Genomic DNA, 144,179 nt, shown 5'->3' with positions numbered 1-144,179 from the left:
GAGCGAAGTGCTCTAATAGGGTGATATGGTACTACAAGGTCATTAAGATAAGATGGGGCCTGATTATTTAAGACCTTGTATGTGAGGAGCAGGATTTTGAATTCAATTCTGGATTTAACAGGAAGCCAATGAAGGGAAGCCAAAACAGGAGAAATATGCTCTCTCTTTCTAGTCCCTGTCAGGACTCTTGCTGCAGCATTTTGGATTAACTGAAGGCTTTTCAATGAGTTTTTTGGACATCCTGATAATAATGAATTGCAGTCGTCCAGCCTGGAAGTAATAAATGCATGAACTAGTTTTTCAGCGTCACTCTGAGACTGGATATTTCTAATTTTAGAGATGTTGCACAAATGGAAGAACGCAGTCTTACATATTTGTTTAATATGTGCGTTGAAGGACATATCCTGGTCAAAAATGACTCCAAGGTTCCTCACAGTGTTACTGGAGGCCAAGGTAATGCCATCCAGAGTAAGAATCTGGTTAGATACCATATTTCTAAGCTTTTCAGCGCCGAGTACAATGACCTCAGTTTGATCTGAGTTAAGAAGCAGAAAGTTAGCGGCCATCCAAGTCTTTATGTCTTTAAGACATTCCTGCAGTTTAACTAATTGGTGTGTGTTATCTGGCTTCATGGACAGATAGAGCTGGGTGTCATCTGCATAGCAGTGAAAATGTATGCTATGTCTTCTAATGATGCTGCCTAGGGGAAGCATGTATAATGTAAACAGAATTGGTCCTAGCACTGAACCCTGTGGAACTCCATAATTAACCTCAGTGTGTGAAGAGGACTCTCCATTTACATGCACAAACTGGAGTCTATTCGATAGATATGATACAAACCACTGCAGTGCAATACCTGTAATACCTACAGCATGTTCTAATCGCTCTAATAGGATATTATGGTCAACAGTATCGAATGCTGCACTAAGGTCAAGAAGGACAAGCACAGAGATGAGTCCACTGTCAGAGGCCATAAGAAGATCATTTGTAACCTTCACTAAAGCTGTTTCTGTGCTGTGATGAGCTCTGAAACCTGACTGAAACTCTTCAAATAAACCATTCCTCTGCAGATGATCTGTTAGCTGTTTGACAACTACTCTTTCAAGGATTTTTGATATAAAAGGAAGGTTGGAGATTGGCCTATAATTAGCTAAGACTGCTGGGTCTAGAGATGGCTTTTTGAGTAAAGGTTTAACTGCAGCCACCTTGAAGGCCTGTGGTACATAGCCGATTATTAGAGATAGGTTGATCATATATAAGATCGAAGAATTAATCAATGGCAGGACTTCTTTGAGCAGTTTTGTAGGAATGGGGTCTAAAAGACACGTTGATGGTTTGGAGGAAGTAATTATTGAAGTTAACTCAGAAAGATCGATTGGAGAAAAAGAGTCTAACTTAACATCAATGGAACTAAGAGTAGCTGTAGATAATATTACATCTGTGGGATGATTATTGGTAATTTTTTCTCTAATGATAAAAATTTTATTTGTGAAGAAGTTCATGAAGTCATCACTAGTTAACGTTAAAGGGATGGTTGGCTCAAAAGAGCTCTGACTTTTTGTCAGCCTGGCTACAGTGCTGAAGAGAAACCTGGGGTTGTTCTTATTTTCTTCAATCAGTGATGAGTAGTAAGATGTTCTGGCTTTGCGGAGGGCTTTCTTATAAAGCAACAAACTATTTCTCCAGGCTAAATGATGATCCTCTAAATTTGTGACACGCCATTTCCTCTCCAGATTACGAGTCATCTACTTTAGGGTACGTGTTTGAGAATTATACCACGGGGTCAGGTACTTCTGATTAGAGACCTTAGTTTTCACTGGAGCTACAGTATCCAGAGTCGTACGTAGTGAGGAGGTGAAATAATTAACAAGATAATCGACCTCTGTTGGGGTAGCGTTCAGATAGCTGCTCTGCTCTGTGTTGGTACAGGGCATTGACGATGATAACAGTGGCTGGATTATATTCTTAAACTTAGTTACAGCGCTTTCAGAAAGACATCTACTTTGATAAAGTCCACTCTCCACTGCTGCGTAATCAATTATTATAAATGTAAATGTTATCAAGAAATGATCAGACAGGAGAGGGTTTTCAGGAAACACTGTTAAATGTTCAGTTTCTATGCCATATGTTAAAACAAGATCTAGAGTGTGATTAAAGTGGTGGGTGGGTTCTTTTACATTTTGAGAGAAACCAATTGAGTCTAACAACAGATTAAATGCCATGTTGAGGCTGTCATTTTTAGCATCAACATGGATGTTAAAATCACCCACAATAATTATTTTATCTGAGCTCAGAACTAAATTAGATATAAAGTCTGAGAAATCAGACAGAAACTCTGTGTAAGGCCCAGGTGGACGATAGATGATAACAAGTAAGACTGGTTTCTGAGTTTCACAGCTGGGGTGGACAATGTTAAGCATCAGGCTTTCAAATGAATTAAAAGTCTGTCTTGGTCTTTCATTAATTAATAGACTGGTGTGAAAAATTGCTGCCACACCTCCCCCTCGACCTGTGCTTCGAGATTTCTGGTAGTTAGAATGACTCGGGGGTGTTGATTCATTTAAACTAACATAATCATCCTGCTGCAACCAGGTTTCTGTAAGGCAGAGTAAATCAATTTGTTGATCAATTATTAAGTCATGTACTAACAGAGACTTGGAGGAGAGAGACCTAATATTTAATAATCCACATTTCACTGTTTTACTCTTTGGTTCAGATGTGGATACTGTATTGTTCTTTCTTTGTAACCCAGACAACAAAGTAAAGCTAGTTTTCAGCTACGAGCCGACACAGAACCCACCGTATTAGCCAGAGGTCCCTTTACTACGGTTCGGAGCCGCGGACCTTCAGTAACAGTAATAAATCACAGCAATAGTACATTCATGTAGTTGTAAACAGCATGATAATATATTAAGTAATCCAAAGTATTCAGAATACGTTACTCTCATTGAGTAACATAACGGAATACATTACAGAATACATTTTGGGGCATGTAATCTGTAATCTGTAATGGAATACATTTTAAAAGTAACCTTCCCAACACTGGTAATAACAGAGAAAACAGAACAGCCAAGAGGAAGACGTACCAACCTCTTTAGTACAGTATACATGAACCTTTCACAGTAACTCTAAGCTAGTGTCACAAAGACAGTGGAAAACATAACGTCTACATGTCAAAGCTGGTATATCAACACCACATTAACTCATTTATTAAAATCACTGCTGTCGTCTGATTGGATAACAAACCTGAGCGATCAGCAGGGGTAGAGGGTAGAGGCTCCTCTCTGTGGGGCTGATTACAACCAATACTGTCCAGTGAATGGACCGATAACATCTAAAGCTAGTGTGAGGACTGCAGACAGCCCATCCTGTCCATCCCCATATTTTGGAGGTGAGCTCTGATAAATCCTGCTCTATGGGAACGAGCAATACAGAGTTCGGTCTCAGAATATGGAGATATGGGAGTGCCAGTGGTTGCATTATCTCATCTCAATATCTCTCATATTGAGACTGCAGTGATGACAAGTTTTGTTTCTTCTAGTGAGAACGATGGTGCCCCAAACTACATCAAGGTCTTCCTCATGGTCGTGTCCCAGTGCTGACACTGACAGTCCTGATGGTCAAGGGCGGTCCTGGCAGCACTGACCTCAGAGACTGAACCGTCTGAGCCATTGGTCGAATCATTCTGCAAACCTTGATTGTTTGTCAGTGTTGACGAGGAGGGAAACCGTTTTTTTTACCTTGATTTACACAAGTTGCTCGCTTTGTTTTTTCCTGGTCAGTGTGACAAAGTGGAGGAGCAGCTGCTCTCATGTATCCCATTTGTGTTTACCTTTTTTTTTGCACATTGTACACATTATTCTGTTTCTATGTGTTTGCTATGATTTGCTATTTGTCAAGCTGCACTCACTATCCCGGGTTTGTTTGTGGAAGCGTTCTGTTGTCAAATCAAACATTCTGCAAATTAAGACAAATACTAAGTTATGTTTCTTTATATTTTATTATGTTACACATTAAGTCATTTGTTCATACTTTGTCTTTTCAGTCCTCATGAGGGTCAGGTGTGGGGAAACGCCCACCTGGCATTTCCTCATTTTAAAGTGCTGCTGATGTCACACATGACATCAGCAGGTCAGCAGGTTTCTGTTTCCATAGAGATGCTTCCTTTTGTTTGTGTTAAGGTTTAAAGGGATTTGTTGAGTGTTTTTCCTTTTGTTAATTCTGCCATTTAGTTGTGTAAATGTGCGTGTTAGAAGTGTGTAGAGGTTTTGTGTTTTTAGATCATCTGTGTAGAGTTTTAGATCCCTCAGTGAGTGAGTGGTACTGGCTGGGCTATTGATGGCCCTATTTAAAGCCAGTCTCTACCAAATGCAGCAGAGCAGAGTTACCAGAGCCATGGTCTGTTGAGTTTTGTTAAGTGAGTTGATTTGGGTTTTGTTAAGTCACATTAAATTAAGCTCACTGTAAATAAATTGCTCACCTTTGCAAACCTGAGATGTCTGCGTGGTCTGCTTCCTACCTCCTTCCTTGACGTTGACTGTGACTACTTCAGTCAGCAACCATTGTTGCTTCCCTCTGCATTTATTCTTGGGAATGACAAGCCATCAAACTGGACTTTGACTACACAACTCCACTATCATTGTCTGTTTTGAGCCTTTCAGAAGTAAAGGTCCTGGTGTTTCCTCTCACTGTGCTGCTGTATAACAGAGTACATGAACGTGAGCTTCATGGAACAAACTGATGGATGCTTCTGAATTCTGACTGCACATCAGGTGCAGCTGGTGTTACCACGAACAAAGACCGGGTCGGGTTTGGGTCTCTTTCCACCCTAATGTATGAAATTACAAAAATGAATTTTGCATGAATCTTTGTCTAATATTAAAATGTGTGTGACAAATACACAATGTGGCACTGCATTTACAACAACACAAATGTGAAGTTTAGTGACTTTTTATTACATGCATCTTCAGATCACCAAAGAGTTCAACAGGACCAAAGGTTAATTGCACATCCACATTTTACATGACAGCATCTTTAAATACATTAATACTTAGTGGAATGAAGTCATTTGTTCATGTCTACAATAGTGTTTGGTTCAAACAAAATCAACACGAGACGAATACAAACAGCAACAGATGATGTCACATGTAGCTTATTTAAATGAATCCATGTGGTAACAAACAGGGAATGAGATGGAGGGGATGAAGGGCCTGCTCCAGCCACGCTTGTGTTCATGTTTCTGCTGCTCGTCGGTTCTTTTCTTACAGCTTCTGCTCGGAAACAAACGTGCTGCCATCTGTACTGAGCTCAGGACATCAGGGCACGACAATGTGAACGAAACCAGACTGGAGGAGCCATGACGGGTAAATATACGCCGTGCATGGTTCAGATATTTTACTCATTACAACAATGTTTGATTCTTACTGTGTCCCACACACCCACGTACTGAATGAGGAAGAGGCTGAGCTAGAGCAACACTTCCTCTATTGATGGTGCACCTGATAAAACTGGAAACAGGATCAATTAGAGCTCAGATCAGCCAATCAGCTAGTGACAGGTAAAATGAGCTGAGCAGCTGACATCTATGTCCAAACTGCCACTCATGACCTGGTCCTGGTACGGTGATGACAGCCTCCAGCTGTCCTCGACGTACTGTGAGCAGGTTTGTTTCCTGTGGGAAGATTGAAAAGGTGCTACGGCAGGAGAAACAGAGCAGGCGCTTCTTCAAAGACCTTCCTTTGTTTACTTAGTTCCATCAAAAACACAGAAAACTGTTGTTACCTTCATCACAGATCCTCCTCCTCATGTTCCCACTCCAACACGAGCTTGGCAGCCACTAAACGGCCTTTTCCACGTGCATCATAACAGTAACGCACATGTCACGCAGCATCAGTGCTGCATGTGAGGTTAGTGTTAGCAGCAGAGTGAATGTATGATGCTGTTAGTGGCATTAGACTGATTTACTCTGAGCATCTTACAGCACAGTCACAGGCTGTGGTGTCCACCTGTGTACCAGTACTACAGTACCACAGTACCAGTACCACAGTACTACAGTACCTGTACTACAGTACCACAGTACCAATACCAGTACCACAGTAGTAAAGCAGGACTACGAGGAAGCTTTCAAAGCGATCACCGTGTAAGAACAAGAAGAGATGAAGTACAAAGTTAGTGTTTTACTAAACAAACACAGTCAGGAATGTGAGTGTGGGAAAATAATCCTGTTAAAGTGAACCAAAGGACGTGAATCCACACGCCAGGACTGAGATGCACTGACGGGACTGTCAGCGATCTGGGCCAACATCACTGGGGGCGGAGCTTTAGCACGCTGACATCACACTGCATTTCAAACACCTAAAATGATGAACACTTCCTTTACAGAGTGCTAAGTTTGAGTCCGAGCGGAGCCTGGAGGATGACGGGCGGCAGGGTTAAAAAGGTCTGTAGTTCCAGAAACTGGAGAAAACCGATATCTGCAGGGAAGGAAGCAGCCGGGCTTTAGTCAAAGATAAAACAGTTTCACTTCCTTTCACTTCCTGCTCACTGTTACAGATTTAATGCTGAAAAACAAAGACCTGTCTGGACCAAAAGGAAAGATCACTTTATGAAACAAACTGCCAAAGGGTCCAAATACTTCAAGCCACTGTAGAGACACGTTTAGGCAAACTGTGCTGAGATCAGTCATCCCAGAGGCCTTTGATCCTAATCTGTTCCCAGCAAAGACACAAACCTGGGACTCAAGGCTGGTTCTACAAAGTAAACGAAACAACGTTGCCAAACCTAACTGCAATCATCGAGCTGTCACATGACCCTGGCTAACGTCTCGGCTCACCCCGGGTTAGCTACACAGTGGTGTGGAGACGTGTTCGTGCCCTTCATCAGTTTAGATTCTGTATACTTGACTTTTTGTATGTTTGATCCGAAACATTTAAGGGTGACAAAAAGACCCCCCACCCCCCATTAAAGCCCCAGAACCATCAGCATCAGGGGTCAGGGTAACCCTCTGAATGGTGGTGTTATTAAAAGTTCATATTTTCTAATTAGTTTGTTTTTATTTCACTTTTAGCTTTTAATTCAGTTTTCAGAGTAAATATTTCATTTTCATGTTTGAACATTTGAACACAGAAAGATCAGTACAGGTGTTACAGTAGGAGCTGTCATCGAGCAGAAACGGGAGCTGGAAGCATGTAAATATAATAATAACCACTGCAGCCAAGAAGAGAGCCTGACGAGCCCAGCTGTAAGTAAGCTATTAAGACTCGACTGTACACCGTGTTCGTGTTTTCCTCTGAAACAATAAGTTCTGTTGGAGCAGCCTTTCAACGCCTCTCTCTGTCTCTGCTAGCAAAGTTGACCCAGACAACAAAGTAAAGCTAGTTTTCAGCTACGAGCCGACATGAACCCACCGTATTAGCCAGAGGTCCCTTTACTACGGTTCAGAGCCGCTGACCTGTTTTATATACGCGAGGAATAGTTTTCTATACGAGATCTCTGCAAAAAGTGCAGCCTTACCTAATGTCCACCTACTGTTACTCATTAACGTTAAGATTTAAACATCTAGCTGGTGTTGGTGTGGAGAGTGACAGTTCATTTTAAAAGAAACCTTCCCAACACTGCCGAACAGACAGCATGTGCTCCCAGAATGAATCTCCTGTCTGTCCCGTCATGACTAATGTGTGGAGTGTTTGGAGGGACTGACCTTGTCCTTCAGCTGCTGGCAGAGCTGCAGGGATATGGTGAAGAACACCAGCGTGTCGCTCAGCCACGGCACCACACACTCAACTTTGTGAACGTGGCTCACCTCAAAGCGGTTGTTGTTGAGCTCACTGTGGTAGCAAAATGTAAAGAGAACTTACATACTGTCCAGCATGAACACTTCAGCACTGCTGTGTGTTACCAGCAACTAAATAAACCACAATTTCCATCCAGCGTCATGGGGGCAGGAGCCCAGCTGCTGAGTCAGAGGCCGTTTGGCCACAGTCATATTTAAACATCACTCATAGAGCCAGGTTTGAGTAATGTTACGACAGAATAAGGTGCATCATCTGGTAATGGCTCTGTGTAAACGTTTCAGCTTCAACATGTTTAAGCTTCATCAGAGGACTGAAGCACTTACAACATGGCTCCAGGGCTGTGCAACACCGAGCTCCCAGCAGGCTTGAAGTTCTGCAGATATGAGAAGATCACAAACACTGGTCACATGACAGAGCGGCGCCACAGACGGGTGCACGGTGTCAGTGTCTCACCTTGGTGGTGTTAGCAGGCAGCACGTGGAGCTGGTACACAGTCAGACACAGTTTGCTTAAGTTGATGTAAAAGTTGACCATGACGTCCCCGGGTATGGGAGGAGAGAACATTTTCTGGGGATCAAACAAGAGTCTGGTGTGAAACAGTCAAACATCACAGGAAGGTTTAACCTGTCCTCAGTGTTTCTCTGCTGGGTTTCTCTGCACTAACTTCACTCAGAGTTCATCAGGTCCTGCTTTAAAATTCATCATCACGAGCCAGCAACAACCTGCAGATGGTGTGGTGTATTTCTGCCCTGGTGGAGTTTCACCCACACCACATCGATGAGTGCTTCTCCAACCTTTCTGCTCTAACATCAGAGCAGCGTGGGCTCCGAGCAGGTTCATTGGGCAACAATCTAATGAGTAATATTTGATGTGGCTACTGCCAAATGCCTTTAATAACATATCCTGCATTACACAAGGCTAACGTGTGGACAGCAAAAGTATAAACCTGCAGTTAATCTCTGATCCTGCGAGTGTCGACTAGGGATGGGTATCGTTTAGGTTTTATCCGATACCGATGCCAAACCGGTACTTTTGAAACGGTGCCGGTGCTTAAACGGTGCTTAAAGAATGGAGAACACAAAATTGGTCCAAAAACCTCTCATGTTCAGCTGTTTTTTTGTAAAAAGATAACAATGTTAGCCTTTTCTGCAGCTATGGGGCATATATGGTTTCACTCTTGGCTGGAAGCAGCTTAATCAATGGAAAAAACACAAACTTTGTCCAAAAACCTCTCATGTTTAACTGTTTTCCACTTTTTCTTTGGTCATTTTAGCCTTTTTGTCCAGGGTGAAGGGAGTATCTGCAATCAAACAAGAAGACAGCTGCATGTAGCTATGATGATGTTTGCTAGTTCACCTTACATGCATTAATGTAATAACGTGGTTAGCCTACTCAACGTAAATTACACACGAACAACATTAAGCTACTCACGCAGAGAAGAACGGCTGCTGCTGCATCATCATCCTCATCATTTCTGCTACACTGGCAGGGCTAGGGGCCAGGACGCTCCTCTTCGGGTTTTTGGGGGATGTTGCTAACTCCGGGTCGATAACAGGCACCACACCCGCAGTAGATGTGCTCGGTGTGAGGTCTCGCAGCAAGCTATCAAATACGGCGCATTTCTCGGCTTTTAAAAAAACGCTATGCGTCGCCAGGTGTTTCATCAGATTTGAGGTGTTACCTCCTTTGACAGCATCACAGTATCAGCTTAAAGCACTTGTTGCAGCTGCTGAGTTTGCATCTTTTGCTGTGAAGTACAGCCAGACTTTGACCGCTTCGCCTTGGGCATTTTTAATCTGTAGCTCTGCTCTAAAAGAACGTACGTACCTGGACCCGCCTACTATCCTCGGAAACGTAAAATGATTGGCTAGAATCTAAAGTGTATCACAGCTCAGGAAAAAAAAACACCGAAATGTGCGCTGCTTTTCGGTCTGGTTACTACCGTTTATGTAGGAACCGGTGCCATCATGGCACCGGACACCGGTACCCATCCCTAGTGTCGACTGAGGTTAGTCAACACCAACCCAGACTGCAGGCGCTGGTTTCACACAACAGTTGTGGATTCAGAGCCCAGCACTGAGACTGGGCTTTTTACAGGACCTCCTAACTATTACTGACTGCGACTGTTCCACTCTAGCACTGCTTTTGATGTCATAGATCGCCCTCGTCTGAGGTCAGAGGGACTGCACTGACCTACAGGAGGACCCAGCTTCCTGAGAAACCCGGCTCTCACGAGGAACCTGATTTGACTAAACTTGCTGTCATAAATCCTCAAAACGTTTTCTTTAAACCTGCATCTCTACAAAGACAGTTACTCTTCAGTAAGATCACTGCGTGCAGCGTGTATACCATCAAACCACTGGCAGCCAGCTCAGGCAGCGTCATGGAGGCTGGGGTCGTGAGGCGGTTTCGAGCTCGTGTGAGCTGCAGCATCACTCCATCCATGAGCTGCAGCATGAACACAATGTGATGTTAGTACCAGCAGCACCAGGAGAGGCAGCTGTGTGCTGACAGGGACACACCTTGTTGACCTCAGCCCCAGACTTGAAGTGGTAGCTCTCGTCACGGCTGCTCAGCAGCTGCAGAGCCTGGTTCACGTGGTTCCTGGCATCTTGGATCTGATGGGCCACAGAAACGAAGACCAGTGAAGGGTGGGGGGCCATACGTTAACACAAGTTCATGAATAAAACTGTCCGGTATCACCTCTCGGGTGGTCTGGACTAGACTAGCTGATGACTTACAGATCTTCACCTGTGAGTCCTCAGGTGCAGCTACTCATACGGATAATAAGTAAAGCTTTACACTGAACATGTTTGTTTGGTTTTCCATGAGCTACCATAGAGAGGAGCAAACTTCTGTTTGACAACATGATCATGCAAATGAAAACAGGACTTGAATAACTGGTAAACTCTGTACAGAGAACAATGACAACGCTGTTATTCCTAACTACAAAAAAATGCTGCAGCTTGTGGTCCTTCCATCACTGCAGAGCTCAGATATTAAGACAAACTCAGTGTTTGCAGCCGATCACGGAGGCTGTGGGACAAACATCTTCCACTGTAGAGAAGATCCAGCGTTTGTTGTTGATGTTACCAAATATCAGACATGTGAAAGAATCTAACATGTCGCTAACATGAGAACAACAAGTATCTGTGACCAGTGTCACATTTCCAACGTAGACGTGAACAAGTGCTGCTGCGTCTGCCTCCACCCACCTGGCAGTGATGGCTCGCAGCATTAACAGTGCTCGGCTATGAATGTCAAACTGTGTTTGGTGTAATTAATGCAAAGTGTTGATTCAATTCAAAGTCACGTTAGAAGCTCGCTGGTTGTGATGTGGTCAGGCCGACCTGGTTAGAGGCCCCGCCCCCCTGATGTTTGTCATTAACCTGAACACTGACACCTGCTGACAGTCTTATTTTATATGGCTGCATCAGGTCATACTTCTGTGATGTACACTACACGTGTGCTGACAGAGGGCCCACACAGATGTGACAGTGACTGTGTTAACACCGTGAGGTTTCATTGGTAGTTAATATTTGACTCTGACTCCGCCTGGCTCCACTCCTGAAAAGCACCCTGACAAACAGGAAGATTGTTGCTTTGCTCTGTGTGCACCACGGCGTGCACGGCCTCTGCAGCCGGCACGTTAGCTGCTTCATGGTGAGCGTTATCCGGTCATTAAGTGATGACGTGACGAGTCCTACTTCCGGGCCTAAAGTAGCTGCGTTTAATATGCTTTTGTGTTGTTAACATGTTTAATGTTTTGTATTTTCTTCTATTTAATCTCAAAAAGCTCCTAAAACAGTCAGTGATCACTGTTGACCTCCCTCGGCTTTTATTACCGCTAATCATTTATTTAAGCTCAGTTTTTAAACCCTTAGGATGTAGCTACAGCCCAGCCCATGCAGCAGTGTATGAATGACTAACCTCGTATTGTGGATGGATTATCTCAGTTGTTCTCCTGGCTGAAGTTTGGTCCTTTTACAGCATCCTGCCATGCGATTACATTTGTTCCTGACCACCGAGAACACTCACGTTAACTTTTATCCAGTGGAAAAAAAGTTAGCTTGTTTATGTTATGCTAACATAGCTGTGTCGCTAGCGGTCACGTAGCACATCATTATATACCAGCTAGCCAAACTTCAGTAACCCTACAAACGTCACTGCTGTTTAGTTTTCTGTCTTCATTTATGTTGGAAGTGATAACAGAGCTGTACGTTTGAATTTGTTTCCAAAACCCCGCAGTCAGGACATGCTATATTGTATTTAAGCTAGCGAGCTAACTTCCTGCTAACTTCTAACTCCGTTAAATGTCATAAATTCTGTTTTCATGGATGCCTGGATGTTAAACTCAATTGTTACACCTGGTAGAGCAGAACGCTGATCATTTTATTAAAGATGAAAGACTTTAGACAGTTTTTAACTCTCAGTAATGCCATAGTGATCGTTTGATATATGGACCTGCAGCGGAGTTTAGGCCCAGACACGGCTAGTGACGTCAGACTGAACGACCGGATAGCGGGGAGCTGAGGAGCTGCCTTCTTTCTCATTGTTTTCTAAGGTTTCATCCTCAAACTTCTGCAGCTGTAACGTCAGAGAAGCAGCTACGTGTTGTATTAGGTGAAGCTCTGTTTTCTATACCTGTTGCAGTTTCCACTGCTTGTCTTCTCTAAACTGGAAGTGCAACACTTGGCTGCTCTTTGCAACCTTCAGGTTGATATCCTGTTGAGACAGAGTCAAACATTAAAGATGCTCAGCCCACAGCAGTGTCGTTAGAAAGCTTTGTGAGAACGTCATAAACTCACAGCCTGAGTCAGCACTTCCCCCTGCAGCGTCAGCACACCCTTCACCTGATCCATGCTGCTGAAAGAAGTCACATGTTTACCTTTGAATCATCACAGGACAACAAATACAGAAGGAAGTGGATGTGAAAGGTGAGCCTATCACGTGCCGACAGCGTTACATGTAACAGTACGGCAGTGTGAGCTGCATTTACGTTGAGCTGCCGAGGATGAAGTTCTCCTGCTTCAGCTGATTCTCAAAGCCTGGTGTCGGCATGGAGAAACGTCTGGACGCCTCCTGGTGACAAGAACACAGCAGAGACGTCTTCAGAACATGTGCTGGAACGACCTGAGAGCTTCTTCCTGTCAGAGATGCTCACTGACAGGACTGTTCATGGTGCTGAGGACACTTGTGTTTCATCTGCCAGATGTTGTCACCAACAGCCTGGCAAAGACTTGGTGTGACCAGCACAGAGCTCCCTGGCTAAAGCTCATGTTTACCTTGAGAACATCTTGGAGCTGCTTTAGGACAGCGTGCACTTCTTCTTTAAGCAGCCAGTTGAACTCCTCCTCCTGCCAAACACAGTAAACCAGTTTCCTGTTAGTGAGAGACGAAGATAACAGCAGCTCGCCCTGCAGGCGCACAGAATCACTATTATTGATCAATAATACATATCAATAACTATACTTCAAATTACTCATGTAGGGTAATTTACATGATTAATTTGCAACATTGTGTCCAATATCCATAAACTTTTGACTTCACACGATCAGACTGATTGACTGTGATTTCTGCAGCAGGCAGTCGTCAGGTCTCATATTTGACCTTTCTGTAGTCTCGCCTCTTTCAAATAATTCAACTAATGTGAGACTGAAATTGAGCACTTCAAGGGTTTGAATGGAATATTTACGCCCGTTTTAAAAAGCTAACTGGTTACCAGTGTCATTGATGTAACATCCACATGAACACAGGGAGCCCTCGAACAAACATGGGGTGTGCCACACTGGGGGAGCTCCGGTCTACAAGGGGACGACCCGTCCTGCCGTTGTTTCGTTAACGTCCCCACACACACCACTGTTTCATGGTCCATGCAGATCCTGGACACTAATGATACCAACAGGCTGTGACGTGGAACTAAGCAGCAGTGGTAATGTGCCGCGTGTCCACAGTGGGGGCTCAGTGCAGAGGCTCCACACTTAGACCTTACACCGTACTGGTTTGTCTGAAAGCATAAAAACCACACGGCTAATGTTCTCTCACAAAAATGCAAAGTGGTGACATTATTCGCTGTGATGTTCCTGCCCCGTGTGTCCAGCTCAGACTTTGTCTCATTACTGAAGGACAGGCCTGAGCTGTGGACCGTCAGCCAGCCGTGGACCGTCAGCCAGCCGTGGACCGTCAGTCAGCCGTGGACCGTCAACCAGCTGTGACACTGGGAGCTCCAGCGAGCTTACCTGTGATTGGTTGTTACTGGCAAACAGACGGTTTTACCAGTACATGGCTGAATCTGTTCAGCCATATTAGATCATCCCTCCTGCTGTCGCAGAGACACACTCTGTGACATTTACACGCGTGTTGATGCCATGTTTAACCGTATGACCCCCGCCCTGCAGTGAGGGAGACCAGGGAAACGTTTAGGTGCAGTTTGTCATCGGTAGGCTCGCGCTCACCTGTCGGTAACGGCATCACGGTGACGGTCAGTGAGCCGTCGCCATGGGCCCACTGACCGTCACCCACAATGTCACAGAAACAGCGCGCGGGCAGGCTCGGGGCTAACAGCTACCGTGGGCAGCTCAGTGCAATAACAGTGTGAAGCACCACCAGCTGTTCGCGAGTCTAACAGCGGCGCTGCGACAGACGCGGAGCAGCTCACCAGCACACCGCGCTCCACCTGACTGGCCGTCGACGTCTTCGGCAGCTCGGACAGAGACCTCTGCGGATTCAGCATTTTGTCCTGGCTCCAAAAACAAACACCGGCCTCTCTTTGGCTGAAGCCGTCTCACGGTCGCCTTTGGAAGCTCTGATGCCTTCACTGACGTCAGGTTAAGTTGAGCACCCAAAGAAACGGCGATAAGTTGAAATAAAAAACAAAAGCGACCACGGCACGATGTTCCGTCACGGCAGTAGTTTGTTATCCGGCCTGTGATCGTGTGAGTCAGGCGTTATATTCTCCACGTTCAGTACTGCAGTTCAGAGTCTTTATCCCACCGAACTACCTGCTGTCGTTACACACAGATGACGCTTCTTCTCTGTAGTTTCCGGCTGCATTTACTTTGATTAGTTACGCCACGAGAAAATGAAGCTGCATTTGTAGTGTTTTATGACAAGTCCCTGAATGCAGCATCAAATTAGTCACGTGTTTAGTGCGGAGCCCTCCCATCCAACGGCTCTGGCGTAGTGGCCCCACCCACCAATCCATATCTGGCTTAGCAACTTCCGCTTGGCGTTTTCCACGTCGTTACGCAACCCACGCCTGACAGTTGGTCAAACTGGACGTGACGTAGGTAGCGTCAATGCGGCGACATTCCTGAGAGGTGAGTCGGGAGGGGGTCACCGACGTGTGTGGGTCATGTGACCCGCGCGATTGGAGTGGACAGTTCCTGTGGAGTGCACTGAGCTTTATGTAAGAGCGAGGGGACGCTTGCTTCCACACTTCCTGGAGCATCAGCATCACCTGCGAGGCTCACCTGCCTCCTGCGTACACATTCATACAGCTCGCTGTGATCTTGATGCCACATTTGTTTCATGGTTCAGAGAGAGCTCAGCGGACTGATGGTCGGGATGTCCAGGATTTAATAAACTAGCTCGAGGACAAACAGAAAATACAGTCGTGGATCGCTGCAAGAGGATCCAAAGATGCCGTTTAAGGGAGCAATAGTTAGTCAGGCTTTGTGATGGTCATTTACAGTGTTTAAGTCAAAGGCGAGTAAAGTGATAAGGTTATTCTTGAATTAGAGAAGCAGGAAGAAATAAAACACCTTTTCAAGACAAATGAATGAATCCGAGTGAGAACGAGGATCGTTTAGCAGAAAGTGGTTTTCTAACAGTCAAGCTCTACTAACGTTAGATGCTAGCTTCAGCATCCTCGTATAAACTGCAAACCTGTTGGTCTGCAGTGTTTCTTCTGTGGTTCATGTACAGAAACCTGTAAACAGGCACGTTTAGCACTAGCTCAGCACTTAGCATTGAGCCATTGTGTCGTACTCACAGGGTCCAGCTTCCTGCACAGAACAGACATCACTGCCTCTGTGCATGTGCTGAAGACACAATCAGGTATTTATCAGGTGTCGTCCTCCAGCTTAGGAAGCTGCTGATCACACAGTTATTCACAGGTGAGTTAATCATCACGAGCTGGGAGCAGGAGGCGGAGCACCTCTAAAACACAAGGTGTGTTTAATCCATGATCACACACAGACATAAAGACCATCAAAACAAAGAGTGAGTAAGTGTGTTACAACTGTAATGAAGTCCGTATAAGTGTCACCATAACAACGGTCTGGGGGGGTGAGACTGGATTCTTTTGGTAAACTGGAGAAATGGCAGATATCCACGTACCGACTTTGGAAACATGCTGGATGTCTGATTGATTGATTGATATGTTTATTGATTAGCATTCAAATATCTCAGTGAAGACAGAACAAAGATTTACCACAAAGCAAGAAAGCATGAGACAAGGCTAATCAAAAGGTATTGGCTGAAGCATTTGCTTATTACGCCAACCCTTTTAACAAAAGATCTTTTAGCATGCAGCTCCTGTACACAGGGCTCGAAGCAAATAATAAAATTCAATTCAATTCAATTTCATTTATATAGCGCCAAATCACAACAAATGTCGCCTCAAGGCGCTTCATAGATACAGAGAGAAAAGCCCAACAATCATATGACCCCCTATGAGCAAGCACTTTGGCGACAGTGGGAAGGAAAAACTCCCTTTTAACAGGAAGAAACCTCCGGCAGAACCCGGCTCAGGGAGGGGCGGCCATCTGCTGCGACCGGTTGGGGTGAGAGAAGGCAAACAAAGCAAAAACAAAACAAACAAACAAACAAACAAGAAAAAACACCACCACCTTAGTAAGTAACTACATCAAAGCAAAAGAATCAAGAGGTTTTCTTGTTTTTTGTTTTTGTTTTTTTTTTTGCTCTTTTCATTCTTGATATATATATTTTTCTAATACTCTATTTTTAAACATATTTTTAAACAAGGAAAATGAACTACACCTTTTTAAATCACTGTCATAACTATTCCACAGGTTAACTCCTCTAACAGAAACACATCTCTGCTTTATATTTGTCCTTATCTTGTTTTTTTTTAAAGAAATCTGTTCCCCTTAAGTCATATTGACTCTCTCTGACTTTGAACAGCTTCTGAGTACTGGGGCAAAGCAAGTTATTTTGTGCTTTATACATTATCTGTGCCATTTTATATTCAACTAAATCATCAAATTTCAGGGTATTCAGATTAATAAACAAAATGTTAGTTGGTTCTATATAGTTTGATTGGTTTATAATTCTTATAGCTCTTTTTTGTAACTTGAAAATAGGAAGAGTGTTCGTTTATATGCATTACCCCATATCTCCAGACAGTAAGTCATATATGGAAGCAACAGAGTACAATAGAGTGTGTATAATGATTTTTTGTTCAGGACATGCTTTGTTTTATAGAGAATAGCAATGGTTTTTGACATTTTTGTTTTCACATGGTTTATATGAGACTTCCAGCTCAGCTTATCATCAATTATCACTCCAAGAAATTTATTTTCGTACACTCTTTCAATTTCAATTCCATTAACCCTGATTTTAGATACATTTTTCATTTGTCTAGTGCCAAAAATAATCAATTTTGTTTTCTTTATATTTAATGATAACTTATTTACATCAAACCAGTTTTTTAATATATTTAACTCCTTTTCCGCTGTAGTCAGAAGCTGTTCTAGGTTTTTACCTGAGCAATACAGAGTGGTATCATCAGCAAACAATACACATTTTAACATGTCTCACCACTGTTTGTATTTTTCTTATTACTTGAAGCCTCTAACAGTGGAGACTGGTGGGGGCACAGAGACAGTGAAGTGGAGGGAGGACACTCCCATGTTTTACTGCAGGCAGATTTCCCCACACTGCAGTCAAAGCTCAGACACAGACGCTGTGCTGCACAGAGGGAAGTGTGGGACGATGGAGAGGTGATCAGGAGCATCCGTCCTCTCTTCTCTACATGTTCCTCTTCCCTCCCTGCTGTCTTTCTCCTGTGTAGTTAACGCTTTCATGTTTTGTTTCTGGGAGAACAGGAAGAAGAAGAATACAGAGCTCTGTTTCGGGGAAGAGCTGGAGTCAGAAATTGGTCACCAAGCATAGCGACTGGTGGTGGAAACAGAAGCACATTTATCCACATCTTTCATATCTGAGTTTAGTTTAAATGTAGGAAACCAGGATACATTTCTGACGGGTTATACATTAGTTTTACGCATTTACATTATTATAATAATACTTTGATTCAAAGGTAAAGCATGTGTGGAGCCTGTCTCAGTGAGCAGGCCGTGACGTCAGGACTAATCAGGAAAGTGTTTTGTTGTTTTTTCAAACAAATGTTTGTCATGTGTGACGTTTCAGAGCTGAAAGACTGAGAGTGCTTCCTGGGTTAAAATGCCCATAGAAATGATCATCTATATAAAACTAAAGGGTATTCAAATCCACTGATGCATGCATTTTTATCCTTACTTATCCTTTTTCAAACATGTATGTTAAGATCTGCCGTCTTTCTCTCACAGCTACAATGGCCAAGCTGACTCTAGGTGGGCTTCCCCTACAGGAGAATCATTCTGAAGTGGTTTGTGGTTGTTTCTAGTTTCTACTGGGACCAATCCTGTTCTCTGCCTGTGTGCTGAACTTTCTGTCGGCTAAGCTTAACTTAGTGAACTGATATATCTGTGAAGGTTCTCAGTCATCCAGGTCATCGTAGTCTAAGGAGCTTGGAAAGAGAAGCGTCTGGACTTCTGTAAGTTTCCTTGAAGATGTTTCACCTCTCATCCGAGAAGCCTCAAGACGTGCTTCCCCCACACTGGATCCTCACCAATTTGCCTATCGAGTCAATAGGAGTGCAGAGGATGCTGTACCCACTGTGTACTCTGTGTACTCTGTGTGCTCTCACACCTGGACAACAAGAATACATGAGCAAGAACGCTGTTTGTTGACTTCATGTGGAAACAGAAAATGGGCACAAGAACAGTTTAAGGGAGGAAAGAGTTTGATTGTATAGTTCGGGTCACTCCCTTGGTGAGGAATGTCACATGAGAGTGACAGCGAGTAAGAGAAGATCCCAGAAGGATGCTAAAGAACAGTTAGGAGATCGTGTGTGTCTGTGTGTGTCTTTAGAGGACACTTTGTGATGTAAGGAGCCAGGATGTAGTTCCCAAGGTTATTATCGTTAACGAAAACTAGAAGTGAAAAAACAATTTCATTAACGGAAATAAAAATGAAAACAAGACTTTGCAAAAAAAGGAAAACTAACTAAAACTGGAATGAGTGTTCACAAAACTAACTAAAATTAACTGAATTTATAGCAAAAATGTGTTTAGTTTTCATTGATGTGTGCGTGTCATACAAGAGTCAAGGGTGAAAATGAAGTTTAGTTTCCAGATTTTTTTCTTGCTGTGTCTCATTATGCCAGCAGGTGGCAGCACGTTAGTCGAGTCGTCTGTGTTGCTGCTCCGTCCACGCGCAGAATCATGTCAGGAAAAGTCGGGAGCCAGAGTCCAGTTTGGGATTACTTTGAATATGACTGTGTTTTGGATAAAGCAAGTGTCTTGTAGTGGAAACAGACAAATTATGAGGGACATTTCTAAAGGGAAAAAAATCCCACAAACCTTAAAGTGCACTTGAAAAGCTCACACAAGAAGGCTAACCTAGCTTAGCTTGAGAAGGTAAGGGAGCACACTCAACCCTCATCCCCAGAAAACAGAAGCTAACCCCAGGCAAGGCAGCGTGATGCATCCTGAGACAACTGCACAAAAAACATTAATGCAGTGCTTCCAACAGCAATGGCTGCTCTGGTTGGTCAATTCGCAGGAACATCACAAGCGAGAGGAAGCGTTGGTGAATATGTTTATTGAGACTGGGATATCTACACAACTGTGTGAGTCAGTTGCCTTCAAAAAGTTTATCAATTCACTTGAACCAAAATTACGAACACCCGGTGCTGCGAGAGTTAATAGTCTCATTGGGGCCAAGATATACATTTTATAGTTGCCTGGTATCAGTGGTTGTTCATCTGCCTTTATTTATTTAAAGAACCCATAGGTGGGAATGTGAGTTGTCTGTCTCTGCGTGTTAGCCCTGCGACAGACAGGCGACCTGTCCAGGGTGCAGTATGGTAGCTGGAATAGCAACATACCCAAGGATGAGCAGCATGACTGATATGATGAAACTGGGATTTTGTTACACTTAATTATTGCAAACACGACTAAAACTATAACTGAAACTAATCAAAACTAAACTGAAACTAAGGATTTTCAAAAAAAAAAAAAACTAAACTAAACTAGCAAACAATTGGTAAAAAATAATTAAAACTGATATAAATTTGAAAATCTGAAGTCAAAACTAAATAAAAATAAAAACGAATGAAAATTGCAAAACTATTAAAACCCTGGTAGTTCCACGCAGAGCCGTTAGACACACAGAAACTTGTACAACTGCAGATACAGATGTATGCATCATGCGTGGTGTCACACAGAGGCCATGCATTAGCCCAGGCACAGACCTGAGCCACAAGTCAATAATAAACAAATCATCTGCTGATGGGAAAGTTAGAGGTTGGTGGTCTGTGTGCCAAAGTATTCCTGAACCAAGTTTGCTTCACTGGAGTGTGGATGTAGAAAGTGCTATAAAAGCAGTCTATTGTTTCATTGTTACTAAACACTTACATGAAAATCAGCTGGTTTGTTAAAATTAAAATTTTGAACCAATTAGTTGTTTTCTCATAAATTTACTGACATTTTGTTACACTTAAAGCACTTTATTGTCCTGAGGCAACAAACCAATTTCTGGTGTGTGTGTGTGTGTGTGTGCTGAGGGGGACTACATTTATTGATTATATACAAACTGTCTCGGGCTATCAGAGCAGCGGCGACATGTGGTGCATGTGGCCGGGCATCCAGGCCATCAACACCTGCCTGCCATGGTGACGCCTCCCTACCAGATGCACTGAACAACGCACGGTTTGAAGCTCAGAATGACGTGATGAGGAAGTCCAACCCCCGGGTTCTGTGTCTGACCTCCGCTGATGGGAGGAAAACTCTTTGCAGAGTCAACACATGGAAAGCTGCTGGTCCAGATCACACTGCTGGGAGATTTCTGGCTTCAAACTTTAACCTCTGCACAATAGCAGAGGTTAAAACAAATATGGTAACCTAACAAAAAAAATTAGGGACGTGCTCATAATTCACGAAGAACAAGTAACGTTGAATGTGTTTATTACATTAGATTGAAATGAATGAAGAACTGTTTACTGCAAACAGTTTTGGTGGTTTGTGGTACAAACTGTGTAAATGGTCAAACTAAACCTTTATTCAACGTTTTCTTTGAGTTTTTGTTTTAACAGAGGTTTAAGAACAAAAGCTGTCGAAATAATGTGACGTTCAAGTAAATCCTGTTTCACTCCTATAGTGCTAAATTCTTTATTTTACAAGACACAATAACACCGAGGAAGATTTCTGTGAAGAAAGCGCCATCTGCTGGTGACACTCTGTAATTGAATGAAAGGCCTGTTTACAGGGGAAAGCAGTGGAGGGACTCCCAGCAACTGTCAGCTGCTGAGGGGCAGTTTTACACATCCTCACAAAGTAAATGGCCTGTATTTATATAGCGCTTTACTAGTCCCTAAGGACCCCAAAGCGCTTTACATATCCAGTCATCCACCCATTCACACACACATTCACACACTGGTGATGGCAAGCTACATTGTAGCCACAGCCACCCTGGGGCGCACTGACAGAGGCGAGTAACACACACATGCCTCATCCAAGGATCCACACACATACTGTACATGTAGAGTAAGTGTGCACATATATCATCCTCTGTCATTTCCATACTGTGAGAAGTGCTGCTCAGTGAGCTAAGCTAATGAACTGAGTGTGTAAATGTGCTCATGCTCTGTTCACCACGCTCTGAGTGTGGATGTTAGGCAGAAAGCTTGTAGGCATGTTTCAGCACCGAGTGCTCCAGTAGAACAGAAATACCCTGTGACACTCTACAAGCTCTTGATACAGTTAATGAGAAGTATTTGCACACAGTTGTCTTATTGGACACTAAACTCTAAGAAAAATGTCAAAATACACAACACAATACATTAAAGTTCATATTTCAGTCACCTGAGAGGCGCTGAGCAAGACGGGTTTGATTTTCATACAGACGCCAAATTATATGTAACTGTAAATAATAAAGATTACTATTTCTATTGTTATTTAAAAAAATGCTCTATCCAACTACACTGACACACTGATAATACGTTTAAGTGCGCTATAATGACATAATCAAATACTTTGTGGTTTAAAGATGAAACAGCTCAATCTGTCATAACCTTTTTTCTAAATTTAACCTTTATTAAGGAAAAACTCTTGAGATTAATCTTTTTGAAGAGTGTGCTGGCCGAGACGTACAGGGGTGCAGTCATAAGTTGCGGCAAATACACATTCAAATCCAAACACTATGACAGACAAGCAGTAAAAAAAAGAAAACACAGAAACAAACAATACCTTTAGTAAAAAAAAAATAAAAAAGGAAAAAGGCAAACTATTGGCAGCCTGTTGAAAGAGGTACATTACACCCGAGAAAGGTAAAAGTACTTAACATGAGAAATGTGTGTCTGGCCCGTTATTATGCATAATTTAAATAAGAGAAATAACAGTAGTATTTTTGCTGCACAGCGGTGAGCACTGTCATCTCACAGCTGGAACGTCCTGAGTTCAAGTCCACCATCAGACTGGGATCTCTGTGTGGAGTTGGCAGGTTCTCCCCATGTTTGTGTGGGTTCCCTCCGGGTACTCCGGAGGCAGCTGGGATAGGCTCCCCCCCCCGCGACCCTGAAAAAAAAAACAAAAAAACAAACAAAAGCAAATGGATGAATGGATTAAGTATCATTCATATCAGTATCGCTCCTTAAGTAGCCGGGCTGATGGCGCCTGATACACCGCAGGTGTGTTGGGGGAACTCTGAGGATCATGGCCACGCCCACCTGAACAGGACACCCAACATCCCAGCTCCTAACATAACGGTCAGTTTATTTCAAGACAACCAGACTAACCTAGTTTGCAGTTGCAGCTCTGTTTCCTGCTTGTTACACAGAAACTACCAAAGTGCTAATAACTTAGAGATGATGACATTATTATGTTCTTGTTTCGGCCTTGTTACCCGACTATTACCACTTTATTACCGAGCTTTAATGAAAGTGCTGCTGGTGCTCTATAACTGTATCTGTAGCTAGTTAGTATATATTCCCTTTGTGCATTTTTTCTAAAATTATTTATATTACAAAGTCATATTAGGGCCACAAATAATATTCACTTTTTCTTAGAGTTGAAATAAAGTAAAGTCATAATTCTATTTTGAGAAAAAAGACAATGTGCAGATAGCAGTTATTTGAAGACAAACTGATGCCTTGTGTAGATAACTTGATAAAACAAACTGATCACATCATACACACATGAGTGTAACCATCAATAACCTTGCATTACCAGCCTTTTCGTTGTGTACAAATCTGTTTCCTGTTTTATTTTGAAAGTCGCTTGTCCTGTGTTCAGTGTATTTTTTGCTTCCTCCCAGTCTCATTATCACAGATCTGTTCCAGCTATTGTGCATTGTCCCACATTGCTTGTTTTCCATGTGCATCTGGTTTTTCTTGCTACTTCCTGCTCCTGGTTTCCAGTTTATTTTTTGTTTTGTTGTTTGTTGCGTTTGAGTTTCCTACAGCAATAAAAGCAGCCTCTTTCAGGCTACCTTGAGTCTGCATTTGGGTCCTACCTGTGCCTCCCACACAGCGCTGCCCTGACGGTGGCAGTTTGTCATGGACACTTCAGCTTTCTTACTCACCAGGATGCATTTTCACTCAGGTCATGCCTTGCTGTGTGCCTTTGCAATGCTGCTAACGCTCATGTGTTTCATACTCTATAGGACAGAACTTTCTGCCACTGCAAGATTGCTTCTCTTTTCTTTGGGGGTCCTGTCCTAATTCCTTTCACCTCTGGGATCCAGTCCATTACATTGTGATGAGCCATCGGCGCGTTATCGGCAGAAAGCTTAATTAAGTCCTGCATACCAATAAATCATGTTCAGCTCCTTCTAATGGTCTCTCCTTATTGCAATCAATCTGATGTGAGTCCATGTCGATGCATAGGCAACTCTATCCCAGTGTTATCACCAAATAAAGATTTTATTATCTTACCAAATTTAAAAGGGTTTCTGAAATTGTTCCGGAGTTCAAAGTTCAAAGAGAACTTTGAACCACTGAGTTGATATGAACCAGGGAAGGTACAAAGAATAATAATCTGCCATTTGTGGACTGTGCTGTGCACGCTGAGCAGAAAGGAAACCTCAACACTGAACACAAACCTGGTTCCAAAACATCGACACCTCGACAGGACAAAACTCAGCTGTACATTTGGATTTTGAGGATAAAAGTCAGTCTTTCAAGAATGCCAGTACACACATTTTGGACAGAGAAGACAGATGGTTTGAAAGGAGTAAAAAATAAGAATCAGAATATTTTATTGATATGTGGGTTACAGTTGCTCCAAGACAGTAACAGATGAAACTATTTCAAATCAAATCACTTTTATGGTCACATCACAGGTACACTGTGTAAGGTTCTTTTTGATTTGGAAGGAAAAGTAAGCGCAGACAGAGTCCTAGGGGGTGTCCAAAAAGTGATTTATTAAACACACACACTTATTATACAGTGCGGGAAGCCGGTCTTCCCCTTTCGGCCCGATACAGGAAGCTTTATAGCCATTATGACGTCAGAACAATTCCTGGGACTCATGTTCTCAAAACAACAACTCTTTCCCAGACTTGAAACCAGATGTTTCCAATCATCGATGTTTGGAACATAACAATTGTGTAAGATTGTAGGACCAGGCCAACGAAAGGTGAGTGTCCTCATCTGACTCACTATGCTGGTACTATGCATAACAGAGCACTGTATCTAGAATGTGTTTTATTCTGCGTGCTCTGGTAGATTCACTAAATGATAAATGATAATATTAGTGATAACCTGATGATAAGTGATGCAGACTAATGAAGTAATGATGAAATAATGACCGTGCATGTGAATAATAACACAGTGACAGTAAAATAACATTCCTTGACATGACAACTCCTCCTCTTGGGCTCGCTTGCGAGGCCAACCTTCACCAGGATTTGTCTCACTCCTCCGTCCAGCCTACAATCTCCCTCAAGGGCATCATGGACTCAGGCGCCGCTGAACCATTTGAGCCCGAGCTCAGGGCCCTCTCCAGCATCTTTACTAAAACTCGCCGGGCCAGAGGGATGAGACAACATCCGATCATTAATATACCAAGAAAAACAACAAAAGAAAACATGGCAGACATAACAACACTCTTCCATTGCCCAAAGACAGACGTGAACCAGTCTCCCAGTCCAGTGTTCACACCTGATTGCCCATGCATGGTTTTAGATAACATTTTCAGACTCTCAAGCGCTCTAGTAACCGTACCGTCTGGGGCCGTATTGTTGGGTATAAAAGTACAGCACATGTCCCCAAACATGGCACACACACCACCCTTCTCAGCCAACAACATGTCAAGGGCCATTCGATTTTGGATTCCCATTAACGACGTCGGGCCTAATTGTTCCGCAAGGCCTTCTACCGCGTCCCTAGTGAGATTAGAGAGTCTCAGCACATTATAATGAACATAGTTAATGCGATCAACATTTTTATTTGGAGTTATCCATAGAAACACACTTTCAAAGCCGGCCGCTATCTGATTAACCAACTTATACTCATCTGGAACTCCCCTGGGAACTCCAGCACATGCGAGTGAAATTCTTGTCTGCAAGCTTCACAAGCAACAGAGCTGTGCAAAATATATGAATCTGAGAATTATAAGAATAAATATTTGTACAACCTGTTATGTGACGGCTGTGTGCAGACACTCAGAGACAAAGGTGAACTTAAATACACAGAGGACCAATCAGGGGACGGGCAACAGGAGGGAAACACAGCTGGGACAAATCAGGCCTAACGAGACCGGGGAAGCAAAACCAGAGGTATTTACATGAGACACGGACTTTCAAAGTAAAACAGGAAACATAACACAGACTGAACTTAAAGACAGACTCACAGGCAGGCACTACAACAGAGGGAACAGAGACGTAAACCATGAGACACAACACAGACAAAGAAACCAAAGACTAGAAATGATAAATAATATAATAAACTCAAGACTCTGGGCCAACGACCCAGGCATCCTAACACACTCTACTTGGGAAAAAATAAAGAAAAAGTCAAATAAACACAAAAACCAGCTGTTGCCTGTCGCGGCGAGGCTGCCATACTTGGCGCCATCTTAAGCTGGCTATTTAAACAATACAATACGTTACAGAGTTGACAAATTTAATGAATAGCACTAATATATCAATTATAAATGTAAAGAAGAAGAAGGGAGCCGGAGATCGACAGACGGATTGGGGCTGCAGCTGCAGTAATGCAGACACTGCACCGGTCCGTTGTGGTGAAGAGGGAGCTGAGTGTAAAAGCGAAGCTCTCAATTTACCGGTCGATCTACGTCCCTACCCTCACCTATGGCCACGAGCTGTGGGTAGTGACCGAAAGAACGAGATCGCGGATACAAGCGGCGGAAATGAGCTTCCTCCGAAGGGTGGCTGGCCTCTCCCTTAGAGATAGGGTGAGAAGTTCGGCCATCCGGGAGGGGCTCAGAGTAGAGCCGCTGCTGCTCCACATCGAAAAGAGCCAGCTGAGGTGGTTCGGGCATCTGACAAGGATGCCTCCTGGGCGCCTCCTGGGTGAGGTGTTCCGGGCATGTCCCACCGGGAGGAGGCCCCGGGGCAGACCCAGGACACGCTGGAGAGATTATATCTCTCGGCTGGCCTGGGAACGCCTTGGTGTTCCCCCGGATAAGCTGGAGGAGGTGGCTGGGGAGAGGGAGGTCTGGGCTTCTCTGCTTGGGCTGCTGCCCCCACGACCCGGCCTCGGATAAAGCGGATGAAGATGGATGGATGAATGTAAAGAATATTGACAAGAACATAACAGACATGGAATATATGACTAACTCAGCACGGGCAAAAGGGGCGTGGCTATTGCAGGGAAAAAAAGGTGATCGGCCATCTTTAAACAGATGGGTGGCTTATGACACCAACTATCCCCCCCCAATACCCCACTCGCATCTTGCATCAGGTGATCTCAGCAGGTCACATGATAGTGTGAGGCACACAATAACCACGCCTTTTCCCCACTTTGGCTCATGTAACGAGGCACATGATGATAGTGGGTCAACGACGGGAGGACACACAGATCTGGGACTCTCCAGCCTTTGGTATTAGATGAGAGGTGAAAAGAAGAAGTCCAGTCTCTCTGGGTGACTTAGAACATATACAGACAATACAATAAAATACAATTTCATTTATATAGCACATTTAAAACCCAGAGGTACGCCAAAGTGCTTCACAGAACCAGTTAAGAGCAATAACAGGTACAAGTACTACGGCCCTGTGAGGCCAAATGCACTGTGACTTAAGAAACACCAGCAATAAGAAAAACGCTGCCAAAGCGCACAAAACACAACAGACATTTTACCATTTACTGTCATTTGTAAACACTGAAGCAGCTGTGTGTTTATGTGGAACATCTGTGATAATTTGATTCATTCAAAATAGTTTTTCTGTCCTAAGACAGCTGGGAGAGGTCCCAGAGCCCCCCGCAGGTTAGCACTGCGCTGACAGCTGACGGTGTCGTGTAACAACCAGCAACTGTGACGTGCAAAGTTTTGGAAACTTTTATTGAAGAAAATAAACTTGATTTGGTCTCCTTCGTTGCCTGATTCGCCTGATCTCTCCTCTGTGCCACCTGTCTACCATGTTTTGGTCTTCAGAAAAGACTGAGTGCTACTGTTACTGTGAAGAGGAACAGTGCCAGAACCGTTCCTGTGGGGCCTCCGCTCTGCAGAAGACCCTGTCCGAGTTCTCACATACTGGACGGTGGTCGGTCGGTGAGGTAGTCCAGTATCCATGTAGTGAGGAGATGGTCCACTCCTGTGTTCTCCAGCTTGTCCTTCCGGACACTGGGAAGAATTGTGTTGATCCTGCCTCTCCAGACTTCACTGACATTGTTTTGATGAAGCTGGTTTTCCATCTTCTGCCTGTAGGTGTCCTTCTTTGAACTGTATTTACTATATAGCACATATAACCATTACAACATTAAACAAACACTAAGATTATAATCATAAATATTAATTCAGTATCAATTAACAGGTCAAAAAATTCAAGCTGGTGTGGGCACTGAAAGCAGAGGTCGGAAACATTGTGTGGGTGAGATTAGTTCAAATACCTTTATGACCTTAGGACTCCTCCAGTCCCTCTTTTGAAATCAGTTTTAATCTCACTCACCTGTCAGTTTAATTTTAGCAGAAAACTAACTAGATTCTGATTGGACTGAATATTGTGCCAACATATAGGCACATAATCTACTCACTCTAAATAGAAATGTACCACTGAACAATGGGCTGTGAGGTCAGTTCCTGGGATCATTAATATGCAACATGTCATGACCATTGATCAACAACCACTGATCAATAACCATGAGTACCATTCACAGAGAGTTGGGGAATGGCTGCAATCACAGCATGTAAGATGGTGACAGATGGACCCTTAGGCCCCTCCTCCATTCAGAGATGGTCTTTCCCTTTTCACGTAAATGGCCTCCTTGACTCCGCCCTCAAACCAGCGTTCCTCCCTGTCCAGGATGTTACATCCTCATCATTGAAAGAGTGTCCACTGGCCTGTGAGGGGCCTGATGAATTAATTCTTCTGTGTTGTCCACTTAGCCAGAGGTTGTTTGGTTTCCCCGATGTATAACTCATGGCAATCCTTCTCTCACCCCAACCAATCACAGCAGATGGCCCCGCCCCTCCCTGAGCCTGGTTCTGTCTGAGGTTTCTTCCTGTTAAAAGGGAGTTTTTCCTTCCCACTGTCACCAAAGTGTTGCTTATAAGGGGTCATATGATTGTTGGGTTTTTCTCTGTGTGTATTATTGCAGGGTCTACCTTACAATATAAAGCACCTTGAGTCGACTGTTGTTGTCATTTGGAGCTGTATAAATAAAACTGAATTGAATAATATTGAATTGAATCCTCCTGCACTTAACAGCGCACACTACGTTACTCTGTTTGTGTCGGGGACCCGATTCTTGGGGTGGACCAGTTTTTGGCGCAGCGTGTTTTGGGGTTTAAAAGCCACAGAGACGCGGTGTTTAGAAAAAATGCGTCTCAGCTGATACTCCTGACACGTACGGATCACTACAGGTTTTTGCTTAGGCAGCGGTCGTCCTTCTCTCCTGGATCAGCTGGAGCTTTCTTTAGGAGCCTTTCCAGCTTTGACAAAAGCCCAGCTGGGGTAACCACATTTACTCAGGGCCTTCTTGATGTTCTTCTGCCTCCCTGGCCGCTGTGTCAGTGGGGATGGTGTTCGCTCTGTGTTGTAGCGTCCTGATGACGCCCAGTTTGTGCTCCAGTGGATGATGAGAGTCAAACCTTAACCCTTTAAAGCCGGTCGGAGCGGGCACGCTCCGTTTTGCTGTCACTGAGCAGTGACAAAAGTACTTATAATAGTCTTTCTGGTTTAGTAAAACTGTGCACCTGCTCTTGTCTGCCGGAAGGATGTTGTCATTACTAAGTGATGCGAGTGCCTTCCTCTCCTCCTGATGTTGGATGCTGGGGGAAGTTGCTAGAGGACGTTGCTTTGCATCTACATCTGCAATGTTGTTGTTTTGAATTGCTCTTCCTGTGGCTGTATTCAATTTCACTAGCGGGATTTGTCTCTGCATCACAGCAAAGTTCAATCTGTTTGCAAGGATGTTTTTGGGTGAGTTTCAGACAGATTTTTCATCCACTTGTTCACGATATGGCATCCTTCTCTCTCCTGGCCACTGAGGACACTCTCCATATTTTGCTGTGGTTTCAGATGCACAACAAGTAGGTCCAACTTCCTTTGTTGCCTGGTCTCAGACTTTTCTGCTGTGCTAGATGAGCCTTCTCAGTATTCTCAACTAAATGCATAATAAGTCTGTGTTGGATCCTTTTCTCTTTTGATTTTAGCACATTGGTGGTAAAATTTGTTTGTCTCACCCACTCATCGAGCAGCTGGTGCTGTGCCTTCTGGGGCATTGTAGTTGCTCAGAGACTCTTAGCTGAAGAGCTTATTTGCAGACTTGTAGAAGTAATCTAAAGTAAGTAAGTAAAGTCTGCATCTGAGGCTGAATCTCAGGTGGTTGTAGTCAGCCTTCTTACGTGCCGTTGTCTTGCCTAACCACCAGGTAAGGAAAGTTGATTCTGTTCATCTGGACATCTTGTTTTCAGTGGGAGAAAATGAACAGAACTGACTTGTCTGGATGATTGAGCATGCATCAAGACAGCTTAGCAGTAGTGTCGCTGTCCAGTGTGCTGAAAGCTGGAATACTGTGGGGACCATGGAGAGCGCCAACATGGCCCAAAAAATGCAGCATGTTCTTTGCACACACAACTGTGAAGAATGTGAAAAGCAAAACTGTCATGTTTTACTCTTATTTTTCAAACTTTTGGGACTAAATGTTAAATAACAGATGTGTAATATTAAAGAAAAAGTAGCTCATGAGCCAGGCTGTGCTATAATCAGCACCCATATACACAATAATTGCGCTTAGCCACACTTTCCTAAATCAAATAATTGGTGTCATTTTTTATCTAATATTGTCTCTCAGGCGACAGCATTTAAATAAAGATCTGTAATCCTCTAACTACAGATCCCCATCGTACAATCTTGTAACTTTTCTGTCAAATTATCACTGGTGGGATAAAATAACAGTGTCTTTTGGCCCAGGTTAAAGACTCTGCCTTCTTGTCGTACCAAATCGTCTGAAGGTCTTGGGCTGACCTTATGTTGTCCTGTGCAAATGCTGCCATCTCCACCAGCTTCTCCCACTATGTTCTCTCCTAGCTGGGGATTCTCCCAGTAATCTCTTCAGAGATCCAGAAGTCTTCTCACTTCATATAGCAACTCAATAGGTGAAAAGCCAGTGGACTCCTGTGGAATATATGCAAAGACAAAGTCAGCACTTTTTCTGCTGTAGGGTCTGACATGGAGTAGAGGGTTTGGTTGTGGTGTTGGAAGAAAGGTTGGTGTAGCTGGCAGCAATCATATAATCCTCCTATTTCAGTAGGACGCTGAGACCTGCAGGGGAAGAACGGACAGTGAAGCTGTGCTGCAGTAACATGTGGAGATGACAGAGAGTGGCTGGAAAGATTCCCTGTGGGAGAAACTGCACTGTAAATAAAGAGAACACATCAAGCAAACCAAGAAAATCAACCAGTCCCAGCTACAAGGAGGCCTCCTGACACCCTCTGATAAGGCCTACTAACCCATTCTTTCCTGTCTTCTTTTCCTGTGACTTTCGTGTTTAAGGTGCAGGTGCCCGGGGCACTTCAGGGAGGTGTTTCATTTCGCTGGCCCCGTAACACTATCCTGGGAGGGATGTAAGGTGTTCCAGTAAGGTGCCAAGGGGGTATGCACCAGGCTTTGGTGGACTTGGGCTGCAACAAAAACCCTGGTTCAGCCAGGGTCAGTGGTGCTGGCAGAGTGGGTGGAGGTTAGATGTGTGCATGGGGATGTTCATAAATATCCTGTAGTGCCATTAGACATTAAGCAAATGGGCAAAACACGTTGATTAGCTTATGCCCGATACACCCCTTCATTTTGGGAACAGATTGGCCTGGGTCGCGGCCAGGATGCAATGGCTGACGTTTTCTCTCCCTGTGGGCAAAACACGTTGATTAGCTTATGCCCGATACACCCCTTCATTTTGGGAACAGATTGGCCTGGGTCGCGGCCAGGATGCAATGGCTGACGTTTTCTCTCCCTGTGGGCGCACCTGCCAAGGTAATCCAGATACTCTACCTCCCTCTGTTCAACTGCACACTTTTTTGGGTTGGCTGTGTAACCGTGGATGATGACATCATCCAGGTAAGTGGCAGCATGTGCAGCATGTGGCTGCAGCACCCGGTCCATGAGGCACTGGAAAGTGGTGGGGCTCTGAACAAGCCGAACAGAAGTGTGATGTGGTTCAACCCAGGGCCCAGAGTAACCATCCATCTGTAACCTCGTTCTCCTTGTGTGATCTACACAGAACCAGATCCAGCCTTCTTCACTTCTTCACATCCTACTTAACTATGAGGCTACTTCACGCGCTGTCACTCTTTTATTACTCCCATTTTCAGTACCTCAGCCAATTCCTTCTGAACTATTTGGCTTTTATGTGCAGGCAACCTAGTAGAGTAGTAGTAAAGCGTAGAGTATCATCTCAAGACGACTTTAGTGGGAAATCTCCCCCCAATCACTGTAGCCGCCGGGACCTGCAGAGAGATCGCAGTGGAAAATGAAATCAATGCCAATATGCCCTGCTCCTCCGCCACTGACCAGGATGGAGACAAGCCACAGAGCCTCCTCCTCTGGGCCATGACTGGTTGGCTCCCCACCGCCAGCTGCAAGCATTCTCATGGAGTTCCTGGCCCCACTGCCAGCTGATCCTCTGCCAGGATCAACAAAACCCCTCCAGAACCACCATGTTCACCAACCATGCTTCCTTCTGTGTGGCAGCAGACTGCAACATCCTGGCTGCCATGTCACTCCCATCCATCATGAAAGAACCACAAAGGGTTCATGCCACTTGGCGAGTGACTTTGAGCTTGGAGAAGGGAGTAATACAGGCACTTTGGCCCCTGGTGAAAATTGCCCGAGTCTAGCCCCTCTGCTGTATAGGCACTGTTGACGTTCCCGGGCCTAGAGCTAATTTTCCTGTGACAATCTGTGTGCAGCTTTGGGCTCAGATCCAGGACATACCGAATCTTGTTTTTAGCTGGGCCTTTAATCAGGTCCAACAACCCCGCGACTTCCTGCCGAACAGCAAGTGAAAGGGCGAAAACTGTTGTAAGTGCGGAGTGCCTCCCCACTGCAAACAACAGAGGGTCTAACCAGTGATCCCAATTGCGTTTATCCCCGTGAATGAAATTACGAATCATGGAGTTTAAAGTCTTATTGAGCCGCTCCATCAACCCTTCAGTTTGGGGTGGTAGATGCTTGTCTGGTCCCCATCTAAGCTGGCGCTTGCTCTTTGCCATCTCTGCAAGCATTTGGGGGAGCAGTTGGAGCGTCTGTGTGTGTTGCAAGTCTGATATGGCGAGCCTGGGTTTCGGCACCAATGTAAACCTCAGTCACAGGTTCAGCCTGCTTGTGAATACTTTTATTTACAGTGAACAGTTTTGCTTTCAAGTTTTTGACTCTGGCCAGACAGCTTTCCAGTTGCCTCCTCATCCCCACTAAGGTCCCGGCGTTACTGATAAAGATCGTGATTACTAGATTGAATGCAGTTGCCCTGGAAGCCTTCTTGTGGCACTACCCCTCAAACTTGCTGTGCCATCCCTCCCCTGCAGTGGAGATAAAGACCATAAAGCTGCAAGAGAAAAATTTAAGCCTAATCTTAAAAGGAAAGAATCAACATTTTGCCGAATCCACACTGGAAGCTGGTTCCACAGAAGAGGGGCCTGAAAACTGAAGGCTCTGCCTCCCATTCTACTTTTAAATACTCTAGGAACAACAATTAGGCCTGCAGGGCGAGAGCGAAGTGCTCTAATAGGGTGATATGGTACTACAAGGTCATTAAGATAAGATGGGGCCTGATTATTTAAGACCTTGTATGTGAAGAGCAGCATTTTGAATTCTGGATTTAACAGGAAGCCAAAACAGGAGAAATCTGCTCTCTCTTTCTAGTCCCTGTCAGGACTCTTGCTGCAGCATTTTGGATTAGCTGAAGGCTTTTCAGGGAGTTTTTTGGACATCCTGATAATAATGAATTACAGTCGTCCAGCCTGGAAGTAATAAATGCATGAACTAGTTTTTCAGCGTCACTCTGAGACAGGATATTTCTAATTTTAGAGATGTTGCACAAATGGAAGAACGCAGTCTTACATATTTGTTTAATATGTGCGTTGAAGGACATGTCCTGGTCAAAAATGACTCCAAGGTTCCTCACAGTGTTACTGGAGGCCAAGGTAATGCCATCCAGAGTAAGAATCTGGTTAGATACCATATTTCTAAGCTTTTCAGCACCGAGTACAATGACCTCAGTTTTATCTGAATTAAGAAGCAGAAAGTTAGTGGCCATCCAGGTCTTTATGTCTTTAAGACATTCCTGCAGTTTAACTCATTGGTGTGTGTTATCTGGCTTCATGGACAGATAGAGCTGGGTGTCATCTGCATAGCAGTGTAAATGTATGCTATGTCTTCTAATGATGCTGCCTAGGGGAAGCATGTATAATGTAAACAGAATTGGTCCTAGCACTGAACCCTGTGGAACTCCATAATTAACCTCAGTGTGTGAAGAGGACTCTCCATTTACATGCACAAATTGGAGTCTATTAGATAGATATGATACAAACCACTGCAGTGCAATACCTGTAATACCTACAGCATGTTCTAATCGCTCTAATAGGATATTATGGTCAACAGTATCGAATGCTGCACTAAGGTCAAGAAGGACAAGCACAGAGATGAGTCCACTGTCAGAGGCCATAAGAAGATCATTTGTAACCTTCACTAAAGCTGTTTCTGTGCTGTGATGAACTCTGAAACCTGACTGAAACTCTTCAAATAAACCATTCCTCTGCAGATGATCTGTTAGCTGTTTGACAACTACTCTTTCAAGGATGTTTGATATGAAAGGAAGGTTGGAGATTGGCCTATAATTAGCTAAGACTGCTGGGTCTAGAGATGCTTTTTGAGTAAAGGTTTAACTACAGCCAGCTTGAAGGCCTGTGGTACATAGCTGATTATTAGAGATAGGTTGATCATATATAAGATCGAAGAATTAATCAATGGCAGGACTTCTTTGAGCAGTTTTGTAGGAATGGGGTCTAAAAGACACGTTGATGGTTTGGAGGAAGTAATTATTGAAGTTAACTCAGAAAGATCGATTGGAGAAAAAGAGTCTAACTTAACATCAATGGTACTAAGAGTAGCTGTAGATAATATTACATCTGTGGGATGATTATTGGTAATTTTTTCTCTAATGATAAAAATGTTATTTGTGAAGATGTTCATGAAGTCATTACTAGTTAACGTTAAAGGGATGGTTGGCTCAACAGAGCTCTGACTGTTTGTCAGCCTGGCTACAGTGCTGAAGAGAAACCTGGGGTTGTTCTTATTTTCTTCAATCAGTGATGAGTAGTAAGATGTTCTGGCTTTGTGGAGGGCTTTCTTATAAAGCCACAAACTATTTCTCCAGGCTAAATGATGATCTTCTAAATTTGTGACACGCCATTTCCTCTCCAGATTACGAGTCATCTGCTTTAGGCTACGTGTTTGAGAATTATACCACGGAGTCAGGTACTTCTGATTAGAGACCTTAGTTTTCACTGGAGCTACAGTATCCAGAGTCGTACGTAGTGAGGAGGTGAAATTATTAACAAGATAATCGACCTCTGTTGGAGCAGCGTTCAGATAGCTGCTCTGCTCTGTGTTGGTACAGGGCATTGACGATGATAACAGTGGCTGGATTATATTCTTAAACTTAGTTACAGCGCTTTCAGAAAGACATCTACTGTGATAACGTCTACTCTGCACTGCTGTGTAATCAATTATTGTAAATGTAAATGTTATCAGGAAATGATCAGACAGGAGACGTTAAATGTTCAGTTGCAGCATTTTTAGCATCTACATGGATGTTAAAATCACCCACAATAATTATTTAATCTGAGCTGAGAACTAAATCAGATAACAAAATCTAAGAAATTAGACAGAAACTCAGAGTAAGGCCTATGTGAACGATAGAGAACTACAAATAAAACTATTTTTTGGTTTTCTAGCTGGGGTGAACGAGGCTAAGAATCAGGCTTTCAAATGAATTAAAAGTCTGGATCTTTGGTTGATTAATAAGCTGGATGGGAAGATTGCTCCTTCACCCCCTCCTCAGCCTGTGCTCAGAGGACTCTGACAGTTAGTCTGACTCAGGGATGGTGAATGTTTAAAACGAATCATCCTGCTGTACCAAGGTTTCTGTAAGGCAAAGGAAACCGATTTGTTTAGTTTGCACGACCAATCAAATATCAGTTCATGTACTAAAACCTTAACACATCCTGTGTAGAGGTGGTCAGATTGTGATGAGAGCTTGAACATCAGGTCTGGTGTATTTGGGTGGTTTATTGTATTTCATATTTTGAGGGCATAGCTCTGTAGATGCGTGTGTGTGTGTTTCCATGACGTATTAGTGGAGAATGAAGCACAGTGCTGCAGACTGTTCTCAACAGGCCAACGCAGCACATTAGCTCTGCACTGAGGGAGAGGAGGGAGGGCAGACAGGCAGTGGAGATGATAAGGAAAGGTGGAGAGAGAAATGGAAAGAATACTCGGTGTGAGAGAAAGAGAGAGAGAGAAAATGGGAGAGCACTAATGATCTGATGGTCTGCAGTCTTTTTCCTCCACATTCTGTGGATCTCAGCAAATACTTGTTCTGCTTCTGGCCTCTCTCTCCCTCTCGTTGGTGGTGGGGGGACAGTCTTGGAGAGTAACAGCGATAGAGAGAGAGGGAAGTGGGCGTGAGGCACCGTCATATCCCTCCTGCTCCTCCTAATTGAGCCAAGTGTTTTAGTAGATTAAAAAAGTGTGGATGAAGCTGAGACAGAGAAGGACGATGAGAGCTTTATCACTTGCAACCTTAATAAAACAAATAATTCAGAATTTTACATTGAACAGATTTAATGTTAATATGTTAGTTACAGCATTGCTAAAGTATTTAAAAACGATCGTGACCATAAAACTCCTGGAACGTAAACGCGCTAGAATGATCGAGTCTTCACCAAACACACTCGGTGCCTCAAGCGTGCACAGAACGGCGCCACCTACAGGACACGATGTAAAATCACACTGAGTTCTACAACCCATGTCAAAACTATGGAATCACCACATTTGGAGAATGTTCATTCAACTTATTTATTTTGTATCAAACATTTTTGTAGCAACTATTTTTGTTTATTAATTGAACAGGAAACATCCCTCAAAAATATTACTTTTATTAATTATACAGATTTTTTAGATCCAATAGAGGTAAACCAGTACGGAGTCACTCAATGCTGAGAAATAGAATTACTGTAAAGATTTTCCAAATCTGCCATCAATATATTCAGACATGCATAGGCTTAGATTTTAAGAGGGACACGCCCACCGCCGTATGTAGAAAACCTTTCCCAGCTACCACAGGACGAGGGGGTGCACCCCGGACAGGTCGCCAGTCTGTCACAGGGTAACACATAGATACAAACAACCATTCACACTCAGAATTACCTCTATGGGCAATTTAGAATGACCAGTTAACCTAATTCCACTAACTGCATTTCTTTGGACAGTGGGAGGGAGTCAGAGTAGCGGGGAAACCCACGCAAACACGAGGAGAACATGCAAACTCCGCACAGAAAGGACCCAGCCGGGTGGTGGATTAAAACTGTTTGCTGTGAGGCAACAGTGCTAATCCCTGCACCACTGCCCGTGTAGAAAATGTTCATTTCTCAAAGCCAGACTACATGAAAAAAGGCCAAAATATATACTGAAATAAACAACTGTTACCTTCCTTCAGAAATATTTAATTTTATTCCCAAAACGTGAACAATCGGGGCGACTGTGGCTCAGGGGGTTGGGAAGCGCATCTGTAACTTGAAGGTCGCCGGTTCGATCCCCGGGCTCTCTGTCCTGGTCGTTGTGTCCTTGGGCAAGACACTTCACCTACCGCCTACTGGTGATGGCCAGAGAGGGGCCGATGGCGCGATATGGCAGCCTCGCTTCTGTCAGTCTGCAGGGCAGCTGTGGCTACAACTGTAGCTGCCTCCACCAGTGTGTGAATGAATAGTGGCATTGTAAAGCACTTTGGGTGCCTTGAAAAGCGCTTTGTAAATCCAATCCATTATTATTATGACTTAACTGGATATGATCAGTTACAAGTTATTAGTTAAGTTTTTATGTGAAGAGGAATATCCATTTTACCCCCACAAAATCATCAGCAAAGTGTTTCCTAAGGTCATAGATAAAGGAAACATGTGGTTTCTAATCAACCACGTGTCTTTGACACCAGAAGAGTCACCTCCTGCTGGCCATCAGAAAGAATTCAGTGTTAGGACACTTTAGCATTGGCTTTACTTTTCACAGTTGGAAGTTATGTCCATTGGGAATGGTGAGCATGGTGGTGCAGTGGTTAGCACTGTTGCCTCACTGCAACAAGGTCCTGAGCTTGTCTCCACCACCCTGCTTGGGCCTTTCTGTGTGGCGCTTGCATGTTCTCTCCAGATAATCTGGCTTCCTCCCACAGTCCAAAGACGTGCAGTCAGTGGGGTTAGGGCAACCAGCGATTCCAAACTGCCCATAGCTGTAAATGTGAGAGTGAATGATTGTCTGTGTGTACGCTCTGTGATGGATTGGTGATCTACCCCAATACTGAAACCTGACACGAGGAACAGAAGGCTCCGTTTTATATGCAGTCTCTGGATATTCATTCATCATTGCAAAGAAACTGGTAACATGTGAATATTCAGAATGTTGTAAACATTACAAACCTTTGAAACCCACGCGGGCTATTAAACTGACAAAAAGTGACTGGTACAAATTTAATTAGGTTACTTCACAAACAAAGGAGACAAAAGCAGCCTGAATTCATATCATCTACTCTTCATGTGTGACTTGGCAGGGACAATATTGAATTAAATCCACTGAGAATAATTATTTCAAAGTGGGAAAGAATGGCATCGATCCTAACTGGGTTATATTCCAATACATGTTTTCATTTACTGTACATGAATACATACTTTTACTGTGAATGGATGCAGAAAACATATAAACTACTGCATAGAAATACAACAGATTTTCAGGTATGGAAGAGGCTGATGCTCAGATTTTCCTGGCTGAGAATTCCAAATAAGGAAAACCCCAAAATAAGAGGTTTTTTTTTTTTTTTTTAAATATATGGTTTGTGATCCATCAGCCAGAGTGAGGTTTACCACCTCCTCTAAGTCAGAACTGTAAATGAGAGAGAAAACAATGATTCAGAGCCACTAATGTTACTGGCTCTCATAGCAGAGTGCATTCTCCTGCAGCCAGTTTTAAGTATGTGGTGGAAAGTTGGACACCAGGAAAGCGAAACCTACGAAATAAATGAAATTCCTGAATACGGTTTGTTTCAGCAGGCATGCAGAGATGCTAATAGATGCGCACCAGTGTTTCAGAAGGAAAAAAACGAAGCAAATGATCACGTGCATGCTCTCGCTCTGCTTAGTTCAACACATCGGATTTCTCTGCACAAGTACAGGCTGCAGAGACCCACAGGATGAGAATAAGAGCAAATGTTTTCATGTGGAGGTCGCGAATTCAACATCGCCAAAGGATTTGAATCACGCGAACTCAGTAAATCAATCGCGCAGGCAGGCAGTCAATCAGCGGGGAAACCTATTGATTCATAAAATCCGCATCCCACACATTCTCTCTTTCGTACATATACACGCGCCTGCAGATCCCCCTCTCTCTCTCAGAGAGGCAGAGAGGCTGACTCCTCCTTCCTTCCCTTCTCTCACTTGGCACCGTGTCTCCCTGTTGGCGGTACAGTATAACAGAGGCATACAGATCGGGGACCGACGGTGGATGGGGAAAGGCAGTAGCCGCAGCAGCAGCAGTCGGACGTACCGACCGAAGGATGCTCCAGCACCATGACTTGCTCGGCGTCAGATAGCGAGAAGATCGTCATCAACTGCGGTGGAATTCGACACGAGACCTACCGGAGCACCCTAAAGACGTTGCCGGGGACGCGCTTGTCTTGGCTGACAGAGCCCGACGCCTACAGCAACTTCGACTACGATCCCAAGTCCGACGAGTTCTTCTTTGATCGCCACCCGGCCACCTTCGCCTTCATCCTCAACTACTACCGTACCGGCAAGCTCCACTGCCCCAACGATGTCTGCGGGCCGCTCTTCGAGGAAGAGCTCGCCTTCTGGGGCATCGATGAGACGGACGTGGAGGCGTGCTGCTGGATGAATTACCGACAGCACCGTGATGCAGAAGAAGCCCTGGACAGCTTTGAGACCCCCGAACCGGATCCACCCGAGGACGACCCTGCACTCACCGGCGGAGCGGATGGCGACCTGAAACGTCTGTGCATGCAGGAGGACGGCCGCAGGGCGACACGGTGGGAGGTGTGGCAGCCCTGGATGTGGGCACTGTTTGAGGATCCCTACTCCTCCAAATATGCCCGGGTGAGTGGCAAGTGTAACGTTCAATCTGTGTTCCCCTTTTCTCGTGCGCGCTCTGCAACTCATGCGTTTGGCACTGTTTTGGCAACTGCGCATTGTTGCGCGTAAATGTTCTCCGGATACTGTTGGAGGATTAAAGGACGTTCAGTTCTCTGCGGGTTAAAAAAAGCCACAGTGGTGTACGTTTGATCTTTGTCATGAATCATTTTGCATGAGGATTGTGGCTCCTGCTGTGTGCGCATCAGCCCATCCATCTCACAAATGTTTCACAAGTGTGCATCCATCCTGAATGTCTATCGTACATCACACATGTTTTTTCCATAGCTATGTCTTGTCAATCCATACTTTGTGAAAATTATTCAACAGTCTAGAGGTCACCTCTATGAGTAAAGTGATCAAAATGCAATAAAGGAACGTCAGCTGTGCATCCTCACACTTCATCCTAGAGGTTTGTCTCAGTACATGTGCACATGTAGTTTACATAGACTTTAGTTTAGGTACTGCTGTTGCTCCAATGTTGTTCACAACTGCTTTGTCTGTCTCTAAATGTTGTTGCCTCCCAGGAACTCACTTCAGAATGATTCAAATGTTCTGTCCTGACTATAATGAGTCAGAAGATTTATACTATATAACACCAACAACCTGCAACAGTAATCTCAACATGCTGTGTATATGTAGGAGTTTTATCACAATCAGAAGTCAAAGGCCCTAGAAAATAGGAAAGTATGCCCTTACAATCAAGCAAGAACTGAGCTGTCTTTTAATAGAAAGATAAATATCAGAATGCAAAAATAGAATAGAATAGAATAGAATAGAATAGAAAAGAATATCCCTTTTTGGTCATTGTACATGTGCAACAAAACCAGCGGTGCCAGAATAAAATATACACAGCAGACAGCAGGAATAAATAACAAACACGAGAAGTATTTACAGTGAAGAGGGACGTACACAAAAAGAAGAGAGAGGCACACGTTTAGAACAAAATAGCTGTAAAGTGCTTGGAAGAAGTCCAGAGAAAAGAAAAGACCTGAGTGATGAAGGTTTCTGAGACCATGGCTCAGGTTGTGAGGTGGGTGGGCAGGGGTGGGCTGTGGGGGATAGTGCTTGTTAACAGTCTGAATGGCCCAGGGGAAGCAGCTGTTAGTGAGTCTGGTGGTGTGGGACCTGATTGACCTGAGCTGCTGGTCAAACAGGTGGTAGGGGGAGTGCACTGGGTCACCTGTGATGGCCCTGGACCCTGAGGATGTGGCGATGGCCTCCGGGGGTGGCAGAGGACAGCCAATGAGTCTTTTTGGGCAGTTCCTGTTCCAAGTTGCGGCTGGGAGTAGGTGGAAGGAGAAGAGAGGAAAGAGGAGCTCAAAGAGACCACTAACAACAAATGGCCTTCTAACCTGAACTTGCAGCTGGTGTTTGTGTGGACACAGAGTCCACGGGGTCCACGAGAGAACAGGAGCTCACCTTCATTTTCAGTTTTCACTATTCTTGAATTAAATTCCATCTAAACTGCCTCCTGTTGAATCTGGTGCAGTTCTTAAATCCAGTGATTGATCCAGCGGTTGTTTGACAGCATCACAACATCATGGTGAAAAGGACTGGCTTTGATATGTCACGAGCTTCTTGGTTGCATGAGAATATTTTGTGGAAGGTGAGACTATGTTAAACCTTTTTGCTGGCACCAAAGCAGTTTGAAGATGTTTGTGTGCAGCTGGTCTGCTTTTCAGCACAGAGGCGAAACTGGACTAGCTCAGGACTAGATTAGGTCACATGCTAATTGGAAGGTTAAGCGTGTGATCCCTGGCTGCTCCAGTCGGCACGCCAAAGTATTCTTGGGCAAGATACTGAAGCCCAGTCTGCTCGGTGGTGCATTTATCAGAGGCAGAAAGCACTTACATGTAGACAGTGTTTGGGTAAATGATGCGTTTTGTATAGAGTGGTGACTAGAAGGACGCTGAATAAGAACCAGGCTATTTACCATAAAGTGGGCTTTACTATCTAGAGTATTGTATTTTAAATATGCTGCTTTTTTACCCACTTTAAGTTTACTGAAAGTTCTGCTGATTAGAGAAAACTGTAAGATGTCAGCAAAGCTATCAGAGGGAATTCTCTTGGTTTTTATAGAGTCAATGCAACAACAGTCATTTCGAGGAGAGCTGCGTTGTGATGATTTATACTCTGAACTTTTAGTAGAATTAAGGCAAATCAGCTTCTGACAAATGCTGCAATGCACCAGTGCACAAACCAAAGTGGCTCGAGATTTAATTTGTAAAAACCACAGGTGTTGTTTTTGTGAAAAACTCAAGTAAAACTTGTTAGATTACTACAGTAAATAAATAATTTTCAGACGTTATTTTCTCAAGCTGAAGACAAGAAGAAGAAGAAGCTGCTTGATTAATTTAATCAAACTGTAACCAAGCTGTGGCCCAGCACCGTATCCACATGTGAAACAGCAATCAGGCGTCAACAGTGATATAGGTGAACATCTCTATCAGTATGTGCTGTACAGGTCAAAGAGGATCTCACTCAGTTTATGCAAGTGTTGCAGTTCAGAGAGGCTTGTTCCAACCCCGTATCCTCACAATATACAGTCAAATAGAATGATGCTGCAAGTTTTAGTGCAAGTGCAGGACACAGAATGCCCTTTATGCAGAAATGCAGGCAGTCTGGCTGTAGATGGTCCTCGTGTCTATACAGGGGACCCCAGTTTGTGCAGACAAAAACCTTATACGAACCAAGATCTTTTCTTAACCACAGTGTTGCGTTCATATGTAGATATCACAGGAATGAGGACCTGTGGTCTGCAATGTAAATGGCAGCAAACGACTGACTGAATAATGAGGGGTGATGGTACAAAAAAAGACAAGCTGATGTCATGGTTGAGGGAGTTAGGACAGCATCAGTGTGACAGTGGAAGTGACTTTGAAAGTGTTGCAGTCAATAGTTTTGGTGCCAGCACTGGGACAAAAGATTGGGTTGAGAGGTAGATGGTCAGTGCAGCAGCAATGCTCAGGTAAGCTAAAGTCCAGCTTCTGTTAGCCGATTAGCTTGTTTCAGGATGAAGGTTTAAACGTTGTTTCAAAAAAATATTTGACAAAGAAAAGCAGGACGGCATGAGTTGTTGTCCTGTGGCGTCTGTCCTTAAGTATGTGTATCATATTTGCAAAGGTGCCAGGTTTGCCCATTTCTGTCTGTCTTCTACTTCACAATCCACATCGTCCATCTCCGATCTCGTTCTCTCGTGTCATCACACTGACGGCTCACTGTGGTTTATTACTGTGCTACATAATCAGAGATGAGTGCTATATTGCTTATTATTGCTATTCAGTCCCTTCTCACCAACCCTCCACCCAATATGCTCTCACTCCCCCACCTCGTTCAACCCCCCACCCCCAGCTCTCTGCTTGTGCTATAGCGTAAGACTGCAGTCCCCATAGTAGCTGACTGTGCTGTAGTCTGCTGCAGAGTAGGAGAGAGAGAGAGGCACAAACAGGGGGAGGGAATTACAGAATGTGAGGTGTTTTTGGTTGAGGGTGAATTCAGCAGCAGAATAAAAAGAAGCAAAAGAGAATGGAGCCACTGCAATCCCCCCCCCCCCCCCCCCTTATTTCTTTCATTCTTTACTTTTTTTCTTCCCCCAATCTCTCAACAAGACAAGCAAATGCACACACGAGCTTCACTTTCACACACTTGCTAGGCTGCTACACACAGAGTTCATTGTAGCCGTGTGTCATTTTGGTCCTAGTACTTATAGCTCTTTCCTACTGTATTTAAGCCCCAAAGCACTTTCTATTATGAGGCTCGTTCAGCTTATTCACACACATCACACAAGCACTTTTTTCTGTCCCTAAGTGCTTTTGTCTAACATTCACACTCGAATAAATGCTTCAGTGGTTCAGTATTCTGCTTCATGGATAGATCCAGACCGGAGGAGCCAGGGATCAAACCACCAACCTTCTCCTGAGCCACAGCTGCTCGTTTTGTTCTTCGATGTTATTGTTATGTCAGCGGAAAGGAAAAAATAGTCTCTTTATGATGTCGTTCCATTTACAGTTAACACTGAAGATGTTCAATAAAAAGAAATTAGTAATAGTTTTTATTAACCTCCTATTTAAAAGTGAACAAACTTATCAACTTCTGCCAATGCTGTCCTATTGTTAAGTTGATGTAAAAGAAACAATGAAACAACACGTGAGACATCCATGAAAACGCTGCTGCCTGATTCACCGCAGCAGGTAGCTCTACTTTTTTGATTTGGCAAATTTTTCACGCTAGATTGTGACCATAGTGGTCACCAGTGTTGGTCAAGTTACTTGAAAAAAGTAATCAGTAACTAATTACTGATTACTTCCCCCAAAAAAGTAATCCAGTTACTTTACTGATTACTTATTTTCAAAAGTAATTAATTACTTAGTTACTTAGTTACTTTTTAAAAACACGATTTACAACCTGAATAGGTGATAAAGTGATAGATCTTTCAGCCCAATTCTACTTTTTCTACATAATCATCATACAAAATGTAATCAAATGGAAAAGTCTCTTTTTAAAACTTGTTTTATTAGTTTTAATCTTTTAACTTTATGCATCAAGCAAAGATTTAATTATCTGCAACATTCTCTGACTGGAAGAAATTAGTTTAACATTTAAACCTATTTTCTGCACATTCCAGCACGTAAAATAAAATATTTTTGTGTGTGTTTACACTCAGTCTTTCAAATAGATGCAAGTAAAACACAGCAGAAAATAAATAAAGTCAAAGACTAGCGGTCCTGTTGCTCTATTTTCACCTGTAAAGCCGGAGTGCGGTAGGCGGAGGGTTACCCTGGTGCAGGTGTGCCGCGGTCAGTGGAAGAATCCGCGATTTTCTCTGTGAGTTTCCCATTACGTCGTAGCTACTCGGTGCTTGCTCGGAAGTTTAGGGTTTTTTTCGCTGTAAAAAGAAGTTTTCTTCCCACGCACAACGGACACTAATGTTTTTGTCACTTTTTATGGAATCAAACTCAAAGTAAGGTCAGTACTTCCACGCTTTAAACGCTGCACGCTCATACTCTCTCTGCACTCGATATATGATCCATTGTTGATCTGCACACAGCTGTTGTCACGAACGTCGCACTCGCTTACGTCACTGTCATGAGACATTCTCGCAAAAAATCACGGTTTTAGTAACGCAGTAACGCAGCGTTCCTACGGGAAAGTAACGGTAATCTAATTACCGTTTTTGCAATAGTAATCCCTTACTTTACTCGTTACTTGAAAAAAGTAATCGGATTACAGTACTTACTTGTTACTTGTTAACGTCTAACCCATCTCTGGTGGTCACTACAGTGGACAGCTGTTCAAAGTTTGTTGTGCTTGTGTCAGTGTTGATGGTGTACCTGCACATAAACCACTACATCGGACTCTGATGTGTCGCTCCATACTCTGCCACCCACTGGTCGTTTAATGTTACTACAGATGTATGACGTGTCATTTAACCCTGTCATGCATGACAGGGTTAAATATTTACTGGGAGAAATATTTACATAAACATTTGAAATCATTTTTTTTCCAACAGTGTCTTTATTGATTTTGAACATAGCACTGTACACATCTACGAAGCGTAACAAAACAAGTAGCTAAACTTACATAAACTACAAGCTACACACACTGCCTTTATGCACACACCACCATATAGGAAAGGATGAGAAAAAAACAGCAACAACAAAACAACAAAAACAACACACAAAAGCAAAACAAACAAACAAGAAAAAAAAGGGAAAAAGGGGGAATAACTGTGTGCATCTCCCAACATAAATTATGCACACTCACAGGTATACGTTGTATGTAAATTAGAAAGTAGTTGCTCAATGTCAAGCAATAAACATGTTCCCAAGTGGACTGCAGAGGGCCACCTATGAATCCTCCCCAAAAGTTTCCACCAAGTGGGGCAAGTTTTTATTAGCAAGGAAGTTTTTGAAGGGGCCCCAGATGCTATCAAAGCATCGCCGCTTACCCCCGATTGCGTAGGTGATCTTTTCTAAGGGCAGAGTAGATGTTAACTCTGAAATCCATTTACTTCTTCTCGGTCTATCCAACTCTTTCCAAGTAATGGCAATCACTCTGTCAGCCATCAGCAGCCCCATGTCTAAAAATAAGCGATGTTTCCTTGTTATATTACAGTTAGCTGGACAGATGCCCAGCAGAAAAAGTTTTGGATCTAAATGCATTTTTATTTCTAATATTTCTTTAGTGCATTGTTTCACTTCTTCCCAGAATTTCCTAATTTCAGGACACTGCCACAAACAATGGAGAAGTGTGCCCTTTTCCTCATCGCATTTTATACAAACATCCGGGATGGTACTGTAGAAAGCATTAAGTTTGACTGGAGTCATATACGTACGCATTAACCAAGAGATTTAAACGAGTGTTCACTGTTTGTGACTGTGCCCTGGCGCAAGCCCTCTCCCACTCTTCAAGGGAGATGTTCTCCTGTAAGTCTTCTCTCCAGGATTCAAGCTTCTTTACGGACATTTCTGTAGAGGCGGCCACCAGTTCATTATAGGTTTTAGAAATCAAGCCCCTTCCCCGGCAATCTTTCACCATCATTTCTTCAAGTGTTGATAGGCCAGGAATGGACAAGGACTGGTTTTGCTGTGCTCTAATAAAATCTGTAAATATCTAAAGAACTGGCTGCAGACTATGTCATGCTTTACAACAATTTCATCAAAGGACAGTAAATGTTTATTTATTATTGTAAAGATCTCCTATTTTTTGTAACCCCCTTTCAGCTCATATTTTAAATCCCCCTTCACCCCGTCCTGGGGGGAAATGATCCTTTCCCCATATCGGGCTGAATACTGAGAGTAACTTCATTGAGGTGAGTCTTAACTTGATGCCACACATCAATCATCTTTCTGACCATGGGATCGTTGCTGTTTCTTTTGAGTTTCTTAAGATTAGCCGAGTACAGGTAAATGGGAAATGGCAACTTCAGTGCATACCCTTCATCTCTCTGCACAGTGGCACATTCTCTTCTACATAGTAAAATGTTAGTGTTCTCAGCTGCGCCGCCCGGTAGTACCATAGTGGGTTTGGGCATTTAAGCCCTCCTCTGTCGTAAGGCAGATACAGTAGAGATAGGCACAACCTGGGGCGCCTATTCTTCCATAAAAACTTGATGAAGAGTGTCCTCAGTTGAGAAAATAAATTGCTTGGTGGTGGCAGAGGCAAGTTTTGAAAAAAGTACAACAGTTTAGGGAGTATATTCATTTTGAGAGTATTTATTTTCCCCATTAATGACATTGGTAGAGCAGTCCATGTATCCAGAGAGTTTGAGACATCTGGAATAACTGAATTATAGTTGATTTCTATGATATCATTTCGCAAAAGGAACAATTTGGATGCCCAAATAGGTGAAGCTATTGACAACGTTAAATTGAGTAACAACAGAGGTTGGGTTTTCCCGATCTAATTGGTTTATTAGCATAATGGATGTTTTAGACATATTGATCTTGTAACCAGAAATTTTACCAAACTCCTTAATCAATTCTAGCAGAGCCGGGATGGATTTGTTAATATTTTTAAGAAAAATAATTAAATCATCTGCATACAAGGCTAAGCGATGTTCTGTCTGTCCTATTGTTACACCAGAAATACTATCATGTAGTTTATATTTATATTATATTTAAATTTTTTTTATAAATTTCAATTGGGAGGCAATTGGTCCGGGGTTTTCTGGTATATTGGGTATATTTATCTTATCTAAAAACTTTTTTAGTCCCGAGTGGTCATTAGATATTTGTGAACTGTAAAGATCTTCATATTTCCTGAAGGATTCATTTATATCTGCCGGATCCACAATAATTTCTCCTAGCTCATTTTGCAGTGAGATAATAACCCTTTCACTCTGGAGCTGCTTGAGACGCCATGCAAGAACTTTCCCAGGTTTTTCACCCTGATACACGGTAAAATCTAATATTGTGTTTAATTAAAAATATTAAGTAGGCTGAACTCAATTTTTATCAATTTGTTATTAGAACTCAATTTAAGTAAGTTACCACCAGTACTTTTTATGCAAAAACGCTGATAAACTCAATTTATTTGAGTTGTCTTAACTTAGAAAACCTAAGTAAGATGGAAGTTTTGCTTCTCAGTGCAGATGAAAGATGTGGTTTGAAAATGCCCCGTCACTACCGTCCAGTGTTGCCAACTCAGCGACTTTGTCGCTATATTTAGCGAGTTTTTAGACCCCCTTAGCGACTTTTTTTTCCTAAAAAGCGACTAGCGACAAATCTGGCGATTTTTTCTGGTGTTATTGGAGACTTATTTATGACGACTTTTTGACGTGAAAGGGCGTGTTGTTCTTACTCTCACCAAGCAGCGGTGCACCTCACCTATGCTAAAGCACTCACGGGCAGAGGATAGTCCTCCCCCAGCTGCAGGAGATGCGTCCAAACTGCAAATGAACCGCGCATGAGCGAAGCCGCTGCTCCCGCATTGACTGTAACGCAGTCAGTTCTTCTTTTACTCTTTTCACTCTTATGCTGTTTTGTGGATCACAAGGTTTAAAACTACTTATAAACACACACACATAAGGTAACTCCACCAGAGTGCCTATTTCGGGTCACTTTTGCTGGTCGAAGCCCGGATAAAGGAGCAGGGTTGGAATTGTGACATTAAAAAACAATAATTGCTAAAACGAATTTAATTTGTAGTTCTAAATAAACTCTAAATGCATTTAGGACGTTTTTTACTCACTTTATGTCTCTTCCACGATGTTATTTCTCTCTCCAACAGCATAGGTTACAATTATATTAGCATGACCAATTATGCAAATTAGGTGATGACGTCATTTAGCGATTTCTAGCGACTTTTAGGACAGCCAATAGCAATTTTCCTTACTGAGGAGTTGGCAACACTGCTACCGTCCTCCTCCCTCTCGGATCAGTCCGCATGTTCATGGTGCATTTGTTATGGAATATGTTGAGCAAACCTGGAGAAGCTTCAGCTCAAGAGATTATTGTCACTGCTGTGGATCTTTACCTGATACACTGACTTGGTGAGTAAATGTTTACTCTTATTCAAACTGATTTTGTGGCTTCTCTTAGTTTAGCACCAGGTTTATAATCTAGCTAGGTAGTTAGTGTTAGCCTAGCGTTGCTGCTGCCGCTGGGCTCATGTTACTTAAAAATTAACACCACAGCCTTAAAAACCTTACATAAAACTATGTCGGTGAAATTTTCTGTTGATTGTTTGAAATAAAAAAGTGAGATAAGAGCCCAGACAAAATTTTTCGGGAGGTGCAGCCGTTGGGGGGGGATTTCAAGCCATAGCCATAATTAACTAACTAATTATATATATCATGTTTAACCTGAGTGGCAAAAGACCGCAGGGGGTTGAAAACAATAAGCCAGGAGTTAGCTGTGCTCGCCGGGTCTATCGAGCCTTGACCTCCCAGTCAGCTATTGCGCTGGTGGATAACAGAGCTCTCCGAAAACGTGGAAGCACTTTTGCAAATTTGTGATATTTTGATAAATTAAGTAGATATTTGAACATTACACAGCTACATTCTCGGCTGAAAAATTCTTAAAAGGTTATTTCGTGACCCAGAAAGGGTAGTCTGGGGAAAAGGAGGATCGCATTTGTGGCGGTTGTCGGAGCCTGTGCTTGTAAGCGCGGCAATGGCGGAGGAGCGCGGCTAAAAAAGTTATTACTTTTTCTGGGTCACAAAATAAACTTTTAAGATATTTTCAGGCGAGAATGTAGCTGTGTAAAGTTCAAATATCTGCTCGATTTATTAAGACGTCAAGAAGTTTTCAGAGACGTCCATTTTTTTTAATGCTCTGTGGCAGCTTTTGAACATCTGTGACATCTATTAAGGTCAAATCTAGCCTTTCTTTAACAACATAAGCAAACTGCTTTTATATTTAACCAACTTTTCTGTTTAATTACATTTTAAATAATAATAACAATAACAATTGTATTTATTTAGTTAAAAAATGTGTTTAAAAACAAGTTTATTGTGAAAGCTATAATCCAGATTAGTGGCCTGTTAAATGGTTAAAGTTTAGGTTGGCTTTATACTTGAGAATAAAGTACACACATATATATATATATATATATATATATATATATATATATATATATATATATATATATATATATATATATATATAATAAGTATATATATATATATATATATAGCTTGTTAAAAGCTAACTTCCAATATATATTGGAAGTTAGCTTTTAACAAGCATGTAATGATTATATTTAAATTAGGTGCTGTCTTTTTTAAACACATGTCTCTTTAGGACTAAGCTGACAGTGCCAACATTCAGACACAGTAGTAGATGGTGTTTTTAATACTATGTTAGTCTAATTTGGTTGTATGGGGTCTACATTGACCTTCTGTGTTGTAAATTATTATGATTTCACAGACATTAAGGATCAAATCAGTTTCTGAAAACTGTTCTGCTTTTTCTCCCTCTGCTTGCTTCTTCCTGTCTTTGAGGCTCGGGACCAGCACTCCTGCTGTTGGACAGAAAGACATCAGTAAGTATTTTGGTTTTCCAATATATTAGCAACTGTCAGTGAGATTTATATTAATCAGGCTGAACTTTAATCATACTTTAGAACAGCCTGTTTTACTTATTGTTTTATGTGTGCTTTGGTTTGGGGAAGTTGTTTCTTTACTGATCTTTTCCTGTCTTCTGTTATTAGACTTGAGATGTGACTGCACGATGCTGTTGCTGGTGACTCCAGTTAATTCTACAAGACATGCTGTGTAAGTAAACAAACAACAACAGTTTGGTCTTTCTTGAAAGATCACATCCCCCAAACTTAGTTTAGAGGGTCTACACTGTATATAGTGAAGTCTGCAAGTTTTCTAACAGCAAAATCTGTTTTGTGCCCAAATCATTTTGCACATCATTAGAATGAAAGTTATTGGCCATGTTTGCATAGCCCTTTTTAAAATGATGCTTTCATGACATTATTGTGTGTTGGGTGGTGGTCACGGCTATCCAGACTGACAGTGGGACATTGAATGCCTGAGATTGTGTAAATTGGAATCTGTTTTATACCAAATGAAAAAAATGTTTTAAGAAAGCAATTAAGTTCATGTTCCAAAAAATATGATTGTTTGCTTGCAGGACAGCAGGAGAGATGAGTCCTCCGTCACAGATGGTGTGGTCAGTGAAGATGGTCGCCTGCAGGTTCAAGCTCATTGCATCTCCAACCCACATCCACTGCCACTGTACTTAAGGGAAGTTAAAGACTTTGTCTGCACCTACATTTGGATCACCTCGATCCATGACAGTCATTCAGGCAGAATCCTTAAAACATTACAACATTCCAGCTCCTGTGTTGGAATGAAAAACAAATGTGTTTAAATCAGAGACTGCTCTTGTGACAGAACAACAGATGTTTTATTTTGATTATATAAGTAAGTACAAAACAAACTTGTGGCCTAAACTTATTTTCAGAATAATTACATCTGAGACTTTGTTTCATTGAGATTATAACAGTGATGGCAATATAATTGTTTGTTGTTCAGCAGAACAGTGTCCAGTATGTTGGCTGTTATACTTTGTTGTGTTTGAAAATAAAAGTTGGGCTGATTTTAACATCATTAAAAAGTGTTGTTAATTATTTTTAATCATATTCAGGTTACCACAAATTGTTTTTTCATTTAGTTGAACTTGAAATGTTTGTCAGTAGGTAAACAATTAGTATTGTACAGTCAGAAATATCAAGTTATTCTTAATACTGCAGACTTGCAATGAATAAGTTGTCCTAACAGTCATCTTGAGTAAACTTTACTTAGTTTTTTTGAGGCAACGAGTTTGCATAGTTTTTTTGAGTTCTGGGAACTAACGAGGTTGTACAGTGTACTCAAAATGAGTAAGTTGCCCTAATTTAATTATCTTAAGTAAACTTTACTCAATTTTTTGAGGCAACGACTTTGCATAGTTTTTTTGAGTTCTGGGAACTAATTAGGTTTTACAGTGTAGAAGGACTGTTTAAGTCGCAGCAGACTGACCAAAGCTTTTGAGGCAGAAAGTTCATTGCATTGGGCCCGGAGCAGCAATACATTTTGGTGTATTTCAGGGGACCTTCTTTGATAGTATTCATTTTCTAATTCCTTTATTTTTGTCTCTAACTCTTTTGCCTTTTGGAAAGTCAATCTTGCTTTAGAGCTAGTGATGCTAATTATTTGGCCCCCAATAAAAGCCTTAAAAGCCTCCCATCTTATGCTTGCAGAAGTTTCTGTTTTATTCATTTCAAAATAGAGGCTAATTTGTTCATCCAGAAGCGAGACAAAACCAGGGTCCGCCAACCATTTTTGTTTGCAACGCCTAATCCTAGCATCTTTCACAAGCTTTGCGTCCTGATATACCAATGAGTTGGGAGCATGATCTGAGATTAGGATAGCCTCATAGGAGCATTCCTTGATTTTATGTCTCAACTCTGCAGATATCAAAAAGAAGTCAATTCTTGAATTTTTTTCTTCCCTCCAGATATCTATTAAGTTTAATTTCTTCATAAAGTGCTGTATAGTTACCCTACTACGGGTGTGAGACTCTTCAGTTCCCGAGCTCCTATCTTTCACCGGATCTAGTACAGTTAAAATCACCTGCCACCACACATTTACCAGGAAAAGAGGACAATGTAAGGAATAAGTTTTGAAAAAAGATAGGGTCGTCTGTATTAGGTGCATAGATGTTCACCAAGATAATTTATTCATTTAGTAAATTCCCTTTGAATGACAAGGTAACGTCCAAATTTATCTTTGGTGACTTTACCTGGAGTGGTATGGATTCGTGCACCAAAATGGTGACCCCTCTCACTTGAGAGTTAAACGATGCAGACAAGACCTTGCCTCTCCACCTCCTCTTACTTTTCAAGTCCTCGTTATGCATCAGATGTGTTTCCTAAAGAAACACAATGTTAGACTGCAAAAAATTTATTTTGTTCATGACTTGTTTAACTTTCTTCAGATTTCGTAACCCTCTGCAATTCCATGATGTGAGTTTGATTTTTATCTCACTAGACATTTCTTGTAGATTGTGCAGTTATATTCCCCAAACAAGTGAAAATATATGTCAAAAAAATTACAAAAAGAAAAAGACAGAAAGCTAACATAAATACTATTACTAACAACAGAAACTGCCCGAATACTCTCACCGTCACTCATATCCAGGCCTTCCCCAGATGTTTAAAGCTTTCAGGTAGCAATTAACAGTCCCACCCAAGGATGACACTGTATAGCTGAACTAGTAGAACCGAACAATCCAACTGTTAACTATAACATTAACCATACCCTCCTGTGCCACCAAGGTAAGATATTAAATTCTTATCTATTCATAAACACCCCGCTTTGCCATAAGTGAAATCACATTTCACATTTCAAATCAGATTTCTAAGCAAAATTAATCAGAAGTGGTCTGCTGGTTTGATTGAGCCCCACTTACTTGAAGTTGACCAATTTACATTTGTTGCAGAAATACGTTCGGACTCTTTAAATTCATTTATTTATTTATTTTAAATTAGAAGACAGAAATGGGTATCTCAAGAGGTTTAATCCTACACTGAGCCCCTGATAGAAAATGCACTGTAATACGCGCTATTAGACACAAGCGTACATTTAACCTTATAGCTTGATCTGCCCGAGCCAGCTCGATCCTGCTCCTCTTATTCTCAGGTCATATGTTACCTTCTGCTTTGTAAACTTAGACCGTATCCTAACCATCAGTCCGATCCCTCTTTTGACTTGATCTGTTTGATGAAGCCCTCCGCCTCAACATGGTTGTTAAAGATGAGGGACCGTTCCTTATATGTCACTATCAGCCGGGCCGGGGGAATGATGCCATACCAGAACCCCATTGCGCGGAGTTGGTGCCTCGCCTCGTCGAACTCCTGTTTCTCGTACATGCCGCTACGTCCTGGTAAAACCTCACCGTCTGGTTCTTGTATCGTACTTCTCTTTTAGTCTTAGCCGCTCTCATCAACAATTCTTTATCTTTGAAGCTGAGAAATTTTATTATCAGCTTACGGGGTGCAGGATTGTTGTGGTTTCTCGGCTCAACTCTGTGAGCCCTCTCCAGCGTTAGTTTTGTACTCCCCAGTGGCAACTCCAGTGCCAACTCTCCAGAAAGGCACAGGCGTCCTCGCCCTCCGCTCCCTCCGGTAGGTTGACCATCCTCAAATTGGAGCACCTTGATCTTGTCTCCAGGTCCAGCAGTTTGTCCTCCAAATCTTTATTTTTATTTTCTAGGACTTGTACTTTTGTTTGGAGGGAGGCGACGTTATCCTCAGTTGTCAAAATCCTAGTTTCTGCCTCTGTGACGTGCTCTACACAGTCAGTAATGTCTTTCCTCCCACTCTCAATAGCGGACCTATGCCGTCAAACCTGGTGGAAAACTCTGTTTTCATGTTGTTGATAGCGGTCAGGATGATGGCCAACGTGGGGCAGGACTCTCCTGCTGCCATATCCTTGTTTCTGTCCTGCGCATTAACCTTTGGAGTCCCGCTAGCGTTAGCCTCGCCGGAGTCCATGGCCTCACTGCTAGCTGATGAATCCTTGCTAGCCCTCGACTTCGTAAAGTCCGACAATTAAGCTTGGAGAGTTTTGTTCCGCCCTTGACTGACTTTCTTCTGTGACACCAGCATAATCCTAAGTTTATTTGTCAAAATAGGGGTGATTCACCTACTCAAGTACAATATATTAGCAGGATTTTGCCAACAGGGTAGCAGAGCAGGTTAACGCATGTCCGCTCAGCTCGCCACCATACTGGAAGTCCCATTTGAAATCATTTGGTAAAAATAGAAATATCTAAAGTGGTTTTAAAGTATGGTAGCCAAAATACTTTCATGAATGTTTGACATATGACATGACACTTTTCTAAGTTAGTTTATAAATAAGCATAAATAAACAGAAATGTTTACTAAAACCAAATACTTGAAATGCCAACGTAGAACAGTAAAAATATCACCTGAAGTGAAATAGTACTGAAAAGGTGTAATACTTTGATGAACGAAGAAAGATAAAGTAGAACTCATGTTCTACCATTTAAATTGGCTTACATATAAGAAGAAAAAAGAATACTGATCATCATTAGTTTACATCATTCTCAGTGTTAAAAATGTTGACTTCTTCAAATGAACATGATCTGTGAGACGGGTGGTCAGTGGATGGAAACTGGCCCAGTCGATTCTCCTAGTAACAATAACTGAGCCAGTTTTATTCACAGGTGAGCTCCAACAACAGTTAATGCCTACAGGGTCTCAGTACATCTGCAGCAAAACTGTGACAAGCAGGTGATGATATTTAATCACAAGCACATGCTTCAGCATTTTTCCAGTTCTCATTTTTCCCTTTTCTGTCATTTCAGTGTCTTTCATCTTTTTATAAACCTTTACCACCCATGTCTCTCTTTCTACATGTTTCCCTGGAGGTTTGCTGTGGTAAAGGCAATAAATCCTCCAGTGTCCCTCTCCCCCCTCGGTGCTTTTCAGGATAATGCTGTGACAGAGACTTTTTTTGTCTGTGCCACCTATCTGTGAGAGAGGGAGAGTGAGAGGTAAGGGGACCATACTATATTTCATGTCACATCAAGAAATAAAACATTTAACCACAGAGGGATCTCCGCTGTGATCTTGCCTCGTAGGGAGTTAATAAAACAGCCAACGAACAAACACACAGACACACACATGCAAAAATAGCTAACTGAGCATGGGAACGGTGAGCCCATAGGCTCATTTAATACAGTACATCCATACATGCAGCAGATTCCTGCAGAATGATCTGTTGTGACGTGTTGTGCATGGTGTGTGTGTGTGTGTGTGTGTGAACTGCAGTATCTAACATCTACTGTCGTTGTTGGGATGAGTTCCTTTCACCTTCAGTCCGAGACAGACAAACTAACACACACAAATCTACCTGTATACACACACAGCCTCACACAAAACACAGTACACACATGGCTGAGCACACACACGAGACAAGCACAACTGTCAGCTTTGAGGTACACTTGTAAGCTTAACATATGGTTGTGATTTTCTGTAATGATATAGAATTCCTAAGGTACGCTCGTCACTGTGACACGTGAGCATACGTGACATACAAGTACTCTGTGACTTGAAATGTTTAAATGTTCATGGGAGAGATAAATATCTTAAACCATATTTTCTTCATTGTGTCTTTCCTCAATTCAACCATCACCATTACTGTCATCTTTTCCTCACTGTTTAAATGGCTGTGTTTACATTCTTGAGAGAAGATGGCACTTCAGAAAAACCCAAAGGTTCTCAGATTGTATTCTCCATCTCTGTCTGAATACAACAAAAAAGGCTTTTTGTGCAAACTGTGTGAGTAAGTATATGCAAACACATAGTGGGGAATACAGTTTTCCGGCAGGGCTTTATGTTGTTGAAGCATTATCAAACCATCAATATAATTTTTCTGTTGGAGGACAAAGACATGTATGATTGTATTTCTGTAGTTTTTTATGAAAAAAATCTAATTCTGTCTCATTTACTGTTTGCTGCTTTATGTGTAATTCAAAACAAATGTTGCTCTTGTGTATACTAAAGCTACGTTCTTACAGCCCTATTACCAATAACAGCACCCTATAATCTGCATACATGTACATCGTTAGGTACAGACACAGTTCATAGACACTTATATTTGTCATGTGTTCAATGCTCTGTAGAATAATGGACTTGCCAACATCAGCACCATTAGCTTGACCTTTGCGCCTTGAGGCGACATTTGTTGTGATTTGGCGCTATATAAATAAAATTGAATTGAATTGAATTGAATTGAACCTCTTCCCAGCTTGACGCTGTCACCTGCTACTGCCCCCTTCTATGATACTGTACACTGTCACCCATCTCTTCAGAGGAGCCAGTGGTCAGCTGACTCAATCCGACAATCAGCCACCCAGCAGTAGATGAGCTAATGAACAGCTGCTCAGTCAGTGACTGGGCCAGTCTTGGGTTGTTAGCTTTTGGGGTGTATTCTGCTCGTGTTAACTAAGCTTGGTGTTTTCTTTGAGGAACTAGTGAATGTTACTCCCCTCATCCCCTTGCCCTTATTCTTGGGGACGTAACAAAATTATTGCAAATTTATTAAAACTAGAAAAATAAAAAATATAACATTTACAAATGTATTCACAGCCTTTGCCATAACACTCAAAAAGTTTCCACTGATCTGTTTGATGTTTCTATATCATGTTTTGAGTTTACCTGTGATAAATGCAGTTGATTGGACATACCTGTCCAATATATAAGGTTCTATAGCTTACTCTCTATGTCAGAGCACAAACCAAGACATAAAGTTCAAGGAATTGTCTGTAGACCTCTAAGACAGGATTGTATCAAAGCACAGATCTGAGGAAGGGTACAGAATAATTTCTACAGTTTTGAAAGTCCCAATGAGCACAATGTCCTCCATCATCTGTAAGTGGAAGAGGTTTGAAACCACCAGGACCTAAAGCAGGCTGCCAGGCCAATATGAGCAACCGCATGTGACCAAGAGCCCGACAGTCACTCTGACAGAGCTCCAGTGTTGTTCTATGAAGGCAGGAGAACCTTTTCTGCAGCACTCCACCAGCCAGGCCTGCATGGTAGAGTAGCAAGATGGACACCACTCCTCAATAAGCTGATGTTTGCCAAAAGATGCCTGAAGAACTCTCAGATTAGGGACAAAATTCTCTGGTCTCCAAATGAACTCAAAGATTGAACTCTTTGGCCTGAATCCCAAGCATCATGGCTGGTGGAAACAGGCACTCCCCATCACCCGGCCAATACCATAACTTAAGTGAAGCATGGTGGTAGCAGAATAATGATGTGGTGATGTGTATAAGCAGTAGGAACTAGGAGACAAGTCAGATGAATGCAGCAATGTACAGAGTATCCTGGATATCTCTGTACATTGCTGGAGCACTCTGTCCAGAGCACTCTGGATCTGGCAATAACCATCCCTGGAGTGATCTGGACTTCAGACTGGGGGTAAAGTTTGTCTTTCAACTAGACAACAATCCTAAGCCCACAGCCAAAAATAAGAAAAAAGTTTATTTGAAACCACTTTGTGAATGTTCTTTAGTGGCCCCGCTAGAGCCCAGACTTGAGCCATATTGAACATCTCTGGAGAGCTCTGAAAATGGCTTTCCACCATAGCTCCTCATTCAACCTTGAGCTTGAGAGGTTCCGGAGTGGTGGTTCCCATCTTTAACAAGGGGGGGACGAGAGGGTGTGTTTCAGCTATAGGACGATCACACTCCTCAGTCTCCCTGCAAAAGTCTCTGCCAGGGTGCTGAAAAGGACAGCCCATCTGTTAGTTGAACCTCAGATACAGGAGGACCAATGTGTTTTTTGTTTTGGTCGTGGAACACTGGACCAGCTCTTTATCCTCTCAAGGATACTTGAGGATGCATAGGAGTTTGCCCAACCAGTCTACATATGCTTTGTGGACTTTGAGGAGGTATCTGACCATGTCCCTTGGAGTGTCCTTTGTCCACATAGCCAGCAGTAAGTCGGACTCATTTCCAGTGGGTTATGGACACTGCCAAGACTGCCCTTTGTCACCGATTCTGTTCGTAATTTTTATGGACATAATTTCTAGGTGTAGACAAGTGGCAAAAATCTTTCACTTCTGTGGCCTCAGAATCTCATCTCTGCTTTTTGCATATGATATGCTTCCATTGGCTTCATTCTGTGATGGCCTCCAGCCCACACTGGAACACTTCACAGCCGAGTGTGAAGCGGTGGGAATGAGAATCAGCACCTGCAAATCTGAGGCCATGGTTCTCAGTCGGAAAAGGATGGAGTGCCCACCCTGGGTCAGGGACAAGTTCCTGCCCCAGTTCGAAGAGTTTATCTTATCTTGAGTGATAGGAGAAGGGAGATCGACAGACAGATTGGTACATTGATGCGGATAATGTACCGGTTTGTCGTTGTGAAGAGAGAGCTGAGTGTAAAAGCAAAGCTCTCAATTTACCGGTCGATCTACATCCCTACCCTAACCTAAGATCACGAGCTGTGAGTAGTGAGCAAAAGAATGACAACGCGGATACAAGTGGCAGAAATGGGCTTCCTCCGAAGGGTGGCTGGCTTCTCCCTTAGAGATTAGGTGAGGAGTTCGGCCATCCGGGAGGGGCTCAGAGTAAAGCCTTTGCTTCTCCACATCAAAAGAAGCCAGTTGAGGAGGTTCCGGCATCTGACAAGGATCCCTCCTGGGTGAGGTTGTCTGGGCATGTACTTAATGGGAGGAGGCCCCAGGACATGTTGGAGGGATTATATCTCCCAGGTGGCCTGGGAACGCCTTGGTGTTCCCCTGGACAAGCTGTAGGAGGTGGCTGGGGAGAGGGAGGTCTGGGCTTCTCTGCTTAGGCTGCTGGACTCGCAAAAAAAGAAAAGAAAAATCTGTAACATCCAAAGATTTTCTTGGAACAAGTTATCCCACTTGACAGCCATCTTGGTAACAAGGAGTCACTTATTGAGGTAGCTTTCTTTTTAAGCACTGTGTATATTAACTTGAATAGAATTAAAAACAAAACTTTGTCATTGCTGAATCTCATGCACAGACAAAAACATCGCCTTCCACTACCTACCCATTTACCAAGATAAAATGGATCAGAAAAAAAAAAACAATAAATAAATACCGTTTGTGCTGTTTACTATAGGATGAGAGGTGGGATACACCCTGAACTGATCTTCTGTCTGTTGCAAGGCTAACACAAAGAGATACACAACTACTCACACTCACATTCACGCCTATGGGCAATTTAGAATCACCAATTAACCTAATCCCTAATAGCAGGTCATTGGATTGTGGGAGGAAGCTCGGGTCCTCTATCAGAGGCCTGGAAGCTTGATGGTTTTGTACAGTATTGTGGCTGTGCTCTTCTGGACAGAGATCTCAGGTGTTGTTTTTGGGACATGCTTAGGCCACTCGCCCAGTTTGGGGGTCACTGCACGGAGTGCTGTGATTACCACTCGGACCACTGTTACCTTCGGACCACTGTTACCTTTGGACCACTGTTACCTTCACCCCACACATCTTCTCAAGCTCTTCTCTTAGCCCTTGGTATTTCTCGAGCTTCTCATGTTCCTTTTTCCTAATGTTGCTATTATTTGGTATAGCTACATCTAACACTACAGCCTTCTTCCTCTGCTTGCCCACCAGTACTATGTCTGGTTGGTTAGCCATCACCAGTTTGTCTGTCTGTATCTTAAAGTCCCACAGGGTCTTAGCTCAGTCATTCTCAACCACCCTAGGGGGCATGTCCCATTATGACCTCGGGACTTCCAGGCCATACTTGGTACAGACGTTTCCTGATACTATGCTAACTATTCCATCGTGATTTTCCATGTATGCCCTAACTGCTAACATCTTACACCCTGCTTTTATAAGCTGGGGTGTCCCAGGGGCATCTTTGCACAGCCTGAACCTGGGGTCTTACCTGGTGGGGTAGACCCCTGTCTCTATGGATGGTGTGCTTTGAGCTTGTTCCTGTGTTGTTATTGTTTAAAAAAAAAAACAGAGCAAGCAAGAGTACTGACAGGGACTAGAAAGAGAGAGCATATTTCTCCTATATTAGCTTCCCTTCATTGGCTCCCTGTTAAATCCGGATTGAATTCAAAATCCTGCTCCTTACATACAAGTATTAGATTATTATTACAAGTATATCTTAATGACCTTGTAGTACCATATCACCCTATTAGAGCACTTCGCTCTCGCTCTGCAGGCCTACTTGTTGTTCCTAGAGTATTTAAAAGTGGAATGGGAGGCAGAGCCTTCAGTTTTCAGGCCCCTCTTCTGTGGAACCAGCTTCCAGTTTGGATTGAGGAGCCTGACACTATTTCTACTTTCAAGATTAGGCTTCCAACTTTCCTTTTTGCTAAAGCATATAGTTAGGGCTGGACCAGGTGACCCTGAATCCTCCCTTAGTTATGCTGCAATAGATGTAGGCTGCCGGGGGATTCCCATGATGCATTGAGTTTTTCCTTTCCAGTCACCTTTCTCACTCACTATGTGTTAATAGACCTCTCTGCACTGAATCATACTTGTTATTAATCTGGCTCTCTTCCACAGCATGTCTTTATCCTGTCTTCCTTCTCTCACCCCAACCGGTTGCAGCAGATGGCCGATTTTTAGTGCCTCTGTGCTGTTTTTCAGTCCAGCTTTTTCCTGGTAGGATTTTTGGATGCCAGCCACTTTTATCCACCGGTGGTACGTACCGTGCAGCGGCTTGTATTTGAATGATGGTTCTTCTCCTTGCTCCTCTTCTTTTTTAGTTTTCTGCTGCCTGAGATATTCATTAAGCATGCTGTCAGTAGTGGCCATCTTCTTAATGTACTCATGGATAATTGTTGTCTCATCCTAGATAGTGTTCTGACACCCACTAGCCCCTTCCTTCCACTTAGCGTACAATCTCAGGGTGCTGGACTTGGGGTGAAACCCTCCATGCATGGTGAGAAGCTTCCTTGTCTTGATGTCAGCGGCTTCTATCTCCTCCTTTGGCCAATTTATTATTGCAGCAGGGTATCTGGTCACTAGAAGAGCGTAGGTGTTAATTCCCTGGATCTTGTTCTTTCCATTCAGCTGACTCTTCAGAAGAGGCTAGTGGCCTCTTCATGGTTCCCATTTGCCTGTGAGATTCCCAGGTACTTGTAGCTGTCCTCAGTGTCTACAATGTTTCCTTTTGGTAGTGCAATCCCCTCAGTTCTGATTACGTTCCCTCTTTTTGTTATCATGCGCCTACACTTCTCCAGTCAGAATGACGAGCCAATGTCAGTGCGCCAGATCCTAGTGGAATAGATCAGGGATTCAATATCTTGTTCACTCTTTGCATACAGCTTGATGTCATGCATTTAGATTTATGTACGAAGTGATTGACGATCATTCCGTAGTCTGCATCCATATCCAGTCTTGATGATCTCACTGAGGGGGCTCAGGCCTGCACAGAGCAGCAGTGGAGAGAGAGCATTTCTTCGATAAATCTCACACTTGACTCTGACTTGGCTACATCCCCATTGAATTCCTGATGAAGGCTCTTAGGGTTCTCTTCATCTTGTATTTTTGTAGGGATTCCTTCATCCAAGTGTGGGCCATTGAATTATAAGCTTTCTTGTAGTCAATCCAGGCAGTGCACAGGTTGGCCAGTCTGGCCTTGAGGTCTCGGGCAACTGTTCTGTGTACCAGGAGCTAGTGTTTCGCCCTTCTTCCGCCCCCCCCCCCCCCAAGTATATGTGCAATCTCAGAAAGTCCACCGTCACCTCAACAGGCTTGAAAAGGTTCACCTCCAGGTGGCTCTGACCTCACCAGTGGTGCAGCTGGTCTGTAGGTAGATTCATTATCCTTTTGAATCAGACCAATGATAGTGGAGTTATCCATGAACTTCAGGAGTTTCACAGGTGGTTCTCCCATGTTGCAATTAGTGTCGTGGGAGAAGAGCATCGGGGAGAAAACATACCCTTGGGGAAAGCTGGTGCTGATGATCTGGTGTGGGATGTGATGCTCCTCAGCCTTACCTGTTGCTGCCTGCCCATCAGGAACTTGGTGATTGACAGACAATTGGAGGTGGGCACGGTAAGCTGGCTGAGCTTCAGGTGCTGGGCTGTCTGGGATTGCGGTGCTGTGGGATTGCGGTGCTGAAGGTCAAGCTTAGGTCCACGAACAGTATCCTGGCTGGTTGGTTGAGGTGATGCAGGATGTAGTGCAGTCCCATGTTGACTGCAACCTTGGCCAACCTGTTTGCCCAACAGACAAACTGCAGGGGGTCCAGCAGTGGCTCTATGATGTCCTCCAGCTGGCTTAATTGATATACCTTTATTAGTCCCACAAGGGGAAATTTCATAAGGCTGCCAACCTATTGCACGCAATGGCGGCGCCATCTTACCCTCCGACCATACATACATTACTCAAAACATCACATGGGGAAGACAGGTCAGAGAGGTATAACAATGGAAAATGCACCACATGAGGAAACACCAGTCTTTCAAAGAACTTCATCACCACAGATGTCAGGGCGACCGGCCTGTAGTCATTTACTCCTGTGATGGTGGTCTTCTTTGGGACGGGGATGAGTGTTCGAAGCAGGATAGCACTTTACACAGCTCCAGAGGTCTGTAAAAAGGATCCTCTTAGCTACCCTGATCTCTTTGGTCAGCTTATTTCTGGTCTGCTTGTTAAGGGCACAGTCTCCATTGCCTCCTTCCCACATAGCAAAATTGGTATGGCCTGGATCTGGCCCACACAATGTGCTTACACATGGCCCGCATACTGCAAAGTATGATGGCCCTTTGGTGGCCCAGATCTGGTTTGCCAGAGGTGGCCCACACATGGGCCAGCACAAGGCCAGTTGCAGATACACTGCTGACCCTGTGCTGGCCCAGAACAGTTTCAGCTCTGGCCCCAGATGTCAGCCTAATGTGTACCTTAATCAAGTCCTGTAATAACAACATATGTCGTATTTAGCACAGAATGTCTCAACAAAGGTAATGCAGCAAATTTATTTTGATTTGAATGATTTATATAATTCAGAATTAAAAGTATATCAATATATCAAATAATACTGCTGCTGGAATATAATAGTGCAAAAGTAACAAGACAAAACTCTGTTCAGACAGTGATTTCCTTCTTTCCCAGAGTACTCAAAACGCTCTATAGAACATGCCACAGTCACTTTCTCTAAACTGAGTGCTTCTTAACTACATTCACACTCTGATAGCATTAGAGAGCAACTGGGGTTAGTATCTTGCAGGCATGCAGACTGGAGAAGCCAGGGATGTAACCTCTAACCTTCTGACCAGTAGTTGACCTGCTCTACCTCCTGAGCTACAGCCACCCAGTGGTAAACATGAGTAAACCGTCATTAGGTCGTGGATAAAGTGCAGGCTCACAAACCTGCATTTGAAATGTTGGCTACCATAGCAGTATAGTATTGCAACATGACATTTGGATCTTCTAACTAAAATAGGAAAATAGGAACATAAATATTGCCATCATTGCCAGATCTGGCCCACATCTGGTTGACATACACCCTGCCATGATACCACTCAGTCAGAAGTGCCAGCTTGATGCTGGATCTGGGCCAGACCTGTTTTCTATAATCCTGGGCCACATAAACCAAACCACAATCGAGCCAGATGTGGCATGCCATCACATAAACAGTGGCATCTACGCCAGGCCTGGCTCAAATCTTGATGACATACCACTTACCATGCCAGAAGTTAGCCAGCAGTACCGGCTTGACACCAGATCTGGGCCAGACCTGTCTGCTATCTGGGTAGAGGGATTAGGTTAATTGGTGATTCTAAATTGCCCATAGGCGTGAATGTGAGTGTGTGCGTACTAGCCTTCAGCCTCCTTCCTTCTGCTTAGCATACAGTGTCAGGGTGCTGGATTTGGAGTGAAAACCTCCAAGCATGATAAAGAGCTTTTTTGTCTTGTCATCAGTGTTCTGCCTGTGGTTAGCAGCTGGTTCATTTGTGCTGCCAGACACTCACGGAGTGCAGTTAGCTTCTTTAACCAGTAGGTGTCAATTTTGCCAGGACCTATTGCTGTCTAATGCTTCAAGCTTGAGACTTATTCTTGGATGTTTGCCACTGTGATGGTTACTGGATCCTATTCAGGAAGGTTGCTGTGTTTTGCTCTTAGATCCACTAGCAACTGAGCATTGTTGTTATGTCTTGTGTCCTTCTGCCATATGCTCTTCCAGTATTGCTTTGTCTGAAGCCTTAGTGATTTTTCTCATATTGTTCCCCTGAACAGGGAGTGCACCTTAGATGGTACAGTGGAGAACACCTGTGGTATTCTCATGGCTTCTGTCTCTCTGGTATACCTCTTCAGCCGCTTAGCCAAGGCTGTGAGTGTCTCAAAGATAACTGCGGCTGTGGTGTAGATTACGTGGTTGGTTTCAGTAATGGTTGCAATCGAGATTGTCCATAATGCTTCATTTACATTTTTAAACAGACTTTCAGAGGGTACTTCATGTAGTCTTGTAGTCAACCAGCTTAGCCTTGGTCCTCTCTTTCAGGTCAGCTGCTCTTGCATTCAACGCCTTCAGTGTACAAGTTGTTCTTGGGATTTGTTACCTAATCTCAGAGATTGGGAATGATGTTATGTCCACCTTGACCTGACGTCCAACATTGTGCATTGATGCAGTTTCCTTCCAGGGCTTAACCTGTACAGGCACTATGAGAGCTTGCAGCTTCCTCAATGGCCAGAAGTCTGTTTGCCTGAACAGATGATACAGTACTGTCTTGAACTGCTTCCTGTTTGTCTGTTTTTTCATTCTTCATGTTTGTCATGGTCTGGGTCTTTGTCCCAGTTTTGTTTTGCTCTTGTGATTCTTTTTTTTAAAATGAAAGAATGTTCAGGATCTAGTTTTGTATGAGCTTTCTATGTCTTGATGCATGCTCAATCATCCAAGTAAGTAAATTCCCCAAAAGTTGATTCTGTTAATCTGGAAGTAGCGTTTTCAGTGGGAGAAACGTTTCGTCACTCATCCAGGTGACTTCTTCAGTATCAGCTGACTGCAGGTTTCCAGTCTTATAAACATTTGCACAATGACTGAACCTAGCCCACTGAACATTGGGCTGTGAGGACAGTTTCTTGATTAATATGCAAATAGTCATGATCAAATGGTAAATGGCCTGCATTTGCTTTACTCAGTCCCTAAGGACCCCAAAGTGCTTTACACTACATTCAGTCATTCACCCATTCATACACACATTCACACACTGGCAATGGCAAGCTACATTGTAGCCACAGCTGCCCTGGGGCGCACTGACAGAGGTGAGGCTGCCGGACACTGGCGCCACCGGGCCCTCTGACCACCACCAGTAGGCAAACATTGGGGTTAGTATCTTGTCCAAGGATATTTGGCATGCAGCCAGGAGGCAGCCTGGGATCGAACCACCGACCTTCTGATTAGTGGCTGACCAGCCACCACAACAATCATTGATCAAAGACCCCTGATCAGTGCCCACGACTACCATTCACAGAGAGTTGAGGAGGGACACAGACAGACAGCCAGAGAATGCTGACAGTTTGAGCACCAACAATTTAAGCACAGACATGAGTTCATGCTAAAGTCAAGGAGCAATGGAATGAGCATGAAAGGTAGAGGTAGTTTATGTCTGAAGGTGCAGTGGTCAGTTCAGATATTTCAGTGAAAATTACTTTTGTGCAAGTTTAAGTAGAGTATGGTGATGGCTTTAGGGAAGAAGCTGTCCCTGAGTCTGTTTGTTCTGGCCCATATGGATCTGAAGCACCTGCCAGAGGGCAGTAGTTTAAAAAGATGGTAGTGTGGGTAGTGTGCTTTAGGATGTTTCTGGCCCTGCTGAGACAAAGGGAGTTACAGATGGCAGACAAGGAGGGCAGCCGATGATTCTTTGTGCTGTGTTTACCACCCTCTGTAGTCTCTTCCTGTTTGCCTCCATGCAGCATAAGTCAGCAGGATCTCGATAGTGGAGCTGTAGAAGGTCACCAGCAACTGGGTGTTTAATCACTCCTTCCTGAGCACCCTTAGGAAGGGTAGCCACTGCTGGGCCTTCTTGACTAGCGCCGTGGTGTTAGCTGACCAGCAGAGGTCCACAGAGATGTGGACGCCAAGGCATTTGAAGGATTTCACTTGCTCTACGCAAGCAACAAACATACAACACCTGAAACACAAACATATGAAAAGACACAGATACATGAATTTACAATTTTCTTATGGTGTGTGTGTGTGTGTGAGAGAGAGAGAGAGTATGTAGTGTATGTGTGGGTGTCTTTATCGCAAAATGTCCTTGAAAATGAGGGTGGGAAACTCCAATAATACTCCCCAGGAGCCAGAGGCAGAAAGAGATAGATCCAGGAGATCCAGGCTATCTGCAGCCCCCAAGAGTACAGAATACCTGAGGCCACACATATTGGTGACATCTGCACATCTATCCCAGCAGGAGAGGGAGGGAGGCCTCAGATTGTCTGCCCACTACCAAAGGGTGAGAGACCCAGAAAACACGAGGCAACAGGCAGCTGACCTCGGTAGAGGCTAGCCACGCTGGTATGAGCCAAGAACAGGGTTCTAGTGCACTGGGCACTCAAGAACCACTCAGCGACCTGCAGAGTCTCTCTGACATGAAAGAGGTCCAAGGCATCTGGATTCCACTTATTAAAAACACACAAAGACACATGCAAACACATTGATGCTCCCACTGAGGGGCAGGCGAGTAGATGCCTCCCCCAAACTGCAGTGAACCAGGACGCAGCCAGAGTGCACCACAAACCACCTGTTGGACTCCCAACCCAGAGAGGGTGTGTGAAACAGGGCTGTAGGAAGACCCCCCACCCCCCACACACACACACACACTCACTCAGTGTTCAAAGTGCTATGCTATGTGTCAGTGTTGTGGAGTGTGAGTATAGAAAGTGTACAGGATGAGTATGACTGTAGAAAAAATAGAGTGCTGGTAAAATTGTAGGGTGCAGGGGAGATGTAACACAAGCACCCAACTGCTAACCAGTAGGACTTAATACCAAAGCCCCCACCCCGAAAATCTTCAACGTCTAGGTTCCAGATAAAATTAAGGAGCAGACAGCAGGAATGAATGGGTCCACTGCAGCAGCTTCAGCCGTCAGCCTCCTGGTGACCCACCTGCCCTCCATGACCCTATATGAATGGTTATATGTTGTGCACTATAGTGTCATTAAAAAGCAGGGCGGGTTACCATGCAGTACAGCAAGCAAAGCCACGTGAATGGCCCAACCCACTGTGACCTAAGTGACCCACAACCCTCCTTAAAGACCCTACATCTGTGAGTGATATGTTGTATGAGTTGGAAGGAGGGAGGGACAGAATATGTGAGAACGGGAGGTAGAAGACCCCTGGAAGGAGAGCGCCAGCAAATGACTGCCTCAGTAGTTACCCACACTTCACCACAACGTGGGAAAAATGGGTTCACGGCCACAACAACAATGCCAGAGCACTACAGAGTCCGGGGAAGATCCCACTGCCCCACAAGTTGTGTCTGAGACAATGGTTGCATACTCACCTGGATGTCCCACTCCACCCACTTGGCCACACCCACGAGACCCCGAGGTGCAGACCGGACATCCCAACATGGGCCAATGCACCCTTCATGGCGTGGTGGCCAAGGAAGCATGCACCACCCCCACGAGGAGGGATCCAGCCAGAGACCAGGCGGCCCACCAGGGGCCCAGGCCCCACAGAGCCAGAGTCAGAGAGACTTTATTTATCCCCAAGGGGCTATTTAAGATAGATACTAGCCTCCTGGCTGGGGGCCAACACAAGCACAAGCACTCCCAACATCCCAAGACCGTTCGACAACACCCAGCCCAGTTTGCATTTTGCCTGCTCAATCCTGGGTCCCGTCCCTGCCTGCCACACTTGCTTTACATGACAGTTTTCTTCCTTTTGTAGTGGATCTGCAATATCCTAGGATGCTATAAACCACAGATGTTGCAGCGTAATCTTTTTCTTCTCTATTCTGGTGCGTGTTTTGCAGAGACTGCCAAAAAATAATGACTTTAGGATTTTCAGATTATTCTTACTCTCTTCAAAATTTAGAGATAGATCCAAAATATTCCCACCTCCACAGGTCAAACACTTCTTCACACCATGCAAACTTTCTTTTTCTTTGACTACATTGTAATTTTTTATTTGCAAATGTAAAAGTAGTAGCAAAAATACTGTCACAGCTGCGCTGGCAGCCCGTGGGGATGAGGGAAAGGAGGACTCTGGTAATGATGACAGTGCGTTTTATTTACAGTGCAGAAAATATAGACAACCAATAAATCCCTGTGTGTTCCTGATTCCTGTTCCGTGTTTCCACTCCCTGTGTACCATCCACCCGCTGCTTCCTCGTTCCCACAAATCATCCTTGGAAACACATACAAAAGCAGCCTTCAGAAAACTCCACAATCGGACTAGCACTTACTGGCTTGCTGGAAAACTAACAGGTAGTCACGTATAACAATCCCTTGTTGTGGAGCTCTCAGCCACACTGCTGTGTAGCTCCCTGACGATGTTAGATCAGCTCCAGGTGTGTGTGATGATCCAGATGGCAGGGCCACACCCACCAGCCCTGATGGTACCTGACACAGCCGCACCCCCACACATGCACACACACACACGCCTATATATAGAAACAAATGACAGCAGCACAATACAAGGACACGGTAATTATGGCGTTATTTTTGTGCCACCATTCTGAGCGCACATAAAAAAAATGTGAGCGTAGGTAAAAAAAAGTTTGCAGGTGCAAGTGTTGCATATTGAGGAGAAATTTATTTTGAGTGAAAAAAAGCTAAATGAGAGTGAACAAAATTCATTGCTGCGTGCATAACATGTATTTCAGTGTTTGCTATTATACACACACACACACGCACACACAGCAGCCAATGTGTTGCTTGCGCTTTAAACATTTCTGCCTGTGCACGTTCAACTCTTTGTGTACACCGTTATATTTGTGCCACAGAACCAGCCAATCAGAGACTTGGATGCAAAAAAATCTGATTGGCTGTTTTGGTCTCCAATCAGCTCGAAATGACGAAATGCAATATCCCCGAATGCATTTCGTCCAAAACTTTTAAGATATTTTCAGAATGGTGCTGTGTAAACTTCAAATATCTGCTCAATTTATAGGTGTGTCTTTAATGTTCCCAAAAACTGGATCTGTGGCAATCTTCTTTTCAAAGAAATCCAGCATGTCCTTAAAAGCAGCTCCCGGCTCGTAGTTTTCCTGAAAACCACAGAACACAGTTTTCTGTTTATCTGTCAGCTGCTTTTTGGTGACTGAGAATAAACTGCTCTCAAATTTTCCGTTATTTTAAGGAAATGTGTCCTGATCTTGTTTTCAGTCAGTCCACAAAACAAAGTTGAGATGTATGAACATTTTCAATGTACAGAAAGTTTTGTATATGGGCAGAAGGGTTTGTAAATGACTTAATGAATAGGTGACACATGAACATTTTAAGTTGTTGACAGTCATAACGTAATCTGACAATAGCCAATCACATCTTAATAAAGGCAAACAAAAAAGACAGACCAAATCTCCAACATTAACGTTTAAGGTTAGGTTAAGCTAAATTTACAGCTACAGTTAATTGTGATTCATTTACATTTGCTCCTGTAGGCTTGATGGACTGGGGGACTGACAAATTTCTTCTTCTTTTTCGCAGCATTCCTAAGCAAGTTGACACATACCTGCTACTCCCTTATCCTGGTCTGCCTGTTAAAAAGGGGTTTTTCCTCTCCACCATCCCCAAGAGTTTGCTCTGATTGTAAGGGTTTTGTCCTGTATTGTTGAGCCTTACCCCAACAATCAGACAAAAAAACCAAGCAATTAGCAACAGTGGGAAGAAAAATCTCCTTTTAAACAAGAATGAACCTAGTTTGATAATTACTAATGATTCAATGTAATAGTATAATTACATAAAAGGTGAAAGAGGTAAGTGGAACCCCCACCCCCCATCCCCTAGGAGCCCAAGGCTATTACATTATGGCACTGTTGACAATTGCAGAAATCAGGATAAATAGGAAAACTAAGCAAAAATAGTGCATCGACTTCTGCTTACCTGCCTCACCTGAGTGAATGTGTGTGTGTGTGTGTGTGTGTGTGTGTGTGTGTGTGTGTGTGTGTGTGTGTGTGTAACAGAGACTACATGGAAATGTGAAGAAGTCCTATGTCAGACATCAGTTATATGAAGGGCTTCAATAATGGCATTGCACACTGTTGCAGCCATGCACATAATGCAATGACAATGAAGTGAACACAACACTGAGATGTGTTCCGTAATCATAGTGTAAAAGAATTATATCTGTATTTATATTTGACTCAGTAGTGTCTTCTTTCTATCCCCCCATAGTACTATATTCCATTATGATGATCTCATTTTGGTTGTCCCTAAGGTGCTGTTCCTAAATCAGTCAGTGGAGCTATAACTTATATCTCAGGCACATATCTGGACACAGCCAGAGACACATACATAAATTCATGTATTTTAAGAGTCCACCATTCGTTCTAGAATCTATGAACCTTTTGGTTACAATGAATAGAAGACCAAAATCACACTTAAATCCATGATCCCAATCAATGTGACTTCTTTCTTCAAGTCAAAACTTTGGAAAACTGCAGTCATGTTTTAGACCCCATCGCAGTACTGACACTGTACTGACATTGTGCTTGTTAGGGCTGCAAATGAGATCTTAAGAGCTGCTGATATGGGTGAAAGCTCTGTGGTACACCACTGTGAAAAAGAGACCCGAAAACTCTACGGATCATGCTGTTATTTCTGCTTTCTCTTTCTCTCCACACATCCAGCTGTTTCTACTGTCTGATTATCCACATTATCAGTCCTAGCGTGCTCCTTGAATAGGAGTGGCATGATTAAATAATGGTTACAAGCTGTCGACCATTCAACCCAGGCACTGCCCCCTGAACCTGCAGCCCCATCCTTCCTCTGCAGCTGAGCCACCCCCACATACCCCCGTTGCCCAACTTAACCAGGGTGAACCCTTTATCCTAAGATTTTACGCAGGCAGGATGGCTGCTGTCTTGTCCATCTGAGAGCACACCTGCCCACCTCCCCAGTGGTACTCCAGGTACTGTACCGCCCTCCATCCAACTCCTTCGGGTTGACCGTGAGCCCTGCCGACCTTAAACATCGTAAGACTGCGGCAACCTGCTGCACATGCTTCGTCCAGGTGTCAGTATGGATGATGACATCATCCAAGTAGGTAGCAGCATATGTAGTGTGTGGACGCAGCACTTGGTCCATGAGTCCAAAACTGATGAGTGTTGTGAAAACGAGCAGTGGCTGTTCCACGAGCATGGGGTAGGCCCTGCGACCACTCACTCACTCTGCGGCAGTCAACACAGAGCCGCATAGATCCATCTTTCTTCACTACAAGAACTATGGGGCTACACCACATGCGAGTGACTCTCCTATTGCTCCCATTTTTATTATCTCAGCCAACTCCTGAACAAATGCAGAGAGGTGAATGTTGAGGTAACATGTCAGGCTGTGAATGCTCCATCAAGACAGAGGTCAGATCTGTCTGGTGAAGGATCTCTTTCCTTAGAGGAACGCTGGGCGATTCTAGACCGCCTGGGTCTATCCTCATAGGAAGTCTGGTTGCAGGTTTGTCATCATGACTGGGTTTCACTGTGACAAAGGACCCGGCGACTCAGCTCGAGGCTCCATGCTGATATTCTGTCAGTTTAATTCTCTCACCCCTCAGTGTGTTTTCCCGCTTTTCCTGCTAAAAATGTGAATTTGCTGAGAACACAACGTTAACAGTATTGTGGTTATTGTGTGAATCGGACAGATTTTTTTTCTCACTGGGCTTTTATTTAGACTTCAAAATTCACCGATAATACTTTGTGTTTGCTGGATATATAAAAGTGTTCATGGTCACATGAACTATAAAAGGTGACGATGTGCCATTTAACCTCATTTCAGCTGAAACTCACTCAAAGGTATCACTTTGTCCCAATTGCATAGAGAAACTCCTCATCAAAGATTTCCAGTGTAATGAAACCTGAATAACATTTTTGGCATTGCGTAATAGAAACAAGACCTGATGTTGGTGAATAATTCATACAGGAATATAGACCACTGGTCTATTCTATCCTTCATGTGTGTGCTGTGTTCACTTTCTGCCTGCAGTCATTTTGTCCCGCTCTGTGATTTGGCAGCCTGGGGCACTATTTGGCAGACCTCCGTCATTTCTACTTAGTATATCGGAGTTGCTTCTGCATTGAGTGAGGCACTGCAGCAGTCTGCAGCTTGTAGCAGTAACACTTCAGCAGAGCAGCAGGGGACAGAGGAAGGAGAACAAGCATACCGATGTTTCAATCTTATCGTTTTTTACTTTGTTTTTGGCTTAACTTTGAACTCGACTGAGATTGTTTGATTACTAACGAATCTTCTTGGTAAAATCTACTCAGACAAATCCCATTTTGGATTATGTAACTGACCATTTCAGAGTAGAAACCATCACACATTTAGCTGGTTTGTGATATGACTCTATGCTGTTTTAGTACTGCAGCCAGTGTACAGATGGGCGGCGGAGCCACATGACATTGTAACTACCCTTCCTCCTACTGCTTTCCTGTTTCACTGTACCTTGGATAATCATTGGAGCATGTCATTATAGCACAGTATGCAGCTCTTGGCTCTGCAATAGATTTGAACTACCTATCCTGCTCTCTATGTTTCATCTGGACAAGGACAGAAATTACAGGAACAAAATCAAATGTATATTTTAAAGGACCTGTGATCTTGCAGATGACACTGCATACAAGTATTAATAAGTCAAAGACAACTGACAAATGATGATTTGTTAACAACCAATTAATATGCCAGGAAACGTTTTGTCAGTTATTGTACTCTGGTGGTAGTTTTTACATGAGTGTACACCACCTGTGCACATCCCACCTGAATGGATCTTTTGTTGGGAATCTTCTTCTGAGGGGCTTTAATCCATTGCTTTATAATGGAAATATGTCAGGTCTGCTTTGTTTTCCCTCTAAAAGAATCTGAGTGATGGTGTTCCCGTACCCAGCATCATCTCCCCCTTCTCACTGAGTCAGTGCAGTGTAGCTTTGCTTACATATGCATCTGCTGCTGACTGGAGAGCAATTAGTATCAGGAGTGATTTGAGAGGTTTGCGCAAAGATCAGCTGGTTGGCTGCAGTTGTTGTAAGATGTGCTGTTTGTCTCCGACAGGGGAGGAAAGGGGAGAGGGTAAAATCTGAAGGGAGGGAGACAAAGTAGAGGGTCCTTCATTCAGGAACCTGTGTGCCGCCGTGCACTGAGGAACAGTGTTTAATACGTACTGCAAATTCAATACGACCAACTTAACCTTTTAAAAACACCAACAGGTGAAGTGCAGCCTGGTATGAATTAAAGTTAAGTTCACTTTTAGGTTTACCCTTTCAGACAGAAGTTACATTTTTGGGCATCGCTGGAAGGAAATTATGAAATAGCAGAACTGCAAGGTGCGAGTGGAGTCAGAGCCCAGACGTGGACAATAAGGGAAAAAAAACTACAAACTTACTAGTCTAGTACAAACCTGCTTCTCACTCCAACCAATCACAGCAGATGGCCCCGCCCCTCCCTGAGCCTGGTTCTGCTGGAGGTTTCTTCCTGTTAAAAGGGAGTTTTTCCTTCCCACTGTCGCCAAAGTGCTGCTCATAGGGGGTCATATGATTGTTGGGTTTTTCTCTGTATCTATGAAGCACCTTGAGGTGACTTTTGTTGTGATTTGGTGCTATATAAATAAAATTGAATTGAATTGAATTGAATTGAATTGAATTAATGATTGGTTGGCAGTAACAGTCATCTTTTACAAAAACACAAGCTACATGTTTCTCGTTTCTTGGTTGACTACGGTTTATCGATCCGCCCAGTACTCGTTAACAAGATCTCAGCTTTTGAACAGAGATTAAACATTTCTCTAAAATATAAATGTGATATTGTTCCTGTAGTTTCTGTCCAGATGAAACGCATCATAAACCACAATTTAACTGCAGAGTGAAGCAGAGATCAAGGTTAGCTGGTTGCTCCTGTGTCGAGTCAAAGGTATAAAGATAAATGTATTACAGACATTCGCTTATTTAAAGCATTGCGCTCAGCTTTGTGCTCAAATTACAGGATCAAGTTTGAAGAATAAAAATTAAACTTGAGAAAATCCTAAACGGTGGTCATAAAAAATGATTTAAAACTCCTTTTTGCACTCCCTGCATGTCATCATTTGTCAACAGCAGGGAAACAGGTTGAGGGCTTCAGAAAACAAAAACATAAATGAGCACGAATGAGAAAACTGACGTGTGACAAGAGAGTAAGAAAGGGATTTCAGAGAGGGAGGTGTGCTCAGACACTCTACCTGCTGTAGTATGCTGAGAAGCAGTACACTGCAGCACTGATATAAAAGCACATGCACCCTGCCTCTCACCTAAGCCTCTACCATGATGTCCTTCTATTCGTTTTGTCGCATACATGTGCACACATATCCACACGGCCTAGCCACACACGTCGGAAAAACTTCAAATGTGTGTGTGTGTGTGCAGAGGGATCTCAGCCAACAGACTGCTGTATTCTCCTCCTGCTGGGCAGCAAACAGTATGCAAATCTTCAGCCAGGCTATTTGTACTGAAGTCACCTTACAGGGGACACTGTTTGTGTCTTTTGTGCAGTGTAGGGGAGGACATCCCTCTTGCTGCATCACTGCTGCAGTTATGGCAATCATCGGCTATCAGTTTGGGAAGTCTGTAAAATGCAGTCCCAGGTTTAACCACCATGACTGGTTTCATTTGGCCATCACAGAGTTACAATTTCAGGATTAGTGTTCACTTTCACTGTAGCTGCAAGAACTTCTCTCTCAAAAATGTCCTTTCCCAAAGACAGCCTGCCAAGTTAGACTGAATGACAAGTGAGCTTCATGATGTCGTCACCTGAGATGGTTTCACCTCACAGGTGAGCCTGTCAGGGTTCATTGGTGGCATTTCTTGCGTTCTTAATGGTGTTGGGAGCATCAGTTGTGCAGAAGTCAGGCTGGTACACAGCTGACAGCCCTGTTTGACAACTGTTAGAATTCATATTATAGCAAGAACCAATCAGCTAAGTAAAGAGAAACGACAGTCCATCATTACTTTAAGAACTGAAGGTCGGTCAGTTGGAAAATTGATAAAACTTCTGATGTGTCTGAACTAAACGTGTCCAAGTGCAGTCGCAAAAACCATCAAGCACTACGATGAAACTGCCTCACATGAGGACGCCACAAGGAAAGGAAGACCAGGAGTCCCCTCTGCTGCTGAGGATACATTCATCCGAGTCACCAGCCTCAGAAATCACAAGTCAACTGTTCAGAGGAGACTGTGTGAATCAGACCTTTATCTCAAATAGCTGCTAAGAAGCCACGACTAAGGAAGAGCAACAAGCAGAAGAGTTTTGTTTAGACCAAGAAACACAAGGAGTAGACATTGGACCAGAGGAAATCTGTGCTTTGGTCTGATGAGTTCACGTTTGAGATCTCTGGTTCCACTCGCCGTGTCTTTGTGTGTTGCAGAAAAGGTGAACATATGGTCCATGGATGGTTCCCATTGTGAAGCATGGAGGAGGAGGAGGTGTGATGGTGTGGGGGACATGCAGCGACATGCCATCCCATCATTTAGTTTTCAACAATGACCCCAAACACACCTCCAGGCTGTGTAAGGGCTATTTGACCAAAGAGAGTGATGGACAGACAGCCTGGCCTCCACAGTCACCTAAAGCCAGTGGAGATGGTTTGGGATGAGATGGACCGCAGAGTGAAGGCAAAAGGACCAACAAGTGCTCGGCATCTCTGAGAACTCCTTCAAGACTGTTGGAAAGCTGTGGGTCTGTGTGCATGTGTATGTATGCTCGTGTGTGTGTATGTGTATGTATGCTCGTGTGTGTGTGTGTAAATGGGGGTGTGTTTGTGTGACTTCCTGCTCGCAAAAGGGTCATAAAGTCAGAAAGTTTACTAAACAAGAAAACAGAACCTTCACACAGGACGTGTCCCTATAACACTACAGTCTCCCCCACCATTCAACTTCATGTGGTGTGCAGATTAGCTCAAAAACAGTGCATTACAAGCTTTTTCATGGCAAGTGCATCCAAACCTCACATCACCAAGTGCAATGTAAGAGTAAAGCACTGGTGTAAAGCCCAGTGAAACTGGACTCTGAAACAGTGGAGACGGCAATTCGATGGATGAGTTTGGTGGTTGCCAGAAAAACTGTACTTAGTGGAGGTGGAATAATGGTGTGGGGTATCTTTTTCAGGAGCTGGGCTCAGTCTCTTTGTTCCAGTGAAACGTAATCCTTCAGCTTACCAAGACATCTTGGACAATTTCACGCTCCCACCTTTGTGGGAACAGTTTGGGGATGACCCCTTTCTGTTCCAACATGACGGTGCACCAGTGTGCAAGGCAACGTCTATAAAGACACGGATGACCAAGTTTGGTGCGTACACACATGGACAGGCAAATTAATTTATAACTTAAGTTCTACTGGCAGCAGGACTTAAATGATCTTATTATGTGCTTTCTTCCTGTACGTTGGTGGCTGAGTGAGTCTGCTCTCCAAGTAAAATGGTTTTGTGACTGACACAGGCTGATCCAGCATCCATGTTACTGAACACAAGTGTGTATCCTTTTGAAGATGGTTTATGGTCAGGGTAAGTTTTAGAGCTGAGAAAATGGTTAAGGGAGAAAATGAATGCAAGTCAGTGTAATTTCCTCTGAAGGGATGGAAGCGCTATTCTATGTGTGTGTCTCTGTGTGTGTGTGTATATATCCAGGGCAGCTGTAGATAGCAGTGTTAAATTAGTCCGGGATAATAAGCTGTGGGACTTGATTTGCTCCCTGCGGATTAGAAGTAAACTTCATCTGTCCATCTTCATCACTGACCTGAAAGGCAAAGGCACAGAGAAAAAGCAAGCAGATGAAAATGCTCACATACGTAGTGATTCGTTGTGAGCACACACAAACAAATGACATACATGTGTGTGTTTGAAAAAGCACAACTGCATGACATTACTGACTTTCATCATTGACCTACAGAGAGCTGCTGTTTGACATGTGAACACATGTAGACGCGGTTTTTATGTGCTTTGATCCTAAAACGACGAAAATGTAACAAAAATGTTACAGTGGATCAGTCCCATTACTTCATTCACACTGTGACATATATACATAAATGTGTGTGTGTGTGTGGGTGTGTTTGTGTGTGTGTGTGTGTGTGTGTGTGTATGTGTGTGTGTGTGTTTTAAAACCAAATATCCAGTCGAGGGCTGTGAGGAGTATTTGTGACTATGCTCTGTGCACAGTGTATAAGCTGGCAATCTATCACCACCAAATGCAGCAAGCTGAGTACAGCCACATGTTTTCCATGGATCCTTTACAGGAATGGTGTGCAGCGTGTCTTTCAGAAATCTGCAAACACTGAAAAACTGAGGACTGAGGAGGCAAGTTTTAAAAATGATGTGCAGCACATGAACAGTGTGTCATGTCCTTCATCAAGAAAAGAAATGAAGCTGTGACACAGGACCTGACTAACTAACTGAAGCCTCATCAGAAACGATCTCAGCGGAATAAATGAAGAATCTATTCTTAGGGGGTGTCCAAATTCATGGCCTGCTTCCTCCTGAGGACGCATTTGTAGACCGATTAAGTCACAGTGACGCGACGAAGGCTGTGCAAATTCGTAGACTCCTCCGAATGCAGCCGACAAATGTGTCCTCCTTTTCCCCGAATTTGAAGGATGGGTCGGGTGTGTCCTTCGTGGCCTACCATATCCCAGAATTCATAGCGCAGCCCAGCCAAATTCCAGTTTCCAGCAACTTTTAACATATTTTCAGGCGAGAATGTAGCTGTGTAAACCTCAAATATCTGCTCGGTTTATCAAGATATCACATACTTGCAAATGTGCTTCGACGTTTTCGGAGACGTCTGTTACCCACCAGCTCGATAGCTGACCAGGAGCTCGAGGGTTACTGAAGCCGCCGAGAACGGCACAACTCCCGGCACAACTCCCGGCACATCATTTTCAGATCACCGCAGACTTTCACTACTCAGGTTAAACGTGATATATAAGTCACTTAGACAACCTAAAAATGTTATTGTTTGGCTTTTTTCAGTGTTTTGTTTGTTCGTGAGTAAATCAGTTTGGCTGAGATTAAAGTTATTAGATTAGATAAAATAAAACTTTATTAATCTCCCGGGTGGTTTTCACACAGCTGAATAAACGTCAAACAGAAAACTGACTAAACAGAAGAGTTTACTCCAGTGTCCTGTTATATTTTAGATAGCAAGGAGCAGACGGCCGAGTTTATTAAACTCCACCGAGACAGCGGTGACTCAGATCTGAAGGCTGGACAGGGGTTTACTTCGGGTCTACCCGACCTTCTGAGGACCCGGCCCACGTAGACCGCGAAGGCCGGGTCCTCAGGAAGATGCAGCCCATGAATTTGGACACGACTTTAATGAAGGGGCACTTTCTGCATCCTGTGTTTCTTCCTGACTGTGTTCTCAAATATGTTGAACCACTCAGGACCTTTGCACTGAATCGACAGGATTATTCTGGCTTCAGTGTGTTGTTGGCACCCCCTTCTGTGGTAGAAGTGCACTAAAGTGAGTTGGTGATAATGTCCTGACGTCCTGAGTAAACGGTAACACCTTTCTTGTTCTCTTTTTACTCTCACTGTTTCTCTACAGTATGTGGCTTTTGCCTCACTCTTCTTCATCCTGCTCTCCATCTCCACATTCTGCCTGGAGACCCATGAAGTCTTCAACACCATCTACAACAAAACAGAGAATGTCACCGTCGGCAACGTGACACGTGAAGAGGTACGGTAAAGTTTCAGTGACACGCTTTGCCTAACCACAGTAGGTACTCTTTAAGTAGCACTCATGTGACAGTTATTAAAATACAGTAGCATCGGCCTAAAACTTCACTACATACATAGTTGGGACAATGTTATGTCTTATATAAATGTTATTACTGACTGCCATCAGCAGCCACAGCTGTATCTGACTCAAACAGTATTAACTGCATGGCATTTAAACACTCACATAGTCAGGGACAAGTGACAATAATAACAGCATTGAAACACTCGCAGCAAAGGGGACTAACAGCTAACAGCTAACAGCTCTAATAATGCATCCACACACGCAGCAGGTGGGAATATTAATAATAACAGCTCCATGCAAAACATTAACATTTAGTTATTGGCAACATAGCCTACACTCCTCATGTGTGGATGGCTCTGTAACACTGCTCTGTGATGTTTGGATCAAGGAAGGTCAGCTTCAGCCTCACACAACCTGCTTCTGTATTCTAGCATATGAAGAGAAACTTTCCTCGCATGAATATGTGGTCACCAGTGGAAGTGCACGGCCTTGTCTAAGAGTCAAAAATGTTTAAAACGTCTGATTTCTGAAAGCAAACTTCAGTGTCTCATCATAGTTCTATTAAACCCTCCTGCTCTTTGGGCATGCTTCGAGGCTGAATGGGTTTCTCACTTCTGCTGTTACTGGGAAATATTCACTGAACTGTCTGAGACCAGGTGCACAATGATGCTGACAGTGAGGATCAGGTTTATGTCAGACAGGAAGCTCCAAACTGGGGAAACCTGAAACATCGCCTGTCTTGACCTTTATTTGGAATAAACGGTGTATTTGTTGTTGTTCTGCACATCTAAAGCAGTGATGGACACTCCCTGTAGCCCCAAGTTCGGTTCTTTTAAATGAGAAAAAATGTCAGACTGGTATGTTAGCTGACCGAGTCACAGAAACTCTTCAAAAACATCGACTAAAGTTTTTGGCCTGTAAGAACATCTGCACATCTCTGTCCTATTTAAAAAGACCTGTGCGGATCATCCCCCTTGAAAGCCATCTTACTTCTGTATGGACCAAAAGGTCCTCTGAGCTGCGCTTTGATCTTCATATCTAATGCATTTTTGCAATATCTGTAGTCTTATTGAGCTGAATAGAAAAATATCAAATGCGCTTAATGTTCTCAGTCGGTTCTTAAGTTCATTTGGTCTGACTGCTATTTGCAGCAAAGAGGCATCAAGTTAATCTGTTAGGCAGCCTGCAGTACATGATGTCTGTTAACTCTGGTAGACACAGCTGTTTGCCAGTGACGTGTGGCGCACCAGCTTTTGCTGTGTGGAGACACAATATGAAGCTCATTGTGCTTTGGCATTGGGTGTAGCATATATCTATATGGCTGACTTTGCTGGTTCGCCTTTCAGCACTGTGTGCTCGGTTGTAGGATGTGATGGTTTCATGCATTTATTACTAAGAATAATAATTCAACCCAAGAAAAGAAAAGAATATTCTAAGAATCTTCATCAATGCACATCATCCTCTGTCCCCTTCCAGAAGAATCCAAACCTGATGTAACTCACCGTTGTGTGCCGTTTGCTAAGTCGCCACCGTCACAGGTGCTGGTAGCTTCTGCTCACCATCCCAGCTTAGTTTGTCAACCCTTTGACCTTACACCTGGTAAGCTTGTAATCTAATGGCTGATTTAAGTTGTTGTCGTTCTTTTTCAAGAAGAACAAAAAGCATAGTTCGAACTCAATTCATGGTTAAGAATTAAATATATGTAGGAAACTTGCTGTGTACCACCAGTGGTAAGCGTACCACAGTTTGAGAGTGTCACGGCGGGGTGCGCCGGTGTGAAGAGGTAGACCCAGATGCAGACACGGTGGAGACAGAACTAGGTTTCCAAAAATAAAGCGAGCCTTTATTGTGGCTGATGGCATGACAAAAACACTAGAGAACACTGAAACTGGGAAAACTAAGGAGACCAAGAACACTGTGTAACCTAAAAAGACTGACATATGACACTCTGTGAAGGAACTATGAAGAAACTATGAACACAGAGTAACTAGGCAGGCTATGAAACAGTGACACAATAACGGAAACTATGAAAAGATGAGGTGAGGATAACAGACGATCTGACCCCGACTGAGCAGAAACACACGGATTAAGTACACATAAGGAATGATCAGGGGAATCACATGGGGAAAACAGCTGACAACAATTAACATAATGACAGGACAGGGGACGTGAAGCTAAATACAATAAACAAAAAACACAAGGATCCTTTAAAATAAAACGGGAAACATAACAAGACCCAGACATGACTCGAACTAGACCAACAAAGGAAACTTGGACATGAAACATGACAGATAAACACACGAAGACTTAACACAGAAAACTTCACACAGGGATGAGAACAATGGGGAGCTCGATAAACCATGAAGTAAAACTGTAACCTCGGCATGACAGGATGTAACTAGATAAACTGAAATGAAACTAGACTGAAAGGAATAACAAAAACATCAAGAAACTCAGAATACTGGGTCACATGACCCAGGACCATGACAGAGAGATCTCGCCACCAGGCATTTCAGTCCAGTCCAGAGAGCATATATGTTCACACCTTCATCTCGTTGTCCAATAATAACTTTGAGTTTTGATGAATGCTCAGGTCTGTTCATCTGGACATGTGTTTTTAGTCTTGAGACGGAAGGAATGAGTGACAGTGAAAACACATTCAGATAACCAGAATCAGCTTTATCTGTTTTATCTTTGTAAAGTTTTCAGTTTTTCTGCTGAAACATATGCTGTCCTCTGGATTTGATACTTATTTATCATACAGGCTGTACAGTACATAACATCAAACTTTACATGTTTAATGTAACTGAAATGTTCAATTATGTGGGCTACAGACAATAACAGTAACAGACTATATTTATATGAACTGTGTAAACTTAATGCATTTAAATGATTTAAGCACATGTAACACCTGCATGTGTGCCAGTGTTATAATGATCTAATCATTGAATGAAGTCTGAACTAGTTCAAGCAGTCAGCTCATAACATGGCTCCTCTCCTCACATCATATGACTAACACACACACACTCTTGGATTCTATTTAAAGTACAGCTTCCCCATCTCTCTCGCTCTAACATGTTAGTGCCATGGCTCCTCTTCATCACTGTTTACTACTAAGAAGTGTGAGCAGTGGTCTCCTCTCAATAAAGCCCAAAATGGCTCCCGATGGTCCTGAAACCCCTTAAAAAGCTGAAGCAGATATTTATACTATTATAGCAGAATCAGTATAAAATGCATGAAATTACACACTGGCATGTTGCTCAGTACTAACTTGTGGGATCCATCCCTTTAAGGAGATCCAGAGACTGGACCCAAACCACATGAGAGAAATGTCCTGAATGGATTCAGCCTTGAACTCGTGTCATCTCGTCATCACACTACCTGCTATTAAAATACAGAAATCTACTGTTCACTTGTGATTATATCAACTGTATATGTGCAGTCGTACTATATCTGTAATAATATTACATCTTAATAATAAAAGATGAGGTATTGACTGCATTGTATCGTGCAACAGTATTTACATTTGTGATTTGAAGTGTGGAATGAGAGGCATGAACATGCAGTGCTTAGACACCAGCAGGTTAAGCTGAAAACAAACCTTTAGTTCGGAGGCAGAAGATCCACGGAGGGAAAAATTAAACAGCAAAATCCAAAGTTTGTGAAGAACAGGGAGCACATGAGAGGATGTTGAAGAAAGACCTGAAATAGAACAAAGGAAGCAAAATTAAATGCAAGACACAGAAGACCAGCAAAAAGTAAGGATAATAATAAACACCGAAGGTCCACATGAAGGGAACACTGGGCCTATCATCCAGACGACATTAACTGCAGTACTTTTCATATCTATCCCTTTAAAGTCTTACATCGTAACACAGAAAATAAAAACTGATGCTGACAGTAAACAAGACATTTCAACATGCTGCAAGTTTTTAAGTGAGACTTGGAACCTGCTGGTTTCAAGTCTCACCTTTTCACTCCCCCACGACACCAACAGCTTTAAAACGAATCCGCTGATAGAAAGAACAACAGGTGACACCTGAATAGATAAACCTATTGAGTGCTGAACGCTAACTATTATGTGCAGGTAGCCGAAAAGCTAAAACGGCTAGCATCACCTCAGCACTTACCTTAGAAACTCTATTCTTGTCTTAATATCAAGAGAGGGACGTTTCAAAATTTTAATAATGCCTCAAAGACTAGTCATGAAGATTTAGTGCCAAGGTGGAATAAAGACAGTTTTTTTTATATTCGTAAGCTATTACCAGTTAGCTTGAGTATACTGGCCTTGCAGATGCAGATATACAGTTGTGCTGCAGACTGTGTGTTCGTTTTTCCTGCCTCAAAGTTATTATTGATGTTTTTACAACAATTTTAGAATTTCCCGGTCTCCATAGTACTTACCTTCCATTTGCTGTCCTTCACCTGGGACGAAGCTATAAATGGTCCATTTTACTCTGGCTGTTTAAGAAAAGTCTTCACCTTCTTATTCCACACAGTAACCTTGTAAAATTGCCCATAATCCACAATTTTTATTTATACTTGTTTGCATCATTTTACACTCTGCACATCAAATTTTAGAGCTATATTTGCTGCATAAAACTAGAATTAAACAGTTTTATGTTATAAATAAAATTGTGTTAAATTTGCGGCTGCATTTTTACATACGTTTTGTGTGTAACAATAAATACATTTTGTGTAGGAAAATATAGAAATAATGATTATTATTCATGTTATTTTACAAAAAGACATTTTAGTTTACAGACTATTTATTTTGTAATTTTATTGAGTTTTGATGTATTAACAGGAAAATTCTGTTAAATTATGAAATTACAATTCTTACAGTGTGTGACATATGAGCTTGTGTGTGCTCATTTACATTTTGTAAAGCCACTGGTCAAATAACAGATTAAACACAGTGTTGTTTTCAGCAAAAAGCACTATAACTGCTTTATCTGAACTGGCCACTAAATCAGAAATCAGACAGAGAGTGTCAGTAATAGCCAGGTGAACGACGGGTAACAAGAAGAAACGAAGCTCTTTGGGTTCTCAGGTTAGGGTGAAGTAAAAAGCTGGTGTGAAAAACTGCTTCCACTCTGCAGCCGCTGCTTCAAGGCAGAGAAAAATCAATATGTTGATCAGTTATTAGAAAGAGACCAAAATCCACATTTAATCATTTTACCCTTTGTTGCAGCTGATGATGCTACGTTGTTCTTTCTTGATATATTTCTATGCTGTGATGTTTTGTTTATCTTGTTTTGGTTTGATGAGAGTAGAGAAGCTTCTGAGAGTGTAAGACTAAAGCTCTGCTTCCTGCTCTCAGCTCTACGGGGTTTTCAAGAAATTTTCCCAATCATCTATAAAGCGCACTTTGGCACCACTCAGGCCACCAGCAATTTAAAAATAACGTGCAGCTATATATTCCTGGTCTGAATGGGAGAGGGCCAGGGAAAGCTACAGCATCTGACACTATTTTGGCAAGATACCCAACAATGCAACATTTTACTAAATCTATGTTTATTTTTAGCCAGGGCCTTTAGGGTACCACAAGTGTCACACGCTCTGGGCCTTGGAAGATAATCAGCAATGCTTGCTGCAGGCTTTAGCTTAATGTTTACCAGAACAGAGTCGCCAACCAATCTGCAGGAGGGACAGGTGAAGAAGACATGCTGCTTGTGACTTGGCTAACATTTGTATAACCATGTGGTAGCAACTGCCTTAAGCAGATAGCTGTAGCTAAGGAGTTACAACAAGTGATCTACCGATTGGAAAATCAATCTGCCCCAGTGTCCAGTCTCAAGTGTCTTTGGGCAAGATGTGTTCACTGAAGTATGATTGTGTGTAAATGTTAGACATAAAGCGTGTAGAAAATAGCTTTTGGGTGAACGAGTGAGTGTGGCACATTGTGTAAAGTACTTTGAGCACAATGTAAGACAGTGTTCATCAGTCACTCTGTCACAAAAGAGACCTACTGCCCATACAGGCAAGACGTCCTCGGCTTAGCACATCAATACTGACCGCGATATATTATCTGAAACCCCAACAGTGATTTGGATTTTGCTAGCGTGTTCATTTTTACTAATTACCAATTTTTTTAAATTACTTTTAGATTGTTGGCAATATGCACGTGTGCTCATTATGTTTTGCTCTTTTTTCTAACACTTAGCCGTAAAAAGCCAGTGGGGTATTATTACCGAAGTCAATAGGATAACTTGAGCACAAGGCGACGGAGGATGATTGAAAGTTCAGAGGTCCCATTTTCTGAAAATGGTGTGAATACGATACAGAGAAGGAAGCCATCCAGGATTTGTACCACAGCTGCTGTCACACAGAAAAGTTGTTCTTGGGTCAACAACCACTTGTCAGAAGCCAGACATGTGTCTGTTGTAATGAATACATAATAAGATCAACTAAAATTCTCTTCTTCTTTTCTTCTCTGCAGATTGTATATGAGGTGGTCACAGACAGCTGGCTCACGTATGTCGAGGGCGTCTGCGTCATCTGGTTCACTATTGAAGTGATGGCACGCGTTATCTTCTGTCCTGACAAGGCAGAGTTCTTCCGCAGTGCCCTGAACATAATAGACTTTGTGGCAATTGTGCCCTTTTACCTGGAGGTGGCGCTGAGTGGCCTATCCTCCAAAACAGCCAAAGACGTTCTGAGCTTCCTGCGTGTTGTACGCTTTGTCCGTATCCTACGTATATTCAAGCTGACCCGCCACTTTGTTGGTTTACGTGTGCTGGGCCACACTCTGCGTGCCAGCACTAATGAATTCCTGCTGCTCATAATCTTCCTGGCACTAGGTGTCCTCATCTTTGCTACCATGATCTACTATGCTGAACGTATCGGTGCTGACCCAGATGATCCAACAGCTGCAGCCCACACCAACTTTAAGAACATCCCCATCGGCTTCTGGTGGGCTGTGGTGACCATGACCACGTTGGGATATGGGGATATGTATCCTGAAACATGGTCAGGAATGCTCGTGGGTGCCCTCTGCGCCTTGGCTGGGGTGCTGACGATTGCCATGCCAGTGCCTGTCATCGTCAATAACTTTGGCATGTACTACTCCCTGGCCATGGCTAAGCAGAAACTCCCCAAGAAGAGGAACAAGCACATCCCCAGGGCGCCACAGCCAGGCAGCCCAAACTATTGCAAGCCAGATGCCCTGGCAATGGCGACAGCATCTCCTCACAGGTTGATGGGAAATGTGCTCGGGCCTGGCATGGTGGGATCTGGCAGCATGATGGGTACTGGAGACTGCCCATTAGCACAGGAGGAGATCATTGAGATCAACAGGGCAGGTGAGTAACCGGACAGAGGTGAGCCAAGTCTCTTATGGAGTTTGAAGGGATGTGAGGGGGAAAGTTTCTTTAGGTGAAGCTGCTTTGAAGATATTACTTCAAAGTATTCAAAATATTATAATACAATATAATATTATCAATATTATATTGAAGATAGACATTCTTCCAGATAAAGAGGGAGTTATTATCCCCCTATGAAAGATGAAGTGTTGTTAAACAGAGCAAGCTTTTTTAAGGTGTTTTTTTAAACATAGTTTTATTTTAGCTACTTACATTGAACAAAAGGGTCAGCATTATTATTGACAGTAATAATCAGCCTGTGGTTGTTACTCTTCTTTGGCAAATCTTCCAAGCTCCTTCAGATTTGATGGTCTTGGGGGACGTTAGTCTTCGGTTCAGTAACATTCACGTTTGTCTTCCGTACTTATTCATCAGGAGCGATGTCTGACAAAGTGATGACCGAGGCACAGTTTTTCAGCTTCAGGTTTTCCTTTAAAATTATGTCCTTCTTTCTTCATGATTCCTTCCACCTTAACGAGATTCCCAGTTCCTCAATCACTGAGCCCAGAGCATAATATTCCATAATACTCCCACCGCCATGTTTCACTGTGGGGTCGATGTGTTGCACACTCTTATTTCTCCAAACGTAAGCAGCACTTAGATGAGCTCTAGTTTCATTACAATTCCCAGCTTCCAACTTCTGTCGGGCTTGTTCTGTACGATATGAGGGTTAGGGTCCTAACTGTTTTAATTTGTGCAAATTGGAAGATAACTCTCAGTTTTTGAGCATTTTGAGCACGACAAACCTATCGCACATCATTACACATCAGTGTGCTGTCAATAAAACTAATAATAATAATATTGACCCTGGTGAAAAAGGTTAGAGTTAGGAAGTTTCAGCTATTAGGAAATTCTTAAGTCTCGAAGGGCAAGTTTGAATCTGGGCCGTTTCTCACAGACTGATTCTCATTAGTATTGGTAATCTGCAGGTGGCACTGATTTTTATTATTGTACGATCTCCTGTACAATATAAAGCGCCTTGAGGCGACTGCTGTTGTGATTTGGCGCTTTATAAATAAATTGAATTGAAATTGAATTTAACTAATAAATTGCATTGTGTAACTATAGCAACATCACAAACATATCCACGATTGTGATGTTGGTTTGTGCAACTGCAAAGGAAACCTGTGATGTCCTCACTTTCTTTTCTGTCCATTACTCAGTTATTTTGTGAAAGTGCACTGTTGACCTGACGATGACATCCAGCTGTTAGAATATCTTTAACAAATTGATGTGACAGAGCATACAGACAGGTCCTGAGGCTGTCTGTATGCTCTGTCACAACATGTTGCCACAGAGCTGAAGAGCTTCAGATGCCACCTCACCACATAAAGGTGTTGGAGCTTATTTGTTGACCAAACAAGCTCAGCGTATTGATTCATTCAACTTAAAAATGCATTTGGAAATATGAATAACACACAAGTTACACTCTTAAAACATCAATTATAAAACAAAAAGGTGTTTTGAAAGATATTACAATAGAGAACAGAAGTTTGAACTCTGCATTAATGCAAACGTGAACCATCACATTTGATGAGATGACCAGTTGCTCAATACAATAAAAAGCATTTCACTTCATGTGTCTCTGCTTGTGTGCTGTGGAAAGTAAGCTGGAAGAATCCAGAACAGTTTTCCAGCTACTTCAGTCATCATCCATCCTTTTCCACTTCCTCACTGTCATGTAGTGCTCAAAGCTTCTATAGGTTGAGAGTGTAGACCATAGCCAGTTTGTTGGCACCCTGATGCAGAGAGAATCGTTCACACTTATGGGCTGTAGACACACCAATTAACATAAGATCAGTATCTACATGGCTCTGTACTGAGGGTGAAGGCAGAGCACCTGGAGAGAACCCTCACAGACATGAGGAGAACAGGACAACAGTGTTAACCACCATAGTGCATATTTGGTTAATAAGCAAGTAAATGTGATCGATCATGTTTTGTGTGCTACATTGTGGCATTCCTTCTAGTGACACCATGGAGATGAGTAAAAAGAAAGAAAGATGTAAGACAGGACATGACTGTTCAGCACGTCATCTATGCCTATACATACATCTTTGTTTCAGGCATTGAGATATTCTACTTTTGTGTTATAAGTAAGTGACGTTTATTTGTTCAGCACTTTTCACAGACAGTCACAAAGGACTGGACACAAAAAAGAGAAATACATTAGAACATGAAGTGTCATAATAGAGAATAAAAGGGTACAAAATAACAAAATAAAATGAACAGGTTAAAAATGAATAAATAACAATTCTATAAAATTCTCAACAGAAAGCCTGATTTAAAAAAAACTACTGCTAAATCGAATTCAATTCGTTTTTTAAAATGTATTTATACACTAAATCACAACAATAGTTGCCTCAAGGCAATTTATATTGTAAAGACCCTACAATAATATAGTAAAAACAATCAGGTGACCACCAACGAGCAACCACTTTGGCAACAGTGGGAAGAAAAAACTCCCGTTTAACAGGAAGAAGCCTCCAGCAGAGGGAGGGGCTAAACTACACCAAGATTTCAAATACTGGACTCAGCAGCTGAAGCAGAAGGAGCTTGATTCACAGCACGTGACCCCATAGAAGAGATAAGAAATGTTGTTAAAAGATTAAACGTTTTGATTCATCACGACACACAGCTTTAACAATGGGGCGATCGTGGTTCAAGAGTTGGGAGTTCGCCTTGTAATCGGAAGGTTGCCGGTTCGAGCCCCGGCTTGGACAGTCTCGGTCGTTGTGTCCTTGGGCAAAACACTTCACCCGTTGCCTACTGGTGGTGGTCAGAGGGCCCGGTGGCACCAGTGTCCGGCAGTGTCAGGGCGGCTGTGGCTACAATGTAGCTGCCATCACCAGTGTGTGAATGTGTGGATGACTGGATGTGTAAAGTGCTTTGGGGTCCTTTGGGACTATTAAAGCGCTTTACAAATACAGGCCATTTACCATAATGGTCACTCCTATAATCTTTTAACTGCCTTCTCCTTCCCTCTTTTACCAGACTCCAAGCAGAACGGTGATGCAGCAGCTAACGCTGCGGCTCTGGCCAATGAGGACTGCCCTACCATCGACCAGGTCCTGGGAGATGAGCGTAGCCCGGCTACCGGTGGGCTAGGCTCCACCACCAGCCGTGAGCGCTACCCGCACGACCGGGCGTGCTTCTTGCTGAGCGCAGGGGAGTTCCAGCGCACAACAGACGGAAACGTTCGAAAAGGTAAGGGGGTGGAGGGGGATACTGAGGGGAAAAGATGCAGAGAGGGGAGGGGGGTACTTGAGTGACAGCATGATCCTGATTGATTAAAGCAACAATATGCATAGTGTGTGAAAATATCACATGTTTGATCTCAGACTTACATATACACACGTACACTGAGTTAACTACAACACTCAGAGAAGATTACTCCAACATAAGCAATAATAAAAAAGCCATGATGTTGTCATTTAAAATAATGAGTTAAATCATCCTAAAGCACACGATTGATCACATTCCCATTCCATCCATTCTTTTTAATGCAAGCTTAGTTTTGCAGTCTCGCTGCTCTGAGACTGTTCATAATCACAAACGCTGTCCGTGGCACATGTAACACATGACGCTCCTTTCTGCTTTGCAAGTATGTGATTGTAGAGGAAGTTCCCTAAATTTGTATGTCCTCCATCTGTACTGCAGAGGTCGCTGCGGCGCTAGTGTCTGGTGCCCTGAGATTGAGTGACTAGATTTACTGTGCTGAGCCACAAAAGTAATCACTGATTCATTGAACTGAATTCAATGAATTGAAAAATCATTGTATTAATATTCTGCACTGAGGTGACTGAAGAGTCCCTTGGTAGTACTACACTGTCCTTCAGTGTATGCTTCCCACTGTTTATGACAGCTGATAGAGCTCTTTGTGTCGATCTCTTTTCACACAGCTAAACTGCTTCATTATGAAACACTACTCTTTTTGAGGGATTATAATGTCAACTGTAATTCTTTCTCCAGGTAGGTATTACACAGCAGATACTGGTGCTACTTTATGTTTTTATACTGTCAACAAATCCCATGAAAGCTAAAATAACACTAGCAAATATGTTTTCCTGTCATGGACCTCTGCTGGCAGCATACGTCAGGGTTTCTGTCCGACTGATCAAACTGTCAAATACTTGTTTTCCAAATTGTAATTATGTCGTCTGTACTTATATACAGTGATCACAAGCAGGATATAATGTGACAGACTATCAGAGGAAAGGCTATTTCCCCCGTTTGACCAATTTGCTGCTGGTGGGTGGCACTGGGAGATGTTATGTGCACCATGTCCTCCCTGCTGACTGATAGCAGAGTTGACTCAGAGTCATTTGGGATCATGTTGGGATATATTCCACAGTAGGAAATAGTCCCTTCAGACGTGTTTCCACTGCTAGATGTGCAGAGACAGCACACATAATGCTTATTCACAAGGTATGAATGCATCATTTGAATAACTGGGCTATCGATGCCTGAGGAGCTGGCAGGTTGAAAAACAGCTAATGTGGAGATTTGTGTCCTTACATGGTCCTCCAGCTAAAGGGCTCAAGACTAGTGTGGATACTCTTTTCCTTCTGGGCTTTGTTCACAGTAAGAAACATATCGAACGTCATGTTCTATATATTTAGATCATTTTTGTAAGTGTGCTATTTTTCATATTTTATCTTGCTGAACAGACGGATCAAATACGTTTCAGTGTGTTCACCATATCACCCTGCTTCATTGTTCTGCTCTCTCTCTCACTCTTATCTATTCACTGCATAGTTTATTTTACTTTGTTACACTGAAGTTCATTAACTGTTCATTCTTTGTTTCTTTCTCTCTTCCTCATACTCTCTTCTTTCCCATCTCCACTGTCTTGTCTATTATTCATCCATCCGATGACTCTTACTTTGCCCCCTTCTGCTGCTGCTTATTTCCGCCAACTGTGTCTGCTGATTGTCCTCATCCATTCATTTTCCTGTTATATTCCTGTTTCCAACGTAACTTTTGCCAACATGACCTGCACACAATCTTCCTTGACCTTCCTTCTTTTAAACTCTCTCACAATCGTCCTGTACCCCCCACACTGCATTTCCCTGATACACACACACACACACACACACACACACACACACACACACACACACACACACACACACAATACATAGCCACAAGCTGGAGGGGGCTCTGTTACAGCTCAGTAGGATTCCACCTTCTCCTGGACCAAACCACAGAAACACAGAGGTAACCCAGAGCACCCTTAACAACCTGAACTACTAAACTGCATAAGTGAACCAAAGATTACCTTTAAAGTTAATTAAACCACATTAGATTATTAAATATTGCAATAGATATCATTTGACTGAATATGGCTGAAATACAAGTTGGGTTTTCTTCTTCTTCTTCTTAAAAACAACAACAACAAAAAGTAAGAATCATTCTGATGCACATAAAATGATTCACAGCTTCCAATATTAAACTAGACTACATGTACTACACCAGAGTGCATATAATGTAGTGCACTGTAGTGCAGTACATGCAGTACAGCTCTGGTCATTAGGTTAGATTAGGCTCAAAATCAGAATCAGAATACTTCATCAGTCGGGGAGGAAATTATGGTCACAGTTGATCCAAGACAGCAAGAACAGGAACTAACTAAACTCAATTCAATAATATAATATGTTACAAAGTTACAAAATATAGTAAAAAGGGTCTAATAAATACAAATAGATCTTATAAATATCCCAGTATATTAGACTCATTAAAAAGAAATATGTGACATTTTGCTGCCCTTCTTATCATATTGACTTGATGTTTAGGGTGTGTACTTGTGACTTTGATGGAGGAATCGTACAGCGAGCTAGCCAGTTTCCTGTGTAGTTAGTGGTGTATTTGGGTAATCTTAGTCTCCCGTTGTACTGGCCTGTGTCCGGCCAGAATGTCATGGAGTAGGTGAGAGCTATTGTCCGGTATTCTCCTCATCTTGGACTTCTTCTCCTACACTACCTTTAGGGAGCTCCAATCTCACCATCTTACTGGCCTTGCACATCATTTTATTGAGTCTCTTGGCATCCATGACCCTCAACCTCCTGCCCCAACATGCAGCTGCATAGAAGATGGCACTGGCCACAACGGACTGGACAATCCTGAGTATTGTCCTACAGATGTTAAATCACCTCAGCTGTCTCAGAAAATACAGACGACTCTGGCACTTCATGTAGATTGCAGTGGTGTTTTTTAACTTAGTCCAGTTTATAGTCAATGTGTACTGCAAGGTATTTCACTATGTCCACACTGACCACCTGAAACAGGGGGTCGCTGGTTTTCTGGTCCTCTTAAAGTCCCCAATCAATTCCTTGGTCTCTGTCACATGCAGCTGCAGATGATTCTGCTCGCACCACGTAACAAAGGAGTCCACCACTGCTGGGTACTCCATTTCATTCCCCCACTGATGAATCCAACCAGAGCAGAGTCATCAGAAAATTTCTAAACATGGCAGGAAGGTCCATTAAGTGACTGATGTCTGTGGTGTAGAGGGTCAATAGAAAAGGAAAGAGGATGGATGCTTGTGGGGTAGCAGGTATATGATGGCATCCTCAACTCCGAGGCAGGGCTGGTAAGCAAGCTGAAGGGGGTGCAGATCTGGCCTAACAGTCTTTCCAGCGTCTTCATGATGTGGGAAGTCAGTGCCATAGGCCTGTAATGCTGGGGGCCTCTGGGACGTGACGTCTTCCACAGCAGCGGGAACCACAACCAACTCACGTTCAGCATGAACATTTTAATAAAGACTCCACAAAACTGGGGGGTACGAGCCTTGAGGACATGGGGAACTCACCCTGTCTGGTCCTGCAGACCTGCCTGAGTGGAGTCTTCACATTTTACTCTGAACCTGGTCGAGAGTGAAAGTGACAGGTGGGGGAGGGGTTTCTGGTCTTTCTCGGGAGGCTATAGACCCTTTGACATAGGACGCTGCACACAGAGCACTGTGCTCTAAAGCCCATTTATTTCTATTGCTTGTGCTGTACAATGGTGGTTTCCCGTTGCACCACGCCAAGCACAAGCATGCCAGCACTTGCCCTGGCATACAAATGCATGCAAGCGCTTTCCTTTTTGCTGAAGCATATAGTTAGGGCTGGACCAGGTGACCCTGAATCCTCCCTTAGTTATGCTGCAATAGACGTAGGCTGCCGGGGATTCCCATGATGCACTGGGTGTTTCTTCTTCACTCACTATGTGTTAACAGACCATTACTGCATTGAGTCATACTTGTTATTAATCTCTGGCTCTCTTCCACAGCATGTCTTTATCCTAGGCCCCCTCCTCGATTTAGAGATGGTCTTTCTCTTTTCGCGTAAAGCAGCGTTCCTCCATTTCCAGAATGTGTACATCCTCATCAATGAAAGAGTGTCCACTGGCCCGTAGGTCTAAATGGCCTGATGAATTAATTCTTCTGTGTTGTCCAGAGATTGTTTGGATTCGCCAATGTATGAATCATGGCGGTCGTTCTCTCTCTCCAACCGGTCGCAGCAGATTTAGATTTAGGTTAATTTAGATTTATTCTAACCAAATTAGCTTCATGTCTTTGGACTGTGAGAGGAAGCTGGAGTACCTGGTCAGAAACCTAAAGAAACACAAGTAGCCATGTAAACGCCACTCAAAAATGATTCCAGCCTGGTTCCTGAAACTTATGGCCTGTTTCTACACTGACTGATATGCTGCAGGGTCCTCCCTTCTTTTAAATTTCCTTTATTACTTTGAAATGAGATCAGTCACTCTGAGGGTAAACACTATCTCCAGAAGCTCTGTGGTGACAGAACAAGGTGCATCTGCTTATTCTGTGCAGAATATTGTGACATTTGGTGACAGTGAGCCTGAGTTGTTAAACTGTGACCATTGTTGGTGTATTTCTCTAATCAGCAACCGGAGTTTAACAGCTGACAGAGTGAACAGGATATATAGAGGTCTGATAAGATCAGTGATGTCGTAGGGAAATGTTGGCTCCTTATTTATGTTACAGAAACACAGAGCTTTGAGGTCAGGTGGATGGCGTGTTATTGTTTTGTTGTTTTAATGAAAGTAGTGCCATTGTTCCCTGATGATAATATTGATACGAATATGCCTTTGTACAAGATAGAGACCTCACCCCCCGAGGTCCACAATCTTATCAGACCGCATGACACACTGGCAAACAGAGATAACCATTTGTTGAAAATGACGAGTCTGCTGGCTCGTCTCGCAGAAAGTGGACTATATAAAAGAATCTGAGCAGTTAATGTAAAACAGTGTCACCAGGGCGATCAGCTGATCCCTGGAGTAAACAAAGCGGTGTGTAGCTGCTTCACCTCGATCCCATTCTTCACTGAAAATAACAGAAGGAAAAAAACTCTCTCACCCACATGTATGAGACAGAGCTATTTAAAATAAACACTCTACAATAATAATAAAGAGAAGTAAGAAAAAACAGGAGCAAATGAAACAGGCACCTTGAGGTTCAGATAGAATAAAACAGAAAGTAATAGAATAGCTAACCTGGATTATGGCAGGTTAGACCCATGATGACATTAGAAAAAATTACCATATTACCATAGTAGATTTAAATAGATTAAAGTGGACTAAACAAAACAATTTATCGTATTTCATGAAACCTTTACAGTCAGTTCAGTTTTATTCCACACATATTAAAATCCCACTAATGTGAGTGCTGTGAAAAAGCCCCCGTACGGATTTTTTCATATCTGCCACAATTTTAATAGACAAAGAAACTGGAATAAATGCACAGTTTTTAATGATGATTGTATATATTACAGCAGAACAGCTATTCAAATGTATGTAATTCCCCTTTGTAAATTATGTCATTAACTACATGTTTTTGAAAAGCTGAGCTCAGCTGAATTAGCCACATCAAATCTAAAGAAACAGCTGAGAAACAAAGTTATTGAAATCTATCAGACGGGAAAGGGTTGTGCTCTGGGACTCCAACAAACCAACAAAGACTCTAATAAACCATGTGAGAGCCACTATCCACAATTGGAGAAAACGTGGAACAGTGGTGAACCTTCCCAGGAATAGCTAACCTACCAAAATTAGGGCAGAACTTGTAATTTGGCTTAAAAAAATTGGCATAAAAGTGAAAAATTAATGCAGCAAAATGTGTCAAATTAAGGACACATTACCTTTTGAGGTTGCTGCTGCTGCACCATCAACAGTAGTACCAGCTCCCAGTCACAGGAGGGTGCTGTTGCTAGCACAAACCATCGACACGTACAGGAGGAGGGACAGCATTCCCAACGAGCATGAGGAAGATGAGGAGGAAGGTGAAATTATACAATATTGAAATTTGTTTGCAAAAAATAAATACCAGAGTCAACATTAACATCAGATCACACAACATAAAACCTTGCAATACACACACACACACACACACACACACACACACACAAACACACACGCCCGTTCAGCTATCTTAGTGAAGACCTTCATTGGCATAATGCTTTCCCTAGCCCCTTACCCTAACCATTAAAGATGTCTAACCATAACCTAATTGTAACTCTGACACTAAAACCACATTTTGAGCCTTTAAATGCTTCAAATTTGTGAGGATTGGTTTGTGCGTCCTCACAAGTGACTGTTGGTTCTCACAAGTCTAGTAGAATGCAGATTTCGGTCCTCACAAAGATAGCTAGACAGGAACACACACACACACTGTGTTTTTGTTACTGTAAAGCTTTTAAGTGTGATTCAGCATCACATAGTAAATATGTTGGGGCATATGCATGGTTTCTGTATGTGTTTGTGTGTTTTCGTATGAATTACACTGGAAATTCAATGTGTGTGTGTGTAAATAAATTATATGCACATGGAAAAAATGCACATATAATTTATAGATATTACAAATATGTGATTTAATATATTTTCACTGCTAACTATTATCAGCTGTGTTTATCAAGCCATTATTGGCCCACTACATCTCGTTACAGCTAATTACAGCCAGGATAGTTCCCCAGGATCTGGGGGAACTATCCTGGATTACGTACATTTTACACATAAAATGTACGTAATTACATTTCTTCCATCCATCCTTCCATTTTCTGCCGCTTACATGGGTTTAAGTCTCAGGGGCAGATGTCTAAGGAGAGACGCCCAGACCTCCCTCTCCCCAGTCACCTCTTCCTCTTTTTTGATCTTTAATCTGACCCCCTTCTCAATGACCAAGCTCTCCTCTCTATAAAGGCCCCAGTATTCCCTCTGCAATGTCCGCTTTGCTTGTTTCACTTGTATTTACATCCACCATTAAGGTGCAGAAAGCTGCAGTGTTCTTCTGAACAACAGGTGTCACCACTCAGACAATAACACTACATAAGCAAAAATACAAGAAGAGAATAAATCAAAACAGAAGCCAAGACTTTGTCAAGTGTTTTTTTGCTTAGTCTTACTAAGGTTTTGGAAACTCTGCACTTAATAAATTGTTCTAACTTCTCCCTCTGAATACAGTGGCTTGCAAAAGCATTTGGCCCCCTTTAACTTTCCCCCATTTTGTCACATTACAGCCACAAACATGAATCAATGTTATTGGAATTCCACGTGAAAGACCAACACAAAGTGGTGAACACGAGAGAAGTGGAACGAATTTCAAACATGATTCCAAACATTTGTTACAAATAAATAACTCCAAAGTGGGGTGTGTGTAATTATTCAGCCCCCTGAGTCAATACTTTGTAGAACCAGCTTTTGCTGCAGTTGCAGCTGCCAGTCTTTTAGGGTCTGTCTCTACCAGCTTTGCACATCTACAGACTGAAATCTTTGCCCATTCTTCTTTGAAACAGCTCCAGCTCAGTCAGATTAAATGGACAGCGTTTGTGAACAGCAGTTTTCAGATCTTGCCACAGATTCTCGATTGGATTTAGATCTGGACTTTGACTGGGCCCTTCTAACACATGGATATGTTTTGTTTTAAACCATCCCATTGTTGCCCTGGCTTTATGTTTAGGGTCGTTGTCCTGCTGGAAGGTGAACCTCCGCCCCAGTCTCAAGTCTTTTGCAGACTCCAAGAGGTTTTCTTCCAAGATTGCCCTGTATTTGGCTCCATCCATCTTCCCATCAACTCTGACCAGCTTCCCTGTCCCTGCTGAAGAGAAGCACCCCCAGAGCTGATGCTGCCACCACCATATCTGACAGTGGGGATGGTGTGTTCAGAGTGATGTGCAGTGTTAATTTTCCACACAGAGCGTTTTGCATTTTGGTCTCATCTGACCAGAGCAGCTTCTTCCACATGTTTGCTGTGTCCCCCACATGTTTGCTGTGTCCCCCACATGTTTGCCGCGTCCCCCACATGTTTGCTGTGTCCCCCACATGGCTTGTGGCAAACTGCAAACGGGACTTCTTATGGTTTCCTGTTAACAATGGCTTTCTTCTTGCCACTCTTCCATAAAGGCCAACTTTGTGCAGTGCACGACTAATAGTTGTCCTATGGACAGATTCCCCCACCTGAGCTGTAGATCTCTGCAGCTCGTCCAGAGTCACCATGGGCCTCTTGCATTTCTGATCAGCGCTCTCCTTGTTCGGCCTGTGAGTTTAGGTGGACGGCCTTGTCTTGGTAGGTTTACAGTTGTGCCATACTCCTTCCATTTCTGAATGATGGCTTGAACAGTGCACCGTGGGATGTTCAAGGCTTGGGAAATCTTTTTGTAGCCTAAGCCTGCTTTAAATGTCTCAATAACTTTATCCCTGACCTGTCTGCTGTGTTCTTTGGACTTCATGGTGTTGTTGCTCCCAATATCCTCTTAGACAACCTCTGAGGCGTCACAGAGCAGCTGTATTTGTACTGACATTAGATTACACACAGGTGCACTCTATTTAGTCATTAGCACTCATCAGGCAACGTCTATGGGCAACTGACTGCACTCAGACCAAAGGGGGCTGAATAGTTACGCACACCCCACTTTGCAGTTATTTATTTGTCAAAAATGTTTGAAATCATGTCTGATTTTCGTTCCACTTCTCACATGTTCACCACTTTGTGTTGGTCTTTCACGTGGAATTCCAATAACATTGATTCATGTTTGTGGCTGTAATGTGACAAAATGTGGGAAAGTTCAAGGGGGCCGAATACTTTTGCAAACCACTGTAGCTGCATGTCTCTGAGCTTCTGTAGTGGAATATAATTAAAATGGCGGTACAAACCGTCACAATCGTACATTTGTGTATAGGATAGGATAATAAGAAAAATATACTATATACAACAGAATAAAATACAATGTTGTCAGAAAAAAAATTGCACTTAGTGTTTTTGGTATTGCACATATATGGATTTGTGTGTTTGGTGAGTTGTGAAGTTTTTGTTGTGGAGTCTGACAGCAGTTGGAAGGAAAGACCTGTGAAATCTCTCCGTCCCACACCGTGGGTGCTGCAGCCACTGAAGGAGCTGCTCAGTGCCGTCAGAGTCTCCTGCATGGGGTGGGAGATGTTGTCCAACAGGGATGACAGCTTAGCCACCGTTCTCCTGTCACCACCTCCACTGGGTCCAGAGGGCATCCTAGAACAGAGCTGGCCCTTCGGATCGGCCTGTTCAGTCTCTTCCTGTCCCCGGCAGAGATGCTGCCGCCCCAGCAGACCACACCGCAAAACATGGCTGAGGCCTCCACAGAGTCATAGAAGGTCTTCAGGAGTGGGCCCTCCACTCCAAAAGACCTGAGTCTCCACAGCAGGTACAGCCTGCTCTGCCCTTTCCTGTAGAGGGCGTCTGAATTATGAGTCCAGTCCAGTTTATTGTTCAGATGAACACCAAGGTACCTGTAGCTGCCCACAGTCATAATGTCCATACCTTGGATGTTCAGTGGTTGCAGTGGAGGATGCTTGTGCCTGTGGAAGTCTACCACCAGCTCCTTGGTTTTACTGGTGTTGATCTGGAGGTAGTTCAGCTGCACCAGTCCACAAAGTCTTGGGTCAGTCCTCTGTACTCCTTGTCGTCCCCATCAGTGATGAGGCTGACTATTGCAGAGTTATCAGAGAACTTCTGCAGGAAGCACTGGGTGGAGTTGTGGGAGAAGTCTGCAGTGTAGAAGAGGAACGGAGCCAGAACTGTTCCCTGTGGGGCCCCTGTACTGCAGACGACCCTGTCCGACACACAGCCCTGAGTCCTCACATACTGTGGTCGGTCGGTGAGGTAGTCCAAAATCCATGTAGTGAGGTAATGGTCTATTCCTGAGTTCTCCAACTCGTCCTTCAGGACTGTGGGAATAATGCTGTTAAAGGCACCGGAGAAATCAAAGAACATGATTCTCACAGTGCTCCCAGCAGTCTACATCATCCGCTCCAATGCCAGGGTGCTAGGCAAACTGAAGTGGGTCCAGTGATGAGCTCACAGGGGCCGAAGTTGTGCCAGGACCAGCCGCTCCAGGGTCTTCATCAGGTGGGATGTCAGAGCCACCGGCCTATAGCTGTTGAGGTCCTTGGAATTCATATCTTCAGCCCAGCTGCAGCAGCCATGGCACAAAGTCCCAGGTTACAAAAACCAAGAGGTGCACAACCGGCAGAAGTGCCACAAAGAAAATCACTTTTACACTCACCTCCCTCTTCATCACACAGGCCAATGTGACACCAATCTATTTGTCAGTCAACCTGTTAAAGCTTGATGAGACCAAGAGAAAGCAAAGAGCTGAGACGTAATCCCAAGGCCACCAACGTGGAGACCCTCCGTTACGTGGTTACACCTGCAAATTCTATCCATAAAAGTTATGAGCAGAAGTTGAGTCCAACTTATTGCTGGTGATGCGAACCAAGATCTTGCTACAGTTGTTGAGGGTTGTAAGGAGTCAGTGAGTTCAATTCAATTTTATTTTATTTACATACCATAACAGCTGTCTCCAGTAACCTGGTGCTAACGGAGCACCAGCTCAGAAGCTCAGCTTCTCTGAGAACTGAGAACTGAGATACTAGTAAAAGGCTATAAAATAGAAAGAATTAAATAACACTGTATGAGTAAGCTCAGCTCCCATGTTCCTTTAAATTTCAAAAGAGTCACTTTCTGGTTTTTCACGAGGAAAACAAATAAAAATGAAAATTGTTAAACACATGAAATACATATTAGTATCATTAGTAGTATTATGCCCAATATTATTATTATTACTAGCCAAAACCCACCACATGGACAATTGTTAACAGCCCTTGGTTGAAGTGTCTCATCACGACATATTTAGCTGTGACTTGAACACAATTCCAAATACAAAGTCTGGTGACTGTTGTCTACGGGTGATGTATGTTGACAACGAGAGGAACAAATGCAAACGGAGAATGTAACATCACATTTGTAGATGTGAAAAATTGTATATGTGGAACAGTGTTTGTGTGCTGTTTTCTTCAGATTGGACACTGTAATGGTGGAGATGTACACAGAGCGTACATACAGATATAAACTCAGCACAGAAAGTAATACAATTTGTGTTGGGTTGATTCGTGCTTGTTTTAACAATGCTGCCTGGCAATAAATCATATACAGCTGTTTGTTTCCCCTGAAACGGTGCCACATGTGTAAGGAAAATGTATCTGTGAGTTGAGCAGCAGGATTACGTGTGGGGGTAACTTCTCTACCAATGGCAGACAACCTGTTCTGCTGTTCACTCTTGTTTGATGTCGTTTATTGGTTTGGATAATTGATGACTGAAGAAATAAGACATGCTGACAATTTAATCATTTAATAAATTGGTCACGCACTTCATTGGGATAGCATCCCATTCTTCAGCCAGCTCTTATTGCAAGTGTCTAGTTCAGGGGTCGGCAACCTGCGGCTCCAGAGCCGCATGCGGCTCTTTAGTCCTTTTAGTGCGGCTCTGCGTGGTTTGGGGAAAAAAAATTTTTTTTTAAGTAATTAGTTGAAGTGTATTTTATTTATGTTAGCTCTTTTTTTAACTTGTAGTTCTAAATCGGAAGATTATTGTGATATTGAAATATAAAAATAAAATTATATTCTATTATTATTTTAATCGTTCAAAATAAGCGTCACACTTGCGGAAGCCGATATACCCGCCGAAACGCCGTGCCTTTATCGAGACTTTCAACCCCAGGTAAGCGAATTATGGATCTTCGGATCCACATCATGTCAGCAGCTGTTCTCCACCGTGAACTATGTTAAAAACAAACACCGCTCACGCCTCACAGATGACAGCTTACAGTCCTGCGTGAAGATGAAAGTGACTTCGTACAGCCCGTACGGCAGAACCGACGCTGTTATGTAAACAGCGTCGGTTCTGCTCAGGTGCGTCTGCCTCCCCTGCAGCGGCGCTGCAGACCACGCCCCGCCACACACATTAACCAGATAAAATACACATTTAGGCTGAATTTTGCAAACATCTATTTTTCATTTTTTAGCAGCATAGTGCTTTTTTTCCAATTATTTTTTTTAAAAGTCAGGTCAAGGCTCCAAAAGCCCAAAGGCGATATAAAGGTGGCGGCTCACAACAGTTTTTGTTTGCTACATGAATCATTTTAGTTCAGCTGGGTGTCTTTCCTTTTGTTATATTTCTTTAAGAGTTCAAAATGTGTTAATAACATAAATAAAATGTAATTTTCTCTGTAGCACTTCATGGATTCAAGCAACACGCCTTAGTTGTTTACACAAAGCATAAAGGTAAAAAAAAACAAACAATATATACAGTGTTATCTTCATTTTAGATGTCAAAAAGTATTTGCGGCTCCCAGTGTTTTCTTTTGCATGGAAATCGCGTCCAAATGGCTCTTTGGGTGTTAAAGGTTGCAGACCCCTGGTCTAGTTAGTCACTTTGGCATGAACAACATACCCAAACTGATCCCACAAGTGTTCAACAAGTTTGAGGACTGCAGGTAGGTCATTTCATTCTCTCCTTTCTGGAAGAAGAGCTCTGTTCTGCTCTGTTGGAGTGACCGTTGTCATTAGAACAGAGTTTGGCAGTGTAGCAGTATGACCCAGGTTATAGAATCTCATCTCTGCATTCATATTGCCTCCAGTTATGACAAGCCTTTTCTTACCAGTGAGGGAGAGGAGCCTCCCTCACTGTAAATGACTGCCTACTGTTCCTAACAGGGTAGTGTTTTCTTCTTGACTAGCCCACTTCATCTCCTGTGTCTGGCATTCTCTATAGTAAGTAATTTGTTCCTTAATTTGGAGATGTTTCTAGGAGTCATTTAGAGATAATGTTGTAACTTGATTTTGGAGAACACCAGCTTGAAGTTGCCTTGTGGCATGGGCCCTATCCAGATCAGTCAAACAATCCAACCGACCACTGTAGCAGGCTCCATGCACAGGTGCTGCTTATTAGGCACCTGATTGTCCAAATCTTGGGTATCAGAAGCTCAAAACAAGAGTAAATACCAGAATAAAGTGTTTGGATTTGGCAGACAAGATTTGGAAAACCTTTCATGGATGCAACCTACAAATTCAGCTGTGTTATTCAACCCAAAAATCCCTACAAATGTGGCACCATCTAAGGGGAAGCAAACAGCTTTACTAACTATATAAAATTTATGGTCAAGAAGCATAATTACAACAAAGAAATAATTGGCCAAAGACAAATGTCCTTACTTTTTGGCATAACTTAAATACATACACTACAATCCTTATAGAAGATTATTATCCGGTAAACAATACCAGAGCAAGTTTTATTGACTCTCATAAATGGCATGCAGCCTTTCAGTAGAGAATTTGAGAGTGTAGATGCTGATGCCTATGTTAGGGAAGCGAGACCTGTGACAAAATGGAAAAGAAAACTGACGTGTTACTATGGATTAAATTATTTCTTACATTTTTAAAATACATAAATTAAACAACATCTAATAAAACATCAAATGGCACAATGTTTTACTAATCTGCTAAAACTTCATCAGCTCCGTGCAGCAAAATTAGTACTGCTGCTCATTCACCTGACAGGTACAGTTCACCTACTGACCCAAGCTTATGAGTTCTTTGATGCATTGGTCCTAGCTGTGCCTAAAGTTAGCACTAGTAGGTTTAAATATCCCTATTTGTTGTGCAGACTGACAACAGTATCGGTCCTTCCCATGCCCTGACATGACTTGTCTTCCGGCAACAAGTTTTTTGTTTTTTCGTAATTCCTAGGGCTGCAAGGATTCATCAAGTAACTCAAATAACTCAGTTATAAAAAACTGTCTACATAATCTTTATTTTTGTTACTCTAATTCCGATACAAACATTTACAGGGAAAAAGCTAGTGGGACTTTTTAGTCTTAAAAATCTGGCACAATGTTTGAATTAGGCAGCATGCTGAAGGCTCGGGGCAGCTGTCATACTGTCTACCACAGTGATACCTGAAGCAGGGATGAGTCTAAAAAAGGGCATTTAAAACACCTTGATCTATTGTTGTGATTTGGCGTTGTATAAAAAAATGAATTGAATTAAATGTACAAGAATAAATTTATTTCAAAGCTTTGGTAACCTTATTTTAGATAGATTAACAAAAAATATTACATACACAAAAAACCCCCACACAAACTCTACCTCATCCAAGAGATACAGTAGCCCTACGGTCAAAACTCTTAATTGCCTCCTAGTTATGTAATAAAGCTTTCCAAGAAGAGGGCTTTTATATTTGGTGCCTTAGTTTAGTTTGTATGTATGCCTTATTTTATTTGATGTTACTGTACTTGTGATTATGTATTTATTTTTGCATTAAAGAAAATAGAAAGAGATCTCCGATGTTGTTCCTGGGATCTGCTGGAGCCACTCGCCTAGCTTGGGAGTCACCACACCGAGTGCTCCGATTACCACGGGGACCACCGCTACCTTCACTCTCCACATCTTCTTGACCTCTTCTCTGAGCCTTTAGTACTTCAGCTTCTCGTGTTCCTTCTTCCTGATGTTGCTGTCATTCAGTACCGCTACTTCTATTACTACGGCCGTCTTCTTGTGCTTATCTACCACCACTATGTCCGGTTGGTTAGTTACCACTATTTTGTCTGTCTGTATCTGGAAGTCCCACAGGATCTTAGCTTGGTCGTTCTCAATTACCCTTGGGGGCGTCTCCCATTTTGACCTTGAGAGTCTATGGAGCTTGTGCTCAGAGCTTGTTCCTGTGCTGCCATGATTAGTGCCTCTTTCTTTCAGTCCAGATTTGTCCAGCCAATGGGGGGATATCTGGATGTCAGCCACCTCCTCTATCTGCCGGTGATACATACCATGCAAGGGCCTGTCCTTCAATGATGGTTCCTCTGCTTCCTCCTCTTTTTTGGGGGGTTTCTGCTGCCTGAGGTATTCACTACACACATGGTGAGTTGTGGCCATCTTCCTGATGTACCTGTTCATTGTTTCATCCTGGACAGTGGTTCTGACATTCACCAGTCCCCGGCCTCCTTCCTTCCACTTAGCATACAGCCTCAGGGTGCTGGACTTGGGGTGATATCGGTGGCTTCTATCTCCTGCTTTGGCCAGCTTATTTTTTTTTCAGCAGGGTACCTGAGCCCAGATCTTGTTTTTCCCATCCAGCTGACTCTTCAGGACCTTTCTGACCCTCTGCAGGTACTTGGTGGTTGCAGCTTTACTAGCAGCCTCTTCATGCCTCCCATTTAACTGTGGGATTCCCAGGTACTTTCAACGGTCCTTGATGTCTGCAATGTTGCCTTCTAATAGTTTGATCCCCTCAGTTCTGACTACCTTCCCTCTCTTTGTTACCATCCAATTACACTTATCCAATCTGAACGACATTTCAACATTAAACCGGTATATCCTGGTGGTGTGGATCAGTGAATTAATGTCTCATTCACTATTGGCATACGGCTGGATGTCATCCATATAGAGGAGATGGGTTGACGAATGCGCCGTTCTGTAGTCGGTATCCGTAGCCAGTCTTGTTAATGATCTCACTGAGGGGGTTCAGGCCTATGCAGAACAGCAGTGGGGACAGAGCATCTCCTTGGTAGATCCCGCACTTGATGGTGAGTTGTGCTCGGAGTTGGCCTCTAGTGTTGTCCGCCACATCCCCATTGAGTTCCTGATGAAGGCTCTTAGGGTCCTGTTGATCTTGCACATTTCCAGGCATTCAGGATCCAGGTGTGGGGCATTGAGTCATAGGCCTTCTTGTAGTCAATCCAGGAGGTGCACAGGTGGTCAGTCTGGTCTTGCAGTCTTGGGCGACTGCTCTGTCGACCAGGAGCTGGTGTTTTGTCCCTCTGGTATTTCTGCCAAGCCCTTTCTGTGCCCCGCTCACGTATTGACCAATGTGCCTGTTTATCTTAGCCGCTATGATGCCTGACAGGAGCTTCCATGTGGTACTGAAGGAGGTTATTGCCTAGTTGGATGGTACCGAACACTTCTGGAGGTCCTCTGGGTTCAGGACTGTCTGGCCTTCAGTTAGCCATTCTGGGTGTGTCTCATCTACTATCAGCTGGTTCATTTGTGCTGCCATGTGTTCATGAAGTGGCGTCAGCTTCTATAGCCAGTAGACATGAATTATGTCGGGGCCTGGTGCTGTCCTTCATACTGGAGACCCTTTCTTTTTATATCTGCCACTGTGATGGTCACTGGACCCTGTTCCAGGAGGTGCAGTTGATCTGCTCTTAGACCCACAGGCCTCTGACCACTGTTATTATGGGTTGCGTCCTTCCCCCATATGCTCTTCCAGTACTGCATGGACAGCTTGCTGTACTTTTTAGGCATCTTCTTTGGTGCACCTGTCTGTTACTCCAATAGTTGGCTAACTTCCCTCCGTGCTACCTTGATCTTAGCCTGTAGTTTCCTTCTCCGTGGAGGGTACTGCTCCTTGTGGCTTTTCAACTTGTAGCCAAGCATCTCACTGATCACTGCTGCCATAGTGTAGATCAGTTGATTAGTCTCAGTGATGGTACAGCGCTGCATCCACATCTTCTAGTAGACCTTCACACACTTCACCTAATCTTGGTAACCGGCTATGGAGGATCCAGGTTGCCAGCTTTGCCATGATCCTGTCTTTCAAGTCAGTTTGTTTTGCACTCAATGCTTCTTCTTCCATTGTACTTGGGGCTTGGTACCCAGTCGGGTGGGGGCAGGGGGTGATATCTCCCCCTGACCTGTTGCTCCACTATTGCTGTAGCATTGTGTATGTATACTGTATGCAGTTAAACTGTTAAAACTAATGCAATTTCTAAAATGGAAACCAATGAGCAGATCATTTTAGAAGGCGTGTCAGTGTTTCTTTTGAATATTTAATATTGTTCATAAGATAAATTAATTTTGATCTGATTAATAGAATAATCAGTAGAACACTTGATTTTTAAAATAACCAAAATCCGCAGGCCTAAAACTTCCTCTACAGACTGCAATATGTGTTTGTTCAAAATTTCCCCATGTGACACTCAAAAAAACAGCATTTAATCTAAATTCATGTCAGGAGCAGCTCACACAATTTCAGCACAGTTTAACATAGTAAACATACTGCATAAGAATCAGAGCATGACTGCGGGAGTAAACGCATGTCCTGTGTACTATTTATTGTGTTTTGTGTGAGAGAGCTACACCTTCCATTTTTACACCTGCAGTGTGTTGATTGATACCAAAACAGGTGATTAGTGGGCCTGAAAGGTAGAAGCATGCTGCTGTTGTTATTTTGTTGTTGTGATGTTACTGTCTCCTTCCCCAGGTTGTATAAAGTCTTGTACTTGTTTGTGGGCTCATAGTGATCTGTGTCACACTATCATCTGTCTGTTTGTCTTTTTCTCTATTTGTTTCTGTTTTTTCTATTTTACATCCATCCTTTTTTCTCCGTCTGCCTGTATTCTGTGTGTAGTTGTCTTCCCCTCCTCCTACTCCTCTTCTTCCTCCTTCTCCTCTCACTCTGGTACTTACAGATAAGGGGAGGGTGCCACAAGTCCCATTTGTTCTGCTTTATGTTTTTACCAAACTTTATGATTTGATTTGCAGACGCTACAGCGTAGTCACAATCAATAAAATATGTCTTCAGTGACAATAAACCATAATTCTGCACAAAAGTACTCAATATGTAAAGACATTAATTTCTTGAAAAAGTACCAGAGTGAAAATAGCTGCTGTGTACTGGTTGACTCATTATTCTACCAGGCTAGTGACACATGGATGCCAACCGGGTGGTTGGTTGGTTTCCCTTGTCCTGTCCTGTGAAACTAAGCTCAGATTAGTATGACAGCACAGCCTGCAGAGACTACAGTGGGAGATGCTTGTTTGATAATTTACTTGTTTGCAGATTATTGGATCCCTCAGAAAACACCTTTGGACATAGATTACACAAACAGGTTTGAAAAAGTTTGTGTTGTTGTTTTACAGTTGCTGAGCCACTCGAACTCTCTAACAGGCTGAGCTGAAACACTGACTGCTGGCGTGCTTCGAAGGGCCACATTACCTAACGAGACAGTGATTAACACCAAGACACAAATTTGTAGCTTCTAGAGAAATGAGCAGGCAGGCAGTTAAGAAAGACAGACAAACCTCGGACCCTAAAAATAATGCATGCTCCAATATTCAGGTAAGTATAAGAACAACTTCGAAGGGCTTTGGAAAAAATTAGCCTCTGTGCTTTGTCCTTTCTAGCCTTTTTACAATGCAGCTTATTAAGATCTTTGGCAAGAGAAACACAGTTGCACACATTTCAAAATATGTGCAACTGTGTTGCTAAGCTTTTGTCCTTAAAGTGCCTCCAGAAGTCTCTTTTAATGCCTTTACAACAGTCCTTCCTTTTTTCCCTGCCTCTTTCCTGCTGACATTATTGGGATTTATTGCCATCCTTAATATTAAAAAAGTCATTTAATCCAAAACAATTGGCTCTGTGGTTGTGATGTGTGGGAAGAACGGAAGACATTCTGAAATGGCAGCAAAGACCCCCCCCCCCAACCCTCGTCATGAATGACTATTTATCTGTATCCCTCCACTTTTTTCTTGTTGGCCAACTAGACCAAAGGAAACGATGTTCAGAGGAACGACGGGACTTGGTGCAGCAAAGCAATTTGGGTTAAGGCTCCATGATTGACTCTTGGTAATCTAACTACAAAATGCAAGTTTGGCCATTTCAGTGAATTTCAGTGAAATTGTAGTCTTAGTTTCTGGTTCTCAGCTGAAAGGAGTGGCACCTGGTTTTTGCTGCTTGGAAGCATGCCTTATTGTGCATTCAGAGGTGCTTTTCTGCATATATTAGTTGTGATGAGAGGTTATTTAAGTTCCAGCTGCCGTCCTTTCAGTTCAAAGCAGTCTGGCAATTCTCTGACCTTGAGCATCAACAAAGCAGAGAGCTCAGAGAACTGCCCTTTGATTTCAGCTTTTCACACTCTGTAAACCCTAGAGATGTTGTGTTGCGCTGTGCGATGCCATTACATTAGCAGGAATGGTCAGATCAACCCATTTAAGACACTTTAATCACCTTTCTTCCCTGTTCTGATGTTTGGTTTGAACTTCAGCAGATCAGTTTGACTTGTCTATTTGCCTAAATGCATGGTGTTGCTACCATGTGTTAACGAGATATTTACATTAATGAGAAATCAACATTTGTACCTAATAAACTGGATGATCGTCATATTCTTGCAAATAGGTAGGTTGGCATGTCGGCAAATAAACACATTGGAAAGAGTCACCAAAGTGACCAAATCTTAATTCTACCATAAGTAACACAACAACACAACGTGTTCAAAATAAGAACTCATGAACAATTTTAAAAGCATTTTAATTTAAAACACCACGACACTGTCTCTCTACCACTATACAGCCTCGTAAACTTTCTCAGTTTCAGTTCAAACCAGGAAACTAAATTATAGAAAAGAAACAAGGTGCAAAAGAGAAAAAACGGAAAAAAAAACGATGCAATGATTACACCAGTCAAAATATTTTGCTGTGGAAACCCATCATACGTAGCAGACATCGTTAGCATGCCTTGCTTTAGCAGATATAATGTCTTAATGTCTAAAACGAATATTGAATCAATTAGCCATGATTAGCTTGATCATTACTAAGAACAGCTTTGGTCCAGTATGCAAACTAATGGGTAAATAAACTGATGGCTTCCTTTCATTTTTGTGCTTCCTCACTTCTTCCCAGTGATTTTATTTCAGTGAAATATTGTCAGCTGCATTAACTGTTGTGTGTTCTGTTATTTTACTGATTACTGTCTGTTATTGTTCTGCATGTTCTTTATATCTTTGTGTTTTTCATCTCTATTGTCTTAAAGTATGCCTCTGTGCTCACACGGCTTTTGTCTCACTGCTAAGGTCATCTTCTCTGTCATCACCTCTCAGTCAGCTAGTCACAAGTCATATACATTAGTACATACATGTTACATGTATGCAGCATGTTCTATCTTTGTATTTAATACAAATATGGTTTCCTAACAACCACACATCCACATGTGCTCGTGCTCTTCAAACATGTATGTTAATCAATATTTATTTTTTCATTTTGAACCTTTTTTAAACAGCTATACAATGAAATACATGTTGACATGTTTGTTTGTTTTGGTTTGTTTGTTTGATTTTTTTTTTTTGGGGGGGGGGGGCACTTATATATTTTACTTGGTTGTTTCCCAATGTGTACTCTTCCTCAACCCCAAAGTCTTTCCTTTCCCTGTTCCTCAAACCTTCCGCCCCCCTTTCCACCATCACATGCTTTCCCCTCATTTTCGTGTTCATGCTCTGTTCTTTGCCTTACTCGAGCCTCATTAGTCCAGTTCAACCATCATCATCAAACTCTGCTATCCTCACAGTTGAAAATAAAACATGTATGTATGTTGTATATATATTTTTAGGAGTCTCATGGGATGGCTGTCAGTTTGAAAACACAATGGCTAGCTCAGTAAGCAAAAACAGCCACACTGTCGTACTGGTTTATCTACTGACTGGGAACTTTTAGGTCTAATATTAGTATGCACATTACAGACCAGGAATATGTAACAGGGCTCAAAAAATAAACTCTTTAACATCCACATGACTCTTAAAAAATAGATTAAAGCTTGGAAGTAATTTGATTTTTTCACTCTTACAGGGGAAATAGCAGAATGTATTGTAAGATGTGTTGTACTCAAGTGGCAGAGTTGCCTTCAAAATGTAAGTGAGATGCATGTTTAATTACCAGTTCAGAGTAATCTGTCAGTTGTAAAATGTGAAACTGGTTAGGTAACGTAAAGCTAGGGATGATCCTAAAAATCCGAATATATTCATTTTCCTTTTAGGGTTTGCAGTTTAGTTAACACAGAGCACTTACAGCTACCAACAGTTCCCATTATGACACCCACTTCAAAGTGTCATAATGGATCATTTTAAAACTTAACGTGAGTGTATAAAACACTAAATCCTTGTACAGTTGTAACCAAAACGAGAAACTAAGTTTTGAGACCAAAACTGTTTTTCAGGTGTAAGTAAACATAAAAAGTAATAGAATAATAAGATGGCTATGAAAACGTATTTAGCGTGTTCCATTTCTTTCACTGCACTCAATCACCCCTTCCTCCTTTTCTTGCCATCCCAAGTACCTCCCCTCTTTCCGTTTCCCTCCCCTCCTCCTTTATGTCTTGTCATCTCATTCTAACACTGGTGTATCATCCCATTCTCAGGCTATCCTCCTCAGTCTCTCCCCCTCCGTTGTGTTTCTAAAGTCTGATTGAATTGAGGTATGTACAGCAAGTCACCATGACAGCACTGCTAACATTGCTAATGTAAGCCCATGTTTATTTGCTTGCTTAGTATTTAAAGAAAAATAATACTAATAATACTGTTGGTGGGCCAGACATATAGCAGAATAACCATAGTTTTTATTATTATTATATTATTATTATTGTTATTGGTCCTCAATAGCCTCAAAGTTTCAAGCTAGCTTACTTTAACAGCTATATACCTGTAGGCCCAGTTTAGACTTGGTTTAACTGGTAAACAATCAGCTAAACTTAGTCAAATGTGATCATGGCATGATTTCACATTATTTAACCCAGGTAGTTCCTGCCTGTGGACCAGTGGCTAGTTAGCCAGGGAAGATGACAGGCCGTAACACGAAACAAGTTCACCATACCCAGGATAGCCTTTCAATATGCTTCGCTTTACATAGTCAGGCTAACACGTCACACAAGCATGGATATCAGCTCAGAAATGATTTAGCACCAGTTATCACAGAGAACTGACTTTAATACTGAAAACCCAGGGTTAACACTGAAGTTAATAAGACCAGTAATTCCATCGTGTCTGGATAAACAACCCAATGTCACGGCAAAGCAATATCCTTGCAACTATCACGATTTGCCTCCCATAAGCATAAATGGACATGCAGGCTTAAGTTGCAATAAGGTGAATGCCTGCAAAGGGAGATGTTTTTTATATGCTTATAAATATATATTGGAGTTAGATATTTGTGACCTCCCTTTCTGGTTATTGTATAAAACCTCCCCGTGTTCTGAGCACTGTGTTTTCTAATAAATACATAAAATGCTTATCAATTAGAAGCCACGTCTGTCCGTGCGCTCCACATGTTGGGGAGAATGGGGCAACTTGAGCCAGTTTTTAATTGATGATTAAGTCTTTTTATTTTAAACAATAATTATATAAACACTAGATTGTTGTGTTCCCATGGAAATGAAAATTATGCTGCCAACAAGCTGATTTTCATGGTTTTCAAGAGCGAACAGAAAGATGAGCTTTCCCATCTAGCTATTCCACCAGCTGTGATTGGTATTGGAAACTTTCACAACATCTCTCTTTGACAGGTTTCTTCATTCATTGGTTACTCCAGCTAGGCTCTCTTCAAGAATCTTGCCTCAAGTTCATCTTCTGAAACCTCAAAAAGTAATCAATATATTGATATATTTTAGATTACACTCTACCAGCAATTTGACCACTTGATTCTTCTGGACTTTTATCATACATGCAGTTGTCTTGGCCAACATTTGTGTCGCTGTCAGCTGAGCGACTTTCCTCCTTGGTTGTTTGCTATCTACATGTTCTCCGCCTTTCACAGTTTGTTTTCAAGAGGCTTTTTTGTACACTAAAACTCGAGTCAAGTTTAAGTCAAGATTTTTGTTTTGACTGTACATCTTATCTTCCCACTTTTGGGAGTGGAATTATGTGCTTTTGTGACACATGACGTGTTGTGCTTGAAGAATTTCCAGGTGCCTCACAGGCTGGCTCTCCTGCACTGTGGACATTTCATTGTGAATGTTACAGATGATTGCATTACATTGTTCTACTTTATCATGCCAGAGACATTTTTAATTACTTTCCACATATTCTCACATATTTAGCAATAGGAACACACATTTTCTGATGCCATTGCTAAATTACATTGCCAATGACATCTCTTATTATAAAAGACAGCAAGGTGTGATTACTCAGTGATATCACAGCAGGTAAAAACATTAAGGTCATTTGATAACCGCCACTATATTATATATTATAAAACAAGATGCCCTAGCTTCAAAGGCTTTGAAAAACACCACCACGACAAATAGTGGAAGATCTGCAGTGCAAACTGCAGTTAGACTCTCATTATGGAGGCTCAGCATCTTTCAGCTAGCGGTGCTATATGAGTGCTATGGTAGAAGCTGGCACTGAATTTTGATTGTCTTAAAATTTGTAAGCAATACACAACAATAGATTTTGCCTTTCTTCTTCTATTAATAGGTCAGATTTTGGTCATACACACTGCTGCTCATGATCAGAATCATTTGTAAAACAGAAGACAATCTTATGATAGCTGTCTTTATCAGGAAGCCATTTAAATCAATTATATAGCACCAAATCACGACAAGAGTCGCCTTGAGGCAATTACAGGTTGCTTTAGGTTATTGATTCCAGTTATTCAGTTCTCTGTTGCTTCTTTGTGTATGAGAGGAGCAGTGCTGCTGTTTTAGAGGGAGGTGAAATAATTATTTGATCCCTTGTTGAATATTGAATTTTGGTCACTTAGACATGAATAGTGTCATTTTAATGGACAGAATGTCAACCAAAAATCCAGAAAAAAACTCATTATATAAAAGTTAGAAATTGATTTGCATACCACTAAGTGAAATAGATATTTAATCCCCAAGCAAAACATAACTATGTACTTGATGATTTAGTACCTTCGTTGGCAGTGGTAAGGCATTTATTTTAGTTTGAAAGCAACTCTCTATATCCTTTAGATTTCTTGACTGCCACTTGAACCTGAAGTGTCAGCCATCTCTCTAGAATTGAGTTCTAGAGACTGACTAGACCACTTAATGACCTGAATATGCTTCTTCTCTAGTCCTTTACTTTTTTCTTCACCTTCGAAGTATGTTTTGGGTCATTGTCATTCTACAAGACCAATCCAAACCTATTTTCAGTGTTCTGGCAGCAAGATTTCAGTCCATCAGAGCTTAGTGTGTTACTAGTGGTGTTCATGGTGACTGTGGTCCCAGTTGCCCTCAGATCATTAACAAGAAACCTCCACCTTTCTTATGATCATCCTAACCCCCCGAAGCAAGATTTTCCATGGAGCTTGAGACTAAGGGTGATCGATTCACTTTATATTTTATCCACTTCTAAATTTCTGAATGCACTAACAGTTGTCATCATCGCACTAAGCTTCTTGCTGATGGTCTTGTAAGCCATCCCAGCCTTGTGCATGTCCCACATACATGTTGTCGCTGACGTCCTTTGATAGGTCTTTGGCCTTGCACATAGCGTGGAGATGCTGGAATGGAAGGAATTCATTCTCTGGATAGATGTCCTAGTACACACAACAAGTTGAGATCAGGACTACCGACTGACTGATTATTTATTGACTAACTGGCTGACTGATTTTTAGTTGATTTTCTGTCTCCCTCCATTAAAATGAAACTACCACAAAAACCTGGGGCTGTGCATTTCTTTGTAAGTGAGCAAACTAACAAATTTGGAGACTCAAATAATTATTTCCCCACCACATTTGTTGTAGGAGTTGATCTGATGTCTCACAGAAAACCTGGTCAGAAGTCAAATAGACTCATCATGGGCATGGATGTCATGGTACATTTGGCCTTTTAATGATAACTTAAAAGACAATAATTGGGTGCATGGACCCAGCTTTTAAGTGTGTCTTCAAATTTTCAATAAGATTGAAGACTGTTTTGTTGAAAAACCCAATGATTTCCATATTTTAATCATTTATCTGGTGATTTTAAGAGCAGTTAAAAGACCTGGAGGTAGTTCATCTGATCAGAAAACTTTTCTCTAGAAGGCAGACTATGGTTATGGTTGTGGTGTCCATGTATGCACCCTGCTGTTATGTGCTGGATTGTTTCATTGACATCTTACACGGCCTGCAACTGGGGTCGTGCCTGGTGTGATAGACCCCAGCTTCTATGGATCTTGTACTCAGAGCATGTTCCTGTGCTGCCATGGTTAGTGCCTCTGGACTGTCCTTCAGTCCAGATTTGTCCAGCCACTGGTAGGACTTCAGGATGTCAGCCCCTTCCTCTATCTGCCAGTGGTACATACTGTGCAGGGGCCTGTCCTTCCATGGTGGCTCCCCATCCTCCCCCTCTTCTTTCTTGGGTTGCTGCTGCCTGAGGTATTCACTAAGCACATGGTCAGTTGTGGCCATCTTACTGATGTACTCATCAGGATGCTTGTTTTCTCCTCCTGGACTGTGGTGCTGACACTCACCAGTCCCCGGCCTCCTTCCTTTCGCTTAGCGTACAGCTTCAGGGTGCTGGACTTGGTGGTTGAATGGTAAGAAGCTTCCTTGTCTTGATGTCAGTTGCTTCTATCTCCTCCGCCAGTTTATAATCCCAGCAAGGTGCCTGATCACCGGTAGGGCGTAGGTGTTGATAGCCCAGATCTTGTTCTTCCCGTTCAGCTAACTCTTCAGGACTTGTCTGACCCTCTGCACTGTCCTCAGTGTCTTCAGTGTTGCCTTCTGGTAGTGCAATCCAGTCAGTTTTGACTGCCTTCCCTCCAACAATCCCTCCGACTACACTTCTTCAGTTCGACTTGTACAACTGGCATGAAGTTGGTCTCCAGTGGTGTATGCCACATCCCCTTTGAGCTCCCGATGAACTCTTTTGGGATCTTGATCTTGTATAGTTCTAGGCATTCCAGGATTCAGGTATGGGGCATTGAGCCATAGCTTGGTCATTCTGGTCTTGCAATCTCAAGCAACTGTTCTGTCTACCAGCAGCTGGTGTTTTGCCCTTCTGGTATACCTATTCCTTTCTGTGGCCCGCTCATGTATTGAGCCATGCGCCTGTTCATCTTAGTCACTATGATGCCTTCCATGTGGTGCTGAGGCAGGTTATTGGCTTGTAGTTGGATGGGACCAGTCCCTTCTGGGGATCCTTGGGGATCAGGACTGTCCGGTCTTCAGTTATCCATTCTGGGTGTCTCATCTACTAGCAGCTGGTTCATTTGTTCTACCATGTGCTCATGGAGTGCACTCAGCTTCTTCAGCCAGTAGGTGTGAATGATGGTTACTGGAGCCTGTTCAGGGAGGTCGCTGTGATTGCTATAAGCATTGCCTTTATGGGTTGCAGCCTTCTCCCATATACTCTTTCACTATTGCTCTGTCTCGATCCTTGGTGGTGCTGTTCTTTTATTTAAGTAGAGGAAAAGCCACTGTGTTGATTAAGAATGGTTTTGACTATACGCACACAGCCAGCCGGGTTAAAAAATTGGTATGGTGGGATTACATCATACTATAATCAATTACGTTATAAGTAGGTGAATTGTGTGACCCAACACAAAGCCTACGGTGAGCCTGTGGTGAGTCTGTAGAAATTTAGAAATAGTGCTGCCTTTGCATAGTGTGTCCTGAGATCACAGATATCTCTTAATACTTAAATGTCACTCTCAATACATATCACAGACGAAATTGTTTAGAAAACAAAACAACATTGTACGGGACTGAAAGAAATAATGTTTATTTACTTTGTAAAAGCAAAAAAAAAAGAAGGAAAAAAATTCATATTAAAAAATGACCTACCACTTGTGTTTTGATTACTTGCAGTGTCAGGAATATTTAGAGTTCATCTGCAAATATTGACACGTTAACTCACAATACTACTACTAATAATAATAGTGAACATTGTGAACAATAGAATATGCAAAATGTCATTATTCATGCATCCATCCATTTTTTCTGCTTATCTGGGGCCTGGTTGCCTAACCCAGGATGCCTAGACCTCCCACTCCCCATCCAGCTTGTTAAGATTGTCCAGTGGAACATTGCATTCCCAGGCCAGCCAAGAGATGTAATCTCTGTGTAGTGTTCTGCTTACACAATTAAAATCACCTTTTCCCTCCTGTATCTGACATTCGACTAATGGTCAAACTCTCCTCTCCAGTACCCTAGCATAGATCTTTCCAGAGAGGCTAAGGAGTGTGATCCCCCTGTATTGGAGCACATCCTCTTGTACCCCTTCTTAAACATGGGGACCCCCACCCCGACCTGCTAGTCCAGAGGCAGCACCACAGATCTCCACACAACATTGTAGAGGTGTGTCAACTGGGACAGCCCTACAACATCCAGAACCTTTAGGAAGTTGGTGTTTAACTGCCTCAGAGACCTTGCTACCTGTGATGGATGATTCATCCACCTCGTGTCTAGGCTCTGCTTCCTCTACAGAAGATGTGTCAGTAGGACTAAGGAGGTCCTCGGCGTATTCTTCCACAGTCCAACTATGTCCTCAGGTGAAGTCAGCAACAGCCCACCCACACTAAAAACCACAAGAATAGCACACTGCTTTCCCCTGCTGAGTCATCTGACGGTTTGCCAGAATCCCTTTGAGGCAGTTTCATGGCCTCACCAAACTCACCAAACTCCTCCCATACCCTAATTTTGGCGTCAGCTACCTCACAGGCCACATTCTGCTTGGTCTGTTTGTACCCATCAGCTGCTTCTGAAGTTACAGAAGCTGGAAGGACTCCTTCTTCAGCTTGATTGTGTCCTTCACCTCCTGTGTCCACCATCTGTTTCCGGGCTTACCACCATGACAGGCACTTTGCAGCTGCAGCTCCTTCCGGCAGCTTCAGCAATGGAGGTGCAGACTCAATGTCCCCAACCTCCCTCAAAATGCTGTTGAAGTTCTGCTGGAAGTGGGAGTTAAAGCTGGGAACACCTAGCAAAAGCTTGCAATATATTTAGGGGTTCTGGGTCTGTCCAGCATCTTTTCCCACAACTTGATCCAACTCAATATCACTTGATGATCAGTTGACAGATCAGCTCCTCTCTTCAACTAATGTGTCCAAAATGCAGACGCAATGATACGATTACAAAGAGATCATTGACCTGCGACCTAGGGTTCCTGGTCCCACGTGCCCTTATAGACATCCTTATTTTCAAACATGGTGTTCATTAAAAAACTGTTATTTGTACATATTTCTGTGTAAGTTCTCAGTCATCCAAGTCATGGTAATCTAAGGAGCGTGGAAAGAAAAGCGTCTGGACTTCTTTAAGTTTCTTGAAGACGTTTCACCTCTCATCTGAGAAGCTTCTTCTGTTCTAAGACAAAATGGTGGAGAGAACAAGGTATTTAAGCCCTAGTGGAAGTTATCCCTCAAGAAGGTAATTGACCCAATATTGATCATGTGTCTTGTCACATGAACCAATGTGTGAAAAAGGGTGTGGGTCATTATCAGCACAGGTTTCAGGTGAAGGCACCTGAAAGCTGACTAGAAGGCCATTCCTCCTAGTCATGTCCCTCCAGGTCTCGCTGTCATTGCCAATGTGAGCACTGAAGTCACCCACAAGGACAACAAAGTCACCCAGTACAGCATGCTCAAGCACCCCACACAGCAACTCCACAGCTTCTCACCAATGGCAACTCCAGACTAGAACAAAGTCCAGCCACTCTCCAGGAGACTGTTTTCAGAACCTAAGCTGTGCGTTGAGTTGAGCCCAACTATACCTAGTCATTATACCTCACACACTAGCTCAGACTCGAAGGATTCCCAGCCTTGATAACCAGCCTCGATAGCTAGCCACCTGGCACAATGCACCCGATCCCTATGGCGTCTCCTTTGGGTGGTGGGCCTACCAGAGGGTAGGATGGGATCACACAAAACCCTCCACCATGGTAAGGCGGTGATTCACAGAGGTGAAAATTCAATGTCTCTCCACATAAATATTAAATTAATTAAAATTAAGTGTGCCTACTCCTTATACACCTCTGAACTCCTTTCAACACAGCTTCTATTTTAGATTGCTCCAGAGAATTTTGTGCTGATCACTCCAGCCTTGATCTGAAACTTCACTACAGACATAAAAGCAAACATCTAGTTCTGTAACCTCATTTTCATGGCCAGAGACATTACTGCTAACTCATACCAATGTGATCTTATGTCATCACCCAACACACTTGCCAGACTGCTTGTGATGTTGTTTTTTTTATTCAAAATTAACTTCAGCTAGAAAGGTTTAGACACACTTTAAAAAGAAACCATTAAATAACATAGATGAGATCAGCTTAAAACTAGCAGTATACTTTGAACCTGAACTCACAAAGGATTTTGCCTGACGGATTCACTGTTAACAGCAGTTTATCACCAGTAGACTGGCTAAAACCCCTGGAAACTGAGATCCAGATGTTTTTAAACACAGTGGTGGACTATATGTATATTTGATTGTGGTCAGCTTCAGATGATTTACCTAAACGAGCTGCTCCGAATTTCCCAAAATGATCAAACAGCTAAGCCTTGCAGTGATTTTTGTTCCTGAATACAATGTGTTACCACCTGTGTACTGCAAAGCATGCGCGCATATACAAATGCTGTGTGTTTGCATCAAAGAGCCTTGTCTACTTCCACTGGACTAATTCCCTCTGTAGGTATAGATATTTTGGCCAATGACAGTTAATTTTTGTAACACATATTCCTGTTTTGTCTTGTCTGTGTCTGTCTGTGTCTGTCTGTCCATCTGTTTGTCTCTCCATTCATCTGTCTGTTTTTTTGTTTTCCCAAAAATCCTCCTTTGGCCTATAAAATGTTCCCTATTTTCTGATGTTTTCCTTTTATACTATTATTTGTTTCATTTACAAATTCTTGTCACTGTAAAAAATGGTTGATATGTTCTATATATGATGTGCAATGCTCTCATAACATTTATTAATATAAATCTTGGCAATATTTTCTACCATTCCATCTATCTGCCTCATCATAAAAATGCTCATGTTTTCATATCTTATTATGACTGACCCTTCATAACCTTTACCTGTGCATGCCATCCTCATGTAGCCACAGGTTATGAGAAGTCACGTAGCCTCAATAACATCTCTGGGATGTCAGGCGTCCCGCTGCGCCTCACTCCCATCACCAATTCCACCTTTGAACCCTTTGAGCCGCCTGGCCTCAGGCGATGTCATTCACCCATCCCTTCAATCTTGTAGCATAGCCCACAGATAGCCACCAGATTTAACAACAGCAGCAGCAACAGTAACATCTAGAAAGATTTTTTTGTCTGATTATTTGTTTTTGCTTTTTTTGCATGGAAAAAAAAGCCTACACACAGGAATTACAGTTTTTCCAGGCCGCTCTGTCATTCTGCATTCATGCCCTGTGTTTTGTTCTTGATCTGAAACAACAATAAATGCAAGTTCATGGAGCCCCTAGAGGCCCCATTTAATCATTTCAAGAAAGATTAGCTGAACCTTACTGAAATAAATGTGGCAAATTTGCCTTACTAACATGAATAGAGTTTAGTTTACAGTAGAATAATAGAAGAGTTAGTTTACCTCTAGTTTTTCCTGTGCTATGCCTTGCCTGTACTTCAACTGCACTTGTACATCAACACTTTAACCTTGGCACCTAAGAGGAGTTAGAAATCTTCTAATATGAAGCCTAAGAATGCATACAGTGACACACAGACACCAACATATTACAGCAGCATGTGTGTTTTTACTCCAGAATAAGAATATACACTAGCCTATAAGTGACTTAGAAGCAAACGTATTTTGTATTTAAATGCCCCTTACTGTAGCTCCTCTGCAACTTAAAGCTGAAAGTCATGTTTGCTGTAGAAGGTGATGTGCTAACACATCATCAACCATTTAATATAGCCGAAAAGAGACAGGCTCCCATATATGTCAACTCCAACACCAGCTTCTGAGCCCTTGTGCCCTTTCTCCTGCTTCCTGGTAATTAATATAGAAGGACCTGTTAGTATGGTGGACAAAGTCCTGTGGTTTTTCATTTGTCCCTACCAGTAAGGAGTTATAATGTACAGACATAATGTATTTTCCCATAACAGAATTGTACATTATGCTGATTTAACCATGCAAGCACTATTGTGCAGTCAAGCTAGTTACAAACTCATTATACATAATAAATGTAGGACAAACATTATAGAAAGTTTTACACAGCTAAAAGTACAAAGCAGCAGGGACAAGGACAAGGGATAAGTGCTCCCTGTGGTCTTTACACACACACATATATAGATATATATAAATATATCATTGGGCAATATGATCTTATTACATCTGCTTGAGCCATCAGAGATGATCACTTTCTTGTTTCTTTGTCTTTGTTAACTACTTTCAAAAAGAAAACTACAAGGAAAGCTTCTTCCCCAGACTGGGGTCAACGAATTGACAGGACTGTAAGCTAATTGTCCCCTTGCATCACCACAAAATGCATGGTCTCATGTTTATGTGTAGATAAAAAGAAACACATTGAAGCAGTGACTTTTAGTTTGTAGGGGTTAACCCTGACCACAGTGAAGACATGAACTTACTGGAAGAAAGAAAAGAAATCTTCCAACTAGCTGTTTCTTTCCTTTCTCTGTATGTGGAAAAATGTCCTGCGATAGACTAGCCACCTTTCCGGGGTATTCCCTGCCTCTCTCCCTGTGACAGCTGGAAAAGACTGCAGCACCCCTGATGCTTAGGAAAATAGCTGGATGGATTTATCTATAAAAGCTCCAGACATTGCAGCTGCACCTGAGAGTTTGAAGCATAGTTTTCGTTAGGCTTATGTTCACCAGACCACCACCATCACTGCTGCTGCACCATCACTACTATCACTGACTCTAATGTGGCCAGTGGCAAAATTTTTAGTTTTCTCCCCATTTCGCTTCTTGTTCTTTCCCTGTTTTTGCCTGTCTTTTACTCCTGAACCCCATCCTACCCTTCTTCTCCTGTCCTTCCATCTCTTCTTTGTTTTTGGCTGCGGCTGCTCAGTAGGAGGTACAGTGAACGGCTACTGGAGTGACAGCCCATGGTAGAAGAAAAGCAGATGCCAAAAACCACACAGGAAGAGGACAGCAAACAAAGGACGGACAGAGAAAAAACACAATTTAGACAAAGTCCGCATTTTATGTGCATGCGTGCCCAGACCTGCAGCTACCTCTGTACTAAAGCCAATAAATTCAGCAAGGAAGAACATATCTCCCCTCACATGTTCTTCTTGATTCCTGATGAAGATTTTTGTGGAAAAATTTATTTGACTGCATTTGGAAAAAGACGGTCTGTTGGTTAAGTTGTATCTTTTTGATTCCCCTGTGCTCAACTCCTGCTCTCTCCTTTTTTCTCTCCCAGCAGAAAGTAGAATAGAATTTTTCATTTGTTTAAACATCAAAGAAAAATCAAAATGATGCAAATTTGCTTTAAAATTCAGAGAGTATTTAGAAAATTGCACCAAAATAAGTGTACAGTGGGAGGTATGTGCTTCCTGTTACTTTTTTTACATTCAGACTGTGAGTTACAGAAGGTGAGAGCACTGCTTATAGACATCATTTTTGAATGCTCATGTATGTTTTTGTTTGTTTTTTTAAACAAATATCTTGTTTATGTTTAAATGTGTGTTTACTTTCTTGCCACAGCAGTCTATAGTCTGGCTGCTAAGTTTGGAGCTATGGCTAGAAAGTCTGAGCTTACCTTAGACTGGAAAGTAACAACTCCCAGTTTCATTAGCTAATATAGTGTGGGAACATGATGACAGCTTGTTATTATTTTCAGATTAATTTTCAGGTTAGTTAGAGGTGTTATCGGATTGGTCTGTCTGTATAGGGCTAACTGAATCCCGGTTTTGAATATTTATGCTAAGCTAACTTCGTTTATCACCTGCTGGCTGTTTTTCAGGCACAACTGCTCAAGCTGCCGTTGGCAAGAAAGTGATGCACAGATTTGTGTAGCTATTCTATGTGTTTTATGTCAGGCAAGGTTTTCTATTGTTCCTGTTTATGCTCAAACCCTCGGTGGTGCAGTAATGAATAACTTGGATATTTCAGTCCACTGGGGGATTCATGAAAACCAGGAACACATTTACACACCTCATTTCATCCTCTCCTTTTCCCAGCATCCATTTGTACAGAGTGCATCTGTCACGTTTCCCCTTTGGTTTCTTTTGTTGTGACAGTGTATATATGTAAAGTTTGTGTTGTAGATAAACCTGCATGGGTTTCTGTCACAATCAATAAGGATGCTAATTTGATAACGTTTTAGTCTCAAGCCTAATGGCACTGTCTAGATTACCACACGTGCGTGGATGTATATGTTGAGGTACTTACATATGCACTAACAAAAGCATGCAACACAAAAAATGGTCACCTCTTTGAATGCAGGAAGAGGTCGATGGACATTATGCATGACTAAATGCTACGATGATACTGGTCAGACCAGACCAAGTTAGGTACTGTAATAGGGCAGGGCGAGGGTGGGAAAGTTTATTTTTGCAGGATGGGGAGGGGTTATGTCTTCTACTGCTGCTTTCTTATCACTCTTGAGAGACTTACAAGGTAAACATTAACAATTGTAGCTTTTTCTTCTTTTTGTTGCGTCACAAAGAGTGTTCTGAAAGCTGTGTACTTATCAGATATATGCAAAAAAAGTAACAGTAACTGTGAACTAATGCTAAAAAATCCAGCTTCTTCCATCATAGCTCCATTTTTCCCCGTTCATCTTTTAATTTTGTGTTCACGTCATGTGTCCCTTTCCTGTTCTGTAAACTGTAATATGTCCAAAAGACACATGTCTCTGTAATGCAATAATTCGCTGCACCTTCTGAACAAAGAGCAATTCCTAATTATCCATCTTTCCTTCAGCAGCATACAAACAATTCCCTTCTTTTGATGTCCCAGTGACCTGATGTCCCTTCTTTCTTTTCCCAGTAAAGAGGAAAAGAAAGTCCATGAAGCCATCCCTGTCATAGAATCCATAAATATATGGATTTGATTGGTCAAAAGGGCCACATCTACAGTCAGTCGTAATCAATCCATGACTAACACATGCAAGAATCCTATCAATATAATTTAGCCAAGATGACAAATTGTTAAAAAAAGATGGAGATTTATACTGGTCTTAGGAAAGTAGTTCATTGTATCTTGTAATGTATAGAAGTCCTTTGTTTTTCTGGATGAACCACAGACTATTTGATTGCTTCGTTTTAAAAGTCTCATGATTTGTGAATTGCTAGTGAGAACCATCATTGCTGGAGCAACGCTCAAAAGTTAGAAGAGTGTTTCCTGTGAATTGTCGCTGGCTTTTTCTTTGTGTCATGTTTGTGATCTGTGTTTGCTCCATCTACTCAGGTATAGCTCTCGTAACCTGTGCCCATCTGTATCTGGTCACCCATGCTTCCTCAGATATGACAAACTGAAGCACTAGAAAAAACACTGAAAAAGGTTTTCTGTGAATACCATGTGCTCTGTTGTAGGGTTCCTTCTACAAAACTGCTGTCCTTGCTTTGTTTTTCCGAATGTGCTCCCTGTCTTCTCCTTGTATTTCTCCTCACCTTTCTTCTCTGTCCCAGTAACTGTATCTCACTTTCTATGGGACACCATCCATCCATTCTTCAAGCCAGAAAACTGAAGCCAAAAAGGAAAACGTGTAAATTAGAGCACCTTCGCATTGGAAAAACAAAAACTATTGGCCTGACAGTGGACTTCGCTGAGGATGAAGATAGGAATGGACAATAAAAAGAATAAAAAAGAGGGTAATGATATGTTGTAAACAGATGCAGATGAACAAATGTGTTGAAAACTCGTGTCCTGAGTGGATTGTCAGCTGAGCAGCATCAAAGAGAGGAGATGGAGGAGGAAAAGTTTGGGCAACACAGAAAGTGTTGGAGGAGGAAAGAAAGAAGCACAAATCGCTTCTCCATGTAAGAATGTGTCCCTCACTATTGCTCTCTTGCACTGTTTGCTTCTTCTATGTACTTCCTCACATACTGTGTTTCGGTGTGACATTGTGTTATCTTCTTTTTTTATATTGTGTTGTTCTCATCTTTCATAGCCTTTGTGAGCACCACACCTGGGTCAAAGAGTGTTTGTGAACACTAACTATGGCTTATTCTATCCCACACAGGTGCAGGTCACTTATAGTTTGTCATTTGGCCAAACTGCGGCCAAATTAATAAATAAGGCAAACACTGCATGTCTGATGGTTAAAGTGGGATTAATTTCTAAAAATTCCAAAACTACTGTTATTTGGCCAAGGTCTGGTCTGTGCTTTGCGGGACACATCAGCTGAGATGTTCTGCTTTCAGTCTGAATTCCAACCCAGTCCTGATTGGCTGCAGTCCTCTGCTTTGAGCGCTGAATCTCTTCAATTTCACTTTCAGTCTCCGAGCTCAGTGTCTCTCAGCTTCTTGTCTGTCGTATAAGTATTTGTTCCATCAGAGGTGTAAACAGTCCCCCTCTGCATATTGTTACATATCTGTGTGTATGTGGGTCACAGAAAGAAACATGTGTGACATCCATGCTCTGTGGTATCAGTGTCCTTGCATGTTGGCTGGACTCTGTAAGCTTTGTGATGAAATCTTTTTTTCTCCTTTGCTTTTCAGTGTGTTTGGGCTATTATTTCCTTGCGTTGATGTGTCAGGTTTCAGTTTCCGTAATGTACAAACAACTTTTTACAGCCACCACTGGAGATCAAACATAAACAAATCTTTCTCTATTGTCTAACATAGATAATAGGTAATGCTAAAGGAACTCTCACAGCGACTACACTACACTAAAAAATCTGCAGCACAGGGGCAAAAACAGTACAGAGCAAAAAGGAAGGCAGATCCACAGAGAATGGAAAAATAAATTCCAGCGAATGTGTGAGGTTGGAAAGGGACACTGAGTCAAGGAAAAGGAGAAAAGCGACTTAAGTGAGAGAGATACGATCCAGTCATGTGAAAAACTAAGTACACCAATTTCTGCTTAAGTAGTAATTAACAGCCAGGTGCTGCTAATCAAATCCGATTCAGTGTCAACAGCGTGACCACCTTTGTAAAATGTTCTCAATCTGCTGGCCTGGAGCATTCAAGTGTTTGTTCATTTCAAAAAGGAAAGACATTAGTAACTGCAAATACAGACACACATGTCGGACTCCACAGGCTCCTGTTCGATTAAATGTTAAAGTATGCCGTGTAATGATTGGCAGGAAAAAGCCGCAAGTGTGGCTTAGCCCAAAAAGTTGAATTTGTCACTCATCCAGGTGACGTCTTCAGTCTCAGCTGACTGCAGGTTTCCCAACCTTATAAACAGCACATTTACACAACGACTGAAACCAGCACCACTGAATGAACAATGGGCTGGGAGGTCAGTTCCTTGATCATTAATATGCAAATTGGCATGACCATTGATCAACAACCTCTGATCAAAGCTCATTGATCAAAGGCCATCAATCAATGACCACAGAAGAAGTCACTTGGATGAGTGACCAAACGTTTCTCCCACTGAAAACGCTACGTTCAGGTCAACAGAATCAACCTTTTGGGATTTCCTTACCTGGATGATTGAGCATACATCAAGACAAGTATGGCTTAGGTTTGCAAAGTTGCATCTGAACAGATCACATAAATTTATGCACTTGGACCGACAGACCAAAGTGGAGACACACCGCATTCACCGCATGATTTGTATGTCATTGAATGAAATAAATATTTGATCGCCTACAGTCAAGGCAGAGTTCTTGCTCCCAGAAATTGGTTGTGTTGGTGGTTGTGGCACACAGATTATAATCAATCAATCAATTGATCAATCAAAAAAAATGACAGATACTCCTACTTTCGGTTTATGTGACTAAAGCATACCTATCCACATAATCAGATTATTTCATTCCAACCTTGCTTACCCTATTTTATAGCAGATATATATTTTACAAGGTCCTCCTTTGCAAGAAGGCACACGTAGAGACCCATCTTAAGTTTGGGAAATGTTGCAAGGCAACCAAGGCAACAAAGAAGACGTAAATATAAGTCATGGAGTTTTTCTTGATTTGTGATTGATATTCTGTCTCTATCAATTAAAATGACCATAGAAATTAGAGAATGTCCGTTTTTTTTTAAACAAACTTTTACATTCAACAGGGGATCAAACAGTTGTCCCACCCACTGTATATAGCAAGTATTTTAGAGTCAAGTTTTTATGTCTGATAACTAAATCCTGGCCCAAATAGGGTTGTGCAACAAATCAACATCAGAATGGCTGAAAAGGAAAAGAATTAAGGTTTTGCAAACCTAAGTAAACTTAAGCAACACCATAAAGAAACATGGTTCAAAATTCCCCGAGAACAATGTGAGAGACTGATAAAGGCAATTGCTTTAAGTTATAGCTGCTTGAAAGTTGTTGTAAAGGTACTGAACCATGGGGTGTACTTAGTTTTCCACAGGAAAGGCAACTGACAATTTTTGGAGGGTAAAAAGAGTTAAATTCAAAATGTATCAAGAAAAAGCAAAACTCAACCATGTACTTAAAAAAAGAGAGAAAACTTTAAGAAAAATCCAAAACATATTGAACCTTAAAGATCCAAATAAATTCACTTCCCATTGTTGCTGAGCCTTATATTTCTTTGGTAATTGAATTGATATCATATTGAACTATTACTCATTCCATCAACCCCAAGACTATCATAATGTCCCTGATTGTTTCTCCAAGAATGTATAAATCCTGATCAATCATGGTTCAGATTATTTGGATTAGGGTTGAATTCAAAGTGAAGTTTAGTGAGAAATGAATGCTTAATAATGCCTGAGGTGGGAAATTGTATTTCTGAAATATGTAAGTAATCATCTGCTGGACTAAGACATTAGAGAAATAATTATTATATGTCATTTTTTTCCCAAAAAAGGTCCAACAGGAGGCTGTCTGGGAGAATCACCCAGAAGCAGTTTGCTCTTTGTTTTAGTCATCGTAAAACAGGAGTGGTGTAGGAAAGCAAACAAAACAGCAAATGAAGCATGGATATAAATATCAGCTCAAACTGCGCGCTAGGCACCAAAAGTAAAAGATTTTACAGAAAAACTTATCACGATATATTCTATTAACGTGATACTTTTGAAAATGGTCAAAGTGGAACTAAGTATGTCATTTAGTCCAGTAATTCTCCGCCCCTCCTATATTTTTGTAAATTTTCTCAAATCTTTGTCTTTTAAAAGGGTTATTATATGTGCAAGTACATCAGAATTTAATGAAAAATATTTTAAAATCACAACTTTAGTTTGTAACTTCTGTTCCAATCAGTTTAGGATAAATGCCGTTTTTCTTTTTTTAGCAATCATTGTGTTTTTCCTCTGACACTGATATTTGTCTTTAAATACATTAAATTAATTGTTATTGATGAATACAATAACCCACAATAATTCTTTCATTCTTAACAACAATCATATTATCAGGCTAAAAATTCGTTGCTGTTATATCTGGTAGTTGCTGTGTGTGTATATTCAGTTATATACATTCAATCAAGGATTTATTGTAACCATGGTGATACCATTTTTCAAGTTTAGGAATAAGTTTGAACTGCTGGTGTCGCCAAAATACCCCAAAAGCAAAGAAAGCATTACTTACCCATTAGCATCATTACAAAGAACGAGTAAATGATATTTGGTCCACATGAAATCTGAAACGTAAAAAAGAAATGATTAGGAAAGCTCATCCATTTTCATTGTTTTCTTTAACACATTTTGTTGCATTTAGGCTTTTTGATCACTGACTATTCCAAGATCTGGTGTCACATATTTACTTCATCTCCTCACAAAATTCTCTCTTCTTTTTCCCTTTCAGTGCTGAGTTTTTAACAAACTCACCCATTCCTCTACAAGAAGAGGAAAACTATTAACTGTAAACTGCTGCTCGTCTGTCTCTGCTGATGGGATTCACCGTAGAAACTGGGAGAGAGATAGAGAGAAAGAGAAGAACAACAATGGTGTTCACAGTTCCATCATCACATGCAACCTAATGGAGAAAGTGGCTGTTAGTAAATGTAAGCCATATTAACTTGGAAGACCAAACAATTTCACATCCTCTGAACTGATTTCCAGAGCGAATGGCTACATAGATTCTCTCAGCTGAGCTGCCAGAGGGCTTCCTGCCCGATGGTCTTGTATGTGGAAACCTCGTGTCTTCTGGATGTCTTCGGTGTTTTAGTCACAATTTTATGTAATTTAGTTGTCATATTGCTTTACTTACCTTTTTTTTCAAGAGACTGCATAAACTGCGACTGATTCCCAGGAATCATCCATTATTTCGGCACTCAAAGCACTATGCAAGGTGAGGGAGTCTATCACGATGTCCAGCGACTGCTAGGCTGCCCTGTTAATCTCAGCTGAGAAACAGCAAGCTGAAGTCAATTCATACATATCAAAAAACAGCAGCTTCCACACTTATATGCACATCACACAGTCATTTATGTTTTATACTAGCTGAATCTCCCAGGAGGCATCGAGACAACATCTTGGGACTTGAAATTCAGCAAGACATCAGCATGTTAGTTCGAATGATGTAACCCAAAGACTACAGACACTTGGATGGATGCATTAGTTGAGATGAACAGAAACACTCAAAGGCACTAAACTGGCCATAAGGTCACATGGCTGTCTTCAGGCATCACTGAAGACAGCCATGGGATAGGCCCTCTTTCTCACTTGTTCCTTCTTGAGATTTTATGGTATCTTACCCGAGAACCCCGCCACCCTTAACTGCATCTCTGCATTGCTCCTCCCCTTTAGAAAATCTGCATGGAAATCTGTATTAATGGGGGGAGGGGGGCATAGTTAATTTTTCTTTCAGCATTGTTAGTGTAATGGTATCACTATCATCCACGATACGTTTTAACTACTTACTGCTAAGGAGCTAAGAAAACATGGTGGAGGAGGATGAGCACCCTCCTCTCAGAGAAAAAGGAGACCATACACACCATATCTGTTTGGAGGTGTGAGCAGGCAAACATCTTTTACAAACTATTTGAGGGACAAAAAATGGCAATGATTGCAAATTAGAAATTCATTTTTCTGACATTGTTTATCAGCATGAATAATGTGCATGACTTTTGCAAGTCACTCTTTTCTCTCATGAATAACAGGGCTAGAAACTGTTTTTTTTGTGTGTGTGTGTGAAAATGTAATTATGTTATATGCAATAGAATGCGTACAGATAAGTGTGTAGGAATAACGATTTCATCCATTTGATTAACATGGTGAAACACCATTAAGAAAAAAAAGGTGAACCCTGTGTAGTTCTCTTTAAGATGTCTTAGGACACCCAATAATATAGCTTTCTTAAATCCAAGAGGAGTCCTCTTCAACTTTTGCAAGTATTTATTCTGCTATTGCTTCAACCTTTCACCTGGCTGCTATTCTGCCTTTTTCTTATTATTACTATCTCTTCTTCTTATTGAAGCCTCTTACTAGATTCCCTAGCTGTTAATCTCTACAATCACTGCTGTTTCCGGACACAGGACTGAAAGTTGTCCATTCAAAGATGTCATTATGCTGTGCAGTCAAACTGAAAAGGTTATGTTGTTCTTTTAGTTACTAAATATTGCTTCCAAGGTCTTGAGGACCTTCCAAAGAACCATCAGAGGTGTGGGGTTCTGGTTACTTTAGGAGAAGGTCTACTGTTGCTTTATTTGTTTGTTTGTACTCTCAAAGTCATCCAAGCTGATCAGATGACTTCACACTATGCCTCACTCATCAAGTGTTAATTAACACTTCATGAGGGGGACAGTCTGACAGATACTGAAAGATGTCATCTGCAAATGTTTGATTTCATGGTGTAGCTTGGACAAATGACTCTTTAAGAGAAATACACAACCCCATCATCACTGTTAGGTATATTTGGTGCATCTTTTTGTCTTGATCTGGAATAACCTCTTCCTTTAATTTTCACAATGGTTCAGGGACAAAAAGAAAAAGAAATACCATAGTGGAGTTTCTCAATTTGCATATTTGAATATTTGTTGGCTGAATGAAATATGTAATCACTACATTTATATTACTCTTATCCATGAGCCCATTTCATAAAACGTATACCTGGAGTTTCCACAGTTCTTGGAAAAACCAGCCTGCAAAGGTGCTGGCTACTAATGACCTCGCCTGATGAGTCCATTTATGATGTTTTTAGTAGGCTGTCATAGCAAACAGTGTACCAACTGAAAAATTAGGCTACAAGTTAATAAGTAAAAAGAGGTTGGGAAAACTGTTGTTTGAAATATTTAAAGAGAATTGTGCCAAAATACACTATTTGAGTCAAACAAAGCCAAAAACACTGTTGGAGCAGAGTATGCACACGTGTAAGACATGCTCCTCTGAGAGATAGAAAAATGATTATTATAAGAAATATGTGTTTGTTTAATTATCTGGATTTTATTTGTGCCTATCATTTTTATACTGTTTCATTCATATGAATTGCTCTGTCTCTATTATACATTGATTTTTGGTCATGATGCTGGGTAAATGGACTGGTTCATACGTATAGCGCTTTTCTATTCGAGCACTCAGAGCGCTTTATACAGCATGCCTCATTCACCTGATAACAGAAGCTATTTTTCCCATGCCTAAGTGTTTTTATCTAACATTCACTCACATTCACACTCTGATCGATGCAGTGAAGAGCAAGTTATCATCTCACCCAAGTATATCTGAAATGCAGGCTAGAGCAGCCGGGGTTTGAATCTCCCGATTAGTCGATGACCTGCTCCACCTCCTGAGCTGCATTACATTATTATTAGAATCTCTTATTTCATGAACGTCAAAGAAATGACAAAAAAGGAACTACAAAGCCGTATAAAACAACTAAAGAGAGATTTTAATAACTAAAAAGACAAATAGAACACCCCTTACCCACAAATAGATCCAGAGAGTCTACAGTGATGATGATAATGACTACAATGACAGTTGGAGGCTCATAATAACTGTAAAGAGATTAAAAGTTACCTCAAGAGACAAAACAGAACTAAAAACAACTAAAAAAGAGACAATAAATAAAGTTAAAAATATCAGTAAGAGGCCCAAAACTTTAACAGAAGAAAAAGATGACCATGTTGATCAAGTGTCTGACTGCATTCTGACTGGGGTAGATGGAGGGGTAGTAGTGGGCTTTTACATGGCGATGCCTGAGGCCTCAAATTCTGTGAGTAGATTTTTTTATTCTATGGCAGACATACAGTAGGACACCAAACGTCAAATCAAAACATTATAATGAAAAACATGTTTCCTATGAAAAATGTCAAAAATGAAACATTTGAAAAAATCTGTTCATTTGAAGGCAAGCATGCACTTTCTGCTGAAATCGCTAAACTCACCTGTCTGCTTGTATAAGAGCCACAGAGCTAAAATTAGAGGCCACGTAGAAAAAAAAAGATTGATCGTTATCCTGAGAGATTTGAATTTATGTACTATATCTTTAGATTATTGCTCTCCCGTGCCTTGCTAATCAATAGCAAGGCTCTGCTTTGGAAATACTGCTGTGATATTTAGGATTAATAAAAATGTATGTATATATCCATTTAAACAATACATTTATCATTTATTGCTTAGCAGCCATGGTAGCTGAAGCTGAGGTTATGGATGATGATAACAATATGTTTTATAATAAATGTTACTTTTTTCAACATAATTTATGGTGATTCTTAATTTTGGTGGTAACCCAGGGTATCTCAGGTATATAGTATTCTATCTAAACATCAGGATGTTAGGATGCTGCAGTATTCACTCCAGAATGTTTCAGTACTAAATCCGAGGAATTCAGTGAGTACATGTGGCTCTGTGGAAGTTAACTTGGAGGCTTGAAGTAGATTTTTCTGCTCAATGCGCTAGCATCTCTGTCTTTAGTGATATTGCATGGGATAAGAAGAATTGGTTCCAGTGTTTTACATCAGTTGTTTGCTTAACACTGTATATTACTTCAGCTTCAGCCGTGTCAAAATGAACAAGAGGATTTTATGTACTGTATTGTAGCTACACCAAGATAAACATCCATCCATTAGTTTTTAAAACTTATGCCAATTGTACTCACTGGAGACGTGATCTTCTTTACTCAAAGCCTTTTTGATTGGAAGGTAGCATAACAGAAGCCCTGATAGGTCCTCTATGCTTCTCTAATAAACTGGATTGGATGTTTTATTTGATGTCCAGAGGCTTGGAATACTTTTGATTCTATTCCAAAACTAACACAAGTCCAAAAACTGCATAATGGGTCTTTGACGAGTAAAATTTGTTGTGATATTTGGTTCTCTGACATCTTCAGTTTGTGAATATTTTAAATTGTTGCTTTTCAGTGTTTCCAAAATTATGTCTAATCCATACACGTATGAAAAAATGCTTCGGAAGGTTCTGGGACATGAACACAAACCTGTATCACAGTGAGCTTTACCCCATCACCTCATCACCATCGCCAACCACTCCCATAATTCATCAGCCATGTTGTGTCAACCAGGCCACCACTTGTCCACTAACCCAGTTAAAAACATAATGAAGCATTAAAAGCCAGTAAAGACTGTTAGATTGTAGAAACACATAGGAAGTTCTTAGGATAAAGTAATAATGGAACAGGGCTCCCTGGTTTATGTTATTTTTCAGGATTTCTAGTTATGTACATATGTAGGTATTAACGTGTTTGTGTATAAAAACATGTACGACAGGAATGCTTTGCAGACTGAACTAGACAATGTCCCTGTGCCCAGATGGACCACTAAGCTAGCCAATAGTGCTGCTTTTGCTTTAAACCCAAACCATAATGAATTTTGTAGCATATACAAGTATTTTAAGTAGTTAGCTAAGTCAGGTTTTTGGTTAGTTAATCCAGCAGGGCTGAGACATGGGTTAAAATGTCAATGTGTAGTGTCCATTTGGCCCCATCCTAGAAGAACACAACATTAGAAAGTGAGTGGTGTGACAGGGCTCAGGTGTGGTAAAAGGTCTTGTGTGCAAAAGTTTAACCCATGTAGAGGTTAACATAAATATTTTAGGCTGAGGTAGCAGGATTATTAAGACAGTTTAGGTCTGGACTAGATAAACTTTTTTTGCAACACTGTGGTGAAACTCCTTTTGCTTGTCTCACCAAGTCTAACCGATATACATGACTTTCATGATCTGAATTCAGATTACGAGTGCCAACACTGAGAAAACATGGATAGTTATAGATTCTAAATTCTCTTCATTTCAGTATGGTTAGTGAGTGTAGCCAGTCTGACATGTATTATAATCAAGTACTGCATCCAGTCTTCCATGGAAATGAGAATTAACGAGGTTGCTGACATGTTTCTAAAAAGTAGAAAAGTGTTATAACAAATAGACAAAGAAATATCACCCTTATCAGTTTTGGAGGATTAGGTTAATTGAAAGCACCCTTTGGCTAGTTCAAAAAGTATCACGAATTAAGTGTGCAAGAGAAGAAGTACAAAGTCAAATAAAAGTCTATGTTGAGGGAAAGGCAAATAGGTTCTGTGTTGGTCAGTCAAAAGATCATATGACAAGATGAAGACATGTTCATTCCAAAATCTTCATTGTGGTGGTTTCTCTTTTCTGAAGCATTAAAATATTGGTGTCTGTGACACTCTGAGAACTGGGGGTGTCGTGTACACCACGTAGCTTACAGGCTTGTTATAAATTCATAGGCCTAATAAAAGACAGTATCAGGATACAATAGTGATTTAGGTTTTTTTGCAAACAGATCTACAGCTTACCAGCAAACTGATAAGACACAGGCAGTTCTGACAGCCAGTAAAGTCAATACACCATCACCACTTCCAAAGCTAATTGCTTGATTGCTCACAGGATATTTAGTAAATTTTGGCTAGCTCTCCAAGTCTGGGTAAAGTGATCTAAAATTATATGTCGGTGTTGTAAGGAACAAAATTAGATTTTATATTCAAACGATCTGACTGGCTAGATTTGATGTAGCATTTTTGTACACTGGCTGTATTAACTGGTCTAGCTTTATTAGATTTTTTTTTTAAATAAACTGGTAAAAACAGACTAACCATGGTTAGTTACTCTGTCCTAGTGCCATTAGGCTATATTATTTGGATAATTAAGTCCACTAGCTTAAAACCATAAACAGTGGTAAAAAAAAAGAAATAGACTTTTATGCTTAGCATGGAGAACTTTTTGTGTCAGTTTTAGCATGTTAAGGTCTAAAACTTCAATCCATATTTTCTGCAGCAACATCTCCATTCCAGGCGCCTTGCCCTTCCTCTATCTTAAACGTCTTCTCCTCTTTGTTCTCTTTCTTTCCTGATGCCTTCCTTCAGTTACTTTAAAGAAGAAGCTTTTTTTTTCTTTTTGCATCCCTTGTTCCTGTATTTTTGTATTATATTTTTGGAGGTTAATTCCAAATGCATGCATGAGAAACATCAAAATAATGACGTTAACATAGTGTGAATGACCTGGTGAAGGGAAGCCTCCCCTCCTTTGACAAAAAGCAGTCCTATTTTCTTACTTTTTGTGTCAGATTTTAAAAGAAATTTTGTAACCAACAAATAATAAAACACTGTAATTTATAAGCCACAGAGGCAGCAGCACTATCTGAAGACAAATACGGTTTAGATGGTTGACGCACCTAATTCAGAAGTCTCTGAACATGAAAGTACAAAAAAATAAAGTCAGTGTCTCTTGGTAGGGTGGACTCTGTCACAAAACTGTGTTTCTGTCCTCATGATGAGACATCAGCAGCTAAAATACTATTACTATTTAAAGAACTGCATCTGCTTTAGGTCGTTTCAGTTCCACTTTTCTGTTTTTTTTGTTTTTTGTTTTTTTGCTTTTTTGTCGATAGTGAAAAGGCAGAGCTAAGAAAGATGACTGCAACAGAAAGATGAGAGGCTTCCCTACATTAATGAATTGGGTTACACTCTAAAAAGCTGATCTTGGATCTGATTTTGTTGTCACTGCAATGGAAAGAGAAAAAGAATCAAGAACTGTATAAAATATATCTGAATGGAATGTTAATTATTTACCTTTTTCTAGTTTTGAAACATGTAAAAGAACAAAGGTGAAACTATGAAAATTTAACATTTGTGAAAAAAAAATCTGCTGTCAAACAGTATGAATGCTGTGAATGCTGATTTGCCTGAGCAGCTCTCCTTCCGAATTGATAGATCATCCTTTAAAAAAAAGAATAATACTAAAAACAAAATAACAATACAAAAAAAATAATTTAAAAAAGTTAATAAAAGAATTAAAAGCAAATGCCAAACTTTTTTACATTTGTCCTGTTTTTTGTTTTTCTTAATGATTATTTGTCATTCAGGCACACATCTTCATGTCACATTTTACAGCGTAATGTGTAGATAAAAGATTGCCATAGCCACTGTGCTGTCACCCGTTTGCTTTTTGGACACTATCTTTTAGAACTTTAGCGTTCTGGCTGCTTTCATGTTCGTTTTTTGGACCCAAAACAAATAACACCAATAACAAAAGTAGTCTAAAGGTCCACTACAAAGATGAGGCCTAGCAGTTAGCAGCTATAGCTGGTTTCGGGACAATTGCCAAGCAAAGACTCACAGCCTTGGGCAGCCACTTGAAGAGGTATATAAATCAGCTGCACTCTAATGAGCCTGCCAAGGTGTACTCTCAGTGGCAGCAAAAAAGACTGGAGCCGGAGCAATATTTGAAGAGCATATGGGTGAAGTATGCAACCAATAACAGCAATGCTCAGTGGCTTGTGAATCTATGAGCAGACCACAGCAACCTCCCAGTGAGCATCACACTGGCTGACATCCAGGAAAGGGTCTCCAGTATGAAGAGTTGGACAGCACTAGACCCTGATATGATTCACGCCTACTTGCAGAAGAAGCTGACTGCACTTCATGAGTGCATGGCTGCACAAATGAACCAGCTGCTAGTAGATTAGATACCCAGAATGGCTAACTGATTGCTGGACAGTCCTGATCCCAGATGATCCCCACAGGTCCCATCCAACTATCAGCCAATAACCTGCCTCAGTACAACATGAAAGCTCCTATCAGGTATTATAGTGGCTGAGGTGAACAGGCATATGGCTCAATACATGAGCGGGGCACAGAACGAATTAGGCAGGAACACCAGAGGGGCAAAACACCAGCTACTGTTAGATAGAACAGACTCCGAGGCCAGGCTCACCAACCTCTGCACCGCCTGGGTTGCTTACGAGAAAACCTATGCCTCATACCTGGATCCTGGAATGCATAAACTGTACAAGATCAACAGGACCCTAAGAGCCTTTATCTGTATTTAATGGGCATGTGCCGAACAACAACTAAAGGGCACTTAAGCCAGTTGCTCAAGACACCATTAACTGCAGGATTTACCAAGGAGATGTCCTGTCCTCACTGCTGTTCTGCATAGGCCTGAACCCCCTCAATGAGATCTCTTACAAGACTGGCTATAGATAACTATGAAATGGAGCAATTGTCAGCCACCTCCTCTATATGGATGACATCAAGCTGTATGCCAAGAGTGAATAGAGTAAACCTCACTTCACAGATCCACCACTTGAGGATCTACAGCAACGACACTGGGATATCAATCGAATTGGAGAAGTGTTGCCGAGTGGTAAGAAAGAGAGAGAAAGTAGTCTGGGAATCCCACAGGCAAACGGGAACCATGAAGAATTCAATTCAATTCAATTTTATTTATATAGCGCCAAATCACAACAAAAGTCGCCTCAAGGCGCTTCATAGATACAGAGAAAAACCCAACAATCATATGACCCCCTATGAGCAAGCACTTTGGCGACAGTGGGAAGGAAAAACTCCCTTTTAACAGGAAGAAACCTCCGGCAGAACCAGGCTCAGGGAGGGGCGGCCATCAGGGAGGCCACTAGGAAAGCCGCAACAACCAAATCCCTGCAGAGAGTAAGTCAAGTCCTGAGGAGTCAGCTGAATGGAAAGAACAAGATCAAGGCAATCAATACCTACACAATGCTGATGATCAGATACCTAGCTGTGATGGCTCTGGTTTCCCTGGGACAGGGAGAACTGGGATAGCTTCCAGGGGTGACAGAGGGCAGCCAAAGATTTTTTGGGCAGTGTTAATGACCCTCTATGCAGTCTGGAGAAATACCAATCTAGAGAAATAACAAGGTCTGAGAGAGGAACTTGAGAAGATGTGGGGGGTGAAGCCAACAGTGGTCCACGTGGCAATTGGAGCACTCGGGGCAGTGACTTCCAGGTGAGTGATGAAAGTGATTATGAATGAGAGCAGAGGATACTGTTAATTGATATATGACCCATAAATTAGAAGATTACCAAGGGAAGCGGAGCCTGGAATATTGACAAGCAAACAGCCATCTCTCAGGGCTGTGAGAGATGGCTGGGCTGGGCTGTGTTCTGCTTGTGGACCCAGCTGCCCTCTCAGGCTTCTCTGGACCTGTTGCATCTACTCATTTTGCTGTGTATGTGAGGACTGAAGTCTGTTATTCTCTGCCAGTTTGTTGTGGAGATATCATCTGAATTTCAGGAGTGGGACCACTCCTCTTTCACGCCCACTCCAGCCTCAGGCTATAAAAGCCCTCCTTCACCAATACCTGCTGTTCTCATTTTCATGTCCCCCCCCCCCCCCCCCCCCCCCTTCCCTCTCTTCTCCTCTTCTCCTCTCTTCCTTCTCCTCTCCGGGGCCTCCTCCCAGTGGGACATGCCCGGAACACCTCACCCAGGAGGCGCCCAGGAGGCATCCTTGTCAGATGCCCGAACCACCTCAGCTGGCTCCTTTTGATGTGGAGCAGCAGCGGCTCTACTCTGAGCCCCTCCCGGTTGGCCGAACTTCTCACCCTATCTCTAAGGGAGAGGCCAGCCACCCTTCGGAGGAAGCTCATTTCCGCCGCTTGTATCCGTGATCTCGTTCTTTCGGTCACTACCCACAGCTCGTGGCCATAGGTGAGGGTAGGGACGTAGATCGACCGGTTAATTGAGAGCTTCGCTTTTACACTCAGCTCCCTCTTCACCACGACGGACCAGTGCAGCGTCCGCATTACTGCAGCTGCAGCCTCGATCCGTCTGTCGATCTCCGGCTCCCTTCTCCCATCACTCGCGAACAAGGCCCCGAGATACTTGAACTCCTCCACTTGGGACAGGAACTCATCCCCGACCTGGAGTGGGCACTCCACCCTTTTCAGGCTGAGAACCATGGCCTCAGATTTGGAGGTGCTGATCCTCATTCCCGCTGCTTCACACTCGGCTGCGAACCGCTCCAGTGCGAGCTGGAGGCCCTCACCCGATGAAGCCAACAGAACCACATCATCTGCAAAAATCAGAGATGAGATTCGGAGGCCACCAAAGCAAAAGCCCTCCGCAACTTGGCTGCGCCTAGAAATCCTGTCCATAAAAATTATGAACAGAACCGGTGACAAAGGGCAGCCCTGGCGGAGCCCATCACCCACCGGGAACGAGTCCGACTTATTGCCGGCAATGCAAACCAAGCTCTTGCAACAGTTGTATAGGGATCAAATGGCCCGTAGCAATGGGCCAGACACCCCATACTTCTGCAACACCTCCCACAGGACACCCCGAGGGACACGGTCGAATGCCTTCTCCAAGTCCACAAAACACATGTAGACTGGTTGGGCAAACTCCCATGCACCCTCAAGTATCCTCGAGAGGATAAAGAGCTGGTCCAGTGTTCCGCGACCAGGACGAAAACCGCATTGTTCCTCCTGTATCCGAGGTTCGACTAGCGGACGAACTCTCCTTTCCAGCACCCTGGCATAGACTTTCCCAGGGAGGCTGAGGAGTGTGATTCCCCTGTAGTTGGAACACACCCTCGGGTCCCCCTTCATAAAGATGGGGACCACCACCCCGGTCTGCCAGTCCACGGGTACTGCCCCTGATCTCCACGCAACATTGCAGAGGCGTGTCAACCAGGACAGCCCTACAACGTCCAGAGCCTTCAGGAACTCGGGGCGGACCTCATCAACACCAGGGGCTTGCCACCAAGGAGTTGTTTAACTGCCTCAGTGACCTCGCCCCCGGAAATTGGCGGGTCATTCCCCTCATCCCCAGACTCTGCTTCCTCCTCGGAAGACGTGTCAGTGGGATTAAGGAGGTCCTCGAGGTATTCCTTCCACTGCCTGACAATTTTCTCAGTCGACGTCAGCAGCGCTCCGCCAGCACTATAAACAGTGCAGGTAGAGCACCGCTTTCCCCTCCTGAGACGCCTGACGGTTTGCCAGAATCTCTTCGAGGCAGTCCGAAAGTCTTTTTCCATGGCCTCTCCGAACTCCTCCCACACCCGAGTTTTTGCTTCAGCCACTGCCCGAGCCGCATTCCGCTTGGTCTGTCGATACCTGTCGGCTGCCTCCGGAGTCCCACAGGCTAACCAAGCTTGATAGGACTCCTTCAGCCTGGTGGCTCCCTTCACCTCTCGTGTCCACCATTTGGTTCGGGGATTACCAAAACGGCAGGCACCAACCACCTTGCGGCCGCAGCTCAATGCAGCAGCTTCGGCAATGGAGACGCTGAACATGGTCCATTCGGACTCAATGTCCCCAGTCTCCCTCGGAATGCTGTTGAAGCTCTGCCGGAGGTGTGCGTTGAAGATCTCGCAGCCTGGGGCCTCTGCTAGACGTTCCCAGCACACCCTCACTACACGTTTAGGTGCACCAGGTCTGTCCAGCGTCCTCCCCCACCACCTGATCCAACTCACCACCAGGTGGTGATCAGTTGACAGCTCAGCCCCTCTCTTTACCCGAGTGTCCAGAACATATGGTCGCAGGTCTGGTGATACGATTACAAAATCGATCATCGACCTATGGCCTTGAGCGTCCTGGTGCCACGTGCACTTATGGACACTCTTATGTTCGAACAAGGTGTTCGTTATGGCCAAACTGTAATTAGCACAGAAGTCCAATAACAAAGCACCGCTCAGGTTCAGATCAGGGAGGCCGTTCCTCCCAATCACGCCCCTCCAGGTCTCGCTGTCATTACCCACGTGAGCATTGAAGTCTCCCAGCAGGACAACAGAGTCTCCAGGTGGAGCACCTTCTAGCACCCCCCCTTCCAGGGACTCTAAGAAGGCTGGGTACTCCGAACTGCCACCTGGCGCATAAGCACAGATGACAGTCAGGACCCGTTCCCCGACTCTAAGGCGCAGGGAACAAACCCTCTCGTCCACTGGGAAAAACCCCAACGTACCGGCAGCACGCCGAGGGGATATTAGAATACCCACCCCAGCCCGCCGCCTCTCACCAGGGGCAACTCCAGACTGAGACAGAGTCCAGCCCCTCTCCAGGAGACTGGTTCCAGAGCCCAAGCCATGCGTAGAGGTGAGCCCGTCTATATCTAGCTGGTACCTCTCAACCTCACGCACTAACTCAGGCTCCTTCCCCACCAGGGAGGTGACATTCTATGTCCCTATTGCCAGTCTTGGCAGCCGGGGGTCAGTCCGCCAGGGCCTCCGCTCCTGGCCGCCACCCGGCACACAATGCACCCGACCCCTATGGCGCCTCCTGCGGGTGGTGGGCCTGCAGGAGGATGGGCCCATGTCTCCTCTTCGGGCTGTGCCGGGCCCCATGCACTAAGGCCCGGCCACCAGACGCTCGCCCTCGGGCACCCTCCCCGGGCCTGGCTCCAGGTCGGGGCCCCGGTAACCCTATCCCGGGCAGGGTAAACTGTTCCCTCGATGTTCTTTTCATAAGGGTCTTCTGAATCGCTCTTTGTCTGGTCCCTCACCCAGGACCAATTTGCCATGGGAGACCCTACCAGGGGGCAAAAGCCCCCAGACAACATAGCCCCTGGGATCCCTGGGACACACAAACCCCTCCACCACGATAAGGTAGCGATTCACGGAGGAGCCCAGAGGTGACCATGTCATGCTAAAATATAGCAGGTGCAATACGCAACCCAAACGGCATAACTGTATACTGCGCAGGACCCTCAAGCTCCCAGGCCTCATGTAGAGGACCCAAGCTTGGAGGATAGACTGCCCGCAGGGGTAAGAGGGTATTTATTTTAAAATATATATTTTTTTAAAAATCCCCACTTGTCGGTTAAGGCCATCTTCCAGGGTTCGGGACTTGGGGTGAAACCTTCCATACATGGTCAGGGGCTTCCTTGTCTTGATGTCAGTGGCTTCTATCACCTCCTTTGGCCAGCTTATTATCCCAGCAGGGTACCTGATCACGAGCAGGGCGTAGGTGTTGATAGCCCGGATCTTCTTCATACCATTCAGCTCACTCCTTGGGACTTGCCTGACCTTGTCTGACTACTTTCCCTCTCTTTGTTACCATCTGACTACACTTCTCCAGTCTAAACTACATTCCATTGTCATTTTTGTATATCCTGGTGGTGTGGCTCAGTGAATCGATGTCTTGTTCACTCTTGGCATACAGCTTGATGTCATCCATGTACAGGAGGTGACTGACAACTGCTCCACTCTGTAGTTGGTATCCATAGCCAGTCTTGTAAGAGATCTCACTGAGGGTGTTCAGGCCTATGCAGAATGACAGTGGGGACAGAGCATCTTCTTGGTAAATCCTGCACTTGAAGGTGACTTGGGCTATGGGCTTGAAGTTGGCCTCCAGTGTTGTACGCCACATCCCCATTGAGTTCCTGATGAAGGCTCTTAGGGTCCTGTTGATCTCGTATAGTTCTAGGCATTCCAGGATCCAGGTTTGGGGCATCGAGTCATAGGTCTTCTTGTACTCAATCCAGGCAGTGCATGGGTTGGCCAGCCTAGTCTTGCAGTCTTGGCTCACTGCTCGGTCTACCAGTAGCTGGTGTTTTGCACCTCTGGTATTCTTGCCAATTTCTTCCTGTGGCCCACTCATGTATTGAGCCATGTGCCTGTTCATCTTAGGCGCTAGGATGCCTGATAGGACCTTCCCTGTGATACTGAGGCAGGTTATTGGCCAGTAGTTCAATGGGACTGGTCCCTTCTAGGGGTCCTTGAGGTTAGCCATTCCGGATGCCACTCGTCAGTGTGCAGCTGCTTCATTTGTGCTGCCAGATGCTCATGGAGTGCAGTCAGCTTCTTCAGCCAGTAGGCGTGAACAACGTTGGTGCCCCTTTCTTGGATGTGCGCCACTGTGATGGTTACTGGACTGTGTTCAGGGAGGTTGATTTGGTCTGTTCTAAGATCCACTAGCCACTGAGCATTGTTGTTATTTGTTCCATCCTTCTCCCATAGGAAATTCCAGTATTGCTCCGTCTCCAGCCTTGGTGGTGCTGTTCTCATATTGTTCCCCTGCCCCTGAGAGTACATCTGGCTGGCTCCATGGAGAACAGCTGGTTTATTCTCCTGCCTTCGATCTCTCTGATGTATCTCTTCACACGGCTGGCAAATGCTGTGAGTCTTTGCTTGGTAGTTTCCAAGGACTCAGGTATGGACAGCTTGCTGTACTTCTAAGGCACTGTCTTTGTCGTACCTTTCTCCAGCTCTGATAGTTGGCTAACCTCCCTCCATGCTACTTTGATCTTAGCCTCTAGTGTCCTTCTCAATGGAGGGTACTGCTCCTTGTGGCTGTTTAGCTTGTAGCCAAGCATCTCATTGATCACTGCTGCCATAGTATAGATCAGCTAGTTAGTATTGGTAATGGTATCGTAGCGGTAGTGCTGCATTCACACCATCTAGTAGATCTTCAGATCTTCTGAAGGTACTTCACACAGTCTTTCAGGTCCGTTTCTCTCGCACTAAGCGATCCCACTTCCATCACACTTGGGGCTTGGTACCCAATTTCGGGTGGGGGTGATGATATATCCCCCTGACCTGCCATCCTGCCTTCCCCTTGCTGTAGCATGTGTGTTGTACCTGATCAATCTCTAGCTGTGAGAGCAGTCCCTTCTTCCACTTCCACTGGGGCTACTTGCGTAGTAGCATGCCATTAGCGCCCTATTTTTTTCTACATATGACAAAACTCTTTCCGCCAAATATGTAAGGTAAGTGTGTGTGTGTGTAACCAAATAAAGACCTAAAGTCTGTATATGTATTGACTTAATAAAAGGTTTCAAGTTCAAGGTCATGATGCACTGTTCCTTCATTATCAGGCCAGTGCCTACATGAGAACTGAGCTGTAGGGAGTTCAGTTCTTTTAACTTTCTTCTTTCAATAAATCTCAGAAAATGAAAGAGTGATTACCTCAGAGGAAATTATTGAGGTGACGAGTGTTCGACAACTGAGAGCAGACAGAATCACCACTGAAATCTTGTGAAGAGCGATTGAGACCGACATCAATAATTTGTCCTGGAAAAATTAAAAATTAAAATACAATCTGAAATTTGATTTAAAGAA

At 42.7% G+C, this 144,179-nt stretch overlaps 2 protein-coding genes and 1 pseudogene across 6 annotated transcripts; 1 reads left to right on the top strand and 2 right to left on the bottom strand.

Moving 5' to 3' along the window:
- Nucleotides 1–4,934: 4,934 nt before the first annotated feature.
- On the bottom strand, nt 4,935–14,853 carry rogdi (rogdi atypical leucine zipper). 2 transcript variants are annotated; one of them, XM_006807858.3, is made up of 11 exons: nt 14,452–14,853; nt 13,079–13,150; nt 12,793–12,875; nt 12,602–12,659; nt 12,438–12,518; nt 10,316–10,411; nt 10,143–10,241; nt 8,247–8,360; nt 8,117–8,166; nt 7,700–7,826; nt 4,935–6,473 (listed from the first exon to the last, which is right to left on the bottom strand). In XM_006807858.3, the coding sequence occupies exons 1-11, from the start codon at nt 14,524–14,526 to the stop codon at nt 6,432–6,434; spliced, it is 897 nt and encodes a 298-aa protein (XP_006807921.1). In that variant the 5' UTR covers nt 14,527–14,853; the 3' UTR covers nt 4,935–6,431. The 2 variants fall into 2 exon arrangements, with proteins under 2 accessions (XP_006807921.1, XP_006807922.1); XM_006807859.3 differs by having other exon boundaries at nt 12,602–12,656; nt 14,452–14,852.
- Nucleotides 14,854–39,326: 24,473 nt separating this feature from the next.
- On the top strand, nt 39,327–136,168 carry LOC102781238 (voltage-gated potassium channel KCNC1-like). 4 transcript variants are annotated; one of them, XM_006807865.3, is made up of 5 exons: nt 39,327–40,129; nt 79,357–79,488; nt 85,994–86,855; nt 89,910–90,122; nt 128,764–136,168. In XM_006807865.3, the coding sequence occupies exons 1-5, from the start codon at nt 39,587–39,589 to the stop codon at nt 128,775–128,777; spliced, it is 1,764 nt and encodes a 587-aa protein (XP_006807928.1). In that variant the 5' UTR covers nt 39,327–39,586; the 3' UTR covers nt 128,778–136,168. The 4 variants fall into 4 exon arrangements, with proteins under 4 accessions (XP_006807928.1, XP_087693502.1, XP_087693501.1 ...); XM_087837376.1 differs by lacking the exon at nt 128,764–136,168 and adding an exon at nt 121,958–124,098; XM_087837375.1 differs by lacking the exon at nt 128,764–136,168 and adding an exon at nt 120,015–121,649.
- LOC148094738 (uncharacterized) lies at nt 54,452–61,975 on the bottom strand (annotated as a pseudogene).
- Nucleotides 136,169–144,179: the final 8,011 nt, after the last annotated feature.

Source organism: Neolamprologus brichardi, unplaced genomic scaffold (assembly GCF_056152115.1).
Source record: "Neolamprologus brichardi isolate AB-2024 unplaced genomic scaffold, ASM5615211v1 NODE_ptg000031l+_length_7269946_cov_1, whole genome shotgun sequence".
In the NCBI taxonomy this organism is placed as follows: domain Eukaryota; kingdom Metazoa; phylum Chordata; class Actinopteri; order Cichliformes; family Cichlidae; genus Neolamprologus; species Neolamprologus brichardi.
Note: the sequence above shows the minus strand (reverse complement) of the source record. Positions and strands in the feature narration are given on the sequence as shown.

Bases quoted from the DNA above. Each gene is read 5' to 3' on its own strand.
- rogdi (XM_006807858.3), bottom strand. From the start codon at position 14,526: ATGCTGAATCCGCAGAGGTCTCTGTCCGAGCTGCCGAAGACGTCGACG. The intron at 12,660-12,792 runs GTAAATGCAGCT...GACTTCTTTCAG, and splicing joins TTCATCCTCGGCAGCTCAAC to CAGCATGGATCAGGTGAAGG. The intron at 8,361-10,142 runs GTATACACGCTG...TTTGATCCCCAG, and splicing joins TGGCTGCCAGTGGTTTGATG to AAAATGTTCTCTCCTCCCAT.
- LOC102781238 (XM_087837375.1), top strand. From the start codon at position 39,587: ATGACTTGCTCGGCGTCAGATAGCGAGAAGATCGTCATCAACTGCGGT. The intron at 40,130-79,356 runs GTGAGTGGCAAG...GTTTCTCTACAG, and splicing joins ACTCCTCCAAATATGCCCGG to TATGTGGCTTTTGCCTCACT. The intron at 86,856-89,909 runs GTGAGTAACCGG...CTCTTTTACCAG, and splicing joins CATTGAGATCAACAGGGCAG to ACTCCAAGCAGAACGGTGAT.